This window comes from Alexandromys fortis, unplaced genomic scaffold, assembly GCF_014885135.2.
Source record: "Alexandromys fortis isolate MF-2015 unplaced genomic scaffold, M_Fortis_MF-2015_v1.1 scaffold_233, whole genome shotgun sequence".
Taxonomy (NCBI): domain Eukaryota; kingdom Metazoa; phylum Chordata; class Mammalia; order Rodentia; family Cricetidae; genus Alexandromys; species Alexandromys fortis.
In genome coordinates this window covers 1037357-1148222 of record NW_026068146.1, presented here as the reverse complement: position 1 = coordinate 1148222, position 110866 = coordinate 1037357, and the positions used below count along the sequence as shown (strand labels likewise).

Here is a 110866-nt window from a genome sequence, read left to right as displayed (position 1 = left end):
TTTTTTTTGGTTTTTTTTTTTTTTTTTTTGGTTTTTCGAGACAGGGTTTCTCTGTGGCTTTGGAGCCTGTCCTGGAACTAGCTCTGTAGACCAGGCTGCGAACTCACAGAGATCCGCCTGCCTCTGCCTCCCAAGTGCTGGGATTAAAGGCGTGCGCCACCACCGCCTGGCCCCAAATTCTTTTACCAGTTTTTATGGTGATTAATTTGGCAATTTATGAACAAAAGACCAATTTTGATTTGGCCATAACATCTCTACACATATTTTCCCCTCCTTGTAAGATTTTAATATTTTTTCCATAAGATTGCTATTATAAACTAAAATGTACTTAGTTGCGTTTTGGTCATTGTAATGAATTTGTGCAATGTATTACGTACAGGTTTGTGGTATGGTAGTTTTTTTTTAAAAACTGTTTAGATACACAAATACTGGCTGTTATATACCTCCATGGTAAGTACAGTAACATGTTGTACAAATTGATTAAAAAATAAGCTGTGGGAGCGGAGAGATCACTCAGTGGTTAAGAGCACTGACTGCTCTTCCAGAGGACCTGGGTTCAATTCTCGGCACCCAGATGGCAGCTCACAGCTGTCTGTGACTCTAGTTCCAGGGTACCTGACAGTCCATGCACATAAGATAAAAATGCCTAGCACCCCATGGCAGCTCACAACTGTCTGTAACTCCATTGCAGGGGATCTGACAACACAAACATACATGTAGGCAAAATACCAACACAAATAACTATAAATTATTATTATTATTACTTATTTATTTGTTTGTTTGTTTATTTATTATGTATACAATAATCTGTCTGCATGTATGTCTGCAGGCCAGAAGAGGACACCAGACCTCATTACAGATGGTTGTGAGCCACCATGTGGTTGTTGGGAATTGAACTCAGGACCTTTGGAAGAGCAGGCAATGCTCTTAACCACTGAGCCATCTCTCCAGCCCATAAAATAAAATTTTTAAAAATTATTTGAGTTAGCCAGACAGTGGAGGTGCATACCTTTAATTTCAGCATTTGGGAGGCAGAGGCAGGTGGATCTCTGTGAATTCGAGGCCAGCCTGGTCTACAGAGCTAGTTTCAGGACAGGCACCAAAGCTACAGAGAAACCCTGTCTCGAAAAAGCAAACAAACAAACAAAAAATTACTTGCGTTTGAAAGTACCATCTAAAGATTTAAGAGGTAAAACTATGAAAATCAGAAAAGGAAACTATGAGAAAATTTTCAGACCTGGATTTGACAACAGTTGCTTAGATGTGGCTCCAAGAAAACAAGGTATAGGAGAAAACTAAGATAAACTGTGCTGCATCAGAGTTAAAAGCTTCTGTGCATGAAAGGATACTGCTGGTCTACCAGTATGAACCATTGGTAGAACATGTAGCTAATCAGCATACATCAAGTCCTGGGTTCAGTCTCCAAGACCATGGAAAGATAAAAGTTTAAAAAGGAATGCTGTATGGGACTGGGGAGATGATTTAGTGGCTGAGAATACTTGTTCTTACACAGCACCCAGGCTCAATTACCAGCACCCACATGGCAGCTCACAACCATCTATAACTCTAGTTCTGGGTGGGGGCACTGTACACAAGTACTACACAGACACACATGTAGACATAACACTTATACACTTAAATTAATATAAAATCAAAACATACATTTAGTGTGTATATATTTATGTGTGTCTAGTACACGTGTCGTGTTCAGAGGACAACCTGCAGAAGTTGGAGTGTATGTCTGTGTACCGCATGTGCAGTACCTGTGGAGGGCAGAAGAGGGAGTCATATTTCCTAGAACAGGAGTTATAGATGATTGTGAATTACTGTGTGGGTGCTGGGAATCGAACCCATGTCTTCTGGAAGCTCAGTCCATGTTCTTAACTGATAAACTATTTCTCCAGCCCTTTATTTACTTATTTAAAAATAGTTTTTGATATAGTCTCCTGGTAGCTCAGAATGGCCTTGAACTTCTTTATCCCCTGTCTCTACCTTATAGGTATTGCCATCATACCAGGCTACATTTTAAAATTATCTATTTGTTGGGAAGCCTTTTAAAAGTAAAAACTTCCTCCAGGCAGTGGTGGTTTCTCTGTAGTTGTGGAGCCTGTCCTGGAACTAGCTCTTGTAGACCAGGCTGGCCTTGAACTCACCTGTGCTGGGGTTAAAGGCCCAGCTGGTGGTTCACCCTTTTAATTCTAGCACTTGGGAGGCAGAGGCAGGCAGATCTAGGTTCAAGGCTACCTTGGCCTAAAGAGTGAGTTCCAGGATAGCCAGGGCTACACAGAGAAACCCTGCCTTGAAAAACAAAACAAAATAAAACAACAAAATAGTAAAAATTCTGAAGGTTTCACCAGAACCATTCTGAGTCAGATCTGTGGTGAGGCCCAGGAAATTGATGTCTTGTCCTTGTCCCATGACCATTCCCCCACCCCTTTCCACCCACTGAAGATCGTACCCTCAGGGCTTCATGTATGCGAGTATTATACAAATAAGTATAATCCCATCCCCTGAGAAGGTATAATGCTCAAAGCTCCAGTACTATCATGAGAACCAGTGCATTAAGTAACAGGAAATATTCAAAATAACTGATCTTAACAGTTTAGCTGCATATGTGTGTGTATGGTATGTGTGTGTGTACATGTATCAAAGTAGCATATCCAGAATTGGTGGGTGCACCTGTGCATGCAACACACACACATACACACACACATCAAATGTAGGTCAAGGGCAGGTACATTTTCGGGAGACTTAATTAGTTGAATTGGGGACGGCGGGGGGGGGGGGCTGTGTGTGTGTCACATCAGCTTAGAGCGGTGTTAGTGGCTGTTTATAATTTATGTGATTGAGAAAAGCCAAGCGTACCTGGGGATAAAAGAGTATCACATACACCAAATATTCCTGAAGTGATCCTGCTCAGGGAGAGAATGGGAGAGTGTCTGAAGATAATAGAATACCGTGCTGAACATGAAAAACTTGAGTTCCAATTCTGGTTAAAACACTATCTCTAGCAGACTCTGGAACTCATTTTCCTGTTAGATCAAAGGAAACAGGTTTGATTTACAATGACAATGACCATTTAAATTCTGAACTAAATTAAGATATTACTTGTTTCCTTTCTTACCACAATATGTTAGATACTATATCACTTACTTTTACTTTGTGTACTACAAATTTGGGCCAGATTCTGGAAACAAAACAAAACTAATTTTATTCATAAAAGAGAGATGTTGAAGGGTGGAGGATATTCAGCAGATTGGTTTTTAGAGCTCCTTAGAAATTTCAGCCTATAGGAATTTATCCATATACCGAGATTTGCTCTATACATTCAAGGAGCATATTTCCCATTGTATTCAGAGATGCATATCAATTATTTAGTTAAAGAATGCTGGAGCTAATGCCTCCAGGCTCAGTTTTTAGGCCCCAGAGGAAAGATGGCTTCAGCTTGCTTTTATGTTTTCCTCCTTAGGCTTTGCAGATAGCTCGGGGAGTAGACTGCACTCAGCCCCTGGTCTTGATCTCTCACGGACTCCAGCAGCAGAAATGGAGAACGTTCTTCATGGACCAAGCACAGCGCCTGTCTCCCAGGTACCAGCCTTTTTTGCTGAGGTACTGGATTTGGGTGGGTGCTAGAGAAGACAGTGAAAGGTTGTAGTGCACACATGTGGTGATCTGAGACTGCAAGGAGAGTGTGATCTCAGATCCGGCTGACCGCCTTTGGGATCTGTCTAATGTAGATGTTAGTTCTGAGTCTTAACCGATTTTTCCCATATCCCCGAGTACAAGGGCTGGGGGGAAAAACACAGGCTCAGTGTCTTACATCTGCCTGTGTGTGTCTGTGTGTCTGACGGCTGCAGCTTGTGGAGACCTCATCAGGGGATGTGGGAGGATGCATCTTACACAGTCTTAAGTGGCAGCCTTTTCTCAGAAAGGGAGGCTGCTCAGGTCTCTTCCATAGGTTTGTAAGTCAGTCGAGTCAGGAATCATCTGTTCAGCGCACCTTCCTCCTTGCTAGTAAAAATATAGTGGATGTGGAAGAGCAGGGAGAAGCTTCAGTTGCCATTTGGGGAAAGTAAAGTACATTCACCCTGAATTAGGACAAGTGTTCCTTATTTACACGTGTATTCAAAGTCCAGAGAATGGTCCTTTCCTGGAGCAGTTTTGCAAGCTTTGCAACCCTCTTAGATGGATCCTAGGATGTAAAGAGTTGTGTTAATGCTTATCTCTGACAAAATTCCTATGGAGACAAGGGAGGTAAGATTTATTTCAACTTGTGATCTTAGAGGTTTCTCTCTGTGATTGATAGCTCCTTTGAGTTGGGCCTGATCCAAGGCAGAACATATGTTAGAGAGGGCCATGAAACAGAGTAACAGTGATGCAGGGGTCCAGGGACAGGTCTGCTTTGCAAAGGCACATGTTTAAGTGATTGCTGTCTCCAAATAGTACATACTTTTTTTTTTTTTTTAATTGTTATTGTGTTCAAGACAGGGTTTCTTGTGTAGCCTGACCAGGCTGGCCTCAAACTCACAGATATCTGCCTGCCTCTGCCTTCTGAGTGCTGGGATTAAAGGCTTGCGCCACCACCACCTGGCTTCTTCTGAGACTCTTACATACTTTTTAAAATAAGTTTTAAGAAGCTGTCAGCATACAAAGCATTCTACTTTGAAGTTTTTCCACCAGGTCAATTTGATAAAAATAGGTTTTACTTTATTTACTTTATTATTGTTACTGTTTTTATTATATACAGGGTCTCATTATTTACCCTGTCTGGTGAACCAGGCTGAACTCCACAGAGATCTACCAGCCTCTGCCTCCAGAGTGCTGGGGATGAAAGGCGTGTGCTACTACATCAAGCTTACTTTATTTTTATTTGTAGTACCAGACTGAACCTAGGACCTCATATGCTAGGCAACTCTCTACACCTAACTATCTACACTAAACCCCTTAAAAATCAGTTTTAAATCCATGGTACAATTAAAAAGGTCCAAAAGGATATATAGTGCAAGCTGTCTCTGTCCTACTAGCCCTTCATACCCAATTCTCCTCCCAAAAGGAACTCTAAAGGGTGGGAGTGTCAGTTCTTAAATGAATGAACATTTCTTCTTCCTTCTCCTCCTCCTCTGCTTCCCCTCCTCCTTTTGCTACTTTTCCTTCTCTTCCTCTTTGTCTTCTGTCTCCTCCTTTTCTTTTTTGGGAATAGGTGGTTTCCCTGGCATAGCATTTGTTCTCACATATTTTCAGTGCATTTAATCTAAATGTTATTTTCCTAAGAGAGTTTGCTTTTGTCTGGTGTATCATACACTTATTTATTAATTTTGCGTATCTTTTTAAAACAATGCTTATTGAACTTATTATATTTGTTGCTATGCCAGGCTCTGGGGAGACGGTGGTTAATGAGTCTCTGGTTTTGTGGAACGTTTAGTCTACTACAGGGACAGATGAACACAGTTTTTTTAAAAATTAATTTATTTATTATGTATACACATGCTAGAAGAGGGCACCAGATCTTACTATAGATGGTTGTGAGCCACCATGTGGTTGCTGGGAATTGATCTCAGGACTTCTGGAAGAACAGTCAGTGCTCTTACCCTCTGAGCCATCTCCAGCCCTAAACACATAGTTCTATAATGTGATTAAATACTTGCTGCTCTGAGACCATCACAGAAAAGGTTAAGTATCAGGGAAGGCTTCATGGAGAAGAAAAATGAATATACCAGGCAAAGGGAAATGAAGTAAATCTTCATTGGATTAAAAGAGGATAATTGGGTATGACAGGATTAGAATATCTGATGAGGAGAAATGATGGAAATGTTGGCAAATGATAGCAAAGAATATAAGCAAGAGTCAGATCATAGAGCACACGGGATTCTGTAGGTCCCACAGGAGTCTGAGAGGCTAGAGAGAAGTAAATATATTGGAGAGTCAGTTAGGAAGTAAAAGAAATGAGATTGGTGCCTGCCTGCTTGCCTGCCTTCGTATGGAGGGAAGATAAACCAGGGATGATATTCAAGTTTTATGGGTTGATAATTGTGTTTGGGAAAGCTGTATAATTAATTTTGGGTATAGTATTCATTACTGAACATAGCTCATAATGTCTGGGTATGAGACACATGGGCTAGCAGTTGAGAATGGATTGGGACTCCTAGCCACTGAAAGGAGGGAGAAGCATGATAAAGATAGGAAATGGGCCGTGCCGTTCTTGTGAAGAGTTTCACATTTAGGTGGCTCTTTTTCTGAAGAAGCTTAAAACAATACATAAAAGGCAGCAAGAGCTCTCAAAGGGAAAGTGGGGATTCTACTAGAAATCCTTTCTCTGTGAAACACTTTCATAAATATCATGAACATAACTGATGATATAACACAAATTCTGCCCTTGAATAGCTTGCAGCCCATTAAAGGAAACTAAGTATACTGGCATAGATTGTTTCATTTACCATGTTGTTTAGTGAGAACTTGCATTGTTTCCGATGTTAGGGATACTGAAATGAAGTGTCTTCTACTATAGGAAGAAAGACACTTAATAAGCAAATGATATAACTCAAGACAGTTATAATTATGATAATGAAGACTAAAGTAAGCCAAGGGAAAAGGTGTTAAAAAGGTAATGTCTTTCTTTAGGACTGTTTTTAGTTAGGGTAGTGAAAAATACCATCTTTGAGAGGAATTAATATTTGATTAGACTTTAGTGATAGGAAGTTTGGGACCATGAAAGAATATTCTTGGTAACAGAAGAGCAAGTCTAAATGCCTGAGATAGGATGAGTTAGTGTGTTTGAGAAATATGGAGAAAGGCTAGGTGTGATGGTGCTTGCCTGTAGTACTTACACTTCTGAGGCTGAGGCAGGTGTATTTTAAGTTTGAGCCATTCTGTGTTACATAACAAGATGCTGTCTCCAAAATAATAATTATAATAAGAATAAGCAAATAAGAAAAGGGAGGGTGCGTAAAGGGCACAGAGACAATATAGGATTAGGTGAGATCAGTCACACTGTATCACATGGGACCTTGTGGCAGGTAACAGGAGATGGGAAGATCAGATTAAGGCTTTTGTAGTGGTCTAGGCAAATTTAAATGTGAAATCTGTAAGTAGAAATGTCTCTTTAGCGATGGTGAATGGAAATAGGAAGTTAAGGGCAACACCAATGTTTATGTCTGAGTAAATATGTCTTAGAAAAATATATTAGGAAGAGGAGTTTGGAAACTGTTCAATTTTGGATGTTTTTGATGATAAAGTAAATATTTCTGGATCTTTATCACAAAAGTGAATGGAGCCATGCAGGACATAAGCAACTGGAAATAGGAACATGGCATGCAGAAGAGGCAGCTGTGCATGGAGCTTTGTAGGGCAGACATGGAGTAGAGTTCAGTTGTATAGGTAGTTTAGTGCCCAGTGTAGATTCATTTCACCTCTAAGTCTGTTTAAATACCCACCCCACCTCCTTCTCTGTCTCCTTTTCTGTCCTCTGTCTCCTTTATTTTTGGGGGTACCAGGATTGAACTCAGAGCCTACTCTATAATAGAGCTACATCCCCAAATCCTATTTGTTTCATGGTTATTGTTTTTCTTTTCTCTTTCCTTTCCTCTTCCCCTTTCTTCCTTCATTCCTTCCTTCATTTTTTTTTTTTTTTTTTTTTGAGAAAGAGTATTACTTGTATAGCCTAGACATCTTTGAACTTACTATATGGGCCAAACTAGCTTTAAACTCAAAGTAGTCTTGCTTAGTCTCTTGAGAGCTGTGATTATAGGTGTGCATGTATTAATCAGCTCCTATTTTCAATTTCTATTTCAATCTCTTTAATTGTACTGTTAGCATTGAAGAGATTGCTAAAGGCCCCGATGGTGAACTTAGGAAGGTAGAGATGGTGGAAATGGTAGAAGGAGAGGACTGTAAGCCTTTTCTAGGAAGCCCAACAAATGTTATAGTGGAATAAGATGAGTCCTTCTCTAGAAAAGGTGTGTTGTTCTAGTTTCTTCCATTTCCCCCCCACTTGCCTCACTGTGTTTATCCAACCGCATCCTACCATGTTAACCCTCATCTTTGTGTGTGTGTGTGTGTGTGTGTGTGTTTTTTGTCTTGTCTCATTAAAAGGATTCATCAAACGTGAGGAAAAAGACTTTGGAAACCGGGCACCATTGTTCCAGCTCCTCCTCCCTCCCTGTCATCCATGACCCTCCTGTATTGCTCCTTGATCCTAAACTCTACCCTCCCCAACCACAGTTCCTGTCCCCTGATGTTCTGATGCCCTCAGGTAACACCCCAAATTAATATTATCTGCTAAAGTGTGATTGTTTTTCAGGGTTAAATCAATATACCTACTGGAAAATATATGAATTACTGTTTTAAGATCAAGCACTGATCTTCATGAAGTATGACTGAATAATATTTTAGATACCATGATCCGTTGTTGAGAGTGAACCAAACTGTCCAGTCGTGAAAGAGTAGGTTTGAAGTGGTGAAGTGTAGTTAATAACTAGCCTTTGGGATCCTCCCCCAAACTGAAAGTATCATCTCTTTTAGCTAGTTTTCACCCCTGCTATTTATTGAGTTCCAGTTGAGGGATGGTGTAGGAGGGAAGAAATGAATGGAAGACCGGAAAGACACTGTACCTTGAGAACTCATGTCATAGGTACAGACCCAGATGGTCTGCAGGAAGATGGGCAGCACCATTCTGGCTTGTTGAAGGAGCTGCAGGCCGCTTCTTGCCACCCAGCTCCCGGCTGCCTGGCTAGCTTATGCCCCAAAATGACAACACACAAACAGTATTCATTTAATATCATTTAATATCATTTAATATCATTTAATACACAGGGCAGTCCTTCTGATTCCAATGTCGTGAAAGAAATGTATAGAAAAGACTTTCTGTATTGTATATGAGGTAAGAGTAGTATGAACAAAAGTAGCAGTCTCAGAAATTTAACAAGGATTTAAGAGAGGACACTTAACTGCTAAGAAAAGCCAACTGAAAAACCAAACAAACAAAAAATGCTAGGCAGTGAAGGTGCTTGCCTTTAATCCCAGCACTTGGGAGGCAGAGGCTGGTGGATCTCTGTGAGTTCTAGGCCAGCTTGGTCTACAGAGCAAGTTCCAGGACAGCCAGGACTGCACAGAGAAATCCTATCTCAAAAAACATATGTATGTTTGTTTAAAAAAAAAAAGAAACAAGAAACCAAGTGAAATTTTAGTGTAATTGCTATAGGAGTTTGCAGGGGGATATATTTGTTATATAAAGTAGCCACTCTTGTGCTTGCATTTATACATGTGTGTGCATGAGTGTGTTAGAGAAAGATTACCATGGAGGGTATGGTAATATCCAAGAGACTGTTTCATTTCCCCAAAATAGAAAAAAAAATTGATTTTGATGTAATATTTAGGAGTTTTTAGGGTTAAGGCTATCTATAGCTCAGTGGTAGCTTGCTTATCTAGCATGCACAGGACCCTGGGTTCAATCCCTAGTACTGGCAAAAAAAAATTACTACATATATTAAAAACAAACCTGGGTTTTTTATTTTCTCTTGTGTGTATATTCTTGGACAAGTAAAGAGTTAGGCAAAATATCCAGGAATGGTCCTTTGGAAAAGAGAATTATTTTCTAAAGATACTCACTCAGTCTTTTGGTTTCTTTTTCCTTCTCAGGAACTTCGAGGAGTGTCCAACAGTTTCTGGCTATGTGTGACAGGGATGAAACTCCCCAAGGGGTCAAGTACACAGGAAGGACTTTGAACTACCGAAGTCTACCCCATCGTTCCAGAACCGATGCTTCCTGGGGACTAGGGCCAGAGACCAACCAGCATTTTGGGATCAGTGTTCTAACTAGGCCAGCATGCAAGCCTCAGCTAAGCTACACTGCCACACTACGAGAACGAAGCCAGGGCCTTCAGGTTCCTCATGCTCAGTCCTGGGGGAATCTTTTCCCTTCACCCTCGCATCTTCCTGCTGGTCACCCAGTGTCCCCACCCAACAGTCTTCATTCACCCCTTAGGTCAGCTTGGGATTCAGGTCCTGTTCTGGGGTCCCAGACAGCTGGCCCTCGAAGAATAGATATGCCCCCAGATAATGACTGGAGACAGGACAGTTACCCCTCCCAGCATAGGCATAGGAGGAATGAAGAGGAGAGAATTATGTTTATTCTATCAAATTCCCCTGGAAGAGAACAGGACAGGGTGAGATTTTTACAGCACAGCAGGTGGTAAGGATAACCTCTAACCTTTCCTGGAGCCATACCTTTCTCTAAAACTGTGCCATGGCAGAGTCGATACCTTGTGTCCTGCCAGTTAGGCTATAATCATCTCAACATAAAATTGGCAGCCATATGCCTGTAATCCTAACAGTTTGGAGGTAGAGGCAGGTGAAGCAGCAGTTCAAGGACTTTGGACTCTTACCAAACAGAACCACCACAACAAAAGAATTGTTTGTTTTTCCTAAGGGTGTTTGCTTCTTTGAGGGAGAATATTTGAAATTCCAGCTTTAGAACTGGGGCTGTAGCTCAGTTGGTAGAGTGTTTTCCTAACATGCACAAAGCCCAGGTTTAGAGCCTTAGCATCATGCAATACTGGTCATGGGGGTGCACACCTATAATTCTAGCACTTGGGAGGTGGAGGCAGGAAGATCAGAAGTTCAGGTTCATCCTTGGCTATGTAGCAAGTTCTAGGCTAGTTGGCTTCATAAGACCCTATGGGGGGGGGGACAAAAAGGAAAACTCAAACTTTGGCTCCTCTAACAAAAGGAAGCAACTAATGCTTAGGGCTATATTTGAGCCATTTTAAAATTGAATCTATTTTATTACTCTGGACACTAGCTATTCCTTAATATTTAAAGACATTATTTTATTCTTGGTTAAGTTTAGGTCCCCATCTCCAGCTGAGTCCTCATCTTTTGGTCCCTACTATATTCCCCACTTAAACTACTTAGTTATTACCTGGACTCTCCCTGGAGTCACGAGTCTCACCGCAGCCTAATGGGAAGCTCAACTGCCAGGAGTTATGGCTGTCAGCCTTCCTTGTGACTCAGACCTAGGCCTAGAATGTGGAGCTGCCAACAGAGTATTTGCCCTTCTGAAGAGATGGAGTTGGGCATACTAACACACCCTCCTATCCTCAGCAGCAATGCCATTACTGCCACTCCCTCCATCCCTGTTGTAAACTCTCAGAGTCAGTTAAACTATTTTAGGGCAAAGCATACTGTTTTTTGTAAAGTATTTTTCATTAATAAATCTATAAGATAGTTCTATTTAATCTCTTGTCCTTCACTTTTGTATGTTCTTACTCTTTTCTTCTGGGATCGGGAGGTCTGGACATTTATATAAAATGGCTTTTGACCAAGTAAAAATGAATAACCAAAGAGGAGCTGAAAAATACATAGTTAACTGTTGCAGTCAAGATAGCCTTAAATAAGAGTATTTTTCCTTTTGTTATGGCTGTTAGCATGTTTCCTATCCCTTTCCTGCCTGGACACTCAGTATATTACATACTTTATTCTTCCCCTTACTAAGGAGATTTTTCTGGGCATTCAAATTATCTGACATACTCCTGGTACAAGTACACTCGTGGTGCCCTTTCTCTTTACATTACAGGTTTGTGATGTGCCTCCTATCCCTTGCTCTCTCCCTATCGCCCACTCATCTCTTTCCCCTTAAGAGTCAGAACACCTGTGATAATGAGATCTATCTTCACCCAGGACACATTTCCAAAGCTCCCTTTCCTTTAAAAGATACTTTGTAGTGCCTGGAGAGATGGCACAGTGATTAAGGGAACAGGATGTTCATCCGTTGGACCTGGGTTTGATTCCCAGCACCACTTGGTAGTTCACAGCCTTCTTTACCTCCAGTACCAGGGACTATAACTACCTCTGTAGGGACTGAACACATGTGCACTCACATCTGTGCAGACAAAACACATATACACATAAAACAGTTTTGTCGGTTTCCCTGGCAAGAAAAGGAACTGGGTTTTCTGTCCTTATTTATCCCGTTGATTGACACAAATAAGAGATTGCTCTAGTGCTTCTCCAGTCATCATTGGGGACGATCCTACGCCAGGAGACACTTGGGCCTCAGTAGGTACGCTGGCCCTGACCACTCCACTGCTGCTGTCATGCACACTCTTCCAATCTTTGTAAAAATGTACCCATTTAATTTGTGTCTGTGTGAGAGGGACACCCGAGGGGCAGAGACTAAGTCGGGATAGCTTCTCCTTTCATCATGGTTTGGTGCCATATGCCTTTACCATCTGTGCCGCCTTGCGGTAACTCATCACTGAGGAACAGTCTGTTCTCGTTCCTTGACCTCATAGATGTTGGTCAACTTGATCTGTTTATGTAAGTTGTCCCGGCCCAAATTCTATGTACGCACAAAGATATAGGAACTAATTTCCAATTTTCTACCTATGTGGTCTCTGTTTTCCAACTTTTTTCATATATATGAGTATATATAATTAATATATGTAGGTATAAATATATGTATACATACTTATGTACACACATACACATAAAAAAATTTTCCCCTGCTTGAATTAAGAGGGAGGCCATGCAGGTGAACCTTACAGATTCTTTAAATATCTGTAAGATGTCATTCCCTCAGTTTCCATGACTGGTGCTTAGACTTTTTCAGCTTAACTTAAAGGCCTTCATACTTTTGACCCTTCCAAACCCCAAATGCAAGGGTCAGAATAATATGCTGACCACACCCCTGTCACCTTTTCTTTTGAGACAGACACTCACTTTGTTGCCCTGACTGGTTAGACCGGGCTATAGACTTGAACTCACAGAGTTCCTGCCTTCCTCAGTTTCCCTAGGATAAATTCTATTTTAAATGATAATGCCACTTTTTTACAGTCTACAATGACTCCTTCATTCTTATCTCCAGTCACACAGTTACGGTTTTGTTGGTAAATTGTCATCTATTTGTCTAGTAGTGGGAAATTCTGAGATCTGACTACATCTCTTCATCTTCCTGGGCCAGGGAAATGTCCTTTCTTCTTTGCACTCCTCACAGCCCCTCACAGCCCCTAAATCTGGTCTGAAACCTCTCTTTACTGTCAAGACTGCATGCAAGGAATTTTCATCTGATCCCTTGGCCTGCTCTCGTTTCGGTAGTAGGCGCGGTAATTTTGCTCAAGTCCCTGGAGCCTGTCCCGCCCCCGCCCCCGCACGCGCGGTGCATGACGGTCTTAGCCCCTCTGAAGGGAAAGAGGGTCCGCCATGTTCCTCCGCGGCACCGCCGCTTGGCTCTGGTAGCCGCCGCCCCCGCCCCCAACCCCGCCCGGCCCGGCATTCAGCCGAGCCCCGGGCCCAGCATGGCCGCCCCTGAGCCGGCCCGGGCCGCGCCGCCCCCGCCCCCGCCCCCGCCGCCTCCTCTCGGGGCCGACCGCGTCGTCAAAGGTGAGAGGTGGCCGAAGCCCTGGGGACCTGGCGCGAGGCGCGGTGTGAGGGCGGGCGGGAGCCCGTCCCCTCGGGAGCGGGCCCGGCGGGGCGGGCGAGTGACTGGCTGCCTCCCTTGGGGAGTGGCCCCTGGGCGGGTCCCCGCTGGGCCGGGCTCCCGCTCGCCCTGCGGCCAGGCCGGGGGGTTTTGCGCGGGGCGTCGCTGACGCGGGGCTCTGGGCCGCCCGCCGCAGCGAGCCCCTTTCTTTCCTGCGCCGCCCGTTACCGGCGCGGGGCCCGCGGTGAGCTTCCTGCTCCGCGACAGCTGCGCTCCGGCTCGCCCGGGCCCCGAGGGGCCCCGATCCCCTTAGCCGTGCGCAGTCGCCATGAGCCGTCGGGCTCGCCCGGGTGCTGGCCCATGCCTGCTCCCCGGTGACAGCGTCTAGCGAGCGTCTGCCGCAGGGGGTTCACGTTCGCTCTTCAGGTGCCACCCAGCGCGGAAATTGGGGAAACCGTATGGGATTGGACCAGGGTGAAGGATCCAGACGTGATCCAGGAGTCCAGTCTTTTAACTGCAGACCCAGGGAGAAAATCATATTATAATAGAAAGAAGGCCAATTTCCCATATTGTAAGAAGTAGTAGTTTAAAAGCCGTCAACATTGATTAGAAAGGGTTACCTGTCGCCTCTAACCACACGACATAACTCTCTAGACGAAAAAGTGCAATCTTTCTCAGCCAGGGAGAAATTAATGGATAATTGTCACAGGTAAACAGATTTATTTACAATAGAGAAATTGGAGAGGCAGTTGAGAAGTCTAAGAGTCCAAGCTCTGAGAGAGCACATCAACCACAGATAATACTGTGGATGTTAGTAAGAACTTTGTAGTCAGTAGACAGATACTGTAAAATAAAGATTTCGTTATTTTGATTATGCTATTTTATCTTTAAAGGTGTTTTTATTGTCAAATTTATCTTCTCAGATATACTGGCACAGTGTTTAAAGCTCAGTTTTGAACTGTGACCATGGTTTGCCATTAAAATATTTTAAAACAAGAAACCCTTTTCTCCTTTGTGTGTGTGTGTGTGTGTGTGTGTTTTTTTTTAAGTTTAAAGTTTTCAGTCTGCACTTTCGGTTCTTAAAAGAATGACACATTTTTGAACCTAGGCCTTTATGGGTTGGGTTAGACATTAGAATGAATCAAATAGTTTATGAACTTCTTTTTCTGAGAAATATTTTTTTTCTTTAAGGGAAGAGAGATCAGTCATTGATCCTATCAAATCCTTTAATTTTATGGATGGGGATTGATCTAGAGGACATGACCTACCTCTTCATTTTCTTAACTATATTTTCTGTACGTTCAGATACTTTTCACCAGAATAAAAGCTGAAGTAGCTAGTCACATTCCCAAGCCATGCATTTGTGTTGTCCTCATGTGAATCTTGTATGTGGCAGTATTTTCCTGTGCTGCTTTACTGAAGCTGAAAGGAGATTCCAAGCATAAGGCCCCGGGGTGAGCTGTGAGTCCAGACACAGCCATTCACAGCTTATTGACTCGAAATTAAAACCATTTTCCTGTGGGAAAGGCGCTTGTTTGGAAATTTTCAATTAAGAGGCTTAAGGTTACCATATCTTGTGCAGTAGTTGTATCTTCTTAATGGATACAACTTTCATTTTCTTGTGGAATTTGTTAAAATTCCTGATACTACAGTGGCACACGTCTTTAATCCTAGCACTCTGGAGGTAGAGGCTGGAAGATTGGTATTAAGTTTGAGGTCAGTCTGGTCTATATAGCAAATTCCAAGCTAGCCAGAGTTACATAATGAAACCTGCCTCTAAATAAATAAATAAAACAAATTAAGCTCAGATTTCATTTAAGTTTAGGATAATGTTTTAACTTTTATATACACTGTTTCATGAGAATGTTTGGGGAATTGCCATTAGTATTGAGTTTAAATCTTACTCTCTGGAATTTTTCCTTGTCTTTAAATTTAGGCTCAGTGCTTCTACTCTAAAGACCTCTATTTTATGGACATGTAGGTTTTTTTTTTTATCTTGTTTTATGAGCATGGATATTTTGCCTGTCTGTTATATACTTGCACCCATGTGTGTGATGCCCCAGAGGGCCAGAAGAGGGTGTCAGATCTTGTAGAGCTGCAGTTACAGAAGGCTCTTAGCAGCCTTATGGGTGTTGGAAACCCAATTCAGATCCTTTGAAAGAGCAAGCAGTGAATGCTCTTAACTGCTGAGCCATCTTAAGTCCCAGGTAAGTAGGTTTTTAGGAGAATATAGAATGTTTTGTTTACTGTCACATTTAGGAAATGCACTTTATAAGTTTGGGAGATTTTTTAATACTATAGGTGATTCATTTATAAATATGATGAACATGTTACTAAACTTGTTAGCAATTCTTTGTCACTGGTCATGGTTTCCTGGTTAGTTTTACTCAGTTTCTGAGCCTAGTAGTCCAGCTACTGACTCAAATCAAACTCTCTTCATTTAAAAATTTAATACAGAGGCTGGTAGTTAACCCATGTACTGCTCTTTCAGAGAACCAGAGTTCTGTTCTCAGCGTCTGTGTCAGATAGCCCACAGCTTTCTAACTCCAGTTTCAAAAGATGTGATGCACTCACTCTTCTGCCCTGTGGGAAGCTGCATTCATTTGCTTATACTCCCGTACATACACATGCTTACACATAACTAAAAATAAAAATGAATCATTTAAAACTCTTAACCTGATGTGGTTAATCACAATGGCATGTATGTTCATAATCCCAGCACTTGGGAGGCTGAGAAAGGAGGATCATTCATTCAAGACCTGCCTGGGGCACATAGCGAGACTATGTTTCAGAAATTCCCAAAGTAAAATATTAAATAAATCACAATGTGTTCCTGAAGCTTCTGTTGCTTTTTTTTTTTTTGTATACATTTTTGTTAAGAACATGTAAACAAACATGTTGGTGAGATGGTGTACTGGGTAAAGGTACTTGCTGCCAAGCCTAATGACGAAGGTATGGGTAAGAAGCAGAGAATCAATTTCTCTTTAAAGTTGATCTCTGACCTCCACACAAATACATATACATACATGTGCAATAAATAAGTAGAATACATTTAATAGAATGCAGGCTTAACAAAAAAGAGAAAAAATGGAAACAAACTAGGAGAAATGTACTTTATTGCCATATCAGTAAAATGGTGTAATTGAAACGTAAAATTCTGATTTAGGAATATTTTTCACTCCTCACAGATTTACTTAACCTAATTTTGTCCAGTTACATTTTCTCAATAAATTGTGCATGTTTTGTTACATAAACTTAAAGCTAAAATGTCACTGACTTGATCAGTTCTGTTATCATAACATGAAATTCACCTTTATCCCATAGAGAGTAGTGTTTAGATTTATATACATTTTAGCACCCACAATGTAAAAGTTTTTCCTTTTAGTTTTTTTTATTTTTTCTTTTTTTTTTTTTTTTTGAGATAAGATTACTTTGTGTAAGAACTCTAGCTGTTCTGCAACTTGTTTGTAGACCAGGCTGGCCTTGAACTCACAGAGATCTTCCTGCCTCTGCTGTGAGTAAAGGTGTGTGCCACCACTGTAAGGCTCTCTTTGGTTTTTAAAGAAAAAATGACTGTACTTTCTAAGTTTGCAGTCAATGTGGCATTCATGTGGGTGTCAGTTCTCTTTCTACCATGTGGGTCCTAGCAGTTCAACTCTAGTTACGTCTGACTTGATTGATGGCAAGTGTCTGTACCTGCTTAGGCATTTCACATAGCTCCCTATTTTTTTTTTTTTTTTTTTTTTGAGACAAGAGGTTGACCTCAAAGTTGATTATTTAGCTGAGAGTGGCCTTGAACTTATCTTCCTGCTTTCACGAAGTGGTGGGTGTGCAGGGTGTACTACCCATTCCTGACAACAATTGATTTTTTATATTCAACATTTCCCTCCAGTTTTCTAGTTTCATTAGTCATAAATTATCACATTCTCATATTGAGTGAAAATGCTAAAGTGTATTTTGTTTTAAATGTATTTCTTTTTTAATGGGCAGCTTTATTCATTTAGGTTCCTCTGCTTATAAGTCTGAGATCATTTGCCAGACTATTTCCAGTACCTTTATTAGAGTTGTTCAGTTGTTGCCAGAGATTTGCAAATGATTCATATCTTGAGAATCACATAATGATTTTATTGTTGCTCACAGGTTTAATATTTTAAAAGCAGTTTGAATGTTAGTTTTGTTTACAAAATATCTTGCATAAAGATAACTCCTTAAAATGATTTTTCTTCTTTTTACCCATTAAAATTTTAACCCATACTAAGATAATTTTTTAGTACTATGTGTCCTAGAAAAAGCAAAGGAACAGAGACCATTAACTTATGTGTGTGTTTAAAAGAGAAGAGAAAGGACTATGGTAGTAAGTTATAAGAAAAATGCCAAGAAGGAAATTCAATTGCTCAGTAGAGAGCTAAAAGCCAGAGCTATTGAATGAATAAGCAAGGATTATAAGGGAAATTTTGGTGAAAAGAACCTTGATGTATTAAATGTGTTTTAGTGTCAGTCATATGACTTCATAAAAATGTTAATTTATATTTAGAGGTGAGATAATTGAGCTAATTATTTGATTGATTATACATAAAATTTATTTTAGGACGTCAGAGTTATAAGCTGGATGTTGTTGGTACATGCTTTTTATCCTAGTATTTAGGAGGCAAAGGTAGGTGAGTCTCTGAGTTCAAGGCCAGCCTGGTCTACAGAGCCAGTTCCAGGACAACCAGGGCTACATAGAGAAACCCTGTCTTGAAAAACAAAGTTATGAAGTAGTAATTGTTTATGCTTCATAACCTATAAAAAGAGTGGCATTGTAAAAGATAAAGTCTTGGAGCTGGAGGGATGGCTCAGAGCTTAAGAGCACTGGCTTTTGAGGTCCTGAGTTCAGTTCCCAGCAACCACATGGTAGCTCACAATCATCCATAATGGTGCCCTCTTCTGACATGCAGACATACACACAGGTGGAACACTGTATATAATAAATCAATAAAATTAAAAGAATAAAAAGAGGTAATACCTTGATCTTTGGGAATATCAGTACTCACAAAAAGTTAATAAATTTCTTTGAGTATGGATATGGTTAATATTTATTGCAGAACTAGCAAGTTGTCTCCGTTCAAATTAGGTAGTAATGTCCACTGGCAGTGCTCTTTTTTTTTTTTTTTTTAAAAGACAGAGTCTCACTATGTAGCCCCTCAAGGACCAGATTGGCCCTGAACTCAGATCATCTATCTGCCTGCATCTACGTCCGTCCCCAGTGCTGGAGTTAAAAATGTGTGCCACTACACTCTTCTTATGGGAGATAGATATATATTAATAAGAGAAATGAAGTCTTGAGGGATGGGCAGGATTGAAATAAGATAGGGTTGTTTATTTGTGCAACATTTGTTGTATACATGCTCTGTACCAGGCATTTTACTAGGTTTTTTTTTTTTTTTTGAAGGATGTAATTCAGTTGGTAGTATGCCTGCTTAGCATGCAGGAGCCTCAAGTTTCATCTCCAGTACCACATAAATCAGGCCTAGTGACACATCCCTGTAATCTTAGTATTTGGGAAGTTGAGTCGGGAGTATCAGAAGTTCAAGTACATCTTTGGCTATGTAGGGAATTTGAGGCCAGTCTGTGATATATGAGACCCTATTTTAAAATACTAAGATACAGTCTTAGTGTGGTTAGTATAGTGGGGTGACAGTTTAAATAAATACTGCACGTTAGAAACAAAGTGCTGTTAGAATGACAAAGGGATCTAACAATAATCTAAAGTTAAAGGAAAAGCATCACTAAGTGTTAATGTTTAGAGGTACTCCTTGAAAGGTGAGTGGGAATGGAATAGAGAAAACAGAAAAGTATAGAGTTTTTTTTTTTTTTAAAGCATGGTAGTAATATGTAAGGTGTTTAGCAAGGAATGGCAGATAAAGTTGGAAAAGAGCCTTTGTGTGTGTGTGTGTGTGTGTGTGTGTGTGTGTGTGTGTGTGTTGTTTTNCCAGGCTGGCCTTGAACTCACAGAGATCTTCCTGCCTCTGCTGTGAGTAAAGGTGTGTGCCACCACTGTAAGGCTCTCTTTGGTTTTTAAAGAAAACAATGTAAAAGTTTTTCCTTTTAGTTTTTTCTAGGTTTTCTTTTTTTTTTTTTTTTTGAGATAAGATTACTTTGTGTAAGAACTCTAGCTGTTCTGCAACTTGTTTGTAGACCAGGCTGGCCTTGAACTCACAGAGATCTTCCTGCCTCTGCTGTGAGTAAAGGTGTGTGCCACCACTGTAAGGCTCTCTTTGGTTTTTAAAGAAAAAATGACTGTACTTTCTAAGTTTGCAGTCAATGTGGCATTCATGTGGGTGTCAGTTCTCTTTCTACCATGTGGGTCCTAGCAGTTCAACTCTAGTTACGTCTGACTTGATTGATGGCAAGTGTCTGTACCTGCTTAGGCATTTCACATAGCTCCCTATTTTTTTTTTTTTTTTTTTTTTGAGACAAGAGGTTGACCTCAAAGTTGATTATTTAGCTGAGAGTGGCCTTGAACTTATCTTCCTGCTTTCACGAAGTGGTGGGTGTGCAGGGTGTACTACCCATTCCTGACAACAATTGATTTTTTATATTCAACATTTCCCTCCAGTTTTCTAGTTTCATTAGTCATAAATTATCACATTCTCATATTGAGTGAAAATGCTAAAGTGTATTTTGTTTTAAATGTATTTCTTTTTTAATGGGCAGCTTTATTCATTTAGGTTCCTCTGCTTATAAGTCTGAGATCATTTGCCAGACTATTTCCAGTACCTTTATTAGAGTTGTTCAGTTGTTGCCAGAGATTTGCAAATGATTCATATCTTGAGAATCACATAATGATTTTATTGTTGCTCACAGGTTTAATATTTTAAAAGCAGTTTGAATGTTAGTTTTGTTTACAAAATATCTTGCATAAAGATAACTCCTTAAAATGATTTTTCTTCTTTTTACCCATTAAAATTTTAACCCATACTAAGATAATTTTTTAGTACTATGTGTCCTAGAAAAAGCAAAGGAACAGAGACCATTAACTTATGTGTGTGTTTAAAAGAGAAGAGAAAGGACTATGGTAGTAAGTTATAAGAAAAATGCCAAGAAGGAAATTCAATTGCTCAGTAGAGAGCTAAAAGCCAGAGCTATTGAATGAATAAGCAAGGATTATAAGGGAAATTTTGGTGAAAAGAACCTTGATGTATTAAATGTGTTTTAGTGTCAGTCATATGACTTCATAAAAATGTTAATTTATATTTAGAGGTGAGATAATTGAGCTAATTATTTGATTGATTATACATAAAATTTATTTTAGGACGTCAGAGTTATAAGCTGGATGTTGTTGGTACATGCTTTTTATCCTAGTATTTAGGAGGCAAAGGTAGGTGAGTCTCTGAGTTCAAGGCCAGCCTGGTCTACAGAGCCAGTTCCAGGACAACCAGGGCTACATAGAGAAACCCTGTCTTGAAAAACAAAGTTATGAAGTAGTAATTGTTTATGCTTCATAACCTATAAAAAGAGTGGCATTGTAAAAGATAAAGTCTTGGAGCTGGAGGGATGGCTCAGAGCTTAAGAGCACTGGCTTTTGAGGTCCTGAGTTCAGTTCCCAGCAACCACATGGTAGCTCACAATCATCCATAATGGTGCCCTCTTCTGACATGCAGACATACACACAGGTGGAACACTGTATATAATAAATCAATAAAATTAAAAGAATAAAAAGAGGTAATACCTTGATCTTTGGGAATATCAGTACTCACAAAAAGTTAATAAATTTCTTTGAGTATGGATATGGTTAATATTTATTGCAGAACTAGCAAGTTGTCTCCGTTCAAATTAGGTAGTAATGTCCACTGGCAGTGCTCTTTTTTTTTTTTTTTTTAAAAGACAGAGTCTCACTATGTAGCCCCTCAAGGACCAGATTGGCCCTGAACTCAGATCATCTATCTGCCTGCATCTACGTCCGTCCCCAGTGCTGGAGTTAAAAATGTGTGCCACTACACTCTTCTTATGGGAGATAGATATATATTAATAAGAGAAATGAAGTCTTGAGGGATGGGCAGGATTGAAATAAGATAGGGTTGTTTATTTGTGCAACATTTGTTGTATACATGCTCTGTACCAGGCATTTTACTAGGTTTTTTTTTTTTTTTTGAAGGATGTAATTCAGTTGGTAGTATGCCTGCTTAGCATGCAGGAGCCTCAAGTTTCATCTCCAGTACCACATAAATCAGGCCTAGTGACACATCCCTGTAATCTTAGTATTTGGGAAGTTGAGTCGGGAGTATCAGAAGTTCAAGTACATCTTTGGCTATGTAGGGAATTTGAGGCCAGTCTGTGATATATGAGACCCTATTTTAAAATACTAAGATACAGTCTTAGTGTGGTTAGTATAGTGGGGTGACAGTTTAAATAAATACTGCACGTTAGAAACAAAGTGCTGTTAGAATGACAAAGGGATCTAACAATAATCTAAAGTTAAAGGAAAAGCATCACTAAGTGTTAATGTTTAGAGGTACTCCTTGAAAGGTGAGTGGGAATGGAATAGAGAAAACAGAAAAGTATAGAGTTTTTTTTTTTTTTAAAGCATGGTAGTAATATGTAAGGTGTTTAGCAAGGAATGGCAGATAAAGTTGGAAAAGAGCCTTTGTGTGTGTGTGTGTGTGTTGTTGTTTTTTTTTTCGAGATAGGTTTCTCTGTAGCTTTGGAGCCTATCCTGGAACTAGGTCTTGTAGACCAGGCTGGCCTTGAACTCACAGAGATCCACCTGCCTTTGCCTCTCAAATGCTGGGAACTTTGTGTTTCAAGTTGAAAAGCTGAAATGAAATTTAAGATTGTAACAGGAGGCAAACCTCTGGATGATTAAGGATGCAAGCTGTAGTTAGAATTAGACTTCCTGGTGTTGAAAACTATCTCTACCACTGAATAACCTCATGTAGACATGTTCTTAACATTCAAGGTCTAAGAACTAGAGTTAATATGGTCTTATTACAGAGTTTCTGGCATATTAATGAAGATAGTATGTGTATAGTATGTCCCATAGTACCTGGCCTGACATGTGGCCAGTACTGAATCAATGGTAGCCATCATTGTTACTGTTTTTTGAAGATTTTAAAGTAGAATAGTAATGTTATTGTTTTGAAAGCTAACTGATGAGATTGTGTGGAGCAAATTATTAAAGGAGGCAGAAGCTTTAATTAGCTTTAGTTATGTTAGTAGAGTAGTACAAGAAATGGATGACCAAAGCATCAATTAAAGGGAAGAAAAAAACCAGGTCTGATTATGCTTAATAGTAGTAGGAGGTAGATAGATATTGGATAAATGATGGAGAATGGGAATGAAACAGATAAACAACACTAAGGGATAATAAGACTAAATTTTGCTACCGAGAAACCCTGTCTTGAAAAACAAAAACAAAACAACAACAACAAAAAGACTGCATTTGCTTTATGGATTGAACAGTTAGAGTTGGAAGTACAGACTGCAGTTATTTGTTAAAGACTGATAATGGTCACATTGAGAAAGACCCTGATTCAGGTTACTCAGTAAAGTGCCTGTGGTACAATCATGAGGACTTGTGTTCAGATCCTCAGTATCCACTTTAAAGCCAGGGCCTCATGGGGAGGCAGAGACCATTGGTTGGTTAGTCTAGCAGCATCAGTCGACTCCAGATTTAGTGAGAGACCATGATTCAGAATATAAGGTGGGGGGTGGGGGTGGAATGATTCAGGAAGTAAAGCATTTCGGTGTAAGCCTGATAACCCAGGTTTGAGTATAGTATTCATGGTGGTAGAGAGACCTTCCAAACATATGGTAGGGCTCTTAAATTCTGCCTCAACCTGAACTAAATTGGAAAAACTATCTCAAAGAAAACTAAAACAAAAATAAAACTACATAAAATTTTGAGCTAGGTAATTTGGCTGTGCTTTGTTCTATTGAGAATGAATAGTAGAATTGAAGTTTTCAAGTAGAACTTAGATAAGAAATTGAGCGTGTATTGACACATTTCAGGAAATTCAGCAATGAAGATGTAAGAAAATAGAAAGATTTGAATAATCATAAAGACTTGGAGTCATGTTGGAACAGTGGCCGGATGATTAAGAGCCATTGTCCTGCAAAGATCCTGAGTTTAATTCTCTGTGCTCACATCCAGTGGCTTAACAACCACCTGTCACTCCAGTTCTGGTGGTTCTGATGCCCTTTTCTGGCCTCCATGGATATCCACACACATGTGGACTCAGGTCCACACTTATAAAATAAAAATATGACTAGAGAGATGGTTCGGTGGTTAAGAACACTTGTTACTTCTTACTTTTGCAGAAGACTGGTTTAGTTCCTAGCACCCACCTAATGGTTAACATCCATCCAGGATTCAAGTTCCAGGGAATATAACATTCTTTTCTGATCTTCATAGGTATCAGGCATGCACACGTATATACATGCAGATAAGCACTCATAAATCTAAAATAATTAAAATATACAAAAATAATGAATCTTTTAAAAAAGTCTAAAATTCCTAAAAGGGGAAATCTCCACAAAAATTTAAATCTAAGTGATGGGCAGTAGTGATACCATGACAAAAACAACAAAGAAGGAAACAAAATTTGATGAAGGGATACTTAAATAACAACCACAATTAATTCATCCCAGGGATGCTTTGCAAATTTGAAAATAATGCTATTGTATGAATGAATCTTTCCTTAGGTCATGTGACTACTCCATAGTTCTACATCAGACTGATGAGCCTTGGTTTGGTTTGGTTTTTGTGATGGAATCTCCCAGAGCTCAGGCTGGCCTTCAATTCTTATTCCTCCTGCCTTCACCTCCTAAGTGCTAGTGTAACAGTTATGCACCAGTGTTCCTGCCTGAGGAGCCTTTTGATGATCCCTTAGGTCAAATGATTTTGGCATTATGTTGATATAAAAACAGATGATCCTGCAGCATCATTTTTGACCTAGTTTGAGCTATGGCTCTGCACCTTGAGAAGCTACTTAACATCTCTGAGTCCATTGATGAAATGAAGATGAATTCTATCTGATCACACAAGATATCTCTGAAAATCATGCGAGACTGTGTATTGGAAAACATTTTATAGACTAAATGATAAATTGGCACTGCTACATAAATTGGTCTTAAGATACATGAGTATATTAGAAACTACCACATACTAATAGTTGAATAAGCTGTGTATATTGTGGATCATTTGATATATAGAGATAAATGACATAACCCCATTACTTTGAAGATAGGCATTTAACGATGCAAGTTGTAATAAAAGTATTTGCCATGTCCTGTGTTATCTGACCCCAAAAATAAAAGGTACTGTTAATGTAGGCTGGGAGTATTATAAAAATTTCCAAGAATGAAACACTAAATGAGATTTAAAGACAAGGACTAACAGAACGAGGTGTTTCCTGCATAAAACATCCTATTGTACCTGGGTGTGAGAAGCTAAGGTGGAAGATTGTGGAAGTTAAGATCAGCGTGGGCATAGTGAATTCCAGATGAGTCTGAGCTAGTGTGAGACCTTGTCTCAATTCCTCCAACATAAGGTGAGATTATATACCCAAAACGACATGCAAAGTAAATCAACCGTTGGTCTGTCTGTCGATTGGAACAGATTGTCACTGTGTAGCTTGGCTGGCTTGTACCTTGCTGCTCAAACTCAGAGACATACCTGCCCCTGTCTCCTGAGCACTGTTCTCCACACTACCATGCCTGACTAAAATAGTTTTTAAATTAATGTAATTTAAGAAATAAAAGCAAGTTAATGTCTGAAACAGAATATTTCAGAATATAAGGTAGTGGTAAAAGATAAGAGTAAAATATAGGTAGGTATTTCGTCATGAAGGACCTCTATATTATGATAAAGTAATTTGAATTTTAGAGATGGATAGAAATCAGCAGAGTGGTTAAGAGCATTTGCTGCTCTTACAGAGGACCTGTGTTTAGTTCCCGCACTCACATGGTGGTTCACAGCCATTCATAACTCCAGGTCCAGGTAATCAGATGCCCCTCTTCTGACTTCTTAGAACACCAGACATGCATATGGTACATATACATACATATATGCAGATAGAATACTCAAACACATAAAATAATTTCGGTTTTATATAGTGAAGCCAATCTGAAATGGAATATTGATGCTTGGATTTTAAAAATAGTACTCTGTATGTTTAGGCAAGTGGCTCAATTAGTAGAATGCTTGAGTACCTGAATTCCTTCCCCAGAACCCAGTGGGCAGTAAAGTAAGTTAAATTACATAGATAAACATTTGGCTTTAGTTTTATCTACATCCCTAAAAGATCATATTAAAGTTGTCGAGAAAACATTGTTTTTATGTTTGTATTAAGAACATGCAAGATGAACTTGCAAAGGTAAAGGTAAAGACACTTACTGCCCCACCCTGGTAGTCTGAGTTTGATTCTGGAACCCATGTATAGATGGAAGTGAAAAACCAACCTACAAATTAAATTTGTCTTCCAACCTCCACACATTTTGTGGCATAGTCACTCAATACATCATGCAGACCAGTGGTTCTCAACCTTCCTAATGCTGTGACCCTTTAATACAGTTCCTCATGTTGTGGTGACCCCAACCATAAAATTACTTTTCTTGCTACTTCATTACTGTACGTTTGCTACTTTTATGAATCATAATGAAAAAAAAATTGTTTTCCTGATGGTTGTAGGTGACCCCAGTGAAAGAGTCATTTGACCCCAAAGTCTCGACCCTCAGGTTGAAAACTGCAGATGTAGACACATACACACTATAATATTTGTTTTAAAAATGGCATGGAAGATTGTCTTATGCTTGCACTTTATTTCTATTCAGGTTTATGTAGTAATTATATTTTATAATATGAGTTCTGACTGAATGTATTGTGGTAAAGAAAATCTTTAGTTATCTTGAATTTTTTTTTCAAATCAATTCTCCTACTATTTTCAACAAAGAACATGTTCTTACATATAGTTTATTATTACCTCCCCCCCCCACCACTAGGGGTTGAATCTAAGGCCTTTCTTGTGAGACAAGCACTCTACCATGAGCCCAGGTCTTTAGCTAGGTAGCTTCCTTCATTTATACTTGTTTGTCTGCTTACTTATTTAATTTTGAGACAAGTCCTCAGTAGCCTAGGCTGACCTCAGATTTTATAGACCTAAAGAACTATAAAAGCTGGGTTTGGAGGAACACCTGTAATTCCAGCACTCAGGAGGTAGAGGCAGGTGGATCTCTCTGAGTTCATGACCAGCCTGGTCTACATAGTGAATTCCAGGAGAACCAGGACTATATAGTGAGACCCTTAAAAAAAAAAAGGGTGTGTGTGTTTGTGTATGTATGTATGTATGTGTGTGTGTAGGACCTGGGTTTCATCTCAAAATCACACAGAGTAGTGTTATTTGATCATTCTTTAAGAAAATTTTTTGATTAAATTAACATATCTATTAAATGAAGAAAACCTCTTTGAATATTTATGAAATTTATTTTCAGTTTTATTTACCTAAATCCAATTAGTTTCTTTGTTAATATTTTGTTACTTATTTTGTGTTCATTTAAAAATATGCAGCTGTCCCTTTCCCCCCAACTCATCGGTTGACATCTGAAGAAGTATTTGATATGGATGGGATACCCAGGGTTGATGTTCTGAAGAACCACCTGGTTAAAGAAGGTCGGGTAGATGAAGAAATTGCACTTAGAATTATCAATGAGGGTGCTGCCATACTGCGGCGGGAGAAAACCATGATAGAAGTAGAAGCTCCAATTACAGGTAAACTTGTGTTTTGGATGTTATTAAACCAGTATTTAGTTGATTGGAGATAAAGCTATTTTTTTTTCAATCACATTATATACTGATTGATATTAAATGGACATTGTCTTGATTTTATGGGTCTGTATTTTAAGTTTTTGTTTTTAATAAGCATACATGAGGCTAGTCTAATAGGCTTTTATGAAGGTTTCATCAGTTGTATTGGCCATACTTCAGTTTGATTCAGTATTTACTTTGCTCTTAATTACTAGTGGCAAATACCTTGATATTAATCAGAATCTTTATGTGATCATTTTAAGGTCATTGAAAAGTACTAAGTTGAAATGGGAGTTTTATTACTAGCAATATAATCTTGTCATCCTGTGAAGTGCTTACTTAGCTTCTAAAAAAGGAGCCTTATAAATTTACATGAAAAATTCATTACTGACATATCTTGTTACTTTTGTTACATCTTGTTTTAGATCTTGAGCACATGAGCACTTGGTTAAATATCATCTCTATGATGACTCTTTCTTGGGCCACTCTTCAGATTATTTCTTGATAGCAATTACAATATCTCATGTTACAGCAGTTAGAGTTTAAGTAATATTTGTTAATTCAGAGGCTTTTTTTCATATCTAATAATCTTCTTGTTTCAGTGTGTGGTGACATCCATGGCCAATTTTTTGATCTGATGAAACTTTTTGAAGTAGGAGGATCACCTGCTAATACACGATACCTTTTTCTTGGTGATTATGTGGACAGAGGTTATTTTAGTATAGAGGTAATAATTATATACTATCATTTGATTTGCTATTGTTAATATAGATTTTCTGTTAATTCCTAGTACAATAAGTTCCTAAAAATACTTGTATTGGGTTCTTTTTAATACCTCTGTATATTCTGAAATTTGTAGGAAAAGCTATTATTTATTCCTTTTTTCAGACCATTCAATTAGTTTTCTTTGTATTGTTTCTTATAATTACTGTTTTTTTCCCCAGTGGAAATGATAAGCAGACTGAGGTCTTTATTGTCTTGTTATCTCATGGCTTATGAGCTAATGATAGTCATTTCTTTACCTCTCTTGCCACTAAGGGCATTAAACCATGAAATTCTTAAAGTGAAGCATTCATTATATAATGCTTTTATTGCTCTGTAGATCTATTTCATCATGATGCTATTAAGACTTAAGAATATCCAAAACATTTTTTTTTAAACTCTTAAGAGGCATTAAAATGACCTATTGTTCGTCACTTAATTCAGTGATTCTTTTTGCTCCTTTTTATTTTGAATGTATAAAGTATGGAAAATACAGATGTAGGTTCTAACATATATATCTCTTTATTTAAATGAATATGGAACCATATTAAACATTTTTTTCTATCTTGTCTTTACATAATCTGTAAAATGTCGCATTTTACATACTGGTAAATACAAACCTACAGAATCATTTTCCATTGAATAAACAAACTTTAGCTTCTTGTTAGACACTTAAAATTACCATTTTCTTTTATGAAATTAGTCTTTTCATTACAAATGATGTCTTATTGGGACATTGTAATCCTATATTTCTGTGTATTTACCCTATTACTTCTATAGGGCAGATTTGTAGGTAGACTTGTGACTTGCTTAGTGAAAGCTCTGTCAGTATATAATTTATATTACACGTTTAATATATTCCAACCAGGTTTAAGCATTAACAGATACTGGTTAATTTAGTCCTCAGAACATTGTTATGAGGTAAGTACTGTTATTTATCCATTCATTAGATGAGGAACCTAAGGTTTGAAGTTAAATTAACTTGGCCAAAGTTATATAGTTAGTAAGTGGCTCAATCAAGCAGTCTGAATCTAAGATTGTGCTATTGTGCTTTTCATCACCTGTCTTAATAGGTACTGAGGCCTTTTTTTTTTTTTAAGGATTTATATATTATGCCTACAGTGTTCTGCCTGCATATTTGCCTGTGGGCCAGAAGAGGGCACCAGATCTTCTTAGATAGTTTTGAGCCACCATTTGGTTGCTGGGACTTGAACTTAGGACCTCTGGAAGAGCAGCCACTGCTCTTAACCTCTGAGCCATCTCTCCAGCCCTACTGAGTGAGGCCTTCTTACCTGGCAAATTTCCATTCTACTTAGTGTTGTGTATATCCACTTTTAAGGTGTTTTTAGTATATTGTACTTCTCAATAAGGACTTTATGACTGTGTTCATTCCTTTCCTTAGGAATTTTATTATCCTAGGATTTTCTTCCCATTCATATTTTCATTATCAAACTCTTTAATCTTTGCTGAATTACCTCGAGGCTTTAAGAAAACTTCGAAAATGGTCTTGCCTAACAAAGAACTTAGTATAATTGATAAAATCAGTGAAGTAAAACTTAGTTGTTACTGAGCATGTTGGTGTATATGTACTCATTTAAGACTATTTTGTAGTTTAGTTAGTTAATAATACTGTTACAGAAAAGAAAAAGAATCAAAACCAAGAACAGTTAGTTTTAGTAGATGTTTCTTTGGTTTTACCTTTCCTTTCCCCCAAGAAAATGAAGGTCTAAAAAGTTATGCACTTCAGTGTACTTGGTTAAAATAATTTTTTTCTTTTATTTTTCTCCTTTTTCATCCTCCTCCCCAAATGGCCCCAAGGGTTCCTCTGTGTAACAGCTTTCGCTGTCCTGAAACTCACTCTGGATAGATCCTTCAGATCTGTCTCCCAAGTGCTGGGATTAAAGGCGTGAGCCACCACACTCAGTTCTGACTTTTCTTTTTTTTCTTTTTTTTTTTTTCTTTTATTTGGTTTTTCGAGACAGAGTTTCTCTGTAGCTTTGGAGCCTGTGCTGGAACTAGCTCTTGTAGACCAGGCTGGCCTTGAACTCACAGAGATCCTCCTGCCTCTGCCTCCCGAGTGTGCGCCACCATCGCCCGGCTCTAACTTTTCTTTTTGTATGATTGTATAAGCCATATTTGTTTTTACTTGAAATGGCCCTTTCTTCTTAAAACAATACATAAAATGTTAGTTTTTTATGTTAAATCTAGAGAAATGCGTGTATTCAAGATGCTGTTTGTTTCGATGTTTTTGTTATAAAAATTTCATTTTCTTTGAATTAAATTAAATCAGTGGTTTTCAGATTTCCTAATGCTGCTGCCCTTTAATACAGTTCCTCATGTTGTGGTGACGCCCAGCCATAAAATTATTTTTGTTGCTATTTCATAACTGTAATTTGCTACTGTTATGAATTGTAATGTAAATATCTGTGTTTTATGATAGTGTTAGGCTGCTCCTGTGAAAGGGCCGGTCAACTCCAAAGGGGTCAAGACCCACAGGTTGAGAACCACTGGATTAGCTAGCTAATAAACACCTGCGTTATGTAAGGAAGTGTTTGCAAACAACAAAGCAAATATAGAACTTGGCCCCTTTGTTAGGCAGTGTGGCATAATGCTTAAGATGAAAGGATCAAAACCTGTATTTCTTCAGAGCTGTGTGATTTGTGGACAAGTTACTTAGCTTACTGATTTAGTTTCCTTATATGTAAAATAGAGGTAATATGATAATTGCTTTTTAGCCTTTTGGCTAAGATAAAGTGGAGATCATATATCATATTGTTTGAGAAATAAAAGAAACAATTTTTGTTTGAGAAGAATTGTCAAGCACTCCAGTGCTCAGCACATTGGTAAATACTCTTCTGTTAGCTTTTTTTGTTTTAGTGTTTTTTTTTTAATTATTAAGGAAGAAGCCATTTTGCTAAGTTACATTAAATAATCTATAAATCTTAATTAGATTGATTTATTAATTCAACAAATATTCTTTGGTCTTCTATTTGCTAGATACTTTTCTAGGAGAATCAGAAACAGTAATACAAAGTCTGATTTCATAAAGCTTGTTATTATGGATTAAATATAAAGAGTAACAGAATTATAAGGTTAATATAGTTAAAAGAAGCAAAGATCAACATAGTTAAATAAAATTTAAGAAAAATTCACTGGAAACATTTTCTTTTGCAGTGTGTCTTATATTTATGGGTCTTGAAGATTCTATACCCAAGCACATTATTCCTTCTGAGAGGCAACCATGAATGCAGACACCTTACTGAATATTTTACCTTTAAGCAGGAATGTGAGTACTTTCAGGGAAAATATTTTCAGTGCTTCTTTTGGGATGACATAGGTAGTAAGAGATATGAAGACTTTACAGTATAACACATAAGAACAGATTCCATGTACATTTTTGAGAAAAAAATGTTAAGTATTTTCAAGTTTTATTTCCTGTTAACATTTTATGGATGTACCTAAGAATAGTTTGGATTTTTTTCATATATTTTTGAACGTCTTAAAAGTGGTGTGATAACTTTATGTATTTATAAAGCTATATGTATTTAACAAAGACCAAGAGAGGTGGTGGTATTGTTTCATGACAGATTTTTATCAAAAGATTTATTTTTATTTTATGTGTTTGAGTGTTTTTTCTGCATGCACGTATGTATGTACCACATGTATGCCTGGACGTCAGAAGATCCCATGGAACCTGAGTTACAGTTGGTTATGAGTTGCTATGTGGATGCTTGGAATCTAACTCTGGTCCTCTGCAAGAACAACCAGTGCTCTAAATCTCTGAGCCATATCTCCAGGCCTCCTTTGCAGACTTCTGTGTCTCAATTTTAAGGCATCCTGAAAAACATATATTTATCTTGTCACCATTATAGACCATTTCAAACATAGTTAATGAACTCAGATTACTATTTCTTAAAATTTATTTTTACTGCTTTAAATTTTGTGTATGTCTTTGGGTATGTATGTGTACATATGTGGAGTACTCCTGGAGGCCAGAAGCATCATATCTCTCTGAAACTGGAGTTAGAGATGCCTGTGAGTTGCTTGGTATGCATGCTGGGAATTGAACTGGGGTCCTTTGGAAGAACAAGTGCACTTAGCCATTGAGCCACTTCTCCATACCTGAATTGAAATTCTTAACCTACAGTATTTATCCTTTTTCTTGCTAATAAAGCAATAATAACCTATCCACCACTAGATGATATAGAGCAGTGTTGACTTTTTTTCATACTTTAAACTTGCATGTGGTGATATTTTGTTTGTGCTTTAACAAATAAAGCTTGCCTGAGAATCAAGAGTGTGGAGTGAGCCACTAGTTAGCCATAGAGGCCAGGCCACACATCTTTAATCTCAGAATTCGGGAGGCAGATGGTTCTCTGTGAGTTAAAGGCAACCCTGGGCTATACTACATTGATCCAGTCTCAAAGTGACACAGCCAGGAGGTGGGGGCTCACACCTTTAATCCCAGTATTTGGGAGTCACCCACACCTTTAATCCACTAGGGAGGTGGAGACAAGAAAGGGATATGGCTGAGAGAAGAGAGGAATATAAGGAGAGGAGACACAAGTGCAAGGCATTCAGTCTAAGGACTTGAAGAGGCAGGATGATTTTGTAGAGGTAGGAACTAATGGCTTGATGGCTCTGCTTTTCTGATCTTTCAGCTTTCAGCCCCTAATATCTGACTCCAGGTTTCTGTTATTAAGACCAATTATAAATTGCAATATGTTGAGCTTGTTTAATTAATATCTGCAACCATATTAAGTCTTCAAATTAAGTTCTGAAAATAGGAGTTTAATCCATGACGTTAGAGGGACCTCTTGTACATACACAAATGTATATATTGTATGTCTCATAAAAGTATATAGTATTTACTTATAACTTGTGTATATTCTCTCATAGACTATCTTTAATACCTACTATGGCGTAAATGCTGTGAAAATAACTGAAGTTATTGTATTGTTTAGGAAATACTTGAAAGGGAACAGATAAGTCTATGTGTTGATTGTGAAGGAATTTTTTTTCTAAATAATTTTTGATCAGAGGTTGGCTTAGTCAACAGATAAAGAACCCACTAATACAGAGAACTGATTGTAATTTTAAAACTGCCTGGGCATGACAGCACATGTGTTTAATCTTAGCCCTTAGAAGGCAGGGGTAGGCAGATCTCTCTGTGTTTGAGGCCAGTCTGGTCTACATAGCAAGTTCCAGGGCTGCATATTTGAGACCCTGTCTTTAAAAAAACTTAAAAGTAGAGACATGTAGACAAAGAAGAAACAACATAGAATACAGCCGTCTAACTTCAAGAATGAGGCAGTCAAAAACATAAGATGAAATATAGAAAATACGTGTTGATTTAAAAGTTCAAATTAAAATTTTTATTAAACCACATTGCTAAACAGTTGACTTATCAGTTAAGATTCACTGGGTGCTTAATGTATAGGAATTTTCTATTTTTAGATTTATTTGTAATTATGTATATGTGCATGTGTCTCTCTGGGAGTTGGTGAGTGTCAGTGCCTGTGAAGACCAGAGACTTGGAAAGGCCTGGAACAATTTCAGATAGTTGTGAGCCACCTGATGTATATGCCAAGACTCAGACTCCAGTGCTTTGGAAGAGCAAGAAGTTCTCTGAGTTGCTGAGCCATATCCTTAGCTCCAGGAGTTTTCTTATGTTTGGTTGTTAACTAAAGATTAAGGTTTAATAATCCTCCCTACCCCCATGCATGTGCATATTTTATATTTTTGGTTGTGAGCCTAGCCTTCTATAGTGGCTGAGCCATCTCTCCAGACTGCATGTGCATATTTTCCCACATTTTGACCCAGGCAGAAAGACACCATAGGACTCCTTAGTAGTAGCTCTCAGCTAGGACACCCTGAGGTTAAGATAGACTTGTGTCAGTCCGGGGTGGGGGTGAGGCTGGCCGGTTGGCAGCAGCGCAAGCCTTTGCCTTTATTTCCAGCACTTGGGAGGCAGAGGCAGGTGGATCTCTGACTTCAAGGCTAGCCTGGTCTACAAGTGCAGTTCCAGGACAGACTCCAAAGCTACAGAGAAACCCTGTCTTGAAGAATCAGAAAGAGAAAAAAAAGATAGACTTCTGTCTTGAAGTTAGAAGTAAATAAATAAGGGGGGGTTTGAGAACTAGGGTCTTTTTTTTTTTTAAGATGACTATCAAATATCCATTTAAAAAGTCACTTAAAACATGTAGAAATTTAAAAGCGTATTGGACTCAGGAATGTGCATATTTCCTTAAAAATAAATGATAATTTGATTTGATAGGGTTTTTTTCTTTCATGTATTTCTGATTAGCTTCCTGCTTTATTGCTTGTTTTAAGCCTTTATTTAGATAAGAGGAACCTGGTGCTCCTCCAATTTTTTAAGTGGGTGAACTTTGAATTTCATTGTGATGATGTGATCTTATTGTAATAATAATTTTAGGGTTGCTTAGTATTAGAATTCAGTTAGTGTTAAAACTTTAATCCCAAAGTACAGTTTTATTTATTTGTTTGTTTGTTTATTTTTTTAAGTGTATTGGTGTTTTGCCATGGGTGTAGAGTCCCCTGGACCTGGAGTTACATTCAGACAGTTGTAAACTGCCATGTGGGTGCTGGGAATTGAACCCGGGTCCTCTGGAAGAGCAGTCAGTGCACTGAGCCATCTCTCAGCCCCTTTAATTTTTTTTAATTAGTTGTATGGAAGTTCAAAATTGAACTGTTTTTAGAAATTTTATTTATTTATTTATTTATTTGATTTTCGAGACAGGGTTTCTCCATAGCTTTTGATTCCTGGCCTGGAACTAGCTCTTTTTTTTTTTTTTGTTTTGTTTTTTGTTTTTTTGTTTTTCAAGACAGGGTTTCTCTGTCTTTGGAGCCTGTCCTGGAACTCGCTCTGTAGACCAGGCTGGCCTCGAACTCACAGAGATCCGCCTGCCTCTGCCTCCCGAGTGCTGGGATTAAAGGCGTGCGGCATCACCACCCGGCTATTTACTTATTTTTAAATAATATTTTAGGACCATCAACTACATATCCAAAATAAATTTAGAGAGAACACATATTTATCTTTGTGAGACTGATAACTTTGCATATTTCTGTTGACTCTTAGGATGGAAGAGGCTTTAAAAAAATCTTTGTACTGTAAACTTCAGTCTTCATGGTGTTATATTTCTGTGAATCTTAACAGTTGTATAGTATTGGTCACCACTGTATTCATGGTACAGAAGTTACTTTGTGCCGTAAATTCATTTTTGCTGATTTTTGTTGTTGTTGTTGTGCTTTTTTACCCAGTCTCAACTTCTGACTCCATGTAGGTGTTTCTGTGTTATAGTTTCCCTACTTTGGTTTTAGTAGTCAGTTTAGGACATTTCCCTTTAATAGTTGAAAGTAGCTATTTCAAACTCACTGAAAAAGAAAAACTATATTATGAAGAGAATAAGAAATAAAAATCCAGTATTGGTGTATATTTTAAGAATAATTGGGCTTGTGAGATGCTTCAGTAGATAAAGGCACTTGAGACCAAACCTGATAATCTGAGTTCCATCACCTAAACCCATGTTATGGAAGGAAAGAACTGAATATTGCAATTGTTGCAATTGTGTGTGTACACACATACACATACACACATACATCTAAATAAATGTAAAAACAAATTTAAAATAACTGAAATTTTTCAAATGCTAATATTTTTCTCTTTCTAGGTAAAATTAAGTATTCCGAAAGAGTCTATGAAGCTTGTATGGAAGCTTTTGACAGCTTGCCGCTTGCTGCACTTCTAAACCAACAATTTCTTTGTGTTCATGGTGGACTTTCACCTGAAATACATACACTGGATGATATTAGGAGAGTGAGTATAACCAACCTCTGAAGTTGGTTTCTTTTCACAGTATTCTTTTTATTATTATTATTATTAGAATTATTTATTATATACAGTGTTCTGTCTGTCTGCGTGTCTGCCTGCAGGCCAGAAGAGGGCCCCAAATCTTACTACAGGTGGTTGTGAGACACCATGTGGTTGCTGGAAATTGAACTTAGGACCTCTTGAAAGAGCCATTTCTTCAGCCCCTGTTCACAGTATTTTTGATTTAGAGAGGTTTTTGTTTTTTAAGACAGGGAAATCTCTGTAGATCAGGATGACTTTGAATTCAGAGATCTGCCTGCCTCTGCCTCCCTGAAGCCACCGCCCAGATAGAGAGTTTTTAAAATCTTCAAATTTAGCATTAGATTTATTTTCACTGGTAAGATTAGGTATTGATAAAAATTAATGTTGCCGAGCAGTGGTGGCACATGCCTTTAATTCCACCACTGGGGAGGCAGAGGCAGGCAGATATCTGAGTTTGAGGCCAGCCTGGTCTATAGAGTGAGTTCCAGGACAGCCTGTCTTGGGGGGAAAAAAATTAATGTACTGACTAATAGACTGATTTCAAAGAAATACCTCTTGATCGTTTAGAACAGTGTAGTGCAGACTGTATTCAAGTTGCTATCCCTTATATACATTTTGTCTTCACTTGGTGAGTTATTTCTTCTTTGTGTCTTTTATTCACAGTTAGATAGATTTAAAGAGCCACCTGCATTTGGACCAATGTGTGACTTGTTATGGTCTGATCCTTCTGAAGACTTTGGAAATGAAAAATCACAAGAACATTTTAGTCATAATACTGTTCGAGGATGTTCTTATTTTTATAAGTAAGGAAAATGTCCAAAACTAATCACATTTTAATTATGTAACATAATTTGTACTTCATACAAAAAGGATGGTTTTACTTAATTTACTGTTTTCCCCCTGCAGCTATCCAGCAGTGTGTGAATTTTTGCAAAACAATAATTTGTTATCGATTATTAGAGCTCATGAAGCTCAAGATGCAGGGTAAGAATTCTGTTTCCCTGACCCAAATTTACACTTGAATGCATATCATACTTAGTGATCATGATTGATGCTTTACGATGCATATTAAGCTATTTGTTTTGCAGCTATAGAATGTACAGAAAAAGTCAAACTACAGGGTTCCCTTCATTAATAACAATTTTTTCGGCACCTAATTACTTAGATGTCTACAATAATAAAGGTAAGATGTTGTTGATAAAAAGAAAAATCTGTATAGACAACTTAGCCTTTTAATTTACTTTAAAAAATATTAGGGGGCACTGTTTGAAACTGTCCAAATCTCATAAAAACTAAGATATAAGGGAGGGGAGAGAAAAAGAAGTAAAATTGAAAATGTGCAACCAAGTTGTGTGCAACCTGCTCTGCAACCTGTTGCTCATAAAGCCATTTGTAAAAGTGCTCAGAGTTAAGCACAACCACAGACGATTTTGAGTTAAGTACAACCACAGATGATTTTCTTAAACCCCCTCGCTTAAATCTTCTTTTATAACTGAAAGAATGTTTTCTTGTCTGTATAAAGTTGTTGCTATCACCGTTTTATTTGCAGTGTCTGCTTGTTTATTATGTTGTTTGTTTTATGTTCATAAGTATAGGTTTTCTTTTCTTGTTTTAGAGTTTTCTTTTGTCCCAGTATTTTATTACTGCCTCAAGATTTTATTTGAGCCTTAAAAATAATCCCCTATGGTCTGCTTTTAGAAGGCTCCCTCTCTTCCTTTCATTTGCCTTTAGATTTTTCTTATATCCTTCTTTACCTCCTTTTCCAGTAGCGTCCATTTTCCTTCCTTTGCTCCTAATTTTATCTGACTATAAAGATTAGATTTCATTTCATTCTTAACATAACTTACTGATTGAGAAGCTTCAGGGTCATAATCTAGTTAAATATGTTCTTGGGACATGGAAGATGATATGGGGCTTTACATAGTTCATGTCTTCAGAGGAGAGAACTTAGAGGCCAGTTTCTATTCTGTCTTGACATGTCTAGAATTCAGTTGACTATTTCGTAGCTTCAGAGTTAGACTAGAGTAGATGTGCCAGGATAAATCAACAGAAGGTAGATGATGTTAAAAGGTGCATTTAGAAAGATAATGAGGTCATTGCTAATTGCGGGTCATGGTTTGAAAGAGAAGAGTTTTTGGTGGCACTAGTTGACATTTAAAAGATTAAACTTTATCTGGAATTAAACAGCATACTAGATCATTTTTATATAGAATATGCTATAGGTATATAGAGATACCTAATGAAATATGGCTTCATTTTTTTATAAGTAGCATTCCTAAGTTAATCAAGAATAGAATTGATTGTTGCATCTGTCGGCTAGTACCCTCACTATCCAGCTCTGTTTTCTCGTAATGTAAAAGGAGCGCCTAGTTAGTGTTGAGTTGACTGCTGTCTTGGTGCCTGTTCTCATTCAGTTGAGCTTAGGAGGCTTAAGGAAATCGGTTTTTTATAATTTTCAAAACTGAAACTCAAACCAGTGAGTCTGCTCTGTCAGAATCAAATGTCTCAGTATTTCTGATTTGTGCATAATTGATGCTTATGATTTGAGTGTTTATATTAGAATGGGCATCTTTGTGATCTTTCATTCCCACCCATAAGGCAATTTTCTAGATTTCTTATTTTTCTCTTTTTCTCCTTTAAATAAAAAGTCTGAAACGTTGGTATCAGCCCGTAATTTCTGAGGCTACTCTTAAAATATTTTTATTCAACATATGAGTTGGTTAAGGGGGAAGACATACCTATTGAATTAATGGTAACCCAGAGCAAGGTTGCTTTTGGTTCTATGTTAAGCAGAATTTTAATTGTTGAATTTAACATCTCTATTATTAAAATAAAAGGGAGAGGACAATAGCCCACCCACTCATAAGCTGAACAGGCCTCTGTGGCTGTGTTTCCCCATCATGATGTACATTCTGTCTGAAATCCTAAGCACCAAGCAACTTAATCATGAACTGAAATCTCAAAATTACCAGCCAGAGTAAACCTTCATTTCTGAGTTGAAAAAAAGATCACACATTTCTAAAATACTTCATGGCTAGAGTTGGCTCACAGCCATAAATAAAATATTTTGTACTTTTTTTAATGGTTTCATGTGGAATACATTCTCTGATCTTAAACCTTTGAGATAGAGAGAGTAGCTACTTTGGTTCCATTTTATAAGTGAACAGACTAGTCAAATGATCTGTTGCATAGCTAATACATTCTGCACTCTAGCCCTTCTAATTCCATGTTCCACAAAGTAAAATAACCAGTATCTGAGATTTAAGTGGATTATGGCTTATAATTATATTGGGATATTAGGAAGATATCTAAAATTGAGGTCAATATGTATCCCTGGATTATTAGTTACATTGTTTTGCTCTTCTGGTTATTTTAATAGATATTTTTTCCCTAAATGAAGTGAAATGTTTGTTCAGTGTAGTTTTACCAGATTTCATGGACTAAGTGAAATAAACACATTTTTACATTCATAATTTCTAAATTGGTGGGTTTTTTTTAATTGCCTTGTTGAATTTAGGTGTTCCTATTAGCTTGCTTGCAATTAAGAGGATCTTTTTTAATTCTTGAACTTTGTGAGATTAAAAAAAAAAAAAACTAGAAAATTGCCCATTGCCATTCTGTGTTTCCCCTAAAAATTGATTTTCACAATTTTGGGTTTATTAAAGTGCATGTTCATCATTGGATTATAAAGTAAAACAAGCATTCTGGAAAGAACTTAAAAATTTCATTAATAATGGGTAAACATTTTATATTTTTATGTATTTTAAATTGGGCATGGTGTTACATACCTTTGATATTAGCACCCAGGAGGCAGAGGCAAGCTGAACTCTGTGAGTTCAAGGCCAGCCAGGGTTACACAGTGAGATCCTGTCTACAGAAGAAAAATAATGTGTATTATTGCCAAAAATTCATTTCTGTCTCCTACTACCAAGCCCGGATTCTACTTGTCCCTCTGTCTTAGACGGATACTATACTTTATGTGTTTGATGCTCTTCTGCCTAAAGACAGTTTGCTATATTGATATTCAACTTATCTTGCAGCTGCTGTACTAAAGTATGAAAATAATGTGATGAATATTCGACAGTTTAATTGTTCTCCACATCCTTACTGGTTGCCCAATTTTATGGATGTCTTCACATGGTCTTTACCATTTGTTGGAGAAAAAGGTATATTTTTTGTTTGGTTTGTTTTGTTTTACAAAATGATTATTTCACTACTTTTACATTTACTCTGGTTTACTATCATAGACACATACTTGCTAGAGGAAACTGAAGCCTGACTCCACTGTGCCTACAGCTCGACTTGTGTCTGTGGCCATGGATATGACAGCCTCAAAGATATTTTGGTTCGATGTTTACAGCCCCCATGTGAGGATGGGGACTGGGAGAGGATTTATAAATAGCCTGATGTTGTCTTCAGCTGTTGGATTTTCTTTCGTTTTGTCTTAAGCCTAAATCTTTTATGGAGGGTTAGCTTTCGTTTGGAATGGACAGGACACTTCCTTCATATTCTAATACCATTTGTGGAGATTTCACAGCAGTTTATTGGAGAATTTAATAGTCTTCATTTTGTCGATGTTAGTTATTTTATAGTGCATCTGTATTCTAAGAGAAGTAGAGAAACCCAGGTTCTGTATAACTATGAAATCTATAAATTCTTCTATATCAAAAATATGCACCTATTTTTACTAATGATGCTTTCTCACGGATGTTGAGAAATAGCTATTAGAACTTTTACCTTTGAGAAATAACCGTTAGGCTTTTAAAGAGAAAACAAATGCTCTTTTTTTTCCCCCTAGTTTTGTAGAATTTGGATTTTGTTGCCTTCTTTTTCATGTTAGTGTTAATTCTTTTCTTTCTTTGTTTCTTTTTTCCTTTGTTTTTTAACAAGGCAGCACATTAGATTTCATATGTGGTAAATTGACAATCTGAGAATAGAGATAGAATTATAAAACATTATGTTCTATACCCCCTCTGTTTCACACCTCTTCCATGTTACAGAATGTTCCCTTTTTTGTGATAGTCACTACTTCCAAGGCAAGTTTTGATTCTAAAATTCAGAATTAATAATGACACTGTGCATGTTAGAATTTTTGCAGATTGCTTTTCCTCTTCTGCATGTACTCAGTAGGTCTGATGTTACGTTTATAGGGAGATAGAGTTACCCAATTTAGCATTTGAGAAGAGGACTAGTTAAGGGCTTAGATGGAAAGGATGCATTACACTTACAGCTTTCTATCTTTGGGGTATGAGAAATCGTTCACTCATAGCATCATCAAGCTAAAAGGAATTTAAGAATTCATCTCTCTCATTTTGTTGTCTCTAGGCTAGATTGCAGCTCAGCTACTTTAATATAAGATTATGAGGATGGAGGATGGGGAGCAGAAGGATAAAGAGGAAAATGGTCATTTGTAGATTCTAATTTAGTTATCTTACACCTCCTTGTACTATTTCATAATAGCTAATGTTTCTGCTGTGAGTGTTTAAACAAAACAGATCATATATAGCCTGTAAGTGACTTTAATAATTTATATTGACCACTTCTTATTGAGAGATCAGAAAATTTAAGCTGGTTTCTGTTTGTCTGCTACAAGTGGAAAGAGGATGGAGAGCAAAGCTGGGCATCGTGCCTTGTTCCTTAATACCTGCATTCAGGAGGTGGAGGCAGGAGTATTGGCAAGTTCAAAGCCACATTATGCACTTCAGGTCATCCATGGCTACAGAGTGAGACCTCAAACTATTGGCAATCTTGCTTTGACCTCTAAAGTATTGGATTATAGTCAGTAGCCATTTCTTCTCTTTTTCAGAACTACTTTCTTATTTCATTTTTCTTTTAACAAAATGGAGTTGAACTAGTGGTCCACACTTTTTAAAAAAATTATTTATTTTTATTTTATGTACACTTACGTTTTGCCTGCATATATGTCTGTGTGAGAGTGTCATATCCCCTGGAACTGGAGTTACAGACAGTAGGTGCTGGGAATTGAACACAGGTCCTCTGGAAGATCAGCCAGTGCCCTTAACTTTTAATCTCAGCACTTGGGAGATGAAGGCATGAGGATCAGGAATTTAAGGTCATCCTCTGCTATATCTTGAGTTTGAGGCAAGTCTGAACTAGCTTCCCCCTAACCCACTCTGCCCAAAATCTCAATACTGGATTTTTTTTTTTTTTTTTTTGGTTTTTCGAGACAGGGTTTCTCTGTGGCTTTGGAGCCTGTCCTGGAACTAGCTCTGTAGACCAGGCTGGTCTCGAACTCACAGAGATCCGCCTGCCTCTGCCTCCCGAGTGCTGGGATTAAAGGCGTGCGCCACCACCGCCCGGCTGGAAAATTTTTAATGTATATTAATACTATGAATTCCTGTGTACCACTTATTCACCTTGTACAGTTATCAAATCACCACCAAATCTTTATCATTAATATTCCTAGTCAGTATTACCTTTGTATATCTAAACTGTTTTGAAGCATTTTTTGTCTATACCTATTTTAGACGAGACTCATTTTTAAGTTTACATTAAAACGTCTGTTAATTTCTTAATACAGAACATATTAATTCATTTTGAGAAAGGGAAAATTGATATGTAAATATATGTATATATGGAGAACATTTTTCATATTTTCTTGTTTTGAGGGGTGGGTGTTTCTAGACAGGGTTTCTCTGTGTAGCCCTGACTGTCTTCAGACTCCAAGATCCTCCTGTGTATACCACCACTGCCCTGCTCATATTTTCATATAGCTGAAATGAATTGGTAAACTTTTGTTTATTGCCCCTAATTTAAGGACCTTTATAGTAGACCATCTTGCAAGACTTTTTTTTTTTTTTTGAGACAGTTTCTGTCTATGAAGCTCTGTTGCTTACTCTAGACTTGACCTGATTTCATGATCCTCTTGCTTCATTCTCCCCAGATTACTGGTATATACCACCAATCTTAATTTAGCAGTCATTTTTTTAAAGCAAACAACAACAACAAAAACATGTTTTGAAAGGCTTTACCAAACTACAAGTTATCTTTGTACAGTGGCAGGGTGGGGGCATGTTAATCTCTGTAGTGTTCCCATGTAAGTATATTTGCTGCTGAAGCCAGCAATAGTGGCCCTCTAACCACTTGATGTATGGTCTCCATGGATTGTTATAGACATTTCATATAAATGGAATAATACAATATGTAGTAGTTTTTATTTGTACTGGCTTCTTTCCAACATCCCCCCCTTTTTTAAATTAAAAAAAATTTATTTGTGTATATAAATGATCTGTTGACTTTATACCAGAAGAGGGCATCAGATCCCACTATAGATGGTTGTGAGCCACCATGTGGTTGTTGGGGATTGAATTTAGGGCCTCTGAAAGAGCAGCCAGTGCTCTTAACCCCTGAGCCATCTTTCTAGCGCCTATTTTGGTTGTTTTTGTGTAAATGCTTATATGGAAGCTGGTACAGATAGTCTGGGTGCCTATGTATGCATAGACATGTGGAAGCCAGAGGACATCCTTGGGAATGTCGTCATTGTTCATTCTTTTGTCTTCTACATTGATTTTTGAAACAGGCTCTCTCACTGGCTTGGGGCTCACCAAGGTTAGTTTATCTGCTCCAGTGTTACAAGTACAGCATAGCACATACCACTGTGGCTTGTTTCAGAAGTTTGTGATTATGATAAAATTTAATATAATTCTTAACCTAACCCATAAAGATTTACCTCTGTAATTGTGTGTGTGTGCTTTACAATTTTAGTAACCTCTGTTCCATCTTGAACTAGTTTTCATACTAGTGTACTATGGATGGTGTCTGACCCGTTCTTTTTCAGTAGATAGACAATTTTTGAAAACTTTTATCTGCTGATTTTGACGTTAACTGTAAACTTTTATTTCTGGACTCTCGGCAACTTTCCGTTTTCCTATGAGACTATTTTACAGTTTTTGTGACTTCTTCATAAAATGTATGATGTATCCTCTTCTGGAAAACTAAAGACTAGTTTATAATTCCTCTCAGATCTTATTTATTGAAACTTTTGTATTTCTTAGCAGAGCTTTGGTATCTCTGAATTCCAGTTTCTCAGAGTTATTTTCTATTTCCTTGTTTTCATTTTAAAGTTTATTAGTTTTTAAAATTCTGTCATTCCTGCCATTACAAGGTATCCTATTGAATTATGCTGTGCATATATGTGGGCAGTTGTATATAGCCATCTAACATTTCACTCTCTTTTCTTTTTGAATAGTAACTGAAATGTTGGTAAATGTTCTGAGTATTTGCTCTGATGATGAACTAATGACAGAAGGTGAAGACCAGTTTGATGGTATGAATACTCATTTACTATTTTTATTATGAAATGATAGCTCTTTAACTACTAAGTGTCAGTACAGTCTATTTCAGAATAAAAAAGTCATTACTTTCCGGTGGCTGTACTATTTGATAAGTGAGATTCATTCATGCGCGCCCCCCACACACATATTTTAAGTTTTGAGAATATTATTAGGTTTTTTTTTTTTTTAGTGATGTGGGACTTTTCAGAAAGGGGAAGTTTGGAAGAAAGAACAAAACAGAAAAATGGAGGTTGAAAGGATGCAGTTCCTGATGAATATGGACATTAATTTTGATATGAAGAGGTTATTTAGTACTATGTTTGTTGTACATCAGAAGCATTTCTGGACTCCTGAGTATTGTTTTCATTTCTTTACCAATGTAGGCTGTTCTCATCCTAGTGGTTATGTTCTAGAAGACCACTTATAGTTTGCTAGAAATTCTGGAAGTTTTTCTTTTTCCATGGAAACAAGGTTTATATGTGGTTGTCTGCCTTTATATAAGCCAAAAAGCTTGTGTACCAAATGTATATTTGTAGTATAAAGGAATACCATTAAAATTATTTGGCTTTATGTTTTTGAAATTTTTACTTAATAAATTTTTCAGCTACTTAAATTTTAACGATAAAATAAAAAGATAAGTAACTTAAAAGCTGAAAACTGTTGCATTCCTTATTCTTATGTATTTATTTTTTTTTAAGATTTATTTATTGTGTATATAACATTCTGCCTCCATGTCATTACAGATGGCTGTGAGCCACCATGTGGTTGCTGGGAATTGAACTCAGGACCTCTGGAAGAGCAGCCAGTGCTCTTAACCACTGAGCCATCTCTCCAGCCCCTTATGTCTTTATTTTTGTACTTTTTGTTGTGTACTTATTTTTCTGGTAGTCCAGTATTCAGATTCTTTCTTGTGCTGATTATGGTCTACGTATTGGTAAGATTTTTAGGAAGATACCGTCTTTTTTTTTTCTTTTATTTTCACCCTTCTTTTTGAAGCAGTCTCTTATACTTCAGGCTGGTCTCAAAACTCATCCTGTAGCTTATGACCTTGAGCTCCTAATTCTTTATTTCCTAATCATTGGTATTATAGGCATTATGTCATACCTGACTTGTTCTATTTTGTTCTTGCTGTGTAGCCAAGGCTAGGCTTGAAATACTGATTATCTTGCTTTAACCTTTTTTTTTCCTCTCGTTGGGCTGTATTATTGATATGTAACACTGTATCTGATATATGCCATGCAGTGGGGCTTGAGCCTAAGGCTTTATGCATGCTAAGCAAGCCCTCTTCCAACTTAGTTGTTGCCCTAGCTCTCCTCCATTTTTTTCAGAAAGGTCTCTGTATGTAGCCCAGGCTGGCATAGAACTATGGCCAGCCTACCTGTCTACTTAGTGCCAGGGTATCTGACATGTGTTACAGTCATGTCTGAGTGAAGTTTGATTTTAAATCTATTCATTTGTTGCAATACAAGTGTTGCTATTGCCATGTACTGGTGGCAGGCAGAGTTAATGCTTTTATTACTGTAGTTTTATTGATACCTTAAAAAGCAAATTTATGTCAGCTGTTTTTTGGGAGGGTTGGTAGTAAATATTTTTTCTCCCATAAGTATTTTAAAATAATTTACATATGGCTCTTTTTCTTAAAAAAAAAAGTGAATAGTTGTAATTTTTTTCTCCCTGTTCTGTTAGCACTGTTCTAAGAAAAGGTCTAGGTTCAGACTCTAGTTTCTTCTAAATGAATCTGAGGAAAATTAGTTAAACTTTGGGGGTTATACTTCCTTCATCAGTTTGAGGATAATAATAACTGTTGATAATAATGTTACAGGTATTGAAATAATATTGAGGCGGTGATTGAAATGACTCTTGTCACATGCCTTGTTTGTTTTTCAGTTAAAGTTTTCTGGCAATTTATCACTTTCTTTGAATTATCCAGTGGTTATTTTAATTGGTTTATATTAACTACATTTGAACCTAGAGTATTTTTTAAATAATATTTAGCTTTCAAATTAAAGAATTCTTATTCTATAAAATTAATCCACTTACTGAAATTTACTGCACTGAATTTATAATTATTCCTATTAGAATTAGGTGGGTTTTTTTTTTTTTGCAATTTTATTTATTTGTATTTTTGTGTGCATGAGTGTTTTGCTGTATGAACATCTGTGTACCACGGGTGTACAGTGTTCATGGAAGCCAGAAGAGGAAGTTGGATCCTCGAACTGGAGTTGCAGACAGCTATGAACTGCCATGTTGGTGCTGGGAATCGAACCAAAATACTCTGAAAAGAGCAATCAGTGCTCTTCACCGCTGAACCATCCCTTCAGTCAGAATTAGTTTTTCTTTTTAACATTAAGTGAAATTGAAATTAGTATTTTTTTTTATTTTGTTCTCACTACTACTCAACTGCCATTTCTTTTTTAAATAGCTTGTTTTTATTTTATGTTCATTGGTATTTTACCTGCATTTATGTCTGAGAGTGTCAGATCCCCTGGAGGTAGAGTTAAATCCAGGTCCTCTGGAAGAACAGCCAGTGCTTTTAGCTAAGCCATCTCTCCAATCCCTCAATTACTATTTTTAATATCATCTCTTCCTGTATTCAGGAATTGATTATTTTATAAATTTGTTTTATATTCAGTAAGATAAGTAGAATTATTTCACATGGTAATTTTAATTTTTTTTTTGTTTGTTTTTTTTGAGACAGGGTTTTTCTGTAGCTTTGGAGCCTATCCTGGAACTAGCTCTTGTAGACCAGACTGGCCTCGAACTCACAGAAATCCGCCTGCTCCTGCCTCCCGAGTGCTGGGATTAAAGGCGTGCGCCACCACCGCCTGGCTTTAATTTTTTTATATAACTTCTAAAAATATGTCATTTGCGTTAGGTTGATCGTATTTCATGATTTATTGTCAGCATTGCCAATAGCATATTTAGTAGTAGTAGGTCATTTTCTTGAAATAAAAAAGTCAAAAGTTTCATAATTAAGATTAACTTAGTAATTGGTTTGGGTACCTATAGTTTATATGGAGATAAATGTGATTGATTTTAAAGATTTAACAAGGGATAAACAAAAGCTTTTATTAATTGTTCCAAACAAACTAAAAAATTTTATCATGTGCCTAAAGCATAGAACAATTAGAATATATATTCCTTTTAAACAGATTTTATTTATCTTAATGTTTTTCCTATTAATAAGACATAGCATAAATTATGCCAATTTATTTATTTGTTTTATTATTCTTGCATTCCAGGGCTGAATTAAATGTCATCATTAAAGAGGCAGTATCATTTGATGAAAAAAGATAATGGTTTAGTAGTACCTTTCTTTTTTTCTTTTTCTTTTTTTGTTTTGTTTTGTCTTCTTTTTGTTGAGGCAGGGTTTCTCTGTGTACCTCTGACTGTTCTGGGACTCATTCTGTAGACCAGGCTGTCCTCAAACTCAGAGATTTGCCTCCTCTCTGCCTTCTAAACACCTTTCAATTTTATTTGTAGCTATACAGTCTTGGAAAAGTCACCCAGCTTCTTAAGATCTTCTCATTTATAAAGTGAGAGAACAGAAAAGATGACATTTTAATCTCAAGTAACTTTTACAATTTTCAGCACCATTTATGACAGTGTTTCTACGAGAAAATACAGGCTTCTGTTTTGCATACTAGAAATAGATCCTTCACTGTTAGGATCATAGATGCAGTTACTTCTCACTTTTTTCACCCTTTCATTAACCAGGTTATTAATATCAGGAATTCTAAGAAAAGAATAAAAAAAATATGAATGAAGGAGTTTGCATAGAGGAATAGGAGTATTTGGGAGAGAAACCATTAAAAGAGTGGAAGAAAGTGGAGGGTGTTAGGATAGATGCCAAAGTTCAGCATAGGATCCAGAAAAGAACTACTGGAGCATGCTACTGCCATTCTTCATTGTTTCTTTCCCTTTATGCTTTCTTTCTCTGTTCCTCCTTTCTCCTTTCCTTTTTGTTTATTTGGGGTTTTGTTGTTTGTTTTTTGAGACAGGGTTTGTGTGTGTGTGTGTGTGTGTGTGTGTGTGTGTGTGTGTGTGTGTGTGTGTGTGTGTGTAACTACCCTGACTATCCTGGAACCTGCACTGTAGACCAGGCTGACCTTGAACTTACAGAGGTCCACCTGCCTCTGCCTCCTGAGTGCTGAATTAAAGGCCACCATGCCTAGCCTTTCTCCTTTCCTTTCATCGTAATGGCTTGACTTATCTCTTCTCATTCTCTTTTCCTGTCTCTCAGTGAAGCCATTCTATGGATCTGGGAAGAAATCTGACTTTAGAAAGAAAACTTGATAAAATGTAGTTTGGGATGGAGGTTGAATGAGGGTTTAGTTTTTCTTTAGAGAAAGGGAGAAAGTAGGATTAGAGATTTTCCAGAAGCAGGAAAGAAAGAATAGTTTTTAGTTATTTGCTTTTGAGATTTGTTGAAATGGATGAAGGCTTTTATTGATGGGTCTTTGGTATTCTGTATTGTTTGCTTTGTGCTTGTATGAGTAGGTTTTTTTTTTTTTCAAGATAAACTTGCATAAACATTGCATATAAAAATGTGTAGCATCCTTTTTTAGAGGTGTTAATCATGAATTTTTGAGCACTGATTTCTATGATATTTAGAATGCATACATTTCTAGATATTTATCTTTTGTCTTCAGTTTGGTTAAGGAAATGCATAATCTATGTATTAACAATGCCACTAAATAAAACTGTGGTTCCTATAATGCAATCATATATTAGCATTAGAATGTAGGATCTGGAAAACTCAAATTAAACCACCTCCACTGTCTACTTTTAAAGCTGTTTACTTGTTTTGAAGCAATCTGTTGCTATTTTTGCAAAAGGTGTCCCCCTGTCCCTAGATTGGATTGGGAACAAACAGAAAATAGTTAATTTTGAATATATGCAAACATTCTATAATTCAGATTCAAGAAATCATGTCATGTTGTTATGGAGTATGGGAGGTTCAGCTTTTTCTTTATTGTGAGTGGGTGAGCCTTTCTCCTGAGGAAAGTTACTCATATTTTCTGTACATGCTACAGATTTTGCATATATTGGTGTCCTTGAAGAATCACATGAGTTTGTATCTTATTTGTGTCATTGCTTTTCACTTAACATACTTTCATGGGCGGCATATTTACTTATGGTTATTACTATAAATGTGTGATTGTTAGCACAGTCTTTTATTGGTCTTATGTGTTTTCACGTGATTTTTTTCTGTCCCTAATTATGTCTACTTTCATCAAAAATTATAATCATTCTATTCATATTTCTTTCTGAACACATATCTTTCAAGAAATCTTTGCTTTAGAGCTCTACCTTGTAGCATCTGTCTTTTATTTACCAAATTCTACAGTACTACATTTTTCGAATAGAAGGGCCTTCATTTTTTCTTCCTTTCTTTATACATTCATCCTTCAATACCACTGCCAAGTTAAATCTCTATCTTTTTATTTGTCTCAACCACCTTTTCTCCATCATTCACTTCCTTTTTTCTGGACTCTCCATCTGAAGAACGGCTCATATATGGCAATAAAAAAGGTACAGACCAGACAGAGTAACATTGTTTTGAAATATGACTTCATAAGTTACCTCATGTCCATGTAAGTTGGCATATCTGTTGAGTAATGTTTTGAGAGTCTTTTTGGGCCTTTTGCAAATTTAGCCTGACTCTTAACATGAGTTAGTGTTTGATATTTTAGAAGTCATATTCCAAGACATCTGTCTTTCTGTGCATGGAAATAGTTTTCCCTCTTTTCATTCCTCTTGTTTTAAAATTTCATTCTTTTGCTTATTTGTAATGTTTTGTACTTTTTCCTGCATGAATAGGGGTGTTTGATTGTCTGTCTTATTCCCCAAAGTACCTTTAAAGTGGACATTTGCTTTAATATGATGCATGATGTGTTTGTAGACTGATTTTAAATCCTGATTTGTACAGTGTGTTTATGTTTCTTAAAATTTTTTATTTGAATTCAGTATAGTTTTCATATCATTTAGTTTTATAAATATATAAATTAAGGCTGAAAATACAAATGTATGTTGTTATAGCCATCCTTTTCAACCTGTTTCTCCTTATACAAATCAAAATATTTAAAAATTTCTGCTAATTTAAAAATAAAATATCTATATTAATTTATTAGAAGAAAATCAGACTTTGTATCCTTGGAAAAGTTGTTTAGTGATCTCCTCGGGGTCTTTAGTCCATAAAATAAACAAATATCTCCAGTGTATCTTCAAATTCTAATATTCTTTGATAATTAACCTTTTTCTTTTCTTTTCTATTTTTTTTTTTTTTAATCTGAAGAGCACCTCTTTGATGTAATGACCACATAGTTTTTTTTGGCGCTTTAGTGCTCCCAATGTTTCAGTATTGCCCTTTAGAGAATAACAAATAAGGTAATTGGAGTCCTGCTCTCTAAGTATATGCTGTTTTCATCCTTGAAATTGGACTTCTGTTTTCCTTTTAATTAAGCCTAGTTATGATCTTAGTTTTTAATTATATGTGTTTGTAGTCTGTTTGAATTTTAAATGAAATGCTCTCACCTACAAGACTTCTGATTGTTTAGATCTCTGCATACCTAAGGTCCATTTTGCTCTAGCTTCTTAGGCCTTTCCTTGACCTTCTCCTCAACAGTGGTGCTTCCATGTGCGTGTTTTCATCATGTTGAAGCACAAGTTTAAGGAAAAATGGGTCCAGATTGACTCTGATTGCTATATATATATGGTAACAGGACTGAGATTATTGTTCTTGCTGGAGACCAAGGAAAGGAAGAGTGACCTTTGAAGTGCCTTTGGCCAACCATGGAGCCAGTTCTTTTGGTGTATTGTTTAGCCAGCTTTTTGAGGGAGTTTCTTCTTACTCTCTGTTTCACATTCAATGCCTATGGTTATAAAAGCTTAATTATACTTGCATGAGTATGGAGGCCAGCTAGTCGATGAAGTTGAGATAGTCATTGTTGCTGAAGTCCCTACTTTGTGATCACCATTGTAGTTATTATTTCCCTTTGTATATTATTTATAGATTAACTTAGAGTCACGAAGCTTATTCTTTTCTTATAAGAGATTTTTCTAGTGTGCATGTTAAAGGCTTTTGTGGTAGTTAAACAGAAGTTTTCCATTTGTCTTAGTCTGCATGCCATAGGCTCCCATGAAAACTTAAAAGTATAGGATTGTTCTAGTTTTTTCTGCTCTGGTTTTGGAATTCAAGTTGGGCTCAAGTCTTCCTACCCCAACCCTTACCCCCTTTACTCTTTTCCTGACTAGTCAGTGTTGTGAGATAATTAAAGTTTGTGAATTGTTCTTACAGACCCCAATATTAAGACCCCAATATTTGACTACTGTTGAGCTAATCATTGAGGGAATGAGAAACTTTCTGGCATGATTTCATCTAGTGTCTTCCCTGTGAGCTGGTAGCAGGAGACCTGGTATTGGTTTAGATGAATCTGGAATAGGCTAGTAATGCTTGAGTGCCCTAAACTTGAGCCTTTTTTTCTTTTTATTCCATTGAAAGTAGGTTCAGCTGCAGCGCGGAAAGAAATCATAAGAAACAAAATCCGAGCAATTGGCAAGATGGCAAGAGTCTTCTCTGTTCTCAGGTACTGATACATTTTCCTGATTGTTTTACAGAAATTATTTTACTATATCTTATGATCATTGTTCTATTTGATACCTAGAAACAATGTGGTTTTCTATTAGAATGAATTGTAAATTTATATACTGATGAGGGAAATAGAAGTTCCTTTGAATCTGGTAGTGGTTTGTTTGCTTGCTTGTTTTGTTTTGTGGTGCTGGAATCACACCCAAGACCTAAATCATACTAAGCATGTAGTCTGCCACTGAAATTAGGGTTTGTGACCTTTGGGTCTTGCTCTTGGAATGAAAGCACTAAATCCACACTTCGAAAATCAGATCAGGATAAGATTCTTGGTGAATTTTCTCATCCATATAGGATATCTGTTTTGCTAGAGTACGACGTGCCTTCCTGGGGTCAAAATTCAGGAAGAGGTTTCAGGAAAGCAATATGTATTTCAATTGTAATGTGTCTACCCTCCTAAATGAAACATTTAAAATATGGGAAAATATGTATCTTGGAATTGAGGGGAAAATGTTAACAATGAATATCATTGTATACATAGCCTATATCTAACCCCTAGTCCTTCTTTTAAAGTAAGCATTTATTGATAGATTTTTATTTTGTTCGGTTTTGCTTTTTGCAGTTTAGAGAATCAAGCCCAGTGCCCTGTGCATGCTAGGCAAGTGCTGTACCTCTGTGTTACTTGTACTCTTGTAATACTTGTTGCATTTCTCTACTGTAGGGAGGAGAGTGAAAGCGTGCTAACACTCAAGGGCCTGACTCCCACAGGGATGTTGCCTAGTGGAGTGTTGGCTGGAGGACGGCAGACCTTGCAAAGTGGTAATGATGTTATGCAACTTGCTGTGCCTCAGATGGACTGGGGCACACCTCACTCTATTGCTAACAATACACATAATGCATGCAGGGAACTCCTTCTGCTTTTTAGTTCCTGTCTCAGCAGCTGACATAAGCAGGGTCCTATACAATAGGCAGTATCTGATTAGTACCTGGTCAGGGCATAATATTGATAGAACGGGTTGTCTGTCAATTGAAAATAATGATCAGTTCCCCAACTTTTCATAAAATGATATGGGAACATCTCATGTCATAATTCTGAAATATTTATTGATACATTTGTCTAATGCACCTTTTTGTTTTAAAAACCCCAGTCAAGAATGTGAATCAGGGATATACATATTACTAAATTGGAAATGTGATTCCAACTTTAACTTTTAAAATTTATATAATTGTATTAGATTATGCTTACATTTTTAAGTATTTGATTTTTTAGGTAAAATTCTGCTTAGACCCAAAAATTTTCTTTATGCACTTCACTTGCTAAAAGATTTATGCCAAGTTTTGTACCCTGGTAAATGATTAGAGTTTGTTTTCTGTGGTGTTTGTCAAATGTTCTATGTATAATTGACTGTCTGTAACATGCTGTTTTCTTCCTCTGCAGATAGAGCTGCTTTCCTAAATCTGTCTGTCTTTCTTTAGGGTAGCTGTATGTCTGTAAATATATGTTCAATTAAATTACTCTATCAGACGCTTGTCTGTCTTTTGATGTAGAAGCAGCTTTGTAGCACCTTGATTTTAGGTTTGCTGCATTTGTTCCTGCACTTGGTGCATTTTGAACATGAATGTAACATTAGATATTAAGTTATTGTTATAAAGGGTTGAATTTAAATCCTGTAAGTCAAAATTGAAAGGGTGTTATTAAGTGTGCCTTTATTTTGCATGAAAATAAAAAAATTATACGTAAAGCATTCCTGTAATCTGGCTCATTGAATATTTTATGTTTTTTAAAAAGCTAACTTGATTGTTTTAGTATCTGTGTAAATCCTGGGTAAACTTTGAAAGCCCATTATAGATTAAATAGAATAAAGTGCTGTGAATATTGCAGCCCATACACCATAGTGCTCAGTCTCAATTCTTTCCCTTATGGATAGAATACAAAAATTGTAATGTGGAAAAAAACTATATATAGAGCTTCTTTGATATCCCTCCAAGGCTTATTATTCTATTAAAACATGCGGTGATAGATCTGTTGTCCATAATACATTTTTTTTGGGTGTATTTAGTGAATTTTTTTAAAGTGAAAAAAAGAAATTCCCTTATAATGTCATTTTACTCCATTCAAAAAGAATACTTTTTAATTAAAATAATTTTTGGTAGACAAATAATTTTTATCCTATATATGTTCTATTTTATGTTATTCTATTGTCTGTTGTTTACCACTGGTGCAAGCAAGTTCAACTAAGTACAGTAATGGCTTTTTGATGGAGTAGAAACCACATATAGCTTCAGATTTTTATGCTGAATGAGGTTTTTTGTTTTTGATTTGTTTTTTAGTTTTTGAAATAATCTAGAACTTTGAACATTACTGAACCACTAAGTTATATTCCCTTCCCGAGATTTCTGTTTTCTTAATTTTTGATTTGAACCAACTGTTTCTGATCTTCTTTATTTTCTTTGCCCTCTACTTTTCCTTTACAAATATTTTAAATGCCAAAGAGAATTTCATAAATTTAATTTAAACATTAATAAAACCTCAAATTTTCAATAAACATTACAAAATTGTTACTTGTAAAGGATAATTCTAATAAGGAAAAATATGCCCATTGTTTAAAAAAGAAAAACACAAAAGATAGCATATTTAAATAAATCTACTTGTTAGTTTTACATTGTATCCTTGGCAAACTGTGCTTTCAGATTTCTCCGTTAGCACCTGCTAATTACATGCTTTGTTGACAGCTCAGTACTTCTATTTATTTTTAATTTGCATGAAGCTCATTTCTTCAACTTGGAAACCACCCTCAGCTGCAGGGAAGGTTTGAAAGACAGCAGCTTTGCTGAAGGGACTGTCTGTTCCTAGCATAGAGTGAGTTACTGGAAGGAGCTGAGCTTAAGGTGTCTAATTTGGGAAACTGGATAGCTCCCCAGTTCTGATGTTATGGTTTGAGCATTTGGTTGAAGTTATTTCCCTAGCATATGAAAATTTGTTTTAAAAGAAGTAACAGCTCATATAGAAACTACATCTTTGAGATTTTTTTTTTACTTGAAAACATTGTTTTAAATCTCTATAGAGACTCTAATGTGTGTGTATAACTGAGAGATAATATGAAAATAAATTTTTGGGCTTCAAGACTATTTTCAGAATATAGAAATGACCTTTTCAGTATCTTTTAAATTTTTTTTGTTTTATTTTTTTGAGACATGTCTTCACTGTATAGCCTTGACTGGCCTGGAGTTCACTATATAGACCAGGCTTCCCTTGTACTCATACAGGTCCTCCAGCCTCCATTTCATGAGATACAAATCCTCCAGCCCCTGCCTCCTGAGTGCTGGAATCAAAAGCATAAGCACCACCGTGCCCAGCTTATTTTTAGTATCTTTGAAGCTAATTTATATGTTATTTTTGGGTGGAGGGGGTTGTTGTTGTTTTAAAAACTACAACTCTGCTGTACTTCAATTTTGGAGTTTTGTATTTTTTTCATGATAATTTGATTGGGAATTAGTCCTATAAATCTTTGCATATCACAACCTATGTGGGAAAATATGTAGCTGTCTTTATTTTAATTATGTCAAATTCCTATTGATTGTTCTTTATTGTATCGAAGATCATAATAGTTAAAGGCAGTGCTATACTGATACTTATTAGCCCTGTGTCCTGTGTAATTGAAAATTAATAAAAGAGAAGTATAGTATGGCTTTCAGACTGAATTATATAGTTATCATGTTTCTTTCTAGTTTACTATTTAAGTTTCAGATGTCCATATTTCAGTTCTAAGCCTTTAAACTTCACAGAGTATATAGCTTACAGTCAAGTTTCATAGCTTGGAGTTTATCAGTAGAATTTTAAACTTTTGATATAATTAAGTGGATACTAAGCCTCTTAATGAAGTCAATTTTAGTCTTTGTCATACACAAGCTGTAGAATGTTTCTTATCAGTCTCTTCTGCTATCACAACTATTAAACCATATTCCAAGAGACATTTTTTTTCTTCTTTCAACTTTAAATTATTAAGTGTTCACATTATGAAGGGGGTTGATGATGAATGTTCGAGAACTGATAAATATATACAGGTCTCTTTTCATTCTGTTTTGTATATTTTTGTTTGTTTGAGACAAGGTCTCACTGTGTAACCCTGGCTGGCCTGGAACTCACAGAGCTCCATCCGCCTAAGTGGTGGGATCAAAGGTATGGCCACTGTGCTCAGTAAGATGGATCTTTTGTCCCAATTTTCTCTCTGGAAAATTTTTCTAGAATTCTTTGCAGATACACATTGCTAGATTTTTTTTCAAAGTTGAATTGCACAGTGGACATATAATGTGTATATCTGAGTAATTTGATTTAACAAGTAAGGAATACTACATCTTTATTCAATATTCATCCTCCCTCTTTTGGACTCCCAATTCACTTTATGATTAAGATCACCAGTGTTTTCTAATTAATTTAGTTCCATTCATAACTGTTTTGGATAAAATAATTTCTAAATCATACATTTTTTTAAAAAAAAGACATTTCAGAAACAAGTATTCTAATTACCTTTATTGTAGAAGAAACAAGGCAGATGAATTGGAGCGTTCTTGTAGTTTTCTGAGCAGACATACTTTGTATACAGAAGGGTAACATTGTCAGGCAGTTACTATTCTTTGCAATTTTATTTTATTTTAAAGATTTATTTATTATGCATACAATGTTCTGTTAACATATATATACCAGAAGAGGCACCAGATCTCATTATAGATGGTTGTGAGCCACCATGTGGTTGCTGGGAATTGAACTCAGGACCTCTGGAAGAGCAGCTAGTGCTCTTAACCTCTGAGCCATCTCTCCAGCCCCTATTCTTTGCAATTTTAGATTATACTTTCCAGTGTGAACTCTTGTTTGCAAAACCCCAAAATGAGCAAACAACCTTTAATTTTTTTTTAATTACTATTTTACTATATTATTCATATGGCCTGCATATATATACATGTACTGTGTGTGTGCATTTACAGTGTCCTTGGAGATCAGAAGAGGATATCAGATTCCCTGGGATTGGCATTACAGATGGATTGTTAGGTGTCATGTGGGTGCTGGGAAACAAACTTCAAGTCTGCGAAAACAGCAAATGTTCTGAACTGCTAACTCTGCATTGCCCAGAAAGGCATCTTTGACTACAAAATGTACAACTAAATATTCAGTTCTTTAAATGGTCCAGTGCAAGTTATACCAAGACTTTTTTTTTCTCACATGACCCTTATTATGAAATAATTAGGACTAGTTGCCTGAAGACATTTCCTTTAATTACTTTCTGATTAGCGTATGGATTTGCAAAGATGCCCAGTAGCCTTTTTTCTTCACCTAAGAATGCAGGCTTCTTGCATCTAATCAAACTAATTATCATGATAAACTGAATATAAATAGAATTTTAAAAATGTAGGTGTCTAGATAGTTTAGAGTAGGAACTAAGGCATAGTAGTATACACTAATAGTCTCTCAGCTTCTTTAACAAATGCAAGATGATTAGCCTCCTTCAAAACAAATAAAACTAAAGTTCCTAGCATAGAGAACGATTCCTTTTAGAGTCCCCCTAAAGAATAGAACTTGAAAATTATATTTAGATTAATTCAATAAATATAGGGTCCATCAGTTTTATCACAGTTGTACCAGATTTTCTGCTATACTTTGCATAGTAAATTTAAAGGGACTGAAAACCATTATTGACCCCTTCCTAGTTTGTATCTTAGGGAACCAAGTGGTGATGAATGTTGTTAATATTAGAAGTGAAAGAAAAGATTCTCTTGTTCCTTTTCTGCTACAGTGCTATCATAATTTTTCTGTAATGATAATACACTGATAAAACAAACATAATCAAATTCTAGCCATAAAATACTGAATTCAGGGTAAGCAATTAATACTGCAGTGCATTTGCATGGGTGCTGAGGTGTCTGTCTTTACAATAGATCTATATGTCCTGTGCTCTGATGTCGTAGTGCTGTGTGTAAGCTGTGCTGTGTTAGGAATCGGGGGATTGGGTGGAGCTCTCTAATACGGGTATAGTTTGTGTTCAATTGTAAATAATGATATAGTTTGGGTACTGTGATATATTAAGTGATCATTGCCTTTTCTGCTGTACAATATGACCCTTCTCATCTCTCTCATTCATTTTGCATGCCTCTGCTCACTTCTGTACAGCCACAGTTGAGGCTATTGAGGCTGAAAAAGGTACGATCAGAGTCCTTGCAATGGGCAGAGATCTGTGGTCTGTGGGTGGGCATCAAAGAATGTCCTTTGGGTGTGTCTTAGGCCTAGCTTGTGCAGATGAATCATACTGGCTGACTCATCAAGTTTAACAGTCACATTCCTTTTTTTTAATCACAAGAGCTGATACCTATAGTGTCTTTTCTCTTTCTAGTATAATCCAGAGTTTATTGTTTCCTTAGCGTGCGTTGTATATTATAGCATTTATGTTGCTTTTTTAAAATGGACATTATTAGACTAACCCTGCAAGTAGAGCTCTAGCCCATATTTTGTGTTTCTTTTTTTCCCCTAAGTGAAACCCCCACTAAATAAACATGTGAGTTTCTTTTTGCCCATTCTAGTTCAGGAACTGTTACTATAATGATTTTTGCTTCCTGAAGTTTGGGCTATAGTTTTATAGATAAGATTATATTCATGTGGATCAAGACTTAGTTTGGTATTACACACAACCATTTGTTTGGTTCATGTTTATAAGTAGTAGTGCTAGAGATTAAATATATTAAGCACCTAGACTTTAAGTAATTGTATGGCTATCTTTTTAAATGAGCATTTTCTTAATGGTATCTGTATCCTTCCAGATGAAATGAATAAAAATCCATAAGAATTGATGTAAGCTAGGCTTGGTGGTGAATGTCTATTCTAGCAGTAGGACATTGAATCAGGAAGATCTAAATTTGAGGCCAAGTCCAGCCTGAGCTATGTAGTGGGACCTGTCTCAAGACAAAAGAACCCTTAATACTTGAGAAGGATTGCCATTTATTTTGACATAGTTTATAGTAATTGGCCAGAGAATGAAAAGAAACATGTTCTAATGTATGAAACTATTCCTATTTTACTTTTTGTTTATCAACCAAACACATTCTAACTTGGGGGACATTTTCCACTTTTTCATTTTGTACTGGTACTCCTCCAAGGTAGTTCCTACCCTGCTCCATTTTACCCTCACGTGTGTTGGGAGTTATCCTTATTTAGTGTCCTCACTTGCCCCCCTCTTTGCTACCTCACCTTTGTCATGGTTACCATGTGATCTAGGTTTGAGGTAAGAGGAGATAGATTGCTGGTTTAGTAGAAGCAGACATACTGAGACCATTGCCTACAGGTTGATTTTTGTGGGTAGGGAAAGGCAATTCTAGTTTTTATTTTAAATAAAGCAAACAAAACCATATTAACTTGTTATCTGTGAAGCTGTCATCTTTTTATTTAAATTTAAGTGTTTCATATTTTAATGGGGAGACTAAAATGGGTATAGAATTCAATTATAAAGTAAAATTTAAGTGTTGCTATTTATAGTAATTTTCTCCTTAAAAGTCATTATGTTTTTGAAAACTCAGAATTGTTTTTACAATTACTGACTTATCAAATTTGCATTTTGTTAAGCAATACGAGGATTCTCTCCACCACATAGAATCTGCAGTTTTGAAGAGGCAAAGGGTTTGGATAGGATCAATGAGAGAATGCCACCCCGGAAAGATGCTGTACAGCAAGATGGTTTCAATTCCCTGAACACCGCACATGCCACTGAGAACCACGGGACTGGCAACCATAGTGCCCAGTGACCAGCGGCTTCCCAGGGACTCTCAGGTCTTGGACCCCAAATGGACAGATCACCCAAGAAACTGGAGGGGTCGGCCAAGCTGATGATAAATGTCACAATCTCTCTGAAGAAACCATTGTGCTTTTTGAGACCCTTGCCCCCTTCCCGGATGGAGGCTTGAGGGCCCTGGGACATGTGTTGTCTAATAAGATTGGATAATCGCTGCCACAGTGGAGAGCAGTGAGCAAGGGGCTTGGGGCAATTTCCAGTGGAGGATATCTATGCCTCCATTTATGCTTGTGGTTCACACATTTACGTTTACAAATGAGATTCCTGTTTTGTTTTGTTTTCTCAGTAGAATTAGGGTTTTTTTCAACCATGAGTTTAAATCCAATCTTTAGAGTTAACGTGGACTCTCCCCCTGCCCCATGAAATGTCTTTAAAAGGATGAATTAGCATGGTCTTAAAATATATTTCTGAGGTTACTAGCTGTATTTTGAATTGTAGGCAAAATCTGAGAAACCCAGTTGGTGTTTATACAAAATGCTGACCTCAGGTCTATAGTTCTTAAATGTGGCTAATTCTGTAACATAGTCTTGGTATTTTTCAATTATGAATGCATAAACTATTTCTAAGAAGACTTACTTGAACACAAGTCCAAAAACCAATTTAGAATCTTTTTTGCCCATATCTTTTGAGATTTACACCCCAGAGATTTAAGGGGAAAAAAAGCCTAAATTTTCAAATTATGAAGAATTACAGAATTACTCATTTAAGGTACTTTAAAAGAAGTTTGTATATTGTCAAAGTAAATTTTAATTCAAATCATGTCTGTAAAACTTGACGTATTTTGTGTATGCACGTTTTCATTTTGCAAATATTTAATATATAGACCTATAATGTACAGGTAGGTGATGTATAGGTTACTTAGATGTCATGAGAAATTTTAGTTTATTGTGAGTATTCCAGTTGCTTAAAAAACCACCAGGGTGATTTGCTGCTGGCTTTCTATCATTTTTATGTTTAAGTGCAAAGGAAAATTTAAAATGTCTGGAAATGTTTTTGATTAAGTAATGCAGCCTAGAAGCAATGGTTCTCTTCAACTCTTCAGATGTTAGTGGAAGCATAAAAGTCAAGACTGCATGTTGAAATTTTACTTTTGATAGTTACAGAACTGCTTGGTTAAGCTAAATGGAACCATGTGCTAATTTTACACAGTTATTGACCTGTGCTGATTGCCACTGTAGTTTGGTATTTCCCTTTACTTTGGTGGCCTGCTTCCTCTCATGCCCTGGAATACAACTCAGAGCTCCAGGCAGCGGAACCATCTGTTGTTTTGTTTGCCAGAAAGTGCACCCTGTATGGTCTCCTGTCTAAGTTGAAAATATTATGCATGTGCAGGACTATTCAAGTATTTTATAAACAGTAGCACACAATAAATTCCATGCATGGGCCGCTGCTCCTATCTCTGTGTTGGGTTTTATTTGAAAGATCTGGTCTGATTTAACCTTTTATGCATATTGTAAAATTCTGTTCATGGAGCTAGATAGCCTTCAGAGATCATTCTATAGATAACTAATGATTTCATGAATTAAATTCTTGCCTTTATAAATTTTACTTGTTTCCCCCTTAAACTTTTGTTATACTTTTTTTTTTTAATGTGAATAGTTGTGCATTGGAGAACTTTGAATACCTACAGCAATCTTCCAAAATACAATATTTAAAGTCACTTGGGGCTGGGGATATAGTTCAATGGAAGGGTGCTTGCCAGTCACGTTCAAGGCCCTGGGTTCAACCCCCTACTGCCGTAAATACAATAGAAGTCATTGTTTTCGGCAACTCTCAGTTGAAAGAAATATTCTAGTCTTGGACTTTGTTAGAGTGATATTGATAAAGTGTGTTAGGATATTGGGTAGTTTAACAATAAGCAAAATACTAATGTATGGTTACTCTGAGATTGTGCATTTCCTCTGCCATTGTTGAAGTGAATATAATTTTGTGTAATTCGAGAAATTGCTCACAATTTATAATATGACAAATAGCTTTAAACAGTAACTATGATACTCATGAAGCATCAGTTTATATCAAAATATATATTCTTGCCTAATTCTAGATAAAAATAGAATCTAAAGTTTTTTTTATTGTTCAACATAATATTGATTTGTAAACAGTCCATTTGATTTGCTGCCTCTAAAATTACTATATACTTTATAGATTTTTCATAGATTTTTTTTGAATATTACATTGTTAAAGTAGGAACTTAACTAGTATATTAAGTGCTAGGAACTTAGCACTTTGATTTCTTAGTAGGGTTATATAGTATTTGTGAGAGTCATAGGTAAGCATAAGACATCATTATCAAACTTGAAGAGTTGCAGGTTGGTGTTAAAAATTAAGAAGGAGAAAGTAAAAGAACAACTTGGACAAATCAGTGTACCTGAAAATGGTAGGTAGACTGTCATCCAGCCTCACAGACTTCTTACAGATTAATAAAATGGGAGCCTCTTTGTAGGCTACACCCCCTCCCTCCCTCCCTCCCTCCCTCTCTCCCTCCCTCCCTCCCTCCCTTTCTTCTGAAAAGAGTCTGTGTAGCTGAGATTATGCTTCAACTCATCTATCCTCTTGCCACAGCACCCCTAGAGCTAGAATTTTTAGTCATGAACTACGTACCATACCTGGCATTTCATCTTCATGGATATAGTTTTACTAAACAATGGTTAAATGATAATTTTCATTGTAACTCCTAATGCAAATTGTGGGAATTTCAGATCTCTAAGTTTTTACTTTAAATGTCTACCAGTGTAGGTAGCATTGCTAAAGTAGAAATATCCCCTATCAATTTTTTGCCCTGTCACTATCCTTTATATTCAAATATGACACCTCTGAGTTAGCAGAGTCAGTCTGAATTTTTTTTATTATTTATTTATTTATTTATTTATTTTGTGACTTCTGGTTCAATCTTTAGCAACAGAACTCTTAACCCCATTGAAGGTCATCATTTAATTTTGAGGCCATTTTAGTTTGAAGTCAGCCTTGAAATCTTTATTCACCTCTATTTCATCAGTGTTTTTTAATATTACAATTAATTTCCTTTGTTTACAACTGTTTTATATGGTATTATGTAATATGTCATTGACTCCTTTGTAGTTCATGCATTACAGTTTAAGATTCCTTTGAAATCCTTTGTGTGAAAACTTTGTAATTTGATGTACTACATTCTAGGACCCCATTGCAGGACCCCATTGTTTCCAGAGGCAGGTAAGTGACACCTGTGGTCATGAATGTAAGCAAAAAGGTGGGGAGGGAAGGTGGGTTTTTTTTTTTTAGTTGTATAGAACTGCTGTCCAAATAATATGCTGTTAGGTTCTTCAGCTCTGTAGTTATAAGTGGAAAGGAGCTAGGAAATGTGGTTGAACTTCCTGGATCAGCATCCCTGACCAGGTTTGGAAGGGTAACTGAGTTAAGTTTTCTTTCCTTATAAATTGTATGTATTTTTACTCAGTAACAAAAATATTGGTCTTCCTATTTTGATATTCCAGAAGCATTTTTTCCTCTTCTGAAATTGTCATGGAGAACTTCCTTTGACACTCTTCATTTAGAGAATACTTTAGGCTCCTTTCAGTGAAATGTTTTTACAAAGTAGTTCTTGGTTTTCCTATAGTTAAGTTTGTTGTACCATTAAATGCCATTTCTCTCTTCCTTTTTGGGTAATTATATTTATACTTGAGCCTATTTTGGATGTAGTTGAATTCTGTTTGAGCAGTGTGCTAAGCTAAAAAGGGACATTGGGCTCAACCTTTTCCAAAGATTCCTTTTCCGTTGGTCTGGTGCCTATCCTTCTAGCCAAATATTGGTTCCTTAATTAATCCCAAGGGATTTCCCCCCACCCTACCCTATTCCCCACGAAGCTATAAAGTGAGAGCAGAAATACTACCTTGAGAGACATCCAAGACATCGTAAGTTTCATCTTTCCTCATCTTGCCTGGCTACAGTGAGCTGGAGGGGGGTGGGGTGTTGACAGAGTCTAGAGCCCTCCTGGCAGAGAATAAGGGTCAGAAAGAGAACTTGAGCAGGTGTCCAGGTCCTGACTTGCCTCGTTAGGGAGAATTCAGCCTTGTCTGTCTGGTTGGCAGGGCACCCTTAAGTCACTGATACCCAGCATTTCAGCAGTTTGCAGAAGAAGTGATGTGAAGGAACAGCTGCAATTGAGATCCAGCCTAGATCTGAAGAGATCAAGCGTTGAGTTCACTTGGAGGAAAGAGAAGGAAGGAAGCCTAGGGCTTAGCAGGGTAAGTTACTTTCCCATCAATCTGTCTACTTAGTTCATTTTATAATTCTGTAAAGTATCACTCAAGGGAGTGTTAATCACTGATTAAGCAGCTAATGTTGTCTGTTCTTTTGTTGTTGTTTTTGAGGCTGGGTGTAGCTCTGGCTGTCCTGGAACTAGCTTTGTAGACCAGGCTGGCCTCAAAATCAGAGGTCTCCTTGCCTCTGTCTTGCAAGTACTAGTGTTAAAGGTATGTTTTACTACCATCTGGCCAGAATAGCAATATTTTATATGTACTTTCCCCTTTCACGACCTTCTCCCCAGATTTGGCGGTTCTTTGGTTTTTGAGATACTGTCCAGACTGGCCTCCAACTCATGATCATCCTGCCTCATCTTAAGTGCTGGAACAAATGTTCATTAATGCCTGCCTTCCCCTACCCTTTAGAGGAGCCCAGGGGCCATCTGTACTTTCCCCTGTCTGCCTACCACTCTCTGAAAGGTGTATTTGCTGATGGATTTAAGAAACTACAGTGAGATCTCAGTCTGGAGACAATGAGAATATGACTCTATCTTATGTGAAATAAATGGGACTTTTGTTAAAGGGAGGGAGGAAGGAGGAGAGTGCTGTTTAGGAATAAGTTAATGATTTAGGTTAGACTTTGGAGACGAAGGATAAGAGTTTTTCTAGAAGCCAGCTTACATTTCTGTAGTCAGTGGTGTTTTCTCTTAAGTTATCAGGATGGCCAGAAGAAAAAACTAAGTCATCTCTTTTGTAGGTTAAGTAAGCTAAACGTTGCTGAGTTCTTAGTGCTTACCAAAGCTCCTTCTGGTTTCACCTTTGCATATACCCTGGGGTCCGTGTCCCCCCCCTTCATTTTTCTCAGTCTTATACCCCTTGAATTTGGAGGAGCTTGAGACTCTGGGAAAGCTAGAACCACAGACTGAGTGTACAGTATACAAGTTCAGAAATACAAACACACAACACACGTACGACACACATTTAATGACTTTTCATTCGTACATTCTCACCTTCCTGTCAGATAATGAGTACATTTATAATACAAGTCATCAGTATGCTCTGGATATACAGGAGTTTGTGACATAAGGGATTTTCCATAGCCAGTTTTTCCTCCAAGTGGTGTACAGCTTTTGATTTCTGTATAATAATATCCCACCCTCCTATGTATACACATTTCTGAGGGTGGATCTACCATTGGAGGAAGGCATTCTTGAATATACATAAATGAAGCAGTATCTTTCTAACTATGGAAAAAGGTTATGGGCTAGTTTGAGGAAGATGATCATTATAAACCCTTGGGTGTAAGGCTGTACATCTGTCCAGTTAGATATACTTTCACCTGGGGAATGGTTCTAGCATTTAAATGCTTTTCCTAGAATGCAGTAATTCTGGAAATACACTGGACATAGGAGTATGTATGATGATTAAAAATGGATGGCAGGAAGCTGGCTATAGCTCAGAATACTTGCCTAATTTATAAGCCCTGGGGTCAATCCCCAGCACTCCACAAACTGGGTGTGAAAGTACATGCTTGTAATTACAACACTAGCAAGTGGATGCAGAAGAATCAGAAGTTTATGATCATCTTTAGGTACACAGTTCAAGGCCAGCCTGGGCTACGTGAAACCCTGTTTCTAAAAAGACAAAATGAAGGCAGGTGGACTGGGGGTTTTACTTGTTGGCAGAATACTGCTTTTTATACAGAAGGCCCTAGATTTGATCCCTAGTTTCATGGAAGGAAGGATCAATTACAGGCATAATCAAGGTCTTGGAAATGGGGTTCAGAGGTATAAAGAGGAGTGATTCCCATCTACACTTTAGTACAGGGGCATGACTTGTAAAACTTAAGGCCGTCTGTTTTCATTAGGTCCAATGTCCTCACGGGTATTCTATAGAGAATGCAGATGAGCTTTCATTGTCTCTGTTTTGCGAACGCCAACAAACCATTCCCTCAGGTTGAGGAGAGATACTGGAAGGGTAAATGGAAACACAAAGGATGAGAGAAAGAAAGCGCAAGAGGAAAAATAGACATTTTTTCTTGATTCTTCTATGACCCTCAGGCCATTGATTTATAAGAGTAGCATTTAAAGGGGTATGAGCTGAATGATTCTGGAAATACTTGGATTTTGCCACCTGTGTACATTTTGCAGCTCCATGATGGTTTTGTACACTTCCCTTTAACAAATCTGATTGTAAAGGATCAAATGTCAGGCCATTTTTATAACAAAACATGATCCCTGATGTGAACTTTATTACTTTGTTTGCAGTAGAACCAGCTGCTGCCGGTGTTTTTATCCTCTATCCTTTTCTTATCCCTGGAGATAGTAAACCTGGATATTAATAGCTTTAGCCTCTTCATGTTTACAGATATCTTCATTTCTTAAGTACTATTTTTCAGATAGAGGAGAAATTTACATATGAAATTTAAAATTTTAAAAGTTAGCAATTAAATGGCATTTAGTGGTCTGTTGATATAGTTCAGTTGGTAGAATGCTTACCTAGTATGTATGAAACCCTGGGTTTGATTTCCATCACTTATAAACCCAGTATGGGCTGGGTGTGGTGGTGCACGCCTTTAATCCCAGCACTCGGTAGCAAAGGCAGGTGGATCTCTGGGAGTTTGAGGCCTGCCTGGTCTACTGAGGTAGTTCCAGGACAGGCTCCAAAGCTACACAGAGAAACCCTGTCTTGAAAGAACAAAACAAACAAAAATACCCAGATGGGAGTATACTTGTCATTGGAATACTCAGGAGATAGACTCAGAAGAATCAAAATTTGAAGTTCATTCTCATCTCCATAGGAAGTTTGAGACCAGTTTGGGATACTTGAAACCCTTTGTTTTTGTTGTTACTTATTTTGGTTTTTCAAGACAGGGTTTCTCTGTTGCTCGGGCTGTCCTGGAACTCACTCTAGGTACCAAACTGGCCTCACACTCACATAGATCTGCCTGCCTCTGCCTCCACCACTACCCAGCTTTAATTTATTATTTTTTTAATTTATTTATTATGTTTATAGTGTTCTGGGCACCAGATCTCATTATAGATGGTTGTGAGCCATCATGTGGTTGCTGGGAATTGAACTCAGGACCTCCAGAACAGCAGTCAGTTCTCTTAACCTCTGAGCCATCTTTCTAGCCCTATTATTATTTTTTAAAGTATATTCAAAGAGTTATAAACCTCTCTATCTATATCTAAAACATTTTCATCCAACTTTTGAGGCAGTTAATTCCTCTTCTCCATCCAGTCTATGATAACTGTCAATCTCTCTCCCAGTTTACTCCCTCCCCCTTGTTTCTTCCCAACATATAAATCCCAATGTGTTCATCATTCATTCATTATTGGACCTTTAGTTGTTTCAATTTACTATCTGGACAGTGTTGTTGTGGGCATTCAAATGAAAACATTTATTAGATAACCATTTTCAGTTGTTTGGAGGAACATACCCAAGAATGAAATTTCTTTATCATGTAGTAATTTTATGTTACTTTCCTCCCTTCTTCCCTCCCTCCTTTGTTCTTTCTTTTCTTTTTGTGAGACATTGTATTCCTTGCTAGCCTTGAAATCACTGTGTAGTCTAGTCGGGTCTAGAATATGCCCTGTGGCAGTTCCCCTGCCTCTGAAGTACTGAGATTATAGGTGAAAGCCATACATGCCTCCCTTTTATTTCTTTTTTGATAGCCATCTTTATGGGGCAATGAAAAGATATTTCATTATAGTTCTGATTAATAATTTCTTAATGACCAGTGAACATCTTTTCCACGTATTTTCCATTTGCATATTTCTTTGGTAAAATACCTACTTAAATATCTTGTCCCTTTTTAATGCATTTCATTTAATTTTTGAGAGTTTCAGACATATATATTATATTTTGATCAGATATACCTCTCATTCTTCCCTCAAATTCTGCATCCTCCACATACACCATACACACAACAGGACCACTCCCAAATTCATTTCTGTTTAAAACAACCCATTCAGTCCAGTTAGTGGTGCCTGTATGTATATGGGTTTGGAGCCATCCACTGGATCATGAGGACACTTCTTCCAGTGACCACACTCCCCTCAGTTGCCAGTAATTCTTCCGTTAGGAGTCAATACCTCCTGAACTCCTTCTCACACATGCTGGAATTTTGACTGGCTGATCTGTTGTTGTTTTTTTGTTTGTTTGTTTTTCAAGACAGGGTTTCTCTGTGGCTTTGGAGCCTGTCCTGGAACTAGCTCTGTAGACCAGGCTGGTCTCGAACTCACAGAGATCCGCCTGCCTCTGCCTCCCGAGTGCTGGGATTAAAGGCGTGAGCCACCATCTCCCGGCTTGATCTGTTGACTTTTGTACAGAGGACCACAGTCTGATTTTATGAATAAACACCATGTCATGTTCAAAAGACAGCATTTTGTGGCATTCCTCTCCATTTTCCAGTTTTATATTATTTTTCCTCCCCCCAGACAGTGTTCCCTGAATCTTGGTGGGCTTGGGTATGATATAGATGATAGTTGTCCCATTTAGGCCAGAGCACTCAAGGTCACATATTCTTAGCACTTAAACCAGTTATGTAGTTCTCCATTAACTACTGTGCATTGCAAAAACTGCTCTGACCAGGGCTGAGAGTAGTACAGCCCTCTGGGAATAAAAGTAAACATTTAGAAAGAAGTTTGACAACATAGGCACTTAGCAAAAACAACAGTCTTAGTTTCCCCCTAGGGCCTATGAATGCCCCACTCAGACTTTTGACCAGGTTTAGAGTACCAACCATGAATTTCTTCTTGTGTAGCTGGCCTCAAATACAATCAGTAGCAGTTGGTTACCTCCATAATGGCCATGCCACTATTTTACATTCAGTGAGCATACATTATATTTTATTTATAATTTTAGGGCCTAACACTGGGTAAGGCCATTGATGTTTTTTCTCCTCTAGTAGACAGCATAGCACCTCTGGCACTATGAAAGCTAGCTAGCAGAGAGAATGTTTCCTGGTCAGTTCTGTATGTCTTGTACCCAAAATATGTATTGTCTTCAGCTATAGGTCTTCAGCATCAACTTAGGATAGACTTTGCTTGTTTTTAGTTGGGTTGTTTATTGTCTGTTGTTCATAGGGTTGGGTGTTGTTTTGAGACAAGGTCTCACAGTGTGACTGTGTACTGGAACTCAGAAATCTGCCTGCCTCTGCCTTAAAGGTGTGTGCCAACACGGTTGGTAAGAGTTTTGTTTTTTGGAGTTTTTGCGGAGACGGAAGTTGAGACTGGGTTTCTCTGTAGCTTTGGAACCTGTCCTGGAACTAGCTCTGTAGCCCATGCTGGTCTCGAACTCACAGAGATCTGCCTGCCTCTGCATCCTGAGTGCTGGGATCAAGAGGTTTTTTTTTTATGTATTCTTATTAACCTCCTTATGAGTGTAACTTACAAATATTTCCTCTAATTCTTTGGGTTGTTGTTTCACACTGTTGATGGTATCTTGGCGTTTTTTCAGTAGATCTCAGATTATTCCTGTTAGTATTTCTACAGTCATTCTTTTCTTTGTATTCAAAAGTCCTTTTCCCTGTCTAGGTGCCTTTAGGGTATTCCTGTCTTTCAAGGTCAGTTCCAACTGCTTTCTGCTTCATAAAGTCACCTATAACTTACTCACTATGGAGATGTCTCTGTTCTCCCATTAGTGCTTTCTAGAAGATTTCATCGTACTTTATAGTTTGTATATGATACCCCCATTTAGATGAAATATATAAGTTTCTTCTTGTTTTCAATTGACAGGGTTTCTTTGTTATAGCCCTCTGCTGAGATCACAGGCATATGCCCAATAGAAATATATATAATATTTTACAAGTGGGGCTGGACAGAAGGCTCAGATGTTAAGAGCACTGGCTCTTCCAGAGGTCCTGAGTTCAATTCCCAGCAACCACATGGTGTCTCACAACCATCTATACTGAGATCTGGCACCCTCCTCTGGCGTGCAGGCATACATTGAGGCAGAATGTTGTATACATAATAAATAAATAAATCTTAAAAAAATATTTTACAAGTGATTTTACCTGTTGATCAGTAAATATACATTGGATAAATGGAAGTTTTAAGTTTTTCTAGTATGATCTTTCGTGAGTAGGCACAGGTAAAAGAAAAGACAGGAAAGGAAACTTGGGTATCACAGAGTCCCAGCTAGACTAGCGGATGGATATGACCTTGATTTTACTTCCAAATTTCCATGTTTTAGAGATTTTCTTCTTAATTTTCTAACACGTTTTTTTTTAAGATAAAGTGACCTTTTATTTTCTTTTTCCCCTTGATATGCTAAACTCTATTTTATTTTATTTTATTTTATTTTATTTGAGATAGGATTTCTCTGTGCAACAGCCCTGGCTTTCTTGGTATTCATTTCATATCCAGGTGTCCTCCTCGAACTCAGATTCGCCTTTCTCTACCTTCTGAATGCTGGGATTAAAGGTGTGTACCACCACCTCTGGCTGCTAAACTCTTTTAAATTCACATTTACCATTCCAATTTTAGTGTGTGTGCTGCTGAAGTGAGTGTCTGAATTGCTCTCTCTCTCTCTCTATCTATATATACACACACACACACATTGTGTTTATTAAGTTTATTATAATTTGCTCAAGCAAATTTAAATGCACTTTTATAAGTTTGATTCTGTTGTTGCTGTTGGGACAGAGAGTGTGTGTGTGTGTGTGTGTGTGTGTGTGTGTGTGTATAGAAATAAATTATTTCTTTCAAGCGCAATGATGTTTTGCCTGCATGTGTGTTTGGATGAGGGTGTTGGATCCTTTGGAATTACAGACAGTTGTGAGTTGCCATGTGGGTACTGGGAATTGAACCTGGTCTTCTGAAAGAGCAGCCAGTACTCTTTAACTGCTAAGGTATCTCCCCTGCTTTTACTATATTTTTGCCTTTCTGATGCTCATTTTATATTACACTGCTCATTTTATATTACACTTACTGTATATTTTTAAGTTTATTATAATTTTTTCAAGCAAATTTAAATGCACTTTTATAAGTTTGATTTTGTTGTTGCTGTTGGGACAGAGTCTCATTGTGTAGCCGTGGCTGTCCTGCAGCTTGCTGTGTAAACCAGACTGGCCTCAAACTCACGGAGTGCCTGACTTTGCTTCCTGAATTCTGAAATTATGATGCATGTAGCACCCCACCTGACTATTTTGTTCTTTGAAAAAAAAAAAGATTTTTAATTACATTTATTTATGTATGTGCACATGCATATACATGTGTGCTTGTGAGCGTTTGCACAAAAGTCAGAGAACAACTTTCAGAAATTGGTTTTCCTTTGATAACATGGGTTTCCAGGATCAAACTCCAGTTGTCAGTCTTGACTACTTACTGAGCCTCCGAGCTGGGCCCACTGTATTTTTTTTTTTTCTTAAACAGATAAACCAGTGCCTCTACTCCATATAAATTGTGGTTAAAAAAAAAAAGGCAGGTGGAGCGATGACTCAGCAACACTTAACTGCTGCTCTTCCAGAGGACCTCGGTTTGGTTTGCAGCAATCCATATGGTAGCTCAAAGCTGTCTGTAACTCCAGTTCCAAGGATCTGACACTCTATTCTGATCTTCACAATACCCAGTGTACACACAACACATGTACAAGAAAAACACCTACAAAAATCTTCTAAAGAAACTTCAGGACATGAAGTTATTCAGTGGGATAAAGTGTTTGCCCAGCAAGCTTAATAACCTAAATTTTACCTCTGGAATACAAATGAAAAGGCCAATTCTGTTGGGTCTTGTACTCTGTAAAGATTTGTCACTTTTCAGTAGCCAATAGCCAGTCAGCAGGTATAGGTGGGGTGACCAGAATAGGAGAATTCTGGGAAGAGGAAAGGCTGTCTGCAGTTGTCACCCAGACATAGAGGAAGCAAGATGAGAATGCCTCACTGATAAAAGGTACCAAGTCATGTGGCTAACACAGACAAGAATTATGGATTAATTTAAGATGTAAGAGTTAATTAAAATATGCATAAGCTACTGGTTAAACTGTTTTAATTGATATAGTTTATATGTTATTATTTGGGTCTGGGCAGCCAGGAAACAAATGAACAGTCACTGCTTACACAACTCCATAGCACATGTCTATAGTTTCTTTCTCTTAGGTCAAGATGGGAGATAAAGACAGAATTTCCTAAAAAGTTATGAGCCACCTAGCCTGGATTGCACAGTGAGGCATACATAATAAAAGGGATCCTGCCTCGAATGAGGTGGAAAGCGAGAGACGACTCCATAAGTTGTTCTAAATTCCACAACAACATTGTAGTATGTGTCAGTCTGCATTTTATACATAGATGTAAAATAAATTCTTTAAAATTATCAGTTAGTCCCATTTATCTTAAGTCCTAGTATTGTTCAGATGACAAGCATTAGCCAGATATCCTGGCAGGCAATAGATCCCAGTTTGTAAACATTTTTCATTTTTAAACTGTCATTTAAAAAAAAAAAACTTTTCTAGAGTCACACCATCTTTTTGTTAGGACTGAACCGTGACATTTTTATTCAGATGTTCCTAGTGAAAAACTGGTAGTTATTTAAATTAGCCTGATGTGCTTAATTATTCTCCCTGTCATAAAGGTTTTACAGTTTCTGGTCTCTGTTCTCATTTGCTCTTGAGTGATTTCATATCATCTTTGATGTACTTCTTATATAGACTCTTTTGGTAAAGCTGGATCATGACTATCAACACCAGTGATTATTATGCTTTAAATATTTTTCTTTTTGACCTTCAGTGGAGGCATTTCCACCAGTGTTACCTTTTATCCCATTGACCTCGAAGCATACCTCATAGAATAACTTGTCATGGCTGATGAGGTCCTAGTGGATGGATCAAGATGGTGCCTAGAGCCACAGCACTAGTTTAGAATGTGCTCACAGAAGAGAGTACAGGGTGGAGAGGAGAGCCAGCAGGACAGGTTGATGCCTGTTTATGTCTTATCTCCACAATTCATAACAGGTTAGGTTAGCCAATTTTCCAGCTACGGGTAACTTTGGTTAGCCAAAAACTTGTTGCATTTTCTTCTTTTTTAAAGTTAATTTAATAGTTTGTGCTGAGACATATAGGGTAGCACACAGCTGGGCTACATAAGAATCTGCTTCAGAACAAACAACAAAAGATTCTATGTGTTTAATATATTAGTACTTTATAAAAGAGTTCTGCTGGGGGATGTAGTTGACGTGGTATAGTGCTTACCTAGCATTCATGGATGTGGTCTTAGCACTTGGGAAATGGAGCCAGAGGATCAGGAATTCAAAGTCATCCTCAGAGACATAATGAGTTAGGGGCCATCCTGGTCTATATGACCTGTCCCCTCCCACTTCCCCAAAAAGTCAAACATTGAAAAGGCTAGGGGCTACTTTACTCAACCAGTTCCTATCCACTGCTTCTTTAAAGATTTTGTAATTCCTTACATTGTACATTTATTTACCTGTATATAGAACTTCATATATCACACACATGCATAAATTATATTGTATGTAATTATTCTCTTGTTTTTGTTTAAGAGCGGGTCTTGCTGTGCAGCAGGCCAGGCTGGCCTGCAACTCTGTGTTTTCCTTTACCTCCTGAGTATTATAGAAGTGAGCCACCATGTGCCTAGTGGTCTCCTCTTTTTTTTTTATAACTGCTTATAGCAATAACCAATCCATAACTAATAAATAAATTTTCTCATAGCCATGCCTCAGAGACTTGAATGTGAAGTAAAAGGTCAGGCATCTGAATACATGATTTCATTTTGTCAAATTCCATCCCTGTTTAGCATCTTGTCCCCAAGTTCATTGGGCATGGCTCCACGTTCACAACGGCGAAAGCACAAGAAATCTCCACCTGTGACTCCCATGGTTGTAATCCCACCTACAGAAATATCTTCGGAACCTTCAACCCTCTTAAAAGCTGACCCTAGCATTGATGCACTTGGCTTCATTTCCTTGGATAATAATGTACCAGGTCTGTCCCAGTTGATACTTCAAAAGCTGAACATGAAAAGCTATGAAGAATACAAGTGAGTGATCAGTCTATGGAAAAGGGGCTTCTTGTCTTTGGTGCTGCATATCAGAAGATGGAAGTATAATAGGGAATTTTCTCATTCTGACCTCTGTCAGTTGCGTTAGTATCGTCATTGTCATCATCTATGCCCCGGCAATGTTTAAGCATGCTTGGGCATCCTGTTTATGGCAGTTCTCCAGTTGTTTCTATCCTGGGGAGTCCTAGATGTTTGTATTATTGTCATACCCAAGGTTCCACAGTCTTCCTTTATGCTAGAAGAAATATAATTGCTAAAGAAAAATGGAAGTGGGATACATTTAAGATTACCTGAAAGTCTGTACAAGGTGAGGAAGCACAGAAGAGATTTGGGGGATACTCCTCACTGTTGTGCTTTCTTCCCTACTGTGTCTACAGGTTGGTGATAGATGGGGGAACCCCAGTATCAAGCTTTGGATTTCAGGGTCCACAAGAAATGTTCCAGAGGATGGAGGACACGTTTCGTTTCTGTGCTTACTGTAAAGCACTCCCTTGCAGACTTCCAGAACACAAGGTTCTCCGGCACTGTAAGAGGTGACTTGTGGAGTGCTAGTGGGGGAACATTCAGAAATAATCCTATATTAAGTGCTCATTCCTAGAGGAACAACCGTAAGGGTTTTTTGATTGTTTTTCTTTTGCTTATTTTTTTGTTTTCAGAATTAATAGTTTCTCATTTTGTGTGGCCCCAGTTTTAATCCTGTTTATTTTTGGTTTTGTGGGAGATGAAAGAGCAGATGTTCTTCTACTTTCTTCGAGTACACACGGGCTAAGATCACATCTGTTCCAAGAAAGTTGAGGTGGTCACTCTTGTTAAAAGAAAGCATGGGCAAAGTGTGTGGTTTTTTGTTTTGTTTTGTTTTAGTTCACCCTGCCCCCCCCCCCCTGGAAAGAGTGAAAAACGTAAATTTTAGATAGGTGGAGTGGGGCAGCACTGTATTGAGAATTGCATTCCTTTGGCTTCCCCTGCCAGCGTGGCTTCCCCTGCCAGCGTGGCTTCCCCTGCCAGCGTGGCTTCCCCTGCCAGCGTGGCTCCCGCGTTTGGATTTTCACCTGTAATTCTTCTCCGCATCCTCTTCACCAGTTCATTGGCCCGTCTTCGAACACACGCAGTCGCCTTTGTGACAGAGGGACATGTTTCTTTGGTTCATTCTCTCAGGTGCAGAAATGTCTATTACTGTGATACAGAGTGCCAGAGGTCAGATTGGCCAGCACATAGGAAGGTTTGTCAAGTGCTCCGTCTTGTGTCTGTGGATCGTGTCATGGAATGGCTTCTGGTTACAGGTAGAGTAGGGGTATTAGGAAATTGTATCTTAGTGATAATTGTTGAATATAGTTGGACAAAAATAAAAGCATGTTGTTTTAAGGGGAAAATGAGAAACGTGACAAGGAATGGGAATACTTGTAGTTACTAGGTGGCAAAATAAATATGACTTATTGAGGAAGGAATTTTGAAGCCAAGGATTTGCTGTTTGTTTGTTTATTTGTTTTTTTCGAGGCGATGTTTCTCTGTAGCTTTGAAACCTGTTCTGGAACTAGCTCTTGTAGACCAGGCTGTCCTCAAACTTACAGAGATCCACCTGCCTCTGCCTCCTGAGTGCTGGGATTAAAGGCGTGCGCCACCACCACCCAGCTGGATTTGCTATTTATTATTTTTTAAATTATGAATATTTGAGTATGTATTTGTGCACATGCATACAGTGTCCCTCGAGGCTGGAAGAAGACATGTCCTCCCCTAGAGTTTGAATTACAGACAATTGTGAGCTCCCCAATTTGGTTGGTGGGAACCAAACTCAGTTGTTTCCAAAAGCAGTGTGCCCTCTTCTTTCCAGCCCTGTTCACTTACTCCTTCTACCTTACAGGTGATTTTGTCCTACCCTCAGGACCTTGGCCATGTCCAGCAGAAGATATACAGGATTGGGATGCCTGGTTTACTATGAGGGGTTTACAGCTAGAGTCTACACTGAATACTGTTCTCAGTAGCAATGCTATGACCATGCTTTGGGCCAATCTAGGAAGGCCACAGCCAGAACCTGATGTTCTGTACAGCTCTTTGAAGCGGTTGATAACAGATGTTCTGTCACGGCCCTTGACCCTGGGCCTAGGGCTTCGCACTCTGGCCATAGATGTTGGGAAGACTGGAGGAAGCGCATTGCATATAGTTGGTGCTTCCCACGTGGAGACATTTCTCATTCGTTCTGGAGATTATGATGAGCTTGGCTATATGTTTCCTGAACATCTTGGCCTCCATGTGATCATGGTGGGTGTGGATGTGGGTGCTAACCTTTTACAGAGTTCCTCACCTTTACCCCTGGAGCCTGGAACAATTCAGCTTAGTGGCCACAAGGCTCTGTATCATGACTTCTGGGAGGAGCAGATAGAGACTGGGAATCTAGCCCATCCAGATTTGGTGGCTGCATTCCATCCAGGTAAGAGCTATTCATTCAGAGAAATACTGAGGAGCTGATTTTTCCACTCTGTGCTTATGTTTTAGTTAGGGTATTTATTACTAAGATGAAACGCCATGACCAAAAGAAAGTTAGAGAAGAATAGGTTTATTTGGCTTATACTTGTGCATTTGTAGTCCATCACTGAAAGAAGTCAGAACAGGAATTTAAGCAGGGCAGGAACCAGAAGGCAGAAGCTGATGCAGAGGCCATTGAAAGATGCTGCTTACTAGCTTGCTCCTCATGGCTTGCTCAACTGCTCTATTATAGAACCCATGACCACCCATTCAGGGATGGCCCCACCCACAATGGGCTGGGCTTTCCTCTATCAATCAGTATTTAAGAAAATGCCTTACAGTCCGATATTATGGACACATTTTCTCAATTGAGGTTCCCTCCTTTCAGATGACTCTAGCTTGTGTCAAGTTGACATTAAACTAGCCAGGAGAACTTACAACTGTTTTCATTTAGTCTTTATTTGTTTCTTTTTTGTCCTCATTAAATACAATATAATGATGAGCTTGGTTGATTATTTCCCATACATCCTTTGTTGAAGAGCTTGTGTAGCTCATGATGATGAGAACTGGAGATGAACAACATAAGGGTTTAGTAGATAATCAAAGGAGTGTCATGCTCTTAGGATATATCTCAGCCTTTCTTTGATCTCTTCATGTTTCCATTCTTGTTCTTCAGGTTTTCATGCCTCCCCAATCTTGATGGAAGCTTGGCTACCTACCCTGCTGCTACTTCGTGACCATGAGATTCCAACGTTGATTACTGTCTACAGGTTTTTACCTATTTCTGTTTCTGATCTTTTCTGACTCACTTTTTCCTGTGCACAGATGAACCCACTTTGATTCAGCTTGCCCCTTAGGAAGGTGTTCTTCCTTCCTGCATGAAGCTCTAAAACAATTTTCTGGGAAGAGTCCTTTATTACATAATCTGGGATTTGGTGAGACATTTGGAAGGGAAGAATAATCTTTGCCTCGTACAGCTTTAGAAAATTATTGGTATTGGTCATGAATTGCCATATACTTGAGCAATTTCTGTTCGTTCATAATTACCAGAGGGATTTTCCTTCTCTCTTCTGCAGCCAACAGGAATTGGAAGCCTCTTTGCAGATTCTGGTGAACTTGGATACACACATCATTGCTTGTGGAGCTAACCCTTTCACATCCCTCAAACCTGAACAGGTTTATTCTAACCCTAATAAGCAGCCAGTTTACAGCAGTGCCTACTACATCATGTTTCTTGGAAGTTCCTCCTGCCAACTAGAGAAGCAATTAGAAGAAAAGCAGATGACTTTTCAATAATTGAACCAAATCCTAACCTGAAAAATGGAATCTTATTCAAATCACCACATTGATGTCAAATTGTTGCCAGCTTTGAGATCTGCTGAATGCTAAACCTTATTCACAGTCCAAGTAAAGATTCTATACCAATGAACGCTCAGTATGACATGACTCATTTCTGATGTTAACCCTAGTCCTGGGAATTGAACACAGGGCTTTGTACATGCTAGGCATGTGCTTTACCATTGAGTTATGTTCCCAGCCATCTGTTGTCATTTGTTTTTTGTTTGCTTGTTTTGAGACAGGCTGTCATGAAGTAGCCTAGACTGGCCTTGAATTTACTAAGGTCTGCGTCAGCCTCACAAGTAGGAGGGGTTTCAAGCTTGTACAAGCTTGATTTAACTTGTGTCTAAAAAGTTAGCTATGGATAGGTGTGTGTGTGTAAGTTTGAATGTCTCACTGGTTTTTTTTTTTTGGTAGTCTCCAACAAAGTTGGAACTATATATGCATTTGCCACTGCACATTGGTATGTTGGGGCTTCTTAAATCACTTGTTTTCTATTTACAGTCACATACTACTCACCTGCACAAGAAAAAAAAAGACCTTAAAATTAGAGAATTTGGGGGCTGGAGAGATGGCTCAGTGGTTAAGAGCACCAGCTTCTCTTCCAGAGGTTCTGAGTTCAATTCCCAGCACTCACATGGCAGCTCATAACTGTCTATAACTGTAGTCCCTTGTAAGCCAATGTCCTCTTCTGGTGTGTAGACATACATGCAGACAAATACCATGTACATAAATATATAAATCTTTTTTAAAAATAATTAGAGGCTGTTTTTCTTGCCAAGGGAATGATTAGCATCAGATCTGTTTGGACTGCCGTACCAGTGCACATTGTGTCATTTCCTTCCCATCCCCAGGATGTTCGTTTTTAAAGCCTTGTCATGACCTTCATGTGCACATATAACTTTGCTTCTCCCAACAGACAATTGCACCTTTTTGTTGATTTTGGGGTTTTTGTTTTGTTTTTGAGACAGGGTCTCTTTGTATAACCCTGGCTGTCCTGGAACTCACTCTGTAGACCAGGTTAGCCTCAAACTTAAAGATCTACCTGCATGGCAGTGCACACCTTTAATTCCAGCATAGGGGAGGCAGAGGTAAGTGGATCTCTGTAGAACAGGCTGAAGAATAGACTTTTCACCGAATGTTGCTGGGACAATTGGATAGCCACGTGCAAAAGAAGAAAGTTGGAGCCCCAAGCCATATGATATAAAGTGAATTCAAATTGATGTGGGATGTGCATTGATTCCAGTACAAGGCAGGTATGGCAGGAGGTTTAGCAATATGAGGCTGTCCAGGCTACAAGCAAGACTAAGGACAAGAAGTTTCAGTACTCATGAGGTGTAGAGGCAGAAAATTAGTTCAAGGACATGGTGACATGGCAAGTTTGAGTCCTGCCTAAGCTATAATTGAAAGATTTAAGGCAAAGTGACCCTGGCAAGTCCCCTAGCAGGTCGTAGACCGCAGTGGATGGGAGACAGACAGATAACACTATGCAGAGAGAGCTTGGGTATTGGAAAGGGTATAAGGGTAAGGGATTATGGAGGGAAGAAATGGGAAGGGGGGGCAATGGTTGCCTCATCAGAAGAAGGCACAAGATCAGCTTGCCTTAGCAGGAAGAGGGTGGGGGGATTGGGGTGGGTGAAGCTTGTCTTTTAAAGGGACAGAGTACCTACATGACAAGAAAGGTCAGCAGAACAAAACAATGAAAACCTAGCCTCAGACATTCCTTAAAAATGTTCAGAGAGCTAAAGAACTTATATGTGTAGAAGAAAATATATAAGTAAATCTTCATAAACTTGTATGTTTTCTTAGATTATTATACCAGAAACACAAATGTTGGGTATTCGTGCTGACTCAGGCAGCTGGGTGAGGAAAGGGTTGCTTTCTCTGTGACCTGCATAGACTCCCCTTGTAACTCCTGCCCCTGGAGACCTCCAGCTGCGACCCTCCACCCTCAGACTACTCTGGCAGCAGGCCTGTAATGGCCTTCTCAGCCCCTGGAGGAGGGAGAGTGGCCAGGTCTCATTACAGAAAAAAGTGCCCGAGTGCAGGCCAGTAACCTCTCTAATTCCAGACTACCCCTCTCCACCCCCAAGAAACCCTATATAAAGCCGGCCTTGTGCTCAGTTCTCTGCTGCTGCTCACCAGAGTAGGAACAGCCACCCTTTCTCCTGTGCCTTTCTGAATAAATCTCTTGTTTGAGGTTTGTTGTGCAATATGACTTTGTGGTGTTCCTTGGCTCTCAACTGCCAGCATACCTCTACCTCAGAGCTGCAACACAACAAAAACAAACATTGGGTTATCTTAAATTTTATGTTTCAGATATCATCAAGAAAGTGAAAATGCCTTGGGCCGGTAGATGGCCCAGTGGTTAAGCCTGAAAAACATTGTTGCAGTCTCAGAACCTGCACGGTGGAAAGGAAGAAACATCTCCCTCAAGTTGTCCACTGACCTCTACATTTACAGGTGTCCATACAAATACATTTATCTTACACAAATATACATTTGTGTGTGGAGTGGAGTTGGAGTGTGCTGAGGCATGAAGGTACTTCCTCCACACTTGACCTGAGTGCTTACTGTAATGATCTGTCTAAGAGATAAGCCACGCCCACTTACCCCCCATCCCCTGAGGCAGGCTGATCTTCAGCTTTCTGGAGAGGTCTCTCCTCCCTCTCTGCCTCCACCTCTGCCTCTCTGTTCTCCCCTTCTCCCTTCCCTTACATAACTACTAAATAAATATCCAACCTCACTCTGCTTGGTGTGCCTCCGTCTGTCTCTTGCCCACCGCTGCCACATGGCTTGCCGGGGACATCACTACCGGGGACCAGCCACCTTTGGAGACCTGCAGCATGGTCTTATGTGTAGTCCCTGCCTAGGACTGGCTGCTCTCAGGACCCCCTGCCCTCTGCCTGCTGCCGCCAGAGATCCCGCAGCAAGCTCCTCGGGGATCCACAGCAATTTTTAATAATCTATTACGCTTACCTCACACTTAACTTGAATTTCATCCTTGGGAACCACATGGTAGAGTAAGAGAACCAATTCCTGCAAGTTGTGCTCTGGCCTAAGTACCCAAAACTATGTTTATGTTTTTGTTGTGAAAAGTGAAGGGCATGCTAGGGAGAAAGCTTAGTTAGTCATTGGAAGTGCGAGCCCTGAGAATGCAGAGATGCAAATCACTATCCAGCTAACTGTTCAGAAGCCTCAGTGTGACCATCCTTTAAAAAAACAGATGAAAGGTGTTATGCCCAAATCCGCAAAGTCCCCCAAAAGCCAACAAGGAGATCGAGTTGTCATCTGTCTCCACCCCCGCCCAGTATGTAAAAGCGAAAAAGCCTTGGTTTTATGCAAATTTGCAAACTCTAGGCATGTCCAACATACTGGAATAAACAGAAATCCCCAAGCTCAGCTAAAATAGGGTTTTATAAAGGTGGGGATGAGGGGTTTCTGAGGTTCAGGACCTTTATTAGCTGACATTTGTCTAGGGGTGTTCTGGTGAGTGCGTGCTGGTAGGTGGTCCTATCTGCAGCAGTTGGAATGTTAGGCATTTCTTTTGGGTGGTGCTCTGGTAATCTCAGTTTGTGGTTCTTTCTGCAACCAGGTATTGCTTCAGGGTAAACTACTGAGACTCAAGCCTCTATTAAATTTATTGATGGCTGATTCCTACTCTGGCTGGTGATAAAGGTTGAAAGTAAAGAATTTCCTTTGGGTGATCTGTTTAGATTTAGCGTATCACGGCTGGCTCTTTCAAAAGTTGGTTAACCTCTAGCCTCCACTCACCGTGTCACTGTATGTGTGTGTACATATGTAGGTTCTTTACATAAAGCTGCCTTAAATATTTAGTTGTAGAGTGAGTTTAACGAGCTAATGAATAAGAACGTTGAATCAACTCCCCTCTGCTTAGTTTTGCCTAATTCAGCTCCAGTTCCATCTACCCAGAATTCCCTATAACTGAAGGCAAATATGCCTTGAGTCCTCGAGATACCTAGGCCTGGAGCTTGGTTCCCCAGGACTACCAAGGGTGGAGCAGACACTCAGAGACTCAACCAGCTGAGTCACCTGTTGGGCGCTGAGTCCTGCCCGAGCTTGGGGGCGGACCCGACGGCCAGCATCCTTGCCCCGCCCCTATGCCACGCCCTTCGGCTCTTCCTGGTTCCATATTGCGGGAAAGCCGGCAGGGCTGTGACTCTGCTCCCCGGTTCAGGTGAGGACTCGCACCCCCTCCCCTTGCGGTTTTCCCGCCCGCCTGTCAGCTCGTTCCCATTCTGAGGTCTGACCTTCGTGCGGGAATGGTGAAGGCCTGCTCGCGTTACCAGCGGACTGGGCCTCCGGGTGGCGCGTTTTGGATGCTGGGGTGGGTTGGGCAGGCTTGTCCTGCCTGCGGGAGGACCGGGAAGGCCTGTTGGTCGGTTCTCTGTTAGGCTTGACAGAGTGGGGATGCCAGGGAGCAGTGGCACCTCGCTCTTGGTCACGTGGACCGCAGGTGAAGAAGGGCTTGGGGCCAGAGGGTGGCCCTGGTGAAACGCCTCTCTCGGGGTCTGGCTAGGGACCAGACTTTTTGATGACACAACAAATTTAGAGTAACTTGGAAAATTTATGCTGTGCTTAATGACACGTAAGACAGAATTCACAAACAAATGTAAGCTCGGGCTTACAACTCTTAGAAACTGCTCTAGGAAATAACATTCTAGATTTCATCCCTGGTCCTTGACCCGCATCAGATGTGTCCTTGTAACAGCCCGAGGAAACCGAGGTGCAGAGGGGGATTCAGAAGTGCACGGAGGTACAAGGTGCAGGGTTGCAGGCGGTGTCTTACTACGACCCATTACAGTTCCCACTTGCTGTCAGGTAAATAGTGAGCCATTCTGATAAGGTAATCTGTCCCAATTACAGTAAAGTATAATGAGCTACCTGCCATTAGGCAAGGAAAACATTAGAGGCAGGTGGAAGAAATAATTTTGCCTCTGGAAACAAGCCACCTCTCCTCAGTCCTCATGGTTGAGTAGAGAGCTGCCTACCCCTGCAGAGATCTAGTCTTTCAGCGTTACTTATCCCGGTCAGTGATTGCTTTAAATGACCCTTCCGGAACGTAGAAGCAGCTTTTGGGGAACTACTTCTGTTCTCGCCTAAGTCACAGTTCCTGTTTCTCCTCCTCCCTCTTTGCGCCCTCCCCTGCCCCCCAGCTTCTTGTGTTCCTAGGCCTCTTGCCAGTTGAGACACTCACATTACTTTGAAAGACCCACCCTTTCACTAGCTGACTCACTGGGTGGAGATGGTTTGGAGAACCAAGAATGAATTTTCCAAGTTTTCCAAAGGTTGTTTGTAACATAGAATGTTAAAGGAAAAATAAAAGCTTTAGTTTACTTATTAGCGTCCTGTTGCTTACGCAAAATGGAGTTAATTTGTTGAGTCACCCTGGGGTTTGTTTAGCTTTTTACAAAAACCTTAAAGTCTATCTTTTGACATGACCACGTGAACACTGCAGAAAGGGACATTAAAAAGTAAACTGCGTGGTTGTTATTCCCAGCTCTCCCAAGGATGCTGCCTCCCTTTTCTGCTTCAGTGTTGTCCTTTCAGTGAGATTGTCCACATACAGAAGAAAATGGCTCTATTTCTTTACCCGGATGCTCACAAACGACCCCTGCAGTTTTCCCCCTTGCTTCTTTTCCCTTGTGTGGTAGATGGCTTTATATAGGAATTTTTAAAGCTACTGCATTTTTAGACGTTGAATAGCACTTTTCTTTGACTATTCATGTGTTTTACTTGTCTTCTAGTGTTTGCATTTTTTGACAGTTCTTCATATTACAGATGATACTATAATGAATAGCCTAGTACATACGTGAATGCATTTGTGAAGGAATTTTTATGACCTATACAGAGATGGAATTTCATTCTAGTGCTTAATATTCTTTAAAATGCACTGAAATTATTGTTTCAATTTTTCATGTGCTGGTACCTAAATAGTCTTTGATTAATTAATTAATTTATTTTTGTTTCATTTTGAAAATCGAAAGGCCAGGCATTTGGGAGGCAGAGGCAGGCAGATGGATCTCTGTGAGTTTGAGGCCAGCCTGGTCTGCAGAATGAGTTCCAGGATAGGCTCCAAACTACACAGAGAAACCCTGTCTCAGGGGGAAAAAATCTTGGTAATCTTCCTATAATTCCTCTAGGCCTTAAAGGGAAGATTTAGTATAGTACCTAAAAATGTAGAGCTGGAACTCACTCTTTGATCAGAATAAATCATTCTTTTGTCTGTATATGTACATGCATATATGTGCAAGTTTGTGGGGCTGGAGCACATGCCACAATGTTCATATATATGGTGAAAGTCAGAGGAAAATCTTGGGTGTGATTTTCCAGTCACATATACCAGGCTAGATGTCCTTGAAACTTTTGGGAATTCTTCTGACTCTATGTCCCTTCTCACCATAGGGGTGCTGGAGTTAGAGACGTTTCTGGGGATCTGAACTCAGATCTTCAGGCTTCCGTAGTGGCGGTGCTCTCACACTCCCTCTCCATCCTCCCTCTCACTCCTCTCCCTCCCTCCTTACCTGTGAGCTACAGTGTCAGCCCTTTAACCTTACTGCAAGTGTGAGGACTGCAGCTGGATCCCTGTAATCCCTGCTTATGGGAGACAGAGGCCAGGCAGTCTGATTTAGCTAGACTAGCTGAACCAACTCTGCATTCAGAGGGAGTCCCTGCCTCAGTAAATAAAGCAGACAATGATTAGGAAGACTCCCAACATCAATATCTGGTCTACATACACATGCACATTTGCACACACACATACCTAAAAAAAAGAAAAATATTTTTCTTCCTCATAAAGGAGAATTTCTTTTTTTAATTAACATTTTTCCATTATTTTACATCCCAACCACAGTTTCCCCTCCTTCCTCTCTTCCCATTCCCTCCCCTTCCCAGTCCCTATTCCCCTCTCCATTCAGAAAGGGGCAGGCCTCCCATGGGCTTGGACAGAGGTAGGACTGAGCTCCTCCCCTGCATCAAGGCTAGGCAAGGTAATCCAACAGGTTCCCAAAAGCCAGCTAAGCTGCTACTGAGACCAAGTTACATACAGAGGGCCTAGGTCCATGCAGGCTCCCTAACTGCTGGTCCAGAGTGAAGGAGAATTTCTTAACCCTAAAGCTTTAAGTAGCTAATGTAGTCTTTGTTTTTGTGACCCTAAACATTATTTCACAAATTATTTTCTGATTTTCCCTTTTTGATCCTGACCTCTTTCATTTGGCCCATTGACTGTCCTTTGGAAGCTTCAGCCTTAAGGCACTTCCTCCTTATGGCTGTGAAGGACCGAGAAGAGGAAAGAAAGGGCAAAAATTAGCCTCTTCCCACTTTATACACAGGCCTTTGACTTCCAAGTAATTGAACCAGACTGAGTCATTTTTCTTGTTATCTTACTGTCTTTGTGTGGTCACATGTATGTGTTCATGTTTCTGTATACGTGTGTGTGTGTGTGTGTGTGTGTGTGCGCACGCACGTAGACCAGAAGCTGACATCAGATGTCCTTCTCTATTGCTTTCCATCTTCATTTCTGAGCCAGTCTGATGGGGGCATTTTCTCAGTTGAGTTTCCCTTTTCTAGATGATTCTAGCCTATGTCAAGTTGATAAATATATAACCAACACTGTGTGTTCCCTGCCAAGCCTGACAATCTGAATTTGATCCCCGGAACCCACTTAATGAAAGGAGAAAATCTGCTTTCTCAGTCGGCCACAGTGTGAGACCCTGTTTCAAAAAAAGGACGTGGGGCGGGAGCAGGCTCTCACTTTTGGATCAGTGAGTTCTTGGGTGATTTAGATGTATAGAGTCTGTATTATTTAAAGGACATGGGGCGGGAGCAGGCTCTCACTTTTGGATCAGTGAGTTCTTGGATGATTTAGATGTATAGAGTCTGTATTATTTAAAGAAAGGAGAAGAGATTTAAACTGAAGTAAGGAATGATGCATGACCACAGGCTTGAGGTCTAGGACAGTATAACACATAAGCATGATTGAAGTCATAGAGATTTCACACTGGGGAATGAGGGTTGGGGCTGGAGTTATGGCTCATAAAAGAGCACTTGCTGTTCTTGCAGAAGACCTCAGATTAATCCCAGCCCCCATGTGGCAGCTCACAACTGTCCCTTATTAACTCTAGTTCCAGAGGATCTGGAGTGTTCATTCCACAGGCACTGGACAAGCATGTGGTACACACACATGCATATAAAAACAATTAAATCTGTTGACTATAAATTGGAGTCAGTACCAAGAAGACTGGAATGTTTGACTAGTAGTTTTTGGGGGGGGTGGTTGTTGTTGTTTGTAATTGTTGTTCTGTTTTTGTTGGTTTTTTGTTTTTGAGAAAACGTTTCTCTGTGTAACAGTCCTGGCTGTCCTGGAACTCACTATGTAGACCAGTCTACTTTCAAACTCAGGAGGTCTGCCTTCCTCTGTTTCCTGAGTACTGACTGGGATTAAAGATGTGTGCCACCACCACTTGACTTGTCCAGTCATTTTCCCCCTGATTTTACTGGGGTCTGAATCTAGGATTATGTAGGCTAAGTGCACACTTGTTACTTGTAAGACTCTGTCAGTGAGTTTTATTTGATATTTCAGCAATAAGTACATCATTGTGGATTTGGGATCTTAGGGATAGTTTGTGGAAAGGGCAGCTAATGGTGACGCCCAGGGAGATTGGGAAGCAGAGAGTATAAGCAAGAGCGTGAATGGGCTAGTAATCTTAGTGAGCCAGTCACCCTGCTCTGGTGAGATCTGCTACAAGGACATGCCATGAAAATTGAAATGCAGGAAGAAGAGGAGGGTCATTTCCACAGATGGGTAGAAACGATTGTGTTACTTCCTGCACTAGAATATTGGGTAATTTAAGTAGTGACTCTGGTAACAGGTAAGGACTGGATATACTCTGGTGGAGGGAGTATGTAATTCCATAGGAATGGATATACTCTGGTGGAGGGAGTATGTAATTCCATACCAGACCTGAAGGCTCTTGACTGCTTTTTGTTTTCCTCGTGGTGCAGGCATCAAACCCAGAGATTCTAGGTGTGAGTTACTACACCTGACTTTTAAATGGCTTTACACACACAGTCTACTACCTGACTACATCTCTCTCAGTATCTCATTTTATTGTGAGATCCATCATAGTGACACCCCCCCTTTCTCTTGTATTGATATTGTTCTACATTCTTGCTAATCTGTGTTCAGCACGTTTTAGAACATTGCTTTCACCTTTACTCATTAATTTACTATCCATTTATAAGTGTTTTAAGTCAGCCTTGGGTGCCATTAGGGTTTATCACAGAGCTCTGAAGCTTGGCAATTAGATTAGGGTGGTTAGCTGGTGAGCCCTTGGGGCTTGCTGTCTCCATCTCCCCTTGACTAGATCACAAGTGTGTACCACCACATCTGGCTTTTTACATGATGCTGGGGACTGAAATCAGGTCCTCAAATTCCACAGTGATCGCTTCCCCAGGCTGTAATTGGAGGATATATAGACTATACGGTACAGCTGGTAAGAAGAACGCATTTAATAAGCTTTGCATATACCCGTAATAGATTATCTATGCTGTGTGATAGGGAGGTTGTGTGCGTGCTTTCAGCCAAGTGTGAGAAGGTTGGAGGACAACAGGAAGTCAGTTCTTCTACCATGTAGATTCCAGAAACTGAACTTAGGTTATCACATTTTGAAGCAAGTGCCTTTAAGCCTCGGAACCATCTCTCTGACCTCCTTATTCACATTTTAATGTGCACCATAATACAGTTTGTATGTGTATGTTTCTCTTTCAAAGGCCTTAAGATGTACAAGAAATTATAAAGGACTTTTTGTTGTTGTTGTTGTTACAGAAATGTCATATCCAGGCTATCCCCCTTCAGGCTACCCACCTTTTCCCGGATATCCTGTAAGTATTGTTGTCAAAATACTAAAATCATTGATATCTTTCATGCAGTTGTTATATAGAAGTAGCCTGTGCCCTAGAGCAGGGGTTATGAACTCGAATGTCCAGAGCTATAAACCAGTGAGAAAAGGCTAGTGTTATCTGGAAATGGACACATGGAGGCTGCTAGCTCAAGTCCAGTGTGCCGTGCAGGGAGCACACCTAGTGGTGCTGGAGTAGGTTAGCTTTTCACAGAAAGCTAAAAACCTGCATTTTATGTGAAATGGCCCAAGGTTTTAGAGTTTGTTTTCTGAGACAAGCAATACAGCACCATCAGAAACTAGTGATTCTACAACAAGACCTGAGCATCCAAATGCAGATGAAGCAGAAGAAAATGACCAAAAAAAAACCTTTATGAAAATGATTGAGGCCCTTAAAGGAAATGAAAAATTCCCTTAAAGAAATGGAGGAAATGACAATCAAAAAATTGGAAGAAATCACAAATCTCTTAAAGAAAGCCAAGAAAAAGCAGTCTGTCAGGTGAAAGAAATGGTTCAAGACTTGAAAACTGAAATAGGGGAAGTAAAACTGAGGGAAATCTGGAAACAGACAATCTGGGTAAACGATTAGGAACTACAGATGCAAGCATAAACAGCATATACAAGAGATGAAAGAGAGAATCTCAGGCGTTGAATATACAATAGAGGAAATAGATTCATCGGTCAAAGAAATAGTTGAATCCAACAAATTCTTAACACAAAATATCCAGGATATATGGGGCACCATGAAAAAAACAAACCTAAGAATAATAGGAATTGAGGAAGGAGAAGCCCAGCTCAAAGGCACAGAAAATATACTCAACAAAATCATAGAAAAAAAACTTTGCCAACCTAAAGAAGGACATACCTATGAAAATACAAGAAGCTTGCAGAACACCAAATAGACTGGACCAAAAAAGAAAGCCCCCTTGCTGCATAACAATCAAAACACTAAACATACAGAATAAACAAAGAATATTAAGAGCTGCAAGTAACATATAAATGAAGACCTATTAGATATACTCAACTTCTCAATAGAAACGAAAGCCAGAAGGTCCTACTCAGGCAATATGCAGACACTAAGAAATCACAGGTGCCAGACTACTATATTCAGCAAAGCTTACAATCAACATAGACAGAGAAAACAAGATATTCCATGACAAAACCAGATTTCAATGGACTCAATTCATTTATAAAAGGACACAGGCTAAGAGATTGGATATGAAAACAGAATCCGTCCTTCTGTTACATAAAAGAAATCTACCACAATCTTAAAGACAGACATTACCTCAGAGTAAAGGGTTGGAAAAAGATTTTCTAATCGAATGGACCTAAGAAACAAACTGGTGTAGCTATCCTAATATCTAACAAAATAGTTAACAGGAAAAGTCATCAAGATGAAGTCTCAATTCTGAACATCTATGCCTCAAATACAAGGCCACCCTCATTTGTAAAAGCGACATTACTAAAACTTAAATCACACATTAAACCCCACACAGTAATAATGGGAGACTTCAGCACCCCACTCTCACCACTGGACAGGTCTACCAGACAGAAACTTAATAGAGAAACAAAGATCTAACAGATGTTATGATTCAAATGGCTTAACAGAATCTGTAGAATATTTCACCCAAATATACCTTCTCAAACCTCATGGATACTTCTCCAGAATCAACCACATACTCAGTAACAAAGCAAACCTCAACAGATACAAAAAATTGGAATAACCCCCTGCATCTTATCAGACCATCATGGCTTAAAGTTAGAATTCAACAACACTAATTGCAAAAAGCTTACAAACTCATGGAAACAGTGCTCAACTCATTCACCCTTGGGTCAAAGAAGAAACAAAAAAGAAATTAAAGACTTCCTAAAATTCAATGAAAATTACTGCACAACATGCCCAGACTTATGGGACACAAAGAAGGAAAGTTCATAGCACTAAGTGCCTATATAAAGAAGCTGGAAAAATCTCTCACTAGGGAATTAACAGCATATCTGAAAGCTCTAGAACAAAAAGAAGCATACTCTCCCAGGAGAAGTAGTTGACAGGAAATAATCATACGGAGAGCTAAAATCAACAAAATAGAAATAAAGGAAACAATACAAAGAATTGGTTCTTTGAGAAAATCAACAAGATTGACAAACCTTTATCCAAACTAACCAAAAGGCAGAGAGAATATCCAAATTAACAAAATCACAAATGAAAAGGGAGCCGGGCAGTGGTGGCACACACCTTTAATCCCAGCACTTGGGAGGCAGAGGCAGGCGGATCTCTGTGAGTTCGAGATCAGCCTGGTCTACAGAGCTAGTTCCAGGACAGGCTCCAAAACCACAGAGAAACCCTGTCTTGAAAAAAAAAAAAACAAAAACAAAAAAACAGAAATGAAAAGGAGGACATAACAACAGACACAGAGGAAATGCAGAGAACCCCAGGTCATACTTCAAAAGCTTGTACTCCACAAAACCTTAAAGAAAATGGACAATTTCTTGGATAAGTATCACATACCAAAATTAAATCAAGACCAGCTAAGCAAATTAAATAGACTTATAACCGCTAAGGAAATAGAAAGGGTTATCAAAAGTTTCCCAACCTAAAAAAAAAATCCAGAACCAGATGGTTTCAGCGCAGAATTCTACCAGATTTTCAAAGAAGAACTAGTACCAATACTCCTCAAATTGTTCGAAACAATAGAAACAGAAGGAACATTGCCAAACTCTTTTTATGAGGTTACTATTACCCTGATAGCCAAACCACACAAAGACACAACTAAGAAAGAGAATTACAGACTAATCTCCCTCATGAATATTGATGTAAAAATACTCGGTAAAATACTGGCAAATTGAATCTAAGAACACATCAGAAAAATCATCCACCATGAAGTAGGCTTCATCCCAGAGATGCAGGGATGGTTCAACATACAAAAATCCAGCAGTGAAATCCACCATATAAACAAACTGAAAGAAAAAAATGTGATCATCTCATTAGCTGCTGAAAAATCGTTCGACAAAATTCAACACCCCTTCATGATAAAGGTCTTGGAAAGACCAGAGATACAAGAAACATACCTAAATATCGTAAAGGCAATATACAGCAAACAACCAACATCAAACTAAATGGAGAGAAACTCAAAGTGATCCACTGAAATAAGGAACAAGACAAGGCTTTTCACTCTCCCTGTATCTATTCAATAGAATACTTTAAGTTCTAGCTAGAGCAATAAGATCTAAAAACAAAAACCAAACAAACAAACAAAAAAACTGAGATCATGGGATCAAATTGGAAAAGAAGTCAATCTTTTCACTGTTTGCTGATGATATGACAGTATACATAAGTGACCCCAAAAATTCCACCAGGGAACTCCTACAACTGATAAACACCTACAGTAGGTCCAAGAGCATTGCAGAAACCATACATTCCTCCCTAGGACGGAGGGGAGGAACTATAATATATTTCCATATTCCATGACAGTGAAGGGATCTGAGAGGTTGGTTAGCACTTGATAAGTACATGCCTATAATCACAGCACTAGGAAGTGGAGGCAAGAGGTGTAGGAGTCTGAGGGGAGCCTGGGCCGTATCGTCAGGCCATGCAGGGAAAGACGGAGGAAGGAGGTAAGAGTTGGTTCTGATTCTCATAGAAAAATGGGGATGCTTTTGTCCACCTCACATATAATTAAATTTAACTGAGTTCTGATAAGAATCCTGACAAAGTGGAGTAGGATTGATAAAGTAATATGAGACCGGAACTGATAATAATTATTTAAATAATTTATTCAACTGTATTTCATGTATTTTAGTATAAAGATGTTAGATCCCCTAGAACTGGAGTTACAGACAGTTGTGAGCTGCCATGTTGGTGCTGGGAATTGAATCTGGGTCCTCTGGAAGAACAATTAGTGCTCTTAACCACTAAGCCATCTCTTCAGCCCCGATAAGTTTTTTTTAAGTTAAAAAAATGCATCAATAGTACTCTTTGTTCTTTTGAAATGGGGCATATATTTCTTTGATTATGTCCCCTTAACATGTTTCTGATTTTTCCAGCCTGCGGGTCAGGAGTCATCTTTCCCCGCTCCGGGTCAGTATCCATATCCTAGTGGCTTTCCACCAATGGGAGGAAATGCTTACCCGCCAGCACCAAGTGGCAGCTACCCAGGAGCTGGAGGCTACCCTGCACCTGGAGGCTATCCAGCCGCTGGGGGCTATCCAGTTACCCCACACCCAGGGGGAGCTCCAGCCTATCCTGGAGGTAAGTCATATGGTCATGAGGTTAGTAGTGACTTGAGATTTGCTGAAGCATTCTTTTTTGTCCCTCCCTTATCCTCATCATTATTCCTTGAGAGTTCAGAGTTACTCTTAGTTTACCATGGACAGCTAAGACTTCTGTAGCAAGCTCGAGTGAAAATTCTCAGGGTTAGGAGAACTGGAAGACTTAAGATACTTTCCTGTGAAGGGAACGTAGTACTGTTCTTGATATGAGAGACCCTTGTAGAATATGCCACTTAGTTATCAGTAATCTTAACTGATTGAGAGGGCCTGGAGTTCTCAACCTTCCTTCCTAATGCTGCAACTGTTTAAGTCAGTTCCTCATGGTGTGGTGATCCCCAACCATAGAATCATTTTTGTTGCTATTCCCTAAGTATAATTTTATTACTGTTATGAACCGTAATATAAGTATTTTTGGAGACAGAAATTTGTCAAAGAGGTTGTGACCCACAGGTTGAAAACCATTGTCCTGGGGAGATTGAACACTGACTGCTCTTCCAGAGGACCTGGCTTAGGTTCTTAGCACCCACATGGCAGCTCCCAATTCTCTCTCTCTCCATTTCCAGAGGCTCCTAGGACACCGCATGAATGTGCTATATTGATATGCAGACACACGCTTCATATATATAAAATAAAAATAAATAAATCTTTTAAAAAAAAAGCAACAGAGGCTTTAGTTAGCATCACATGGTACCTTTATGCATTAGGACCACTTTAATCTAGATTTAAGAAAAACAATATAGGGCTGGAGAGATGGCTCAGAGGTTAAAAGCATTGCCTGCTCTACCAAAGGTCCTGAGTTCAATTCCCAGCAACCACATGGTGGCTCACAACCATCTGTAATTGGGTCCGGTGCCCTCTTCTGGCCTGCAGGCATACACATAGACAGAACATTGTATACATAATTAATAAATAAATAAATATTTTAAAAAAAGAAAAAGAAAATATAGGGGCTGGAGAGATGGCTGATCAGCTAAGAGACCTTACTGCCCTTGCAATGGAATTGGGTTCGATTACAAACACCCACATGGTGGTTTACCAACCATCCATACCTCACTTACAGGGGATGTACTGCTTTCTTCTGACCCTGAAGACACCAAGCACACATGTGGTGCACATACATACATGCAGGCAAAACACGCCTGCATAAAACAAAAGGAATAAATATAATTTAAATATTTATTTATTTATACAGTGTATAGTCTGTGTGTATGTCTGCAGGCCAGAAAAGGGCACCAGACCTTATTACATGTGGTTGCCAGGAATTGAACTCAGGACCTTTGGAAGAGCAGGCAATGCTCTTAACCACTGAGCCATCTCTCCAGCCCCTAATTTAAACACAATTTTTAAAACCCACCATAGTGACTTATATTGTAAGTTACTAAAGAAGCTAAATGTGCTAAAACTTTTTTTTTTTTTTTTTTTTTAAGACAGAGTTTCTCTGTATAGCCCTGTCTGTATAGACTGTTCTGGAACGCACCCTGTAGACCAGGCAGGCGGTCTTGAACTCTGTGATCTGCCTGCGTCTGCTTCCTGAGTGCTTGGGTTAAAGGTGTGCAGCACCAATTCCTGTCCTGTCCTGTTACATATATGTATGTGTGTGAACACAAGTGCCAGAGTACATTTGTACAGGTCAGAATCCGTTCCTTTCTTCTACCGTGTGTGCTCTAGGGCTCAAACTCAGATGGCGAGGCTTGGCATCAAGTGCTTCTACCGACTAATCCAGCTCACTGACCTTTAAACATACTTTCCAGTTTGCTGTGAATTGATGGCAAGTTTAATGTACATGTATAGAATGACTGCTACAGCCTGACTAGCATATATTTTCTATTGATTATGGTAGATATTCTAAAAAATTTTCTCTGTATTATAAGACTTGATTTTTTTTGGTTGTTTTTTTTTGTTTTTGTTTTTGTTTTTGTTTTTTTGTTTTTTGTTTTTTGGATACAAGGTCTTCCTCTGCATCCCAGGCTGACTTGAAATGCACTGTGTATCCCAGGCTTGCTTGGAATTCACTGTGCAGCTCAGACTGGCCTTCAGCTCCTGGCAGTCCTCTTGGCTTAGCCTCTTGAGTGTTAAGATTACAGGGATGAGTTTCCACGTGCCGCTTATTGAAATGTTGTTTATTTTCTTAATCCCTTAAGGACAAGGCTTTGGGGCCCCACCTGGTGGAGCAGGCTTTTCTGGCTATCCACAGCCACCTGCACAGTCTTACGGTGGTGGACCAGCCCAGGTTCCAGTACCAGGTATGTTCTGGCTGTCTAGAGACAAACTGTTATGATTCTGCAAGCTTTTCAGTTGTCAGTAAACTTAAACTGTATTTGAGATAGTCTTGAGGGAATATTTATATAATTCTGTAAATGATGGTAAGTATATGGATGGTATCATGGAGTGTCAATTTGATGTGAGGTCATAATCAGTAAAATGGAGATGAGGAACAATTTTCCTCTATTAACTTGTCTGTCCTAAAGCCAGAAGCCAATTCTTAAAGGAACCACCCTCAGGACTGTACCCTGACAAGCATTCCAGATAGACTCAGAATTGAAGCTAGTTCAAGGTTTCTGTTTGTTTGTTTGTTTTTAAAGTGGGGAGGAACTTGATAGATGGCTCAGCAGTTGACACCACGTAGTATTCGTTTTTGTTGTTGTCTTTTCAAGACAGGGTTTCTCTGTGGCTTTGGAGCCTGTCCTGGCACTAGCTCTGTAGACCAGGCTGGCCTCGAACTCACAGAGATCCGCCTGCCTCTGCCTCCCGAGTGCTGGGATTAAAGGTGTGTGCCACTACCCAGCTTCCATGTAGTGTCTTTAGAGAGGACCTGAGTTTGGTGCCCAGCACCCACATCAGGCAGCTTACAGCCTATAACTCCAGTTCCAGTGCATCCTCCACATCTTGCCTCCACAGGCACCTGCACACTCACATACACAGTTTAAAAAATAAAATAAGTCTATCAAGTACACACACATATACATACATATATACATATACATACATACATACGGGTCTTTTTGAAAGATGTTTGTCACCCAAGTTGGTTTTCCATTAAATCAATATTTAAAAGATTATCCTGGAACTGAAGAGATGGCATAGTGGGTTAAGAGCACTGGCTACTCTTCAAGAAGGTCCAAGTTCATTTCCCAGCAGCCACATGGGACTCAGTTTCAGAGGATCCAACACCTCTTCTAACGTTTGCTAGCAGCAGGCATGCATGTGGTGCACAGACATAGCATGTAATAAAAACATCCATACACAAAACATGAAATAAAATAATTAAGTTACATTTTTTAAAAAAATTTAAACAATAGTAACATTAAAGATTATCCTAGTGAAGGTTATGGGATTGGGAAGAGGACAAGTCTCAGTCCGCCCTGGAATGCTCTGGAATGTCTCAGTCTGCCCTAGAATGTTCTGGAATGATCCAGGCTGTCCTGGAATGCTCTTAGTAGAATGGTCTGGTACTAAACTCACAGAGATCCTCCTGCCTCTGCTTCCAGAGTGCTGGGATTGAAGGTGTCTATCACCATTCCCAACCAGAATATTAATTTTAAAGAAATTACATGAGGTATCATTGTTATCCCTATTTTGCAGGTGAGAAAACTGCAGCAAAGTTGTAAAAGCTGTAAGACTCCCTCTCTTAGTCCTGGGCAGCCAGGAAGTGTCTGAGGTTAATGGTATGAGGTACCAAGCCCGAGGAAGAGGTTTAGAAGCATGGGGTGGAGGAAGAACAGAAGGGAATAATGTATATGGATAATGTATATGAATGTAATACATATATTACAGAAACAGAAATGAAATGAAAACAGAGGGTGGCAGTTTTGAGGGACACAAGAAAGATATGGGGATGCAGGTATGAACAAGAACAGTGACTAATATGTGAAAAAATTTTCAGAAACTCACTGTCTTGTACCTTAAACAGCTTCTTATCTCAGTGAGTAGCATAGCATGAACGTGTGCTTCTGTGTTCCTGGTGATTAATAGAAACAGTTTGCTGTAGCTTATTTTTCTTGTTTGCTTTTAATCCACAGGTGGCTTTCCTGGAGGACAGGTGCCTTCTCAGTACCCTGGAGGACAAGCTCCTTACCCTAGCCAGGTACTTTTGCTTTGTCTCCTTAAGTTTTTGCTTCTACTCTTTAAATTTAGTGCAGGTCCCTGGGACTCATCACACTGAGGAAGGGTGTCACTCCTTCGTGAGGCAAAGGACATGGTCTGTCACAGTAGTGGTAGACGTAAACTTTACTTTCGGTGGACACTATGGCCCTTGGCCCATCTGTCCTAAGGAGTGTCTGATACATTTGGTCCGAGCAGCTTCATCGTTCTCACGGGTGATGATGCTCTCCCTCTGTCCTAGAGAAGGCATGTGTGCTCTCAACATCGGTCATAGCGTCTCTGCCCTCAGCAGTAATTGGGGCTATGAACTTGGGTGGTGGGTGGGTGGTATTTCTCAGACTTAGGGGTGGTTGTTTTCTGTTTTTCCTTTATAATTTTCCACTCTCCTTTCAGATCAATACAGAATCCTTTTCTTCTTATCCTGCTTTCTCTCCTGCTTCTTTGGATTATAGCAGTGATGTGAGTAAGGACCGCCAGCGTTCGTTAATTGCTAGGTCCTGTATATATGACAGCTTTGTTTCTAGAACTCACTGTGTAGACCAGGCTGGCCTCGAACTCACAGAGATCCAGCTGCCTCTGCCTCCTGAGTGCTGGGATTAAAGGTGTGCACCACCATGTCTGCCCTTGTTTCTGATTTCTAGTGTTGGATTTTTACTTCCCCTCAATGCTTGTCAGAACTTTATTTATTGATTGATTTTTACAAAAGTTCTTTACAAAGTACAACAGGCTCCAAGATAACACTTCCTTCTCGCTATAGGTGGCAAAGATGTTATGGCAGGGAATCCAGATGTTTAAATAGGAATGAAAGAGGCTACCATCATTTCAAATAAGAGGAACAGCTTACTTTTTGCCAAATTTTTTAATTCCACCCATGGCAGGGTCCCTTCCCCATTGCCTGGACTTTAGCTCTCTGAGTCTTGTCTGCTCCTCTGTTTCTGCTTGAAAGCCTTGTCTTCCTGTCCACCTCCTTGGCCTGCTGATATGGTGCCTACAGACAGCCCCTTCACCACACCCTCTGCTTGGCAGGACTTTATCCATGGAAGCTGGTTAAGTCTGTTGAACTGATTTCTCAATAGTCGTCTAAGACTTCCCATATTTGAAGTTTCCCCTACCTTTCTCCATATATAGTTCCCCATTTTCATACTATTTTATTAATTGTTCTATTCTTTTATTCTTTTATGTCTTTTGCCAGTTACTATAATAGGATTGATAGCTTGGATCCTTGCCTTTATCTTGACTTTTAGAAATTATTTCTGAGTTACATACTAGGGAAGGTCTGGCATTTCCAAACTTGCCTTTGGCAAGGTAGGGGAGGGACTGTGGACATGGGAGAGGGACTACTCAGCAGTCTTGTTGGGTTTTGTTCACAGTGGGGATTTATTGAATTTGAGAAGCAGAGAGACTTGAGAACCTTGTTCAGGACTGCACAGCTAATAAAAGACTAAAGTGAGACTAGGTCATAGTTCTTCTGACGGGCAGAGTCATAGAGGGATTCCTCTAAGACCGCAATACATTGTTTTAACCCTTTCAAAATTATTCATCTTATAAATCTGTAATTAATTGTGGAAGAGACTTTTGATTTTCCTTTAAGCATTGTGTGTGTTCCTGTTTCTGTCCATGTGTGTGTTCCTGTTTCTGTTCATGTGTGTGTTCATGTGTGAGGCACACGTCTGGACAGAGGTACCACAGTGTATGTGGTGGTCAGAGGACATCTTGGTATGTGTGTTCCTGTTTCTGTTCATGTGTGTTCCTGTGTGAGGCACACATCTGGACACAGGTACCACAGTGTATGTGGTGGTCAGAGGACATCTTGGTATGTGTGTTCCTGTTTCTGTTCATGTGTGTTCCTGTGTGAGGCACACGTCTGGCACAGGTACCACAGTGTATGTGGTGGTCAGAGGACATCTTGCAGAAGCTGATTAGCTCCTCTACCATGTGTGTCCCTGGGAATGAACTCAGGTGTCAAGTTTAGCACCAACCACCTTCACCCAATGAACCATGTTGTTTGATAGGCTATAAATTATTCATCTTTTAAGTTAACATGTAAAGTGGTGGGCTTCATTATAATTTTTATATATAATATATGTATGCATACATATACGTGTGTGTGATTTTTACTTCTTATTCATTCCCTTCCTCCACTGCCCTCCCACCACCCCTCCCCATCCCTCACGGTGATCTCTTTCCTGTTTGTGTATGACCTCTTCTGCATTCATGCCTCATGTTTTCTGTTACCTTCTGCTTCTCCTCCACCCCTCACTTAAGGTCTCTTTATTCATGTCTCTTGATACATAAAGAGGGTTTGTTGTTGTTAGTGTACAGATGGGGTTTTTACACACACACCTCCCTGCCCTCGTCCCTGCTGTTGTTTACTGTGTTCTGTGGTCTTTTCTACCCTGCCCTTAAAGCCTCTCTTTCCCAGTCTCACAGGTCTCTTTCTAGTTCTTGGCAGAGGTTTATATATGACCAATATGTTGAAAAAAATTTTATTTTTATTTTTATTACTTTTTTTGGTTTTTTTGAGACAGGGTTTCTCAGTATCTTTGGAGCCTGTCCTGGAACTAGCTCTTGTAGACTAGGCTGGCCTTGAACTCAGAGATCCTCCTGCCTCTGCCTCCCTAGTGCAGGGATTAAAGGCGTGTGCCACCCTGTTACAAGGAGAGGAGGCTTGTTTGTCCTGGCTTCCTGGCTAGTTTACACCCGAAATAAGCACATAGAAACTGTATTGATTAAAACGGTACTTGGCCCATTTGCTCTAGCATCTTATTACTGGCTAACTCTCACATCTTGATTTGACCCATTTCTATTAATCTGTATATCGCCATATGAAAGTGACTTACTGGGAAAGATTCAGCATGTCTGATTCTGGTGGCTCCATGGTGGCTCTCTCGCTCTGCTTTCTTCCTCCCAGAATTCAATTCTGTCTTCTCTGCCTACCTAAGTTCTGCCCCTATCAGGCCAAGGAAGTTTCTTTATTCATTAACCAATGAAAGCAGTACAAAGACAGAAGAACCTCCCACACCACCACATGACTGAAAATAAAATTTATGCTGCGGTATTTGGAAATATTTGTTCTTTGCTTATATTTCTGGCTTGGACATTAATGGGGAGTAACTGCTAAGCCTGTTTTGGCAAAGCAGAATGTTAGGGTATGAATATGTATAAGTGGGAGGAATTCCTAATAATAAAGACCTTTCCTTGAAGCTCGAAGGCTTGCTTGGTGGAAGGATGCTTTCGCGGTGTTCACAGGTCCTGGGTTTAGTTCCCACCACTGTCAGAGAAACGGTTCTTGCTCTTGTGAGTGCTGAGCTGCCCATGTCTCTTTCTCTCTTTTATTTTTTGTCCCTCAACAAGTGCTAGGTTTTTTTCTTTTTTTTTAATCTTGGTTTTTCAAGAGAGGGTCTCTCTGTGTAGCCCTGACTGTCCTGGAACTCACTCTAGATCAGGCTGGTCTCAAACTCAGAGATCCACCTGCCTCTGCCTCCCGAGTGCTGGGATTAAAGACACGCACCACTACCACCTGACTGGGTTATTCTTTTCCTTCCTTCTCTCTCTCTTCCTTCCTTCCTTCCTTCCTTCCTTCCTTCCTTCCTTTCTTTCTTTCTTTCTTTCTTTCTTTCTTTCTTTCTTTCTTTCTTTCTTTCTCTCTGTTGTGGACCATCAATTATTTCTCTGACCAGAAGGGAGGCGTGGGAATAAAAGACACAACTCACATGACTTTATTGGAAGGGAGTTTTCAGGAATCTCTCATGAAATCCTGAGTTCACATCCTGAAAATCACCCATGTTTATTCTCCAAACAGCTTTCATACCAAAATGTAAACTGAGGGGAAAATTCATTAGCATTCTGTTTCCTAGGTAACCAAGCAAATGACTATGGTCACAGCTACACTTTTCTATGCCCATTTTGTCACCTCTTCCTATCTATACCTGCTCTGTCATGTAGACTGAATTAACATCTCTTTCTTAGGCATCCTCCCAAATTACAAAGAAGGATCCGAGTGACATTAGCATATCCTGACCCTTTGTTTAGGATGGAGTCAGTTTGTCCTCAAAGGCTAGGTGACCACCTCCTGTGCGGCCCATTGCAAACTGTGGCCTGAAAGTCTGGCTGCCATATAATGTAGAAATATGGGCCTGTATAATATGGCCCAACATTTTCTTTTTCTTTTTTTTTCTTCCTTTCTTCCTTCCTTTTTTCTGTTGTTTAAGAAAATATTTTAGATTTAGTTGGAGACTGATATGTTAGTAAGGGGCTAGATCTGCCTGTTCAAAACGAGGCCTGGTGATGATGCTCATATTCTTGTACTAAACCCTTGTATACATATGGTAGCTGGTGAAGTTGCCAATTGTCCAAGCAAAAATTTTTACTTGAACCTTATACACCTTTTGTTACCAGCCTGCTATGATGACTCAGGGCACCCAAGGAACAATCCGACCAGCGTCCAACTTTGATGCTATAAGAGATGCAGAAATTCTTCGCAAAGCAATGAAGGGTTTTGGTAAGGAAAATGGATTGTCTTTTTATAGCTATAGGGAAAGTGAACCTAAGTCATAAACGAAGTCCTGTGTCAACTTACACCTCAGTATCATATGGTGCCTACTGCCTTGGAAGCATTCTCGTCCTTATATAAATATATCTGTGACTCTTCCAGGGACAGATGAGCAAGCAATTGTGGATGTTGTGTCCAGTCGTTCCAATGACCAGAGGCAACAAATTAAAGCAGCCTTTAAGACCATGTACGGCAAGGTATGTCTTTTCCCTTTTACAAGAAGCAGTGGGGTCTATTCCACAGGGTCTGCATCCATGTCAGATTGGGCACTGTATTTTTACTAATACTGTGGGGGACAGGACAGATAAATGGACTTCACAGATTCCAGGATTAGTATCTCTTCAACACCTCATCTCCCCTCATACTGCATCTTGTATGTGATGGTCATTCAGGAAACAGTGGCTATGGCCCCCACTGAGATCTACTCCTTACTTAGTCCCTGCCTTTCCTCAGCTGTTGGTCATCTTCCACCCTCTTCTCTCTGAACATGTCCTGTGCTACAGTTATGTGGGGCTGGTGTTTTGTGCTTCTGTGTGCTTGTTTCTGTTTCTGCGTGGCTAACAGCTTCTTCAGTATTAGCGACTCTGTCTGCACGACGAGAGGCAGATTTGGCTGGCACTCCCGTTGTGGTCACATAGCACTCTAAAACTCTGTGCTGCTGTAGGTCTCACTGCACTGCTAGCTTCAGAACCTCCTCTTGACGTTCCAGCAGGAGGTGTGTTCCAGCAGGAGGTGTGTAGTGAGTGGTTCCTTAGTAAATTTGTGTGCAATGGATGATCAGTGCCTACATGCAGCCAAATTAATGGTGAAATTGCCCTTGATCCTTAGACGTGATGGGGAAAAGGGAAAAGTGGCTAGCATATCTTTGTCATTTACACAGGAATCTAAACTTTCCTAACATCTTCTGAAATGTGTTTACTTGCTTCAGAATGTTAGCCTGTTTTCCTCTACTCAGTTCAGATATACTTCTCTCTCTCTCTTCTTTTTTTTTTTAATTTTTTTGAGACAGGGTTTCTCTGCCTCTGCAGCTCTTGTCCTGGAACTAGTTCAGGCTGGCCTTGAACTCACAGAGATCCACCTGCCTCTGCCTCCCAAGTGCTGGGATTAAAGGCTTGCGCCACCGCCCAGCCTACTTCTCCGTATTATTATTTCTGCTACTAAATTGTGTGTGTGTTACAGGTATGCACTGAGCTTTCTTGTCATGATCTATCTCTTTCTTTTTCATCTATTCTCTGTACATGTGAGATGTGTTACATGAATGGGTTCTCTCTAACGTGTGTGTCTCAGAGAGTGATCTCAGGTGGCAGAGGCAGGCAGATCTTTGAGTTTGAAGCCAGTCTGGTCAATAGAATGAGTTCCAGGACAGCCAGGACTACACAGAGAAACCTTTCTCAAGAGAAGAAAGAGACCACGCATTCTTCTTTTATATTTAAGTTCACTTAAATATCCTGGGAGGGTCAGGACCTGGCATGCTGGGATTTGGAGTCCAGACCAATACAACTCTCAGGCCTGGGAGCTGGGAGCTACGCTCCCAACTTAACAATCTTTTTTTAAACACTCATTTATTTTTGTGCGAGTCTGTGTGTATGTGCGTGGGTGTGCACATGCTGTCAGACATGTATGGGGGTCAGCAGCCGGCTTTCTACCCTGTGGGGCCCAGGGCTTGAACTCAGACCCTCATACTTGACGGATATCTTCTACCCACTCCGCATCTCACCAGCCCTCATGTTGTTGGTCTGAATTATTCTTTTTCTAATCATACTTTCTGTCTTTGTATCTGCTACAGGAGAAGAACTGCAGGAAGGACTTATGTGTTTCTAAACAGTGAATTCATCACTAAATTTAATACTCATTGCGTCATATATCACATTCAGATTTGAAATTTTGACTTTCATTGTGCCAATTCCGTTTTTCCGTAAGATTCAAGTGAGGGGCTTAACAGGTGGCTCAGTGGCACTGGCTGCTCTTCCAGACAGCACAGGTTCTGTTCCCTGCACCTACGCAGCAGCTCACCACCCTCTGTAACTGGGAGATCCAGTGCCTACTTCTGGTCTCCACAGACACTCAGGCATGTGGTGCATAGACATATAGGTAGGTAAGACACCATACACCTAAAATAAAAATTATTAAAAAAAAAGAACCTCATGTGAGATAAGATATAGAAATCCTGTTTATTCACTGGGTAATGGTGGCACACACCTTTAATCCCAGCACTCAGGGGGCAGAAGCAGGCAGATCTACAGAACAAGTTTCAGGATAATCAGAGTTATACAGAGAAACACTGTTTTAAAAAAAGGAAAGAAAAAAAAGAAATCAATGTTATGTACTTAATTTTCATATCTTTTTAAACAGGATTTAATTAAAGATCTCAAGTCAGAGTTGAGTGGAAATATGGAAGAGTTAATCCTTGCCCTGTTCATGCCTTCTACTTACTATGATGCCTGGAGTTTACGGAAAGCAATGCAGGTACTCCACCTTATTTTCTATAACTATTCTGCATTGCTTTATATATAAGCCTCACAAATTTTGATAATTCTGAATTTGTAGGGATGTATGAGGCAAAATATTATTTTGTGTCCTCTGAAATGTAGCTTGATCATCTTTAGAGACTGTCCCTTGCTTCTGTGTAATCCCTCCCTTCATTTTGTATAGGGGGCAGGAACTCAAGAACGTGTATTAATAGAGATTTTGTGCACAAGAACAAATCAAGAAATTCGAGATATTGTTAGATGTTATCAATCAGAATTTGGACGAGATCTTGAGAAGGACATTAAGTCAGATACCTCAGGACATTTTGAACGTCTCCTCGTGTCCATGTGCCAGGTGAGTGTGGTATAAATGTCTGTATGTTAGTGGAGGAACCAGACTTTTTATCTAAGCATGTGCCAGTGAGCACACTTCACTAATAGCCAGCTCCCTGAATTATTGCTGTCATTAAGAGGAACAACACAGAATGCAGTGAGCAGATTTCTTCATAGTTGTTACTGAGACTGTTCTGTACATCTGGCTTTTGTAAGAAATTAGAAAATAACTTCTTTCAGATTTCATGAAATCAGAACCAGCCTGAGGCTCTGTGGCAGAGGTGTAGTTGAAAGTCCTGTCCGTTTAGCAGTGTCCTGTCAGTTCTTGTGGACCACCAGAAGATGTGCAGGGCCGCAGGAGAGGCGGGAGGATTTTCCTTATTCCCAGGTGTGCAGAGAGGTGACAAGAGAGCCTCTGGAATAGTGTTAAGGGCAGTGAGGGAAGGTCAGTGGATAACACACTTGATTGGTATCAACACACTTGATTGGTATCGGAAGTTAACTTCTGACAGCTGGTGTACACGAGGACAGGATCACAGGGATCTGAATTCAGGGGAGGAGAGGCTCTGAGGAGCCAAGGAAAGGTAGTTAGAGAAAGTCTCGTGGGTGTACAGTGGTGTGCTAAGGCTGGAGCTACAAAAATGAGGGGAAAATGGTCGGAAGAGCTAAGTTTGAACAGCAAAGCAAAATAGTAAACTAGCTTTGAAAAAGAGCAAGAGGGGAAGACAGGTGTATATGTTTAGTGCTCTAAAAAGGGGTGCGTGGTTCTTAATTGGGTTTATCTTTATGCAGGGTTCATGACCCATCCTTGACTTTTCTAGGATGGGAAGAGGTGTAGCACGAATAATAAAAACCCAGAGAGATATTGGGGTTCAACCTGAAGGTCAGAAAAGCAAAGCAGCCAAGCCCTAGAGAGCTCTTACTTCTATGAAATCTTGAGACTGAAAGAGAGCAAGTTCCTGTCTCGTCCTGCCTTATGTTCCTCTCTAGTGCTGGGATTAAAGGTGTGCACCACCACTGCCTGGCCTGTATGGCTGACCAGTGTAGCTGCTGTGCACTGACCTTCAGACAAGCTTTATTTATTAAAATTCAAATGAATTATCACTACTCAGACGTAAATTCTTAGAAAACAGGAAATTACTTAAATCCAAAAAATAATTTAAAATTTTTCCTGAGCACTTTTAAAAGAATATTCCTTTTATTATTTGTGTTTTGGAAGGAGTGCTAGAGGCATGCTGCCTCTGAGCTTAGGCCTCTTTTGAACACACTTACCCGTTTGTAATATGCCTATGCCGTTCGTTCCTCATGCCAAGTGCTCCTCAAAAGAGACTTCTCTAGCTTTGGGTTTTTTTTTTTTTTCATTTAGATTGAATCTAGGGGATCATACCTGCAAGGCAAACAAACTGTCTACCACTGAGCTATATCCCCAGCCCTCATAATAAATGTGTGTGCTAAAGTATACTTGGATCTGAAATCTTACATTGTCCCTTCTTAGAGTGAAATTCCTTGAGGGCAGAGACCTGGTCTCTGGTGTCCCTGTAACTCAACATAATGCCTGGTACAAAGATAACTGCTTGGTAGTTTACAGTTTTATAGGAATCTAACTCTACAGTGTGTTTTGATCTCAAATCCCAACGAAAGAGAGTTCTAGCATTTTTTATTTCAGTGATAGTTTATATTCCATTGTTAAAGACATTTAGTTGTAATTTAGCACTTGAAACCCCTTGCTTTAGCCCTATTAAGCCATGACTTTGACCAAAACCCAAAGCTAATTATAATGTAATACTGATTTAGAAGGAAGGACTTGGCAGACTTGATGCATTCACCTTCAATACGTTTCCCTAGGAATTCCACAGTAGTGCACCGAGGAGAGGACTTCACTTGACTCCAGTCTTTCTCTTGCAGGGAAACCGAGATGAGAGCCAGAGTGTAAACCACCAGATGGCTCAGGACGATGCCCAGCGCCTCTATCAGGCTGGTGAGGGGAAGTTAGGGACAGACGAATCCTGCTTCAACATGATCCTCGCCACGAGAAGTTTCCCTCAGCTGAAAGCAACCATGGAGGCTTATTCCAGGGTATGAACTCTTCTGGAGATTGCGTGTCTGTCTTAAGATCTGAAAATGCTTAACTTTGTAACTTTTGTTTGCAGATGGCCAATCGAGATTTGTTAAGCAGTGTAAGCCGAGAGTTTTCTGGATATGTCGAAAGTGGTTTGAAGACCATCTGTAAGATTTTTATTTTTGTCCTTTGCCTTAGTTTGTCTTTAATTGGGTGATTACAGTTAATCACTAGTTAAACACTAGTTAATCACTAGTTAAACACTAATCCCTAGAATCTGCTTAGGCAGAAACCGAGTAAACCCTATATTTTATGTACAGCCCTCTGAATGTTGATGGTGTAACCAGATGAATATTTTGTTTGTTTGCTTGAGAGTATTTGGCTTTGTTTGTATATCTTTATTGAGCACTGCACAAAGACCTTGTGTATTGTAGTTCTTCCTCTTAACAAATGAGGAAGCCCTAAGGAACTACCAGTACTACCCTAAGACTTGTTTTTTTAGTTTATTTATTTATTTATTTATTGAGGCAGGGTCTTACTGTATTAGCCAGGTTGGCCTTGAGTTCGCAAAGATCCACCTGCCTCTACCTCCTGAGTGTATCTCCATATATAGTACACAAAACATTGCTTTGAGTCCTCAGAACACACATCCAAGTTCTTAACACAGTGAGACTCTTTGGAGTTAATGTGTTTGTGGTGGTCTGACACCTCAGTGTGTGGGAATTCCGTCCTCACAGATACTACAGAAATAAGGAGAGTATTACGAACTCCTTATTACTAGCAATGGAGTGCCTGAAAATGTTAGTGTAATGAGCATGGCTAAAGTGACAATCGCTACAGTGTATACCCTCTCTCTGCCATCTGTAGGAACTCACTTTGCTAAGTAGTTTTCCAGTGACTCACAGTTCCAAATGCTGTTTTCAAATCTTTGTCAATCTGTTTTCTCTTAGATGATACTCATAGTTTTTTTCTCGGCCAAATGACAGTCGTTTTTGTGTGTTTATGGTGCTAGGAATTGAACCTAGGGACTTAGACATGCTAGAGAAGTACTCTACCACTGAGCCGTCGTGTGTGATATGTATGTTACAGATTATGCATGGCATGGCACACATAAGGAGACTAGAAAATATTTCTGTGGAGTCAGTTCGAGCTTCTGCCTTTAGGTGCTTTGCATTTGGGGGATCGAACTCAGGCAACTAGGCTTTTACAAGTGCTTTTCCTGCTCTAGCTGGCCCTCAAAAATATATTCTTAATGTAAAGAATTCAGATTTCTGTCATTTCTTTTAATAAGCTATCACTTAATCTGGGACACACTTGCTATAGATCTTCATACTAGAAAATGTAAAGAATCTACATCAGTGCATCTATAAAAAGAAAATAGATTTATCAGTTTGAGTGAATCCTCTAGAAATGAAAGTTGCCTGTCTGATTCAGCTACAAAGGTTGATACATGTTGAGAAAAAAAGGTTGCTACAAGGGGCAGAAGACTATTCACATTCTTCTTATTTCTGTGTAAAAAATAATCACAAACAGGCTTAAACGAATGCACAGAGGTGGGCTGGCTGGTCCTGCCGGCCTCCTCTGAAGCTTGTCTGCCTTGCAGTGCAGTGCGCCCTAAACCGCCCCGCCTTCTTTGCTGAGCGACTCTACTTTTCTATGAAAGGCGCTGGCACAGATGACTCCACCCTGGTCAGGATCGTGGTCACTCGCAGTGAGGTGAGACAAGATGACACTTTCTCTGTCAGACTGAAGAATCAATGTTCGTGATTATAAGACCCTTAGGAATGACATGCCCTCCATGTGAGGGAGGTTTTCAGTAACATTAGCCCCTCAGTGAAGACAGCAAGAAAGCTTTCCTACTTGAAAAGGCCAGTGAGGAATACAGGTTTATGGGAAATTGCAAGGTGTATTTGTTTGTTTGTTTATTAAATTTCTAAGGGGACTGGAGTCTCATTAGATTGCCTAGGCTGGCTAGGACTAAAGGATGCACCATTGTGTCTGCCTTGCTTTTGTGGCTTTAGAACCTGGCCTGGAACTAGCTCGTGTAGCCAGGCTGGCTTCAAACTCACAGAGACCCGCCTGCCTCTGCTTCCTGAGTGCTGGGATTAAAGGCGAGCACCACCACCACCCAGCTTATTTACCGACTGATTTTTGCAGTGCTTGGACTGAAACCTAGGTACTTGTGCACGCAAAGTATGGGTTCCAGTTTGTTCTTTTTCTTGGTCATGTAAAAAGTAAAAATACCTATCTGTTTGGATATCAATGTTAGCATCCTTGTGAATTATAAAATAATCTTTAAATTCATCAGTTTTTACTTCAATATATTGATATTCTGTGTGTGTGTGTGTGTGTGTGTGTGTGTGTGTGTATTTGGGGAGGGGGGGTTCAAGACAGAGTTTTTCCGTGTGTAGCCCTGGCTGTCCTGGAACTCCCTCTATAGCCCAGGTTGGCCTCAAACTCACAGAGTTCCTTCTGCCTCTGCCTCCCAAGTGCTGAGCCACCACTGCCCAGTTATATTTTTAATTGAAAGTATACATTATTAAATAATACTATAGGAGGTAGTTAATTTTTTTAGAAAGGCAAACAAAATTTAGGGTTTTTGTTTGTTTTGTTTTAGACAGAGTTTCTCGTGTATTCCTGGCTGTCCTAGAACTTGCTTTGTAGACCAGGCTGGTCTAGAACTCTGAGATCTGCCCATTTTGACCATTTTTTAAGTGTACTGTGCAACCGTGTGGTCACGTTGTACACTGTTGCACCATCTAGAAATGTTTACATCTTGCAGAACTGAAAATCCACACTCAGGAAACAGTCACCCCTGCCTTCTGCTGTCAGCAGCTGCCACACAGCTTTCTGTCCTGTGTTGATGGCACTGGATTTATCGTGTGCTAGGAATCGTACAGCATTTTTGAGACTGGCTTCTTTACTTAGCCTCGGCTTGGAACTCATCATGACTGCATAATTTTAAGACTGAGTAACAACCCGTCTTGACTGATGTTCGTCTGTGTATACGTACTTGGTTTGCTTCTGCCTTGTGTGTTTTGTAAAGGACGCTGCTATGAGTGTGGTGTGCACTGATCCCTTCCAGTCCCTGCTACTTCATTTGGGATTTAGCAAGAAATGGAGTTGCTGGACGATACTGTAATTTTGTAGATCCTTTTTTAAATCACTGTACTGTTATCCACAGCAACTACTGCATGTTACATTCCCAACAGGAATGTACAAGTGTTTTCATTTTTTGGCATCCTTACTACCACTTACTGTATTACACATTTTTGTAAAGCTATCCTATTATCAGATAATGTATATTTTAAATGACAGTATTTGGGGATAACAGATGAAACTGGTGTCTTGTCATCCAGGGTTTTCTAAAGCAGCAAATGAGATCTTCCCTGAGAGTGTGAGCAAAGGTGGCCTCAGCACTAGTATGAATGATAATTCTGGAACATTGCTCATTGGGTGTTTATCCTTTCCCATTCTGATTATTGTGGTATTATTACACAAATAAATGCCCTGGTCTACAGAGTAAGTTCCAGCGAGGGTTTTACACAAAGAAACCCTGTCTCAAAAAAGCAAAATGAAACCCAACAACAAAAATGCATTTTCTTTGAACAGATTTTTTTCTGACCTACCATTTCTTACAGATTGACCTTGTTCAGATAAAGCAGATGTTCACCCAGATGTATCAGAAGACACTAAGCACCATGATTGCCAGTGACACAAGCGGGGACTACAGGAAGCTGCTGCTGGCCATCGTTGGTCAGTGAGAAGGATTTGGGTTTCTTTAATGAATGAAGCTATTCTGAGCTTAGCCTTGCAAGCAATGAGACCTGCATGCAGAAATGTCAGCACCACTTAACCAGAGTAGCTTTTTACTAAAGATTGTGTCAGGGTAACGTGCTTGGTTTGCACACATTGTTACTGCCTTAATTCCAATATTCTTTTTTTCTTTGTATATCCAATCAGTGTAAAAGCCATATCAATGACATAGTCATTTTGTGCCATTTGTAAAGCTTTATTCTCACTGCTTTTGTTTTAATCAGGATTTAAAATTGAATAAAAATCACAGCAATCTAATTCTATGTAATGTTAAAATGTTCATTACCTGTACTTCAAAAACTGAGAGAATGAGAATGGTGTTTTTTAAAACTGATGCTGGTCTGGTTTGATTTCGGAGCATAATTTTCAGCTCAGGAACATAAGTACTTAGAAGCCACAGTAAGTCCCATCTGATGGCTGAGGGTCCCTGGTACAGGTGGAGTGTCTCAGCTTCAGCTAGCAGTGTTGAAGAGCTTTAGAGCCGCCTGATGTCCACTCAGATAAGACAGTTTGTCCTGGAAATCTCTTACCTCTGGAGATTTTGAAAATTTCACTGGTGTTCTTGAGACTCCTTTTCTATCCCAAGGCCAGCTGTTAGGAGTGACTCCCACTGCATGGGCGGAGTGCTTTGAAACCACGCAGCTCTGACTGTGGTGACCCTTGCAAGGCTGGCTTCTAAGCTGCTGAGACCCCAGATGTTACGTTATCTCAGTAACCAGAATGTTCCCGAGGCTCTCAGGAGCTTAGCTGAAGCACAGGAAAGCTGCCTCCCCTCCACAGCGCAGTCACTTCAGCCCTAATAGAATCACTTCTGTGTTCCTGCCTGATCGCAGTGGATGAGGAGCAGAGCTACTGCCGTTCTGTTAATAGTCACAGTGAAAAGCACCTCAATTACGTAAGCCTCTGTTCTCCTTCCCATCTTTTTAAGAAAGATTTTAGATATGTGTGTTTGCCTGTGTACATGTACATACAGCCACTGCGTACATTGCCGGCAGAGACCCTGGAACAGGTTACAGATGCTTGCGAGCTGTCCTGTGAGTGCTGACTCCTAAAACGTCCTCTGCATGACCAACATCTTTGAGATTTTTATTTTACGAGTTTATTAGACTGGAAAAATGGAAAGCTATGGTCTGATCTTTAAAGATAAATGTTTAAGCAATAAGTTTGGCCCAATAACTTTACAGAAACAGTAAAATGGTATAATACTTTTTAAAAACCACAGTTCTTTTGACCTAGAGTGATAATTGTAATTTGAATCTTTTTTAAAAATTACTTATTCTTTATGTGTACAATCATTCACACACACACACACACACACACACACACACACACACACATATATGTCTGTACACCCGTCAAGCCTTGGATCTGAGGAGTCCAAAAGGGGGCACAGATACCCTGAAAATGGAGGTAGAGATGGTTGTGAGCCACCATGTGGTTGCTGGGAATTGAAGCCAGGTCCTCTGGAAGAGCAAGCAGTGCACTTGACCACTGAGCCATCTCTCAGCCCCAAGTTTGTTTGCTTGTTTTTCCTCATTTGTGTATTTTGTTTTTAAAGACAGTCTTGTTTCATAGTCGTGACTGGCTTTGAATTTGGAATCTTCCTGTCTTAACTCTTTTATGTTCTGGGATTGTAGGCATATGCTGCCATATCTAGCCCCTAAGCTTAGTTGGCATGTAATTGACAAAATTTAAATTTGCTTAATTTAAGCCTCACAGTATGATCTTTGATAGAACTAATCTTGTGTAGTGTCTTCCATAATCAAATTCAAATA

At 38.9% G+C, this 110866-nt stretch overlaps 4 protein-coding genes across 10 annotated transcripts in view; all 4 read left to right on the top strand.

Moving 5' to 3' along the window:
* Nucleotides 1-11231, top strand: part of Usp54 (ubiquitin specific peptidase 54) — a 99253-nt gene extending 88022 nt beyond the window's left edge. Inside the window, exons 19-21 of the mRNA XM_050127017.1 lie at nt 3470-3588; nt 8089-8248; nt 9634-11231. Of these exons, the coding sequence (XP_049982974.1) occupies nt 3470-3588; nt 8089-8248; nt 9634-10190 (836 nt within the window). The 3' untranslated portion in view covers nt 10191-11231. The remainder of the gene's footprint in view (nt 1-3469; nt 3589-8088; nt 8249-9633) is intronic.
* Nucleotides 11232-13174: 1943 nt separating this feature from the next.
* Nucleotides 13175-60939, top strand: Ppp3cb (protein phosphatase 3 catalytic subunit beta). 5 transcript variants are annotated; one of them, XM_050126952.1, is made up of 14 exons: nt 13175-13374; nt 26958-27158; nt 27797-27921; nt 31131-31242; nt 35648-35793; nt 36493-36632; nt 36736-36813; nt 36924-37012; nt 39870-39995; nt 44039-44116; nt 51628-51712; nt 52433-52530; nt 57875-57904; nt 59318-60939. In XM_050126952.1, exons 1-14 carry the CDS (start codon nt 13290-13292, stop codon nt 59494-59496), a joined length of 1572 nt encoding a protein of 523 aa, XP_049982909.1. In that variant the 5' UTR covers nt 13175-13289; the 3' UTR covers nt 59497-60939. The 5 variants fall into 5 exon arrangements, with proteins under 5 accessions (XP_049982909.1, XP_049982908.1, XP_049982907.1 ...); XM_050126951.1 differs by having other exon boundaries at nt 36918-37012; nt 51631-51712; XM_050126950.1 differs by having other exon boundaries at nt 36918-37012.
* A 294-nt stretch (nt 60940-61233) lies between these two features.
* On the top strand, nt 61234-77667 carry Mss51 (MSS51 mitochondrial translational activator). Of its 3 annotated transcripts, none has more exons than XM_050126957.1 (7): nt 61234-63763; nt 73515-73757; nt 74156-74311; nt 74934-75058; nt 75637-76203; nt 76915-77008; nt 77315-77667. In XM_050126957.1, exons 2-7 carry the CDS (start codon nt 73540-73542, stop codon nt 77532-77534), a joined length of 1380 nt encoding a protein of 459 aa, XP_049982914.1. In that variant the 5' UTR covers nt 61234-63763; nt 73515-73539; the 3' UTR covers nt 77535-77667. The 3 variants fall into 3 exon arrangements, with proteins under 3 accessions (XP_049982914.1, XP_049982915.1, XP_049982912.1); XM_050126958.1 differs by lacking the exon at nt 61234-63763 and adding an exon at nt 63789-70188; XM_050126955.1 differs by lacking the exon at nt 61234-63763 and having other exon boundaries at nt 70680-73757.
* A 4008-nt stretch (nt 77668-81675) lies between these two features.
* Nucleotides 81676-109349, top strand: Anxa7 (annexin A7). The gene is made up of 13 exons (XM_050126980.1): nt 81676-81774; nt 87424-87479; nt 91538-91742; nt 93904-94005; nt 95782-95846; nt 100262-100364; nt 100518-100612; nt 102768-102881; nt 103068-103238; nt 105122-105292; nt 105367-105442; nt 106879-106991; nt 108917-109349. The coding sequence occupies exons 2-13, from the start codon at nt 87426-87428 to the stop codon at nt 109037-109039; spliced, it is 1392 nt and encodes a 463-aa protein (XP_049982937.1). The 5' UTR covers nt 81676-81774; nt 87424-87425; the 3' UTR covers nt 109040-109349.
* Nucleotides 109350-110866: the final 1517 nt, after the last annotated feature.

What these genes read in the sequence shown, in the direction of transcription:
- Ppp3cb (XM_050126950.1), top strand. Translation starts at nt 13,290, where the DNA reads ATGGCCGCCCCTGAGCCGGCCCGGGCCGCGCCGCCCCCGCCCCCGCCC. An exon ending in GGATGTTCTTATTTTTATAA is followed by an intron (nt 36,633 to 36,735) that starts GTAAGGAAAATG and finishes TTCCCCCTGCAG; the next exon opens with CTATCCAGCAGTGTGTGAAT. An exon ending in ACGGCAGACCTTGCAAAGTG is followed by an intron (nt 52,531 to 57,874) that starts GTAATGATGTTA and finishes ACTTCTGTACAG; the next exon opens with CCACAGTTGAGGCTATTGAG.
- Mss51 (XM_050126955.1), top strand. Translation starts at nt 73,432, where the DNA reads ATGCCTCAGAGACTTGAATGTGAAGTAAAAGGTCAGGCATCTGAATAC. An exon ending in AAAAGCTATGAAGAATACAA is followed by an intron (nt 73,758 to 74,155) that starts GTGAGTGATCAG and finishes CTGTGTCTACAG; the next exon opens with GTTGGTGATAGATGGGGGAA. An exon ending in ACGTTGATTACTGTCTACAG is followed by an intron (nt 77,009 to 77,314) that starts GTTTTTACCTAT and finishes TCTCTTCTGCAG; the next exon opens with CCAACAGGAATTGGAAGCCT.
- Anxa7 (XM_050126980.1), top strand. Translation starts at nt 87,426, where the DNA reads ATGTCATATCCAGGCTATCCCCCTTCAGGCTACCCACCTTTTCCCGGA. An exon ending in CACCTTTTCCCGGATATCCT is followed by an intron (nt 87,480 to 91,537) that starts GTAAGTATTGTT and finishes TGATTTTTCCAG; the next exon opens with CCTGCGGGTCAGGAGTCATC. An exon ending in AAGTGGTTTGAAGACCATCT is followed by an intron (nt 105,443 to 106,878) that starts GTAAGATTTTTA and finishes TCTGCCTTGCAG; the next exon opens with TGCAGTGCGCCCTAAACCGC.